This window comes from Choristoneura fumiferana, chromosome 12, assembly GCF_025370935.1.
Source record: "Choristoneura fumiferana chromosome 12, NRCan_CFum_1, whole genome shotgun sequence".
Lineage (NCBI taxonomy): Eukaryota > Metazoa > Arthropoda > Insecta > Lepidoptera > Tortricidae > Choristoneura > Choristoneura fumiferana.
In genome coordinates this window covers 4,643,588-4,787,766 of record NC_133483.1, presented here as the reverse complement: position 1 = coordinate 4,787,766, position 144,179 = coordinate 4,643,588, and the positions used below count along the sequence as shown (strand labels likewise).

The 144,179-nt window shown below is 36.3% G+C and overlaps 4 protein-coding genes and 1 long non-coding RNA gene across 5 annotated transcripts in view; all 5 read left to right on the top strand.

Moving 5' to 3' along the window:
• Positions 1 to 31,525: 31,525 nt before the first annotated feature.
• LOC141433663 (glutathione S-transferase D7-like) lies at positions 31,526 to 44,465 on the top strand. The gene is made up of 11 exons (XM_074095765.1): positions 31,526 to 31,630; positions 32,112 to 32,249; positions 34,723 to 34,781; positions 35,640 to 35,781; positions 36,363 to 36,553; positions 37,479 to 37,593; positions 41,093 to 41,230; positions 42,263 to 42,321; positions 42,998 to 43,139; positions 43,697 to 43,887; positions 44,312 to 44,465. Exons 2-11 carry the CDS (start codon positions 32,112 to 32,114, stop codon positions 44,427 to 44,429), a joined length of 1,293 nt encoding a protein of 430 aa, XP_073951866.1. The 5' UTR covers positions 31,526 to 31,630; the 3' UTR covers positions 44,430 to 44,465.
• On the top strand, positions 42,114 to 64,035 carry LOC141433148 (glutathione S-transferase 1-like). The gene is made up of 7 exons (XM_074095020.1): positions 42,114 to 42,125; positions 56,666 to 57,308; positions 58,845 to 58,985; positions 61,314 to 61,372; positions 61,791 to 61,932; positions 62,750 to 62,940; positions 63,874 to 64,035. The coding sequence occupies exons 3-7, from the start codon at positions 58,845 to 58,847 to the stop codon at positions 63,989 to 63,991; spliced, it is 651 nt and encodes a 216-aa protein (XP_073951121.1). The 5' UTR covers positions 42,114 to 42,125; positions 56,666 to 57,308; the 3' UTR covers positions 63,992 to 64,035.
• Positions 46,931 to 47,782, top strand: LOC141433662 (uncharacterized). Its single transcript, XM_074095764.1, has one exon. The coding sequence runs from the start codon at positions 46,931 to 46,933 to the stop codon at positions 47,780 to 47,782; it is 852 nt and encodes a 283-aa protein (XP_073951865.1).
• Positions 64,036 to 79,061: 15,026 nt separating the features above from the next.
• On the top strand, positions 79,062 to 81,025 carry LOC141433756 (uncharacterized). Its single transcript, XR_012451948.1, has 2 exons — positions 79,062 to 79,725; positions 80,248 to 81,025. It is a non-coding gene; the product is annotated as an uncharacterized lncRNA (long non-coding RNA).
• Positions 81,026 to 115,166: 34,141 nt separating this feature from the next.
• Positions 115,167 to 144,179, top strand: part of LOC141433147 (uncharacterized) — a gene marked incomplete in the record, with an annotated part of 51,345 nt that continues 22,332 nt past the window's right edge. Inside the window, 14 exon segments of the mRNA XM_074095019.1 lie at positions 115,167 to 115,276; positions 116,812 to 116,907; positions 122,825 to 123,001; positions 124,837 to 125,034; positions 127,196 to 127,378; positions 128,450 to 128,626; positions 129,973 to 130,170; positions 132,995 to 133,192; positions 134,562 to 134,765; positions 135,616 to 135,813; positions 136,472 to 136,660; positions 139,492 to 139,689; positions 141,437 to 141,640; positions 143,004 to 143,050. Coding sequence (XP_073951120.1) covers positions 115,204 to 115,276; positions 116,812 to 116,907; positions 122,825 to 123,001; positions 124,837 to 125,034; positions 127,196 to 127,378; positions 128,450 to 128,626; positions 129,973 to 130,170; positions 132,995 to 133,192; positions 134,562 to 134,765; positions 135,616 to 135,813; positions 136,472 to 136,660; positions 139,492 to 139,689; positions 141,437 to 141,640; positions 143,004 to 143,050 — 2,340 coding nt within the window.

Below are 144,179 nucleotides of genomic sequence, written 5' to 3'. Positions count from 1 at the left end.
CCTTCTTTGTCAAATTTGTAGGTAATTTACTACAGAACCTTCACACAATTACTGCTGCACGAGAAACTGAAAATTCCGCTTTAAGTCCGTGCGAAGGAATCGTTTAATTTGTACCCGACAGAATACCCGGACTCCTTGTGGTATCTAAGAGAAGATATCACGTCTACTTTATTTCCTTGTGTATTTTCTTGTTTATTTTGTTGTCCATGTCGTTTAGTGCAGTGGATTAGGTCCGTCCCGTTTTCCAATCCCACTGGATTAAAGAAAATTGGCTTATTTTTCTTATTCTTTATAGTGCTCTTAAATAAAGCTTCGGGTAGTGATGAATCTTCTTAGAAAATAAAAAAGCGGGCAAGTGCGAGTCGGACTCGCCCATGAAGGGTTCCGTAGCAGCAAGTACTTAACATAATATAAAAGTTTCCTTTACTTTTCGATTTATGACGTATTGCGTGGGAACTATGGCCCAAGCCCTCTTGTTCTGAGAGGTGGCCTGTGCCCAGCAATGGGACGTACATAGGCTGGATGATGATGATGGATGATGATCCATAGATATCCCACACGTATGGGTTTGTGGAATAAAAGTGTTTGAATTGCAGTTTTAAGTATGGGGAACCCCCAAAATTTGTGTGAAAATCTTAATGCGGTTCACAGAATACACCTACTTACCAAGTTTCAACAGTATAGTTCATATAGTTTCGGAAAAAAGTGGCTGTGACATACGGACGGACAGACAGACAGACATGACGAATCCATAAGGGTTCCGTTTTTGCCATTTGGCTACGGAACCCTAAAAAGTGACTGTTGGCTTAGTGCGTTGAGGTCAATTGACTCATCAAGTACCTGGAAAAGTAATAATAATCAATCCATAAATCATATCTTTTTTTTCTCAAAACGCGGCTGTCTGCGTTCAGCCGCTTGAAATGAAAAAAAACACGTCACACAATGCTTCATTTACGAGAAGATTCCTCGTGTCGTGTAGACGTGAAGTGACACTTGTAAGCCGGATCGTGTTCTATCTTGTTTATGTTCTGAAACCGCCGAGTACATTGCATCCGGCCCTAGCAGTGACGCAGTAAAGATTTGCCAGTAAAACACCCTAATGATTATTATGGGTGTTAATTACATTTTTTCATCGTTGCTGCTGTCGATTTCGCATTCTAAATACCATTTCTAGTCGTTTTTTTTACCCGACTTAAAAAAAAAACGATCAGTTACCCAAACTCGAACCCAAATCCAATGGTTCACTTCTGCTGGCTCGAGCTGAGACATCTATTTCAAACAGACTTTCTATAGTAGCGTAATAAAAACTTTTTTAATAAACCTAAGACAGATTCACGAGTAAGTTTTATTTTTGTTTTATTTGTACTTACTTTATTTGGTTAGGTTACATTTTTTAATAAAAAAAATTGTTACGTACATACATGTTTACATGCTTTTGGTAAATGAAAACTAATGTTTTTGTCACATTGCGCATGTTTATTAGTAAGTAATTAAATTACTTTATTAAAGATTAAATTAAATTGGAAAATGATTGATTTTCTAATTTATTTCCTATGAAAAATCATGAAAAGATGTTAAAATACTTCGAAGTCAGAGTAAATAAAGCCATAGATCGTAGTGCTATATACATAATACAAGTAACACATAACAGCCATTATTGGTGCTTTGGTAAGAGCAGTGAAACACTGCGCTTATCAAAGAACTGTACATTTACTGGTATCATTTAAAAATAATTACTTTACCTATAGTACCTAGTTAAAGATATCTAAGACACCCAAAAATAGTTTATAGCATAATTAATAAAAAAATAAAAACCCATGTGAAACGCATTAAAACTCTGGTTTATAATAGTGATGATCAGCAAGAGAGATTTTTTCTCCTTCAAATATAATATAATTAAGTATATTAAAGTTATATAGGATAGTAGGTAAGATACCTAATGTTCTAATAAACTACTGCACGTTGTCTTGGTATGTATACTCGACACCACAAGCAACCCATCCCAAATGGAAACAGTGATTAGCTTAGCAAAGCTTGTAGAATAATATAGACTTTATTTCATTATGTAGACGTTATTTTTGTTCCTTTACCCCTTTAACCCACAGAGTACCGGTGAGAAGGTCAGTAAGACTTTTGAGAATTCAGTCTTTTGTTTGTAAAGTTTGTAAAGTATTTTATTTGTAATTATATTATTATGAAAAAATGACTTTCTGCCAAGTTTCTTGCGGCGCATTCTTCTTGGCAATGATGGTCTTTCCGAAAGCGCTGGTAGTTTAAAAATGACGCGTGTAAAAGTGCCTCTTGCGGCCTATTTACTGAATAAATGATTTGAATTTGAATTTGAATTTCTTTTTCATGAAGCCATGAAGAGAGTGAAGAAAATCAGGAGGGCTACTACGAAATTCGAAAATCGAAGTTTGTATCGTACCGTCCCATTCAATTGCGTATTAATATTAGCGTCGGACGGCAAGATACGAATTTCGAATTTTGCATTTCGTAGTATAGGGCTAGCACATATCGGGGAGCACTCGAATGCGAGAACGAGAAGACAAGAAACTCATCAAATACTCGCTTCTCGGAGGAGGTAATCGGGTCTTCTCGGGGAAAGCTATAAGGGGCTATAAGACGTGCAATACCGTACCGCGCAAAATGCGATTAAAATACAGCGCAATGAGCTTTTGCACTCTTGGGTTTTATTCGTACTCATAAAATAAATAATTTCCCACTTTCCGGTAATACCTGCAGTACCTGCCACTTTTCGAATTTAATAGTACATTGTGTCTTAAGGTCGGTAAATAAGGAATTACGAACGAGAGTCTATTAGATGTTTTTCATCACATTTGCGAGTAAAATTGTATATTTGTAAAGAAACCATATTTTTTTAAAATTGCCGATACCGGCGCTGATTGCGCTCTTGGCAGCGCCCTCCGCAGCATGCGCATGGCGTGCGTGTGCAGCGCGTGCACGGAGCAGCAGCACGCAATGCAGTAATAAACTCATTTACCGACCTTGGGCTTCATGGCATGAAAATTAGTACGGGCAATGACTCATTTACCAACCACGGGTTTCATGACAAGCACATTAAGGTCGAGGGTTTTATTTGGGGGTTGCAACCAGGTAGCCTGCATGTTACGGACACTGTTTACGGAGCAAGTGTACCAAAATAAAATAAAGTAACAATGAGATAACTCATTACTTAAAACCGCATTATAAACAATTAATAGAAAAAATTGGAAATTTACAAAGTAATAAGAATGTTAATCGCTACATCTTTAAAATATTTCTAGAAATTACAAAATTCAAATAAAAGTAGCAAAATATAACACAATATTATGTATGTTTATCCGTTGCCTAGTATGTATACATAGTACAAGCTTTGCTTAGTTTGGAACTAGGTCAAGTGGTGTCAAGTGTCTCATGATATTTATTTATTTAAGTATATTGTGATTTTCTGATACATCCCAAACATTGTGGTATTGACTGATCGTGTAGGATGTCCTAATGAACTAAAAAAAAACAAAGTAAAATTGAAATCTGGTTCATATTGATAGATCACATTATTTATTGTACAGTCGGTGCCCTAACATAAGTATATATATGAACTAAAATAATTTCTTTGCTCACCCGAGACCACGCGCAAAGTAACCCGCTTTGCTTTGCCGCTTTTTTTGTTTTATTGGTCGCGGGTGAGCAAAGAAATTATTTTAGTTCATTGATATGGACCTCCGCAAAGTAACGCCTGCTTCAATAGACTATAAGTATCCAGTATTCTATACAAGTATGAAAAAGTGGATACATAAGTTTGGTTAGTTTACCGACCGTACGTGCTTTTTAGTGCTGTCTGTCTAAATTAAAAAGTAATTGTGGTTGGAAATAGACTTAACGTAAGCATGACACTGTTTTTTATTAAATCACAACTTACAACAGATGAAAAGAAAAATATAAGATGATAAGCAAAAATAAAGAAGCAAAAATCGATCAATGAACCAAAGTATTAATAATTTTACTAAGACTCTTAGCCACAAAGAAAATATAATTAGTAAAATTGTTTCTTCAAGTAACACGAAAATGCTAACTGTTGGCTTTTATCTACAAATTAAAGACCTTAAAAGTAAGAAAATTAAATGAGTCTAAGCTCTTTCAGTTTTGCTGTCTAAGATTCACCTTATCTTGGAAATAATCATCGTTACTATTGCGAGTTAGGAACAAAGTAAATTGCAAACGCTACCAAATGAGCCGGAACGAAGAGGCAAGGTGCCGATAATTCAACTGAGAGCGCTCCTGACTCAGCACAATTTATTCTCCTACCCTCGTTTTTGTGCGATGTTACAAAATAAAAACATTATTTAAAAGGATACCATTAACGTTGACTAAAATTAAAATTTCACATCTGTTGCAATCTGTTTCAGACTGTGAAAAATTTTAGCAAACTTGTTGCAGTATTTTTAGCAAAAAATACAATATGTATTCACAAAGAGAGTACAATACAATAACTCTTTATTGCACACCAACACAGTAAGCAGTACAGAAATCACAGGCACAGGAGTATTTATGTACCTATAGTTAAAGGTTTGTCGCGTAGGCGTATTAAATTAAAATCCCATAAATAGAATTATACTTTTTGTTTCGTTATTTCTGATAGTGATAGTATAAAATTCTCATCATATAAATTGTGAAATGAGTCTCATTTTCACGTTTGTAGGTGTGCTTGGGTATGGGTACCTACATAAAAAAAACTTAACTGAATATTTGGAAATTTAAAATAATGATTCGCAAATACACTGAAAAAAGGAGATTCGATAACAATAACAAAAAAAAATGCTTTTAACATACCTGGAGTGACTGCAAAACTAAGGCCTGCTAGTAGCTAAAACTTGGATGATGTCTTACAAAATCAGTTTTGCAATATTAGCATTATTTTTTTTCTTTTTTTTAACTGAATGTAGGTATATTTTTATTTACAAATTACACGAATACGAATAGCATTTATTTTGGTTCCTAATTTGTAAATTTTGGCTAAACGTCAAGTAGCCAAACTAGTTCAGCTATCCTTTTTTTCAGTGATGTCTGCTTCTAATTGGTTATTACGGCAAATTACCGAGTTTTACTATGCGTGTACATTGTGAGTGGATTGTGAAACTGAGCCCGAGTTGCAGTACATGTGTAAAGTTAACAAGTTTAAAACCATTAGTTAATAGCTATCTCACAATAAGCCATTAATAAGAACGAACGTGGTGACAACTCACAGATTACCCCAAAACCCGACGTAGGTACCGCACTGCGGAGAGCCGTAATTTCACGTAAGTGCCATAATATAAATTTAATTTAAAACCTTTAAATGGGCCTTGTGGCATCCAATTATAGGCTGCAATACGCGTGCTGGCTTTATTTCGATGACACGGTAAGTGTTAAGTATGGTCTTTTGGAGCTTCGCTTTTTTTCCTTTCATTTATCACAACTTCCGTATATTGCTTGAAGAGTCGCTGTTATTTCAAAATAATTAAGCTGCAATTTATCCAAGCCATCGTAATATGTGTATTAAGGAAGCACTTTATATTATTGACGAAAAGAAGTGTGATTCATCACATGGCCCTAACAATTTGTCACAAAACTCCTTAGGTTAGATAAAAACGTGCCTGTACGACTACACATGACGATTTTAAATAATTTATTGAAACAGCCGTAAATTTGCGGAGGTCCATATCAATAATTAATTAACAAGACCTTACCTTACCTTACCTTACCTTACCTTACCTAACCTTACTTTACCTAACCTTACCTCACCTAACCTAACCTTATGACTTTGTAGTTCCTAAGTTAGTTGACTAAACATACCATGGATTTAAATATCATTATTTGGCAGAATACCACAACCCCAGAAGTCACAAACAAATAGGACAAATCAAAGTATCCTGGCAAACGTGGTACAAACAATTGCCGGGCGAGCTTGTGTGTCCACATTCAGCTTTGTATTTGAAACGTTCTCTGAGGCCGTTTTATTCCTTGTTTGCTGTTCGGAAAACTTTGGCTCTGTCAACAGGATCAGGTTCAATTAACAATTTACAGTAAACTTGGGTTAAAAATTTAAAATTAAATTATAAGTATAAAGTCAGATAATTGTGTTAGGATGTAATCATACAACGTATACAAACTAAAACTTATCCTAAATTGAAGTGAAACTTGTAGGGTCGAATGGCGAAAAAGGGGAGGCCTTTGCCCACCAGTAGGACTCTTTTACAGGCTAACAAAAAAAAAAGTGCAACTGTCGTAATCGGTATAGCCTGAAAAACCCCCGCGTGCTGAACTGGAAACTAAAACCTACCTACCTATGCTCGCAGCAATACCACTTGCGGACGTACATTTTTTACTTAACAATTTAAGATAGTAGTTTAATTGTAGATTTTTTTACGATCAAGTAAAGATAGATAATTAAACATATTTGATGACTTATATTTATTGGCTGGATAACGTCGGGGGAAAGGTTCTAGAGTGGCGACTACGAACTAGAAGGCTAAGCGTTGGCGGGCCTCCCACTTGGTTGACTGGCGACATCGCGAGCGGGCAACCGGTGTTTGCGAGTGACGTTATGGCTTTTATTGTGGCGTTCTAAGAGAAAGGCCTTAGTTCAACAGTGGACGTTTTCCGGCTGATGATGATGATGATTTATTGAACAGTATCTGCACTAAAATTATAATACACACGATTAATATATTGGGACGATTTATAGTAATTACCAAAACAAGCAAAACTTCGAAAAGGTCTTTAGTACGGTGAGATATATAGGACAGCATTCTGGTCCCGCCTACGCAGAATTAGCGTCCCAGACAAAATTATTAACATCAAAAGTGCCGTAGACAAGAATTTATTCTTGCAGTGGCTTAGAGCAACGCGGGCTTCCTACGGAAGGGAGTAGCCATTCGCCGCGTTCCCTCTGTCAAAGTACAAGCCCAACTGGGCATACGAATTTTATAAAACTAACCTAACCAAAAAAAAAATTGAAAAACCCCCGACTTTGTCACTTCAAAGTTCAATATCTCAAAAACGGCTGAACCGAGTTTGATAAAACATGTCTAAGAACCATCGCTAGAAACCTGCTTTCAAATAAAAATCCGCATTCAAATCGGTCCACCCGTTTAAGAGCTACGGTGCCACAGACAGACACACAGACACACATAGCGGTCAAACTTATAACACCCCTCTTTTTGCGTCGGGGGTTAACAAGGCGCGCTCGAATTTCAAACTAGCCCGAATCACGAAACTACAAACTAGCTCGAAACGCTGCAGTGCTAAAAATGCCGAACTATTGAGTTTTCTGCTGTAAAAAGAGATCTGGGACATCAGCTTGCAAAAAGATGATGTTACATTTCACATATAAGTAAATTTTTACCGTATTATTGCTATTTACTTACATTTAAACAACAAAGTCGTACATTATTCTCGGATTCATTTACCAACATCGAGTCCGCTAATCCGTACAAATTTCGGATCGGTCAACCGATAAATCCGACTTGTCACCGATGAACAACTTAGTGATGTTACACTGTCAATGTGTGAGATTTGAGTCATCTGTATACGAATTATTAGTGTATTGGTGGATTATTTATGTGTTAACGTCGTCATTACAGTCAGTTGGCAGTTTTGTTTTTGCATGTAAGTGTGCGGAACTGCACTTGTGTGCATATTTCTCCCCGCAACAAACGCCAAAACTATTTTAAAGGTAATCTACCGCTAAGGCTACTCCCTTCCGGTATGAAGCCCGCGTTGCTCTAAGTTGCAGTGACATTCACAACGGACTCATCGAACCTTTTAGTTTTTAAGGCAGTTGGGTTTTTTGATTTGTTTTTTTAATGTTTTTTATTTTATACTTTTTGATATTTCTGTGAAAATAGCAAATTAAAAGTATTATAACCCATAAATATTTTGAATGGGCTAATTACTAGCTTTCATTTGATTCCCATATTGTTACAATACAAAATATATTTTTTTATTCCTTCGTCATATTTTTTTTTCGCAGACACCATATTGAAATATTATATACCCTAAGTCACTCCGACAGTTATGACGAATCCAATGATACCTCATATGTTACAATCCGTCCAGCCGTTTAGGCTGCAGCGAGGACCAAAGAAATGGACATACATAACATACCCACATAAATACATACATACATACGCTCGAAAAACATAACCCTCCTTCGGGCAGTCGGGTAAAAACAAGCGCCGCGTTTGGCAATCAGATACGTAAATAAAAGTATTTAGTAAATTTCCCTCGTGTGCTATAGTTAGACCTGGGAGGAGTTGGATCAACTAGTCCCAACTTAGTATAGGTGAATGATCTTATTGTAAGACGGATTACTCACCATTGTTTTCCGCTTTAGTGAAGCTTAATCCTCAGCTTAGCCGAGGCAATTCAATTAGGACTGCCTATAACAGTTAAACGTTGTCTAGAGCAAGTAAAGCCAACGAATCTCTATAATATTTCATTTGAGATTATAATAGAGATGTCATTATTATAGAAGCATGCTAGTACTAAAGAGTGTACTCTTGTCTTGACGCTACAACTCAATATTATACGAAATTAAGCATAAATTGGCTGAACGCCTAAAGACATGACTTGGTGCTATAAAGCATACTCTGCTTGTAGAAACAATGCCAAAGATATTTTTTCACTTTACGAGCATAGCCGCTCTGTACTCTGGATTTGAACTTCTGTATAAAAATTGTCAGAAGGCATACAGAGACAAGGTACTAAAATAAGTATAACTCACAAATACTTTATCGGTAAGTATCACGTTTATTTATAACTATTTTTGTGCCTGTTTTGTGTGACCTTCACATTTCAGTCTTCGGTGGCCCGGCAGAAGACCAGTGCTGGTTTTCAATCATTAATGTATTTTTATGTTTGATTTTTAGCTTTCGTATTTATGTGCTATTGCTTTTATAAATAAATGTATTTCTTACTTTCTAATGTGTAAAGATATCTTAAACTTCGGCTGTGTAGATACAATTAGATGCAAGTTACTAGTTCGCGTCAAATTTGTATAGTTATCCTTATCTAAAACGAAGTATATTTTCAGAAACATGTCACGCAGTTTGAAAATGGCTTGTCCCGGCTTCCATGATTGATACAGCGCCCACATGTCTAGGCCGCCCTTTGACGATTTATCATCTGAATTTTTTACAGCGCTTCAACTTGGTAATAGATAGCCCGTGTATAAATATTAAACTATAATATTAATGTGACGTCTCTTTGCGATCCATTGTAACAGAAACTTAGCGAACTCCAAATCAAACAATGGTTAGGCAGAAACTGTAGATCAGAATGATTTATGATTTTTACGACATTGGAATGAAACTAATACAAGTATTATCAATTTATAATTTTTCGAGCCACGACATCACTAGTGAAAAAAGAGAAAAAGAGAGATATATTCACGCAAATTCGACACACATGCAAATAAAAATAACACAATGTAAAAGTAAAAATAAAAATACAGACAAAATTTGCTACCTGACTACTTACAATATTAGTGTCGACTGACATAGGCCGCACTCCGCACTAAATATATCAGATTGTTTTGGTGTTCAATAATTTAATGGAAGTACATCTTTGACTTTCTCTCTCTCTCTCTCTCTCTCTCTCTCTCTCTCTTTTCTCTCTTGATCTCTTTTGACCTGGTTAAGATCGCAGGATCGCGGTGGATGTGAAAAGCACAAGACCGGTCTGAGTGGAGAGCCTTGGCGGAGGCCTATGTCCAGCAGTGGACGTCTTTCGGCTGACATGATGATGATAATGACATCTTTGTCTTATTATGTTGAGGACTTTACCATTAAATAAGCATATGTTTTAAAAAGCAACATTTTGCCATTTCACGAACTTTTCAACATTGCCCTATCTTAAATCTTACTTAGGCTTATTCCGTATTTAATTCACATGTACCTTTGCTTAAGAGAAGCATGTCATAACAAGTCTAAAGAGATATTAGTACAGAGTGCACGAATACATTTACAGAGGCTGCAGCAAGCGGGCTCCTTACAAACATTCCAAGAATCTCGTTTAAAGTTTAGCATACTCTAAAAGTCACAGTTAAGTGCATTATGGGCACACTCACGGACCGAGTTCAACTGCACAAAGCAAATAGTTTTACTACTTAGGTTGGGTACAATAACCTAATGCAAAGTAAAAATATCGTCGATAAACGGTTGCCAGATTATTTTAAAAGTTGTGTCGTTAAATGCGGTTTTGACGATGAATTTGAAATAACTATTAAATGAGTAAAGCCTGACCAGAATTATAAAAAATCTCGCCATATTGCGGAAAACCAATAGAACTTATTTCTTGCACTGGTAACACTAAATTCAAATGTCATCTGTCTATTGCTGTTAAAGTTTAACGTTGTTTGCTCGTGGTATTTTAAAATGTTATTTTTGGATTCGCGCTGTCATCGTTCATCCACCATTACCTCTCATATTTCGTTTTCTAGGATTTTTTTACCGTACAACGGCAAAAACTACTAGACACTGGCAAAATTGTCCTCCGATGGACAGAGCCATATTTTTTTTAAAGAAAAATAAATGTTATTTTGTGTTTTTGTGAAAGGAAAATAATTCACAATGTATAAAATTATTTTTCATAGAAAAAGTCTGAGGGATTAATATTCCTTTAAATAACATCACCGACACCGTTGTCAATATGACTGGTAGGTATCGTATAGTAAGTGTAAAGAATGTTGCAATATAAAACGTAGTAGTGCTGCCCTCGCGTCAGGTTTTTTATATTCCTGTCCTATACATAGATGACTAGAAATGAGGTACAGTCGAGGAAACTGAATCGCGTCTCAGGACGGAACCTTTTTATTAGGTATAAATTTGACTATGATTTCTTCGACATAATATGTATACATATATTATATGTATACATATGTATGGGATGTCAACATGACGTAAGTAGCACAAAGGTTCCACAATGCTACGCGATCCAGTTTTTTTGTCTGTACTTAAGCCATGTTGCCCTTAGTCAATATTACTTTAAACCTCTTTATTCAACACTGTTTCTACTTATTATTTATCTTTATTTGGTACTGTGATATTTGCCTTTTCCAAAAAAGACAATGCTGCATTTAGTAGACTTTACTTGAATTGGCTGTTTTTCACTGACCACTTTATCCTGAAGTATTCAATATAGAGGTATAAAATGAATGTAGGTAACTAATGCAAATAGAAAGTGAATGAATTATCCAAGTATTAATAGTACAAGACAACAAACATGCGACTTTCTTTGTCATCGGGCTTGCGTGAGCAAAAAATATGAGTTAATACTACATCTGAGCACTTATACCTAGATAGTAGACAGCTGATTTATATGCGGTTTAATGATTTATGTCTACTTTGGAATTGCTAGCCTTCTTCTGCATAAATACATGTTAAGTTGACTTTCGCTTTTACCAGTCACAGACAAAATTATAAATTAAGTGTAAAACATAAAAAAATATGTTATCATTATTATTGTCTCTGCTTTATCCTAATTGTTTCTGGTTAACACGACACGTGTTTTTCGTATTATCTTAAACAAGCTGTTGCTCGCGATTTCGTCTGCAAAGAATTTTAGTATCGTTATCCCACAGTAATAAATAGGGAATATTACTGAATTTTTCTCCCGTCAGATAGCAGCACTATCACAAAACCGTAAACAGTTTTTTGAGTGTCTTTAATGGCATAATATCGTACTATTTCAATTATTTTTGGAAATATAGCTCTATCGTTACTATCGATGTAAAATATCATGTTATTTTGTTATTAATAAATATATCATGATTGCTATAGGTACTAATGGTGATTTTCCACCCGCGAGGCGAGAAGAGACGAGGCGAGACGAGAATTGAAATTTGTATGCCGCGGGCGCCGCCATACAAATATCAATTCTCTCTCGCCTCGTCTCGTCTCGCCTCGCCGGTGAAAAATCACCATAATGCTCTTTTGTCATGTCATAATCTATCATGGCGACAAAATATAAAGAGAACTAAAGTTGTAATGGGTTTGCGCTAGAGGTGGCAGACAGCCACAACAACTTTCACATTTATGTATTGAAGAATATATAAAAGAAAAGAAACAAAACACAATTGACAAACATTGAGATACTTGTACAAATAATAATAATTTGTATTTATAATATTAGTGCGGATGGATAAGTAGGTACTTAGCGGCAATAAATATGGCTCTCAAATGTATGCAGTAATAAGGTAATGTTCAATGTAGAGCGGGTCAAGTTCTTTGCCGCTGAGTAGGTATATTATGGTACAGTCAAGGGCAAAGATATAGACACGGCCAATTTTGCAAAAATATGTATAATATGTCGGCGGCCGATCGTAAAATCCGCCAGATCACGAAATTCCTAGGCATATCGTGAAACGCCGCCATTTCATGATATGACTAAACGTTGGCCAGGCATATCACGATGTGCCTGAGAAATAATACGGCAGATCGATTAGAGCAACGCATTCGTCGATATTCCTAGCTTTATACCGGGCACATCGTAAAATAGTTTCTTTTTTGGCCACTGGTGGCGCTGCGTATGCAATGGCGGCCGTGACCCGCTGACCGGCCGTGTTTGTTTAGCGCGTGAAAAATGTCGGCTTCGCAACAAAATGATCTTTAAACCGAAAATAGTGATTGAATTCAAAATAGAAGTGCAAAAGAATCTTTAGAAATCAGCTCCGTTCTTTTTATGTGAATCAAACGGATTCTGTGCACAATGTGAAAAACCATGCACGTCTGCCCGTATTTTAGAGGTTAGTATTTTGTTGATAAATAAAGTATTCACTAGTTGTTATATATATAGAAAAATTTAGGTACGACGAGCGAAGCGAGGAGTGGTTAGTATTAATTGTGATCACGACGCACGAGCCGAGCGAGCGAAGCGAGCGTGTATGCAGCGGCCGGCGAAGTGCCAAAACCGATATGGCGGCGTTTCGTGATACGCCTAGGAATTTCATGATCTGCCTAAACTGGCCAAATCATGAAATGGCGGCGCTTCATGATATGCCTAGGAATTTCATGATCTGCCTAAACGTCACTAGGCAAATCGCTAAACGGTGAGTTTTGAACGATATGGCGGATGTCCCTTAGCCAATACATGAAATAGCGGCATTTCACGATATGCCTAGGAATTTCGTGATCTGGCGGATTTTACGATCGGCCGCCGACATATACACGGCCTTAATGTTATGTGCATAAAGTCGTGTATACATATTTTTGTAACTTTGGCCGTGTCGATATCTTTGCCCTTGACTGTACAAATGGTAGTATAATGAATGATTGTCATCATTTGTTTTGATTTTTTGGTAAGTAATAGTTTGAAATGTTTTTATTTGTAACGTGTTTTTGTTTATTTAATGTTTGTGACGAGTATGAATTAATTCATTGAAAAATTGATCAGCAATTTTTATTACGTGTAGAAATGGTTAAGTAGGTAAATTATATCACATAGCACAATAAGGTAAGGTTTGTTTTTAACTAGAAATGTAGTAAATAAATACGTTAATCATTACAATTTCAAATTTTCCAAGGAATTTCATCCAAAGGCGTGCTTAAGAACGAAAGCTTAATAATAAAGGAAATCCCGCTCAGTTTCTTCTTTGCTGCCAAAATGTTCCAACTCAGCTTATAGAGTTAAAATGATTACTGGGATTCATCTTAATTCCTTAGCTATTATTGCAACAGTCTGCGACTACAACACGTCAGGTGCTTCTCCCTTTGTTTTGTTATACAGTTTCAAGATATTAAAATCCAGATGTGGTTCTTTAAAACAATGTTGGTGTTTTTTTCACAAGATTACATGGAAGAGTTTGCGGTATTACGGTAATTTTTTGCAGTATCATAATGTCTCTGGTGGACGAATATTTGTATTAAATATAATGACCCGGATAACTCACGTCCTAAATCGAGTTTAGCTCGACATGTTTCGGGCTAATCCGTAGCCCTTCGTCTTCGGAGCAACGCGACTCAGCGGCTGATGCAACACGCGCACTCAAACTCGCGTTGCTCCGAAGACGAAGGGCTACGGATTAGCCCGAAACATGTCGAGCTAAGCTCGATTTAAGACGTGAGTTATCCGGGTCACTATATTTAATATGAGTGAGTCTCACGGTAGTTTCATGTTCAAAATTGCAAATCTTTACGGACGAGTATTTGGTTTAAAATTGAAACGCAAGGTTTCACGTTTAACGTCAGATCCAAAACCATCCAAATAAAAAGAAAATAGATGGTGACGCGAATGGGTTGATTGAATGAAACTAGCTAGGTAAGTGTGTGGCACAAAATGGTTACGTGTAGGTGGATTTTATATTAAACTAGCTGTTGCCCGCGCCGTCCGCGTAGAATTCGTTTACCGCTATCCCGCGGGAACTATGAAATTTTCCGGGATAAAAACTATCCTTTGTCCTTCCCTGGGACTCAAACTACCTGTATGCCGAATCTCATCTAATTCAGGTGTAGACGTGAAGAGGTTACAAACAAAAAACAAATAAACAAACAAACAGACTTAACAAGCGTTCGCATTAAAATATTGATGGGGTTAATAGTTTTCGAGTGATAAATAGTACATATTTATTTATTTTAGTTATGCTGTTACATGGCGATATTAGTTTCGTTTATTCCATTTACGCTAGCTCTTGTAAACCGACATAAAAGTGTCATTCTACTTTTTAGTGCAGGTTTTTTACGATATCAAAGTATCTTCAAATTTAATATTAGCAATGCTTTTTCACTTACACTTGCTACTAAAAAATTATAAGCTCAAAATAAAATTCAATATTTGACTTTTGGCTTTTTTATTTTTTTTATTTATAGCCTGGAGTATACAAATGTACAACTATGTTACTGTCCCTGCTCTTTTGCTGATAATGACAACTTCGTTACTTAAAAAATATAATATTATTTACTGGTTACTAGGTATCATTAGTGCGGCTTTAAAATGTTATTTACATTGATATACAATTTAAAAAAAATACATAATTTACTAATATAAAAATCAAATAGGTACTTTCTTCTGGGGACATAAAAACCTGCGTTAAAAAGTAGAATGACCAAGCATCTACATACTGGTATTTGTCAATGTCTCTATGTTACCTGTCCCACTCTACGAGGACTATGAAAAAATAAGGCACTAAGCACTTGAGTTTCGACTACGTAAAAAATAACCGTGCGGTGATAGACGCGAATAGATTCCTTCGTTTAATATCCGCGACCTTGGTGTAGGGACGGTAAAACGTTTGCGTCGTAAAAAACAAACGGGACCGTCATTAATATACAAACTTTGTATACTCGTGATTTGTACCTCTTGCTTTGTTGTGCTGTAATTTTTACTGCCAGGGATGGCTGCTTGCGTGGTTCACCTGCGTAATCGTATTTTATATCAACAATGGCCCTTATCTGTAAAAACGTATTTGAAATTCATGGGTCGGCGTCGTTGAAAAATTGTCTAGAGCATTTTTATGTTAAAAGCTTGCGACGATGATAAAACATCTGACTTTTATTTTTGGATACACAAAAAAGGTTTTACCTGAAAAATAATTTGTGCTGTAAAAAAGTTATGATGTATAGTGTAAGCTTATTTTTCTGAAAGACAGACTTATTTTTCAGTATGCAATGCAGTGCCGGTTTCGTACTACATCAAATAATAACTATGCTAGTAGACGTTTTCGTAATCAAAAGCTCGTTACAGTACTTGTTTAAGAAAATAAATATATTAACTTTAACTTTGTATAAACATAAACAGCAGAAGCATAAATAAGCTGTTTAAAATAAAACAATAATGCATGAAATTACATCTATGTTGTAAAACGAAAGTTGAAGTAAAACACAGTACTAACGACCGTTATTACTCTTACTGTTTATTCGACTGTTGTAAATATGGAACATTTTAAGCATATTTTATATGTTTGTTCTTTTTTTAACATTTCAATCTTTAGAGTGGCAACATCCCTTCCCTATTAATTAGATGTCTATTGTGAAGACATCAATATTACTTCTAATGTTACTGGTAGGTATATTATCTTCATTATAATTTATAAATAGATAATTAAGGAATAAAGAACCTTAGACTTCTTTGTACTTTTTTAATTAAATGCGGATGAAAAATATAATCCCGACAGTTATTGTATACATATTTTCCAACACGCAACTGCTGTTAAACTTGCTGAATTAAAAAGAGCTTGTCTAGCTAGCATTAACAAACTCAATTGATAGATGATGTTTAAACACGTTTTCTTTCGTTCTCTTTTTACGATATTGGTTGGGAGTGAAATATCGGCATCCTCAACTTATTTATCTTCGGCAGCTAGGCCTACGACGTGCGTGCACTGCAAAGAGCATCCGAAAATATCTACTGAATTTAAAACGATATAATCTAAAAAATTCCTCCAAGGCGCTCCCGCGATTAGGTACTGCCGTTGAACGGAGGGAAACGCAAATGGAATGAGACCGGGGCATATTCAAGAATTTCTAAACGCAGTATACAACATATAAAGCTATCTTATGTATAGCTGAACAAGTAAGATTTTCTGTAAAGTAGCAAGGAAAATAGTAAACAAGGAATGAAATCATAAAAGATTTCAAGTGTATTAAGAACATAATAAAACAAATGACGCGTTCAACTTTGCCTAAGAATACGCCCTATCATATGCACAGAAGACTCGTAGCTTTTTTTATGTCAACCTCACACATTTCTTAGAAACATCTCAATGAACATGACGTAGATTAACGAAGACATAATGGACTTGCAGGCGCGCCGTGAAGTGGCTTCCCCGAGTGAGGTGAAATATTAGCGCACTTTCGGAGCTTTTACGCATATTATTTATTCAAAGTAAGAATAGAGGATACTTCTAAGCTGCTTGCTGTGGATAACGGGAGGGTTTCAGATGAAACTTTGAACTCGGTTTTTTTGACAATGGTTTCTTTCAATTTATGTTTTTGAGATGCTCGTGCATGGAAAGTTCAAGTGTCGTCAGCCGAGAGCATATTTTCAACAGTTGAACGAGTAACTTATTGCCATATTCGGGACTTATCGCGCTAACAAACGAGTAATAATTATCTCGATGTTTCGGCCACATGGACCCGTGTGGTATCGGGTTAGAATTACACCTCTTCATTTCTTCCGTGGATGTCGTAAGATGCGACTGAAGATAATAGGTTAAGGTATACCGCAGGCGACTGGCTAGCAACCTGTCACTATTTTACCGCTTCTGTCAAAATGGAATCGCTTTTTAAAATGTCAAATTTTCCACCATCTCTAAGTTAATCTATTGAATTCCTCGTGTATTCATATCAACTGACGCAATAAATGTTACCCGATTTATTTGATGTAATTTATAATCTTCGTATCACAAATTATTTCAGTGCCAAATCTCGAAACGATTATCCATGAATGTTCGTGAACCGTGAGGTGTGTTTCCGTTTATGCAGAATCATGCTCATGCGGGCGTAAAATTCTAAAAAAACACACACATTTACGTTTACAGGGGGTTCCCTTTATGTTACATAATAATAGATTATCTATATTTGCGTCGTAGTTTTAAATTTAAGTCGGTTGTTCGCTGCCAGCCGGCGCTGCCCAACACAAGCGTCGCAAGGGCAACGGCTGCGTTCAGCATGCCGGTTAAGTCCGCGTTGCACGACAAGGTAGCTGTGATCATTAAAAATGGTCTCACCGGAAAACTTACATCTCAGAAATCCGCATTTATGCTGAGGCAGGACCATTTCGTGCACACGCATAAGATTTTATATCAGGTAATTTGTATTTTACATTTTTGTTTTTTATATTTTGTTTTTACTTTTTTTATTTGTACGTGATGTGTATGTCGGGAATAAACTTTTTCGTGTCATTTCCCCGAAATACACTATATTATGCATGCGATAGTACATACTTTGTTGTTATAGTACAGCAATAGTCATAACGACCGACGATGTCTACGGGCGAAACCATCGTCAACTTGTTTAAGTCCAGCAAAAACGAATTAAACTAATATTTAACTTATTAATCTTAAAATTACACATATACTGTTGTTCAAAGTACTTGCATACACTCGGTGGATACAGATAATAATTTCCTGAGGCGTTGTTAGGCTAAGTACAGTCGGTGCTGTATGATGTGACGTAGCATGTACAGTTTACCACGCCACCTACCTAAGGTAGTCGGCGGATAATACTTCCGGGATGACTGAGATTTTTTATTCCTTTAAAAAACCTGTACGTAGGCATACATCGTATTTTTAGGGTTCCATACCTCAAAAGGAAGAACCGAAAGCCTTATAGGATCACTTTTTGTCCCTCTGTCTGTCTGTCAAGACCCTTTTTCTTGGGAACGCGTGGAGGTATCGAGCTGAAAGCCAACGTAATCAAAAGATGCAGCCGTTTATGCTGCAAATTTCCGCAAATTTTCGAAACTCGCAAGGGAATCAAAGCCTACAGGGTACTTCCCGTGAACTCAGAATCTTGAAATTTGGTATGAAGGTAGCTATTATAACACAACCAACTAGAAAAGTCTGAAAATCTTGATTTTTTATGTCTATCTGTAAATATCAATGACCAATATAATCTGACCCCACACTGCGTACATTTTACCCCTGGTGTTGCAGATGTTTATGGGCTGATCTCTTACCATCAGGAGACCATTGCTCGTTTTCCATAGTCAAATAAAAAAAATAAAAAATTTGCTTAAGAGCAGTGCATACACTGGATGTACTAACTTTAGGAAATAAGCTCTGTTACTAATCATCTATGGAGTCCTGTGTATTCCGAAATAAAGATTATATTATTATTATTATATTATTAAATCACTCGGAAAAAGCGAGAAATATCTTCAAGATACGATTCTCGTTTACTTACATACCTACCTATAAATGTGTACGGAACCCTCGGTGCGCGAGTCCGACTCGCACTTGCCCGGTTTTTTTTTATTTCCATTAACTTCGACAGACGGTTCAGTTCATAATATAAAAATGTTGGTGAAACTGTTTTTTTTGTTACATAATATAGGCTTCACATTGTGCTAAAAATTGTTTACAAACTTGACGAATGCCATTAACGTGATACAGTTAAAATATTGGATCGAGTACCAGGTTGGAACCTTTGTACCTACTACTGATGTCATATTGATGTCGGCGGCCGATCATAAAATCCGCCAGATCACGAAATTCCTAGGCATATAGTGAAATGCCGCCATTTCATGAATTGGCTAAGGGACATCCGCCATATTGTTCAAAACTCACCGTTTACGATTTGCCTAGTGACGTTTAGGCAGATCATTAAATTCCTAGACATATCATGAAACGCCGCCATTTCATGATTTGCCCAGTTTAGGTAGATCATGAAATTCCTAGGCATATCATGAAACGCCGCCATATCGGTTCTGGCACTTCACCGGCCGCTACCGCGGCACGCTCGCTTCACTCGCTCGGCTGGTGCGTCGTGATCACAATTAATACTAAACACTCCTCGCTCCGCTCGTCGTATCTTTTAAAGTGTAATAGTTAGGCACCCAATATCTTGAAGAAATCAACTTCATTTGATATTTACGATGTTCTCTTTATATATATTATAACACGTTTCAAAGTAAACAATAGCAGATTGTACAACAAGAGCATAAAACGAGCCATTTTACCCGAGGCATTCATATAGCCACCCGATGCTCGAGTTTTACACTGATTTTCACTTCGATTGAGAGGAAATTAGATAGCAACCGTGGAAACAATTGTTAACTTACTAAATACCTTTTATTTTTCATGCATTGCTATATATAATTATACATTTTTAGTTTTATTTATTTATTTTGATTGATTTAATTGATTTTTAGTTTCACATAAAATTAAAATTGTTAAAAAAATATATAGACACTTTTTTGTTTGTGGCTCAGACACCTGATTGATTGGTCTTAGACGAAGATTTTACTTTATGCACTTGAGCATAAAAATGAATTTTATGTCGCCTGTATCCAGGATAAATACCAACTTTACGAGCATGAGAAGTGATAAATACATTGCCAGAATATTGTTTAGCAAAAATGTACGTTTTTAGCTTTGTACGCTTTGATATAGCACTAAATTCAAGAGATACACCGCTAACCGGAACATTATTATTTCATTACAAAGGCTGTGTGCAATTTAAACGCAATAACTTTTCTCACATACTCGGTATAAATGCCCAGTTTAAATTCCGCAGCCGGCAGTCACGTACGTCTTAACGTCTCTCTTCTCTAAATTTATAGGACACCATGTATTTATCAACGAAACCTTAGGTTATCTACTTCCTTGGCTTGTTGAAATTTGTTTAAAAAGGGACAAACGTAATTTAACACAGTTGTATGTTAAAGCGTCAGAGACGTACTACTTTAGAAAGTAAATTCTCCTGAAGTTGATAGCTGTAAGAGATGAGTGCTCTATAATGCAAAATGTAATTATTAAATAAATTTAAAATTCATAAATTGGCAATTGAGAGCGCGAATGCCCACTCTCACGTCAGGTGTCAGGTCCCTTAGTCGCTTTTTACGATACCCACAGGAACTGATTAGGGTCCGTCCTACTCTAAATCCGGTCATGAGCATGACACGGCTGAACGTACATAGGCAAATATGTACATTCAACAAAAGCTTGAAATCATAATGGTGCTTCGAACAAAAACTTCTTGTTATTAAAGCTATTTCATAAAATTAAAAACAAACCTCAATTTCCAACAGATCAAAGAGAGCGAAGGAATACCAATTGAATCCATCTCAAGATTGTTCAATGACTCGTTATATTTACTAACAAAAACCGCGTTGGCGTGCTCTGGCAGTTGTTTCGAGTTGCTCGCGAAGTTCGCATTCGCTTTTGTTGCTAAAATAACGGCAGATTGCTTTAAAAGGTGAACGTGAACAAGTTCAAGCCGGTATGCATTCAAGTAGAAACGAAGCTTCAAAGTTCTTACTTTAACTACGTATATTGCCTTAGTTGTAACCCCTGTATGCATTCCTTCGGAGTAGTCTATTGTGATATCTATTTAAACCAATCAGCCCTTTTGCTTTCTTATACTCGTTACGTGGCTGAGACAGTACCGTGTCTTAACTAATCAAAGTTCTATCTAACCTCATAAAAAGGTATATATATACATTAACTGACTGACAGACACGACACAGCACCACTGGGGTTAGAAACTTCAAATTTGACGGATATGTTTCCTTCCTTTTGTACAAGAAAGAATTTATACACTTATACATACATGCAAACATACATTTTTACCTTGAATATTATAAAAGTATACTTTTCCCTTATTTTGCCCTATTTTTCGAAATTATAAATGTTTTGTCGAGGTTGAATATCATTTAATATTATATCTGTATAATGTAAATAATAAGTAAGTACATTATTATTTCACTAAATACTGGCAAGCGCCCTAGCTGAAAAATGCTTAAATTGGTGAGCTCTGAAAAAGATCATTTAGTAAAAATAATCTTTGCTTTTCAAATAGCGCTATGTAAAATAAACAATATCTATATTTCAAACAAAAACGAGCACTAAAAATAGTTATTATATTAACGGTGCATGACTTTTTTGTGTTACTGTTGCGTGCGCATTTAAAAATACAAACAAAATGAATATAACACACAAACATCAATTATCCACTTCAATTATTTTGCCCGCCCTTTGTATCGATTGTTTAAACTTGCATTGCATTCAATCTCTTTTCCATTCGACTGCAAAATATTGGCCATGGATTAGCATCCACACAATGGATTTTGCATAGATATGCGTCGAATAGGCTGTGTTAGGATTTCGTTACACGCTATGCATCGTGTTACAAAGTTCCTCTTTGTTTATAGTTAATTTAAATTATTTCTAAAATCTCAATGACATTATGAATTATTCCCAAAATAAATATAAATTAATAAACCAGCTTCTTTTGAAACTATTATAAAGCAATCTCTTCAGAAAAAAAAAACATGTACAAAACCATACCTATATTTTCATAGCTGACTGTACTGCGGAGACAGAGTTTTTTTTATTTATTTATTTATATCATGCGCATTAGAGTAGTGCAATCCTAAATTTCTTGAAATTGCATTTAAATTTTCCTAGAAATTACCAACATTATATTACTTAATAGCAAAGATTTTATAGAGCTTTTTCACGAATGCATTTAAAAGGGCTGAAGATGATGCTATGTATTTTTTTAACTAACTATTTTATGTTTAAAAAAAAATACTTGCGATTCTTAAGGGTATTTCATTATAATACGAGTATACATAAGTACCTACTTGTTCTAAGCTCTCGAAGACGCTAAATAGGTGGGTATTTCTAATTTTTCTCTTAATTTCTATCTTTTTCCATGATCCATTCTAACAGTTCACTGTAACAACCATCTTTTTTTCTTTTGGACGTATTTCATCGAGTGTGCGGATACCTTTATTTTTGTTGGAATTCATTCGTCTATTTTTGGCTGGCCGCCTGAAATTAATCGACAGATATATGTGTGGGATTAATTTCCAGATATTTCAAAGCAAATCTTTTAATTTAATAATTGGCTTACTTTTAACTAAATAGGTAATTTCCACAACAAACTAATCTCTAAAATCAAAAGGTCTTATTCTGTGAGTGTTTTTTATGTGTGTATGTTTTTTTTTCATTTTACAAGTGCATTCGGAAAGATCACCATTAGCGAGAAGAATGCGCCGCAAGAAATTTGGTAGACACGAAAGGCTTGTATTGATTTGGTCTTGAAAAATATGATATTTAGGGGCTGTTTCACCATCCATTGATTAGCGTTAACCGACGGTTAAATGTGATGCCGTCTCCGTCTATTCGAACAAAACAAATAGAGACGGCATCACACCTAACCGCCAGTTAATACTAATCAATGGATGGTGAAACAGCCCCTCAATATTATTAATACCTATTATTAAGCATAGAAAAACAATCCAAACCCTTCTCTTTACTAAGTTAAACGACTACAGTAATGTTATCGCATAAGGCTCCATGTGCCCCTTTTCGGGTCGGAACCCTAAAAACCATGTTCACTTGTCAATTAAGCACAAAAACAAGCACTGTCCTCGAGCCTTTAATATTCAAATGGGAATAGTATTCAAATCCGGTCCCTTCCTCAAGATTGTCAGGGGCTATTCGGCAATAGAGTGGTTAGTCGTATACGCAAATTGACCGGAGACCCGCGTAAGCATTGCTCACAATCACAGCGATTGTGTGCCAGCAGGAGACATGATGACGTCATTAATCTTTCTGTAATGGCCGCCCAAATGCGGACGCCCGCTCGTCATGGGACATTTGCTAAAGCGACTCGGTTACATTAGATGCGACTACCTGAACACTGACTGGTTAGACATTTCAGTCCAGTTGTATTAAAAAAGGCACTCGGAAAATTAAAGGGCAAAACGTTAGAGCAATGACCTTGTGTACACGTGTGTCGTGTACCGGGTGTGGCCTGTAGTACGAGCAAAAAATTAAAACATAGATCGTCCTCGTCAAACTGAACAACATTAGTTCAGTGACTTTTAAAAATAAAAGTCTTTGATTTTTTCTTTTTTCATACAAATGAAATACTGCTATCCATGTACAGTCGAGTTCATAAACTTGTGAGCAAAAATTTGATCAAAAATATCTGAGCACGCTTCTGCGCCGTTAACAATAGAGTTCAGATATTTTTGATCAAAATTTTGCTCACAAAATGAACTCGACTATACGCCATCTTAGAACACAACTGACGTCGGTTCTCCTATGGTAGCCCGAAAAATTTTAATCCTATTTTCACTACCACTAATTTCATTAGCCCTAAAATGAAAAAGCCGAATTTTTAATTTTCCTAACTATACATTAGCCCTGATTTTAACATTCCAAATTTACGTTATATTTAATTTCACTAGCCCTAAAATCAAAAAGCCGAGTTTTTTATTTTCCTTACTATTCATTAGCGCTAATTTTAGCATTCCGAATTTACATGGTACCTAATTTCACTAGCCCTAAAATCAGAAAGCCAACTTTCACTAGTCCAAACATCAAAAAGATAAAACATTAATTTTCGTCATATGTATTGATTGGAATACCTTAATTTAGCAACATATTGAATGGCATCCATCCAACCTACTTTCCTAATGGGAGTTATCTTGGCTGCTATAAGAAAAACCTAACATCGAAGCCTTCTGAACCTAACCTATCCGAGTCGCTTCTGCTCCAAACCGTCTTGCTCACTCGCTTCACTCGCTCGCACGAATTTTATTTTATCTTTAGTACTAGTAAACATTAGTGTTCATAATCTTAGGTCTATTAATCTTTAGGAATAATCATTATTAGTGTAAGTAATATTAGAGCATTAAATATTTAGTGAAAGTAAACATTAGGGTTCATAACTTTAGGTCTATTAATCATTAGGAATAATCATTATTAGTTTCAGTAAAATTCGAGCATTTAATGTTTAGTACAAGTAACCATTAGGATGTAAAACTTTAGGTCTAGTAATCAATTCGGACATACAAGTTTAGGTGTCATGATATTAGGGCTAATGAAAATTATATCTAACGTTGGTATGCCTAGTGAAATTCGGTCTAGTGAGGGTGAACCACTGGCGTCGCCTGCCACGCTAGAAACATCAAGCATTATGATTTACATTGCTTCTTCGAATAAACTTAAAAGTGGAATAAAAAATAAAAAATAAACTATTTATTTTTAAAAGTCTCTGAACTAGTTGTTCAGTTTGAGGAGTATGATCTTTGTTTTAATTATTTGCTCGTATTACAAGCCACACCCGGTATAGAAAGACATTGCATTAGATGAACTCAATTAAGTCCTCGCGCTTCGGGTGGAACTTTTATAACTTGATATGGCCCAGTTTATCTACATCAGCGTCACTGAAACTTTGCCCAACCAAGGGACACACAGTTATACATTTTTAATTAATGAATTCACGTATACATCTTAGGTTCAATGAACTGAAACAATTACTTTGCTCATCCGCGATCTTATGATAGCTACATTTATGCAAGAAATGTGTGTTCATGCAGTTCCTCCACTTCCACACTGTAAAAACACACACAAATCACACAAATCCATCTATCACTACCACCACACTACACTGACGCGTTTCGAATTCAACCAGAGCTCATATTCAGAGCAACACAATCATTCACCATGCTATTAGGTGTTAGCTAACATTAACAGGAGACGTCCGAAAAATAACGCCTGATTCAATAAATTATTTAAGGTTCACTAAAAGGCACTATTTATAAAAACGTATCTTATCTTCAAATGCTAAAGTTTTTTTATGTCACTTCCTGTTTATTTTCCTTTTAGTTGCTACATTTTATTGACTGGCCGAGTTCTGCAGACGAAAGTATTTAACATTTTTATGTCGCATTCTTCAGACAGAGTAGTTACCTGCGCGGACACGCGAAGAATAATAAAGGAGCAAAATTTATATTTTATGGTTTTGCGAACAAAGTCGGCAAGTTTACGGTGGCGTCTCTGGGAGTCGTTTTGCACTGTTACGTATGAGGAATAAAATTGTGCTCCTTTAACACTAGGGGGCTGCACACAACGTCAACGGCAGCCAACTCCAAAGGCGCGTGATAAGTTGTTCCAAAGTTAAGTGAAGTGAAAAATTATGTGCACTCTCCTGAACGTAGGGAAGAAGTGGTTTTTCTTTCTAAATCAAGATATTGGGAGAATTGAATCTGTTTTGTATTCAGGGTGTAAGGCTATGCCACGGCGACGTGATCGATATGTATTACATGCCGTGTTTAGACTAAATAGAAATTTAGAAACATACTAAAAGCCTTGGCTAAGGTGTATCAGCTATTTTAAAGTGTACAGTTAATATATTGTTTCAAATGTTTAGTACTCATTTTGTATTGACAACTGTTGGAACCAATCCAATGCCGATTTAAAGATATTCAGAATTTTAAAAGGCAAGGTGATAAACAAAAGCAAAATAGCCACTGCCAGAGGGCGTTACGGATAAAAAGTACAATTTGTCCACGTCGCTCCATTTTTGAGACTTGTTGGTTTCCTTATCTTTGAATCAGCTGCACGAATGTAAAAGAACAATATTTACATACCGTTATCGATAACAATCTAACGGAGGAAATCGGAATAATATTATGAATATTTACAAAACGGCTAAATTTTTAGTGACTTGACTAACAGAAAAGAAAATGAAATAAATAGAAAGGATGAGCACATTCGATCCACGTCAGCTAAGTCAATCGGTACAATCTATCTATCTTTTTCTATATATATATAAATGAATGTTTGTCTGTATGTCCTTTATAGAATCGTAAACTATGCATTTGATCATGTGATGATCTTTAGCAAAGTTGTTGTGCATGAGCCCACGAAGGTTTCTGAGTTGGTACGACCAAAATTTGATGCGAGCGAAGCCGCGGGCAAAAGCTAGTTTATTAATATAATTCATCACTGATTTTTTCTATGCTAATGAAATTCGTTTTCAGTACAAATACTATGTTACATAATTTAGTCTGCTATGTTTCAGAAAGTTGTTGTGTAAATTTGAGTAAGAAACCCTGTAAAGTTTTTCATACTTTTAATTTATGTTCAAAGTGACTTCATCAACACCTAATAATTGAGTAACGGTACTAAATCACTGACTCATTACAGATTAAGCACAGCTCAAACCACTGGGGCTAGACTTAAAACCTGGCAGACATATTCCTTGATTATCATAGAGGCAAGTCAAGAAGGGAATTTCCGAAATTCTCACGAGATAAAGAAAGAACAAGCCGCGGTCTTGAATAAAAAGTCTAGTTTAAGGGTGTTTATGTAAATTTGCGCACTGAAATAATAAAATATTGCGAATTAATATGATAAGTGCCCTGTATTTGGAATCGGAACACACACTTACACTTACAACCTCTAACTTAGAATAAGTTTTACAAGTACAACACAGCAAACAAGTGCGAGCCAAACTTTGAGATAACATCGAACAGAGGAGCTACTACGAATTTCAAAATCAAAGTTCGTATCGAACTATCGCTCACTCTCGTCACTGTCACTCTCACTCTCGTATTAAATTAAATTAGCGTCAGCGGGACGGCAAGATACGATTTCGAATTTTGCACTTCGTAATATAGTACAGACCCCGGAGCGCACCGGCCTTAGAAAGAAATTTCCTCATATATTGTTTGAATACACTAAGGGCAGAGCACATATCATCTCGGATGATTGATAGGCTGCGCACACGCGAGCTTCTGCTTTATATTCAATTTATCTTGGGAACTTTGCTAACAACGGCCCAGCGCAATATACTTAAGTTCAACTGGATAAGACTGAAACACTAAGTTACAGTTTTTTATGCTTCTTGAAAATAATTTCTTATTGTATAAATTAGATTAAAGGTTTTGTCAGTGCATTTCTTTTCTTACATTGTTTGTCGCTCTTTCGCCGGTCTGTATAAAAACTAAACCGTGGTAGGTAGACGCTTAAAATTTTCAATGTGTGTGTATTACTTGTAGCCAATTTATAGAAAAAATAATGTAAAATTTACAATTAAGTAAAAAATTAAAGGAGGTTCCCAGTTTCCTCATAGAATAAAGTATGTTTTATGGCGTTTTATACAGGTTGGTAAATTACCTATCATGTGTGAGATAGACTCATACTTTGCCGGTTTTTTTAAGCCTACTACATTGAAAAGTGAAACAAGTTACGTTTCACTTGAAGCGCTCGAGAGCATGGCAATCCCATAATTTTTACCCGACTCGGTTTATTCTTTGGATATAATAGACAAGTATCTTACGTCAAAACTGAATTATAGTGAATTTTTCCTAACATGCCAGTCAAGTGACAAGTCTTTGTCTTGCTCTATAAATCATTCCCGCCAATCACCATGATTTCGCATTATTATATTTGTTCTGCAATATTATTTACACAATTCAAAGCAAACAACACTCAAGTAAACAACACTTAGGTAAACAACACTTGTTATATGTACTTTAAGTAGCTACGTCTAAAGTCCACAATTCGTTGGGTCTAGATGGAGAAGCGTAAGACGGACGGACCATTTTAATCGCGTTAACGTGACTCTGCAATAATTTAAGAAACGTCGCTACGGGCTTCTAATATAGAGCAGACGTTTTGGAGTTTATAATAATGACTAACTATACATACCTATACGTAATTATAATTTTACTTTTGAGTAAGCTCCAGAAAGTTGGGGATGTGTAGCTGGTTTTTTAGGGTTCCGGAGCCAATATGGCAAAAACGGAAAGTTTCGCCATGTTTGTCTGTCTGTTCGTCCGTCCGCGGCTATGCTTAGGGACTATCAATGCTAGAAAGCTGTAAATTTGCTCGGATATATATATGTAAACTATGCCGACAAAATTTTTTTTGGGTACCTCCCATAGACATCCAACCCTATAGTGTGGGGTATCGTTGGATAGGTTTTTTAAAGCCATTGATTGTGGATAGTGATTTGTTTGCGAAATATTCAACTTTAAAGTGCAAAATTTTCATGAAAATCGAGCGTCCCCCCCCCCTCTTTAATCTAAACCGGTGGGTGGAAAAATTTGAAAAAAATCAGTATGATAGTAAGTATATCAATCTTTCAAGGAAAACTATAACGGCTAAGTTTTCTTGACAATTATTAGTAGTTTAAGAGTAAATACGAGTAGCAGCCTAAGGTATAAAATATACCTAAACTTGGAAGATTCCGTATAAAATACGAAATCCTTAAAAAATATTACTTAATTTTTTCGTAATGGCTATGGAACCCTATTTTGGGCGTGTCTGACACGCTCTTGGTCGGTTTTTTAACCGTGTACTGCCGTTTCGCATAAAACATTTTCCCAATGTTTCATTTCCAAAGTATCACTCCGAAACCAAAAAAATTTCTCAGAATATTTTCTTATTGTTTTATAGAGCACAGAAGGTAAGGTTAGGTTTATTTTATGAAAGTTCTGAAAATAATATAGTTTCGGAGAAATTTGATACTGCCAAAACGGCAGAGAACCTTTTTTAACAAGTGAGCATCCGGCACTGTCTGGGTCCTGCTTTCACAGTCGTCCATAATGGATTTTTCCCGACTGCACGCCCACATCTCCTAATTTCATATAAAATTTTAAAAAACTAAAAAATGTCTATTGTGTCCAATTTTCGCTATTAGCAAATAAATAAATAAGTAATCAAGGACTAAAAAGTATCGCACGGCGTGACGTAAGGCGGCCTCTAGACGATCAATTATATTGCGCAATATTGCGAATTGTGCAATATTATTGACCGTTTAGGGTTAATATTGAAGATTAACGAATGCGCAATGATTGAACGAAAGTTTGAGCGAGTTTAATTTTTATTGCACCATATTTTTCCATAGCAGTGTAGGCAATAAGATAACATTGTGCAGTTCTTATTATTGTGTATCTTATTGTACAATAAAATGTATTGTATATGTTATTGTAGGTCTAAGGGCCGCCTAACACGAAACTAACTAACAATAATCTATATATTTTCATATTTTTTTGTTTAATTGACTGAAAAATAAAATATCTGTACAAATTTTCTGATAATCTAATTTTTCCCAAGAAACTACCCATTCGTCCCATGTCCATAGTCATTTTATCGATAGCTACTTAAAATTGAAAAGCCGTAAAGAATGTAAAATTGCAATTTAAAATTGCAACTCATCCATATTGCTAATTGTGATTAATATTCGGCAAGTTACAGCAATAAAAAAACGCAACCGTTATTCAATTCAGCACTTGGAATTGCCATTGTTTTTTTAACTCCGAACGTTGTTGAAAAACTTGTGCGGAATTTGTATTTTTTACTGGCCATTTTATCCCATGCTATATTAATATTTTATACAATTTATCAACTCACATATTATAACGAAGCAAAATTGCTTATAGTTTGATTCTCTGGATACCTAATGTACCTTTTTTTATTCTACTGGATGGCAAACGAGCAAGTGTGTGTGGCAACACCAGGGGATTGCAGATGCGTTGCCAACCTAGAGGCCTAAGATGGGATACCTCAAGTGCCAGTAATTTCACCGGCTGTCTTACTCTCCACGCCGAAACACAATAGCGCAAGCACTGCTGCTTCACGGCAGGATTAACGAGCAAGATGGTGGTAGCAATCCGGGTGGACCTTGCACAAGATCCTACGGCCGATATAAAACACACACACGCACGCAAGCACGCTAGGACGCACGTACGCTAGGACGTACGCACGCACGCACGTACGCAGACACTCACGCACGCTAGGAAGCACACACGCACACACGGACACTACGATACGTTGTGGTATATTACGAGTAAAGAGACGCTTTCTGTTATACATACTTTTATATCCTTGTTTGTAAGGCCAAGTCTAATCCCGTGGTGTTTGCTTAACACTCGTAAAACTTTCCTGTTGCTTCCACTAAATGGAACCGCTATATGTTTTTATTGTGTTTCCAGAAGGTAAGTATATAACAAAATAAGTTTTAAAACAGCCGTTTAAAAAAATAAACTTGAAAGTCAGATTTCGTATTATTATCTTATTCCAAAACTCGTAAAATAGTTGTTAAAACAGCAAGTGATAAGTTTTAAAAAAAATAGGAATACCGGTGAAGAGGTAAAAGTCTGGGTGCAGATTTATTTTAGTATGTATTAAGTTTTTAAGTTAGTTATTTAGTCTATAGTTCTTTTTTTTATAGTAACTTTTTCTTAATGTGTATATTGTTAGTTTCGGTTAATACAATTTTAATTTGAAGCATAATATAAACAGAAGATAATTTTGAAACAGCTCTCAGTTCTCTCCGAGGCAGAAGCGACATGTTCCTCAGATTGCCTCCAACGTCCAACTCCAACTGGCTAGATATAACTGCGTACAGAACTAGCAAAGCTATCAAAGTTTATAACATTGTCTAATACAGTGCTACATGCAAACGCAGGAGAACTTCGTATTGAACACAGGAACGTGGTCGTGGAACTTAGTGTGGATAGTGACTTGAATAAATTTGAAACAGTTCACTGAGAAGGAAGTGTATTGTTTCTTCTAGTCTTCCACTTAAAATATCCCAATCAAAATAAAAAATGCCCACTAGACGACACCCTGCTGTCACCTCTATTGCTAATGACGTAAGATTAAAGATGCCAACTATTGGGACAGTGACGAGCACACGTACGTTTACCTTAATGTCCAATATTTAAACTGACTGACTACCTATACCTAGATTTTTTTTAGGATACATGTCGCGCGAGCAGAGCGGTGGCGCGTAGTGTGCATGTTGCGGCAGCCGCCGAGTCGCGTGCTCCTGAGAAGAAGGGCTACGAAATAGCCCGAAACATGTAAAGCTAAAGTCGATTTAAGACGTGAGTTATCCGTTACAATATCATTTAATAGGATACATCCTATTGAATACATCGGATTACCAACCGTTTCTGGTATAATTATATAATTTATGTACAAGTACTTATATCTATGTGGTCCTACTAATAGATTTGTTTTTGTCTCGCATGGTAGCGACCAGTCCAAGGCCGCGCATATTATCATGTTATCTACTATATTACCATTCGTCTCAGAGTGAGTTTAGCGATCTAACGTGTGTCAGTGTGCCATCAATAGCGTTATAAACAAACCACTTTATTTATTTATTTTGTCAAAGTAAGTAAATGCTTCACTAGTTTTAGTTGTAGCGATTAATCTTTACATAATATCGAAGGAAAGAACTGTTAAAGTGACATTTTTTGAGTTTGACAGGAGAGCGTTTGAGTTTTTAGGGTTCCGGAGCCAAAATGGGAAAAAAGTAACCCTTATAGTTTCGCCATGTCTGTCTGTCTGTCTGTCCGTCCGTCCGCGGCTTTGCTCAGGGACTATCAATGCTAGAAAGCTATTATATTATAATGATAATATAATTATAAGTATGTATCAAAAGTAGTAGGTACTTATTATTATTTTTGTTATATTTTATTAGTTGGTCGAGAAAAAATATATTCTTTTATTTAATAGTCAGTTCCCAATCCGCACTGGGCCCACGTGGGAACTATAGCCCAAGCCCTCTTGTTCTGAGAGGAGGCCTGTGCCCAGCAGTGGGACGTATATAGGCTGGGATAGGATTTAATAGTCATTGTATTAATTTGTCTAGATGGTGAAATTATACAAATTGGACGCGAGTCCTCCGGCCAGAGCATGCATGATGGCATGCGATCTGTTCAGTGTCCCGGCTGAAATGGTAGACTGCAATATTATCGTCGGGGAACACATGACTCCCGATTTCCTAAAGGTAACCTTTTTAACTGGGAGGCACGAAGACTAAAAACATGAGTATAATTCATGAAAATAAATAGTCTGGCTAATGGAAGACGAACCTGCAAAACGCGGCAAATTAAAAAAAATAGTAACCACAAAATAAGTAATAGAACCAGCATGTACAAGTTCACAAGCTTCTCTGCCGTGCAAAAGTGACGTTTAGGCATAAGAATCGTCCCTGCCTATTGGAAAATAAGTAATTATTTAAAACGATATGTTGAACATAAAAAGGTTACGAATATTTTTGAGAAAAAGTGAATCTTAAGAACCACAATTGTATTGACCAGTTCTGAAAGGGATATTCATCATCATCATCATCATCATCGGCCTATCTTAGTCCACTGCTGGACATAGGCCTCTCCAGTTGCACGCCACTGAGCACTCATCCAGTTCTTGCCAGCTAACCTGCGAAGATCATCGCTCCACCTAGTCTGAGGGCGTCCTACGCCACGCTTGCCGATTCGCGGTCTCCACTCAAGAACTCGTTTGCCCCAGCGGTTATCAGTTCTTCGACTGATATGGCCGGCCCACTGCCACTTCAGTTTGCTTATCCGGTGAGCTTACCGGATAAAGGGATATTAGTATCAAAATATTTTGCCATGCCTACTAACCTTCAAACTCAGTCACCGCATCTAAACACTATATTTTCTGTTTAAACAGGGCTTCCCCCTCTGCTTGTTTTTGTTTGAATTGGCTTATGGTAAAAACAATCTGTCGCACACGATTGTTTTACCCGTGTTTTAGCAGTAAATTTCCAAAACCTCTATTTTATTTATTATACTCTATTATATTTTAACACACGAAGGTACTAGTTAAACTGAACAAATCACTGAATAGATATTAGTAAAAACTCAAGTGTCTGTTTTCTTACTCTTTGGTTTGTTTGCCCATGACATTTGAATAACTTTGCCACTCAAATAATAGCTGGGTTCAGCTTTCATTAGCCAAACTCTACAATACTGCTCGCTATAACAAATCGATGGGTCATATGTATAAGGGCCAGTGTTTTTTTTTTTCAATTTTGAGTTTTGTGCGTTATAGGTATCTATAAACTAAGTATAAAAAAGACCAACTTTGTTAGCCATGTATATATAGGGGTCGAACAACTTTTTCTTATCAATCTTTGCTGTAGTTATGTTCTCCTGAGTCATTCTTTAAACCCTAAGAAGGTATATAAAAATTAAAATTAAAATTTGCCAAACATGCAAGTTTCTGGTGGCTTTAAGCCCCTTCTATAATTTGTCATCTAATAAGCATGTTAGTAATATGACACAACATTTCTTCTTTTAAACTACATGTGATATTTACAGCACTTAGTTTATACCAGTATAATTTAGCAGTAAGTCCAAATGTCAGTAGTGAGTAAGTAGTGCAACCATTGTTGATTTAAATAAAGATATTTTCATTTTCATTTTCATTTTGATATATATTTAGATAGTGGATTAAAAAAACACTGCTATTTAATTATTTTTCGAGTTTCATTGACGTAAAATAGCCGAACTAGATATAATTTAAACGTAAAAAGGCTAAACGTACGTTTGATGCTTTTACGCGGTATATCCCGGGGCAGTTTTTTTTATCTGTGGGCATGACGTGCGGTACCTCGATACTACATCGTAATGTGATTGTATGACTTTTTTTTTCAAATTTCTCCAAGTGTCTTGGGTAACGTATTTTTTACCAAAGATCTTAAAGTTGAACGCGTATATAAGCCAAAGTACCACATAGATCTTTTTACTGTCTTTTAAAACACAAGTTTATTTCCCGGAAATTCAGGTATATATGGGCGTATGTACAATAACTTTTAATGAAAAAATACTTTATTAAAATTTATTCGTTGTGGTTGAAGGACAGAGTAAGTACTTACTATTAGCTAGTGTGCCAAATTTTAGAAGTCTCGAATACACCATCTCTGAGTTACGACAGTTTTTGACTTTGAAAGCCCGTCCTGTAGACTAAGGATTTAACACTTAAGCCTTTATACGTAGAACCCATCGAAATAATCATCTCTTGTAGTAGGTATAAGAAGAAATGAATGGATTTCTATCAGTGTGGCAGGAACTATTGTCAAAAGAACATTGGTATATATTGTGCCTCCATAGTGCTTATTGCAACTGCACTCTTCTGATAATGAGATAAAACAGCATCCTCCTTATATATCACTCAATTTTTTTTGGCAAATTGTGAAAGATAAACAAATACCTACACCACAGATAAACTGAAGTAACATTTAACGTACTTATAGAAACACTATTCAATTTACACATTTTTTTTTAAATATGAGTTTTAACTTGGTTAAACATCGATTATCGCGTGGGCAATAGCTTTTAAAGCCTAGTAGGTACTAGTTTAAGTTTACTGTTTTCGCTAAGTCGGCTGGTGAACCAAAATGGGTTGCAAGTAGTAGCAAGTTTATTTCATTTGGAAATTTATTGTCCTTGTTTTAGAAAAATCCGACACACACTATACCAGTCCTGGAAGACGGCGATCTGATAATACATGACAGGTATCTCATTTTAAAGAATACTAAATAACTATGATAAACATCTTAGAGCTTGATATTTTATGTATTTTTTTTTTATACAATTATAGGCTTGCGTTCGGCCACAATCACGCCTGATGGAAAGCGAGGATGAGGCCTACGATGGAGCACGTTTGCCTAGTAAATGCTCATTCACCCTAGATTTAAAAGCGGCCAAATTACCATACTTACTAATATTATCCCGTCGCGCGTCGTGCGACTAACGACTTTTTTGGATAATTTTGGACTAGAACCCTATGTTAAAGGGTGATCGAAACTAGTAATATAAACTGACTAATCACGAGTATAATATGTAGATATGCGTCACTGCAGCGCGCAGGGCGTTCTGATCTGATCTGAGAAAATGTAGCGTCTCTGTTAATTAAACAAAAAAAAGTTGAATTTTTTGTCTAACAATTTTTCTTCAGTGTTCCTAGAGATAAGACGAGGGTACCCTCTATTAAAACTCATAGGAAATAGAACATTGTGTCTTAAGGGCGGTAAACAAGAAATTACGAACGAGAGTCTATTAAAAGTGCCGCCCTCCCCCTACCTCAGCATGTGCCTGAGCCGCGTGTGCATGTGGTCCTGCTGCTACACCATGCGCAGCACCTTCACTAGGTACGGGCACGGACTCATTTACCGACCTTGGGCTTCATGACAAGCCAATTAGTACGGGCAATGACTCATTTACCGACCACGGGTTTCATGACAAGCACATTAAGGTCGAGGGTTTTATTTGGGGGGTTGCAACCAAGGTAGCCTGCATGTTTCAACGCTGTTTACGTGCAAGTGTGATGAAAAAGTTTACATCTTTATATAATAAGTGTTTATGTTTTCTAGCCATGCGATCCTGATGTATCTCGCTGACGTATACGGCAAACAGGATTCACTCTACCCTAAAGACTTAAAACAACGAGCCCTCGTCAACCAAAAGATGTTCTTCAACAGCTCCATCTTATTTCCAAGATTACGCAACATCTCGGTAAATCATATTTAAGCTAATTTTTATAATTATACTTTGCAAAGTAATGTTAAGCCTGTCTTGAAAGGGTAAATGTTGCAAGTTTTGTGTTAAAGTAACTGATAAGTCGTTTGGGAGTTGATGAGAAGATATATTTACGGTATAATAAAATATCTTATTATTAATGCAGGCTTGTATGTTAATCAATTTAAATAAGATGTAATAATAAACGTAGATACCTAAATGGAAAAGAATAGTAAATAAGTTTTTGATAAAAAAATATTTTTTTATACAAGCTTTTTTTGCTGACTGTTCTTTTTGTTGAAAATACTTGCATTGTCATCCTAACTACATATCTATACCAAATTTCAAGTCAAGCTGATTATTAGAAGTGGGTCAAAATGAACTTGCAAGTTTTGACCCAACAAACAGGGCATGTTAAATAAAAGCTTGTAAATACACCTAAGTGTAAGGATATAGAATAATTCATCTTGTTTTTATGTTTCATAAAATACTAAGCATGTAAAAGTCAAGAGAATATTTAAAAAAAAATGATTCTTTGCATTTCCTAGTCCTGTATAGTTTTATTGTTTTCTTTTCAGTCTCCCCTTTTGCTAGAAGGGGCAAAACCAACGGAAAAGCAGTATAAAGCAATAGATGAGGCTTACGGATTTTTGGAAGAGTTTTTGTCCCGAAACAAATATGTGGCAGGAAATAAAATGACGATAGCAGACATAGCAGCATACGCTACAAGTTCTACGCTCGGCATTATGTTGGAATTGGACGTGAAGAAGTGAGTCTAACTAAAGTATTTGAATCAATTTTAGCGGAAGCAGAGGTAGTAGGACCTTGTGCAAGGTCCGCCCGGATTGCTACCACCATCTTGCTCACTAATCCTGCCGTGAAGCAGCAGTGCTTGCACTGTTGTGTTTCGGCGTGGAGGGTAAGACAGCCGGTGTAATTACTGGCACTTGAGGTATCCCATCTTAGGCCTCTAGGTTGGCAACGCATCAGCAATACCCCTGGTGTTGCAGATGTTTATGGGCGGTGGTGATCTCTTACCATCAGGAGACCCACTTGCTCGTTTGCCATCCAGTCGAATAAAATAATAATAATAATACTTTAATGATTTTGGTATGCTAAGCCATGTAAGCCTACTGATTTTGGGTTTACTTTTAATTCACAACTGTTTACCTAATATTTCTGAAACTGTTAATATTTCAGGGTTTAAATAAAACTAACCTAACCTAACCTTAAGGACACGATGGCCCTGAAATAAATCCTGAAATATTTACAGTTTTAGAGTTTCGAAATGAAAAGTTGCGAAATGAAACAGGTTGTCAAACGTTACGTGTTGGGAAAAGGCAGTACCCGCAGATTTTGACATTATAGCCTCTCAAGCAGAGGGTTGCGGGTTCGATCCCGGGCTTGCACCTCCAAGTTTTTCGGAATTCATGTGCGACATCACATATTTAATTTGCCTAGAGCTTCACTGTGGAACCCTGCACACGAGTTCAAAGCAATTCAATGGTGTGGGTAAAGTTTCCAATCTCACTGGGCCTGCATGGGAATTACAGCTCCAACCGTCTAATTCTGAGAAGAGACCTGTGTTCAGTAGTGAGGCGTATACAGGCTGCGATGGTGATGAAATTTCATCAAATCTTTCTAAGTCTATCATTACACAAACAATTTAATTTAGCTGTTTTTGCCTTTCTCAGATATCCTAAAATTGAAGCTTGGCACAAAGAGATGGCAAAACAATCGTTCGCTCAGAAGCAGAATGCAGCTGGAAGACAAGAATTTAAACGTGTTTACGACGATCTCATGAGTAAATGATTGAAGAAATACCTTCATTCAACGCAAAAGTGTATATATTAAGAAACACGTTATCTGTCCGTTTATCTAAGTGTTTAATAGGTAATACCAAAGTGTTGTGAAAATGTATACGTTAATATTATACTTTATATTTTCCGGTGGACTTTGATTTAACATTGATTAAATATATTATCAGACCTGAGATAAGTTATGTACATAAAGATTAATTTATGTGGTTATTCCAGTTCCAGAGTAACAACTTGTTATTTTTAACCGACTTCAAAAAAAGGAGTAGGTTATCAATTCGGTTGTATTTTTTTTCGCTATCAGTTTTACACCACACCTAGCTTGTAAATAGTTTTCTATTGGTAATCCAGAGTTGATTTTAATACGTCTAAAAAAATAAATAAATAAATATACATATTAATAAAAAGCGACTTAAATGCAATTTGATGCAAAGTACTTAGCTTAGGTTTTAGAGGCGGGGAGGGGGAGACGCTCGGTTTTAATGATAATTTGCAATTTAAATTATTTAAAATATTTCGCAAAAAAAAAACTGAATCGAAAAATCGTCTTCACAGCCCAAAGATATTCCACACCATAGGGTTGGATAAGAAAAAAAACATCCCCACTTTACGTCTAGCTAACCATTTATATCCGTGCAAAATTACAGCTTTTAGCACTGATAGTCTCTGAGCAAAGCCACGGACGGACATAAAGACAGACAGACAGACATGGCGAAACTGTAAGGGTTCCGTTTTTTCCATTTTGGCTACGAAACCCTAAAAACGACAAAGATGAAGCACGTCAAAGTCCGCGACTGGGGGCACGTGACGTCACGCCGTGCCAAAAAGTGTTTCACGGACACAACAAACAAGACGGACGGAACGAACGAAACGGATACAACTGTACAAGGCTCAAATTCGGCCTCACTTTGAGTATTGCTCTCATCTTTGGTCTGGTGCCCCTCAATATCAGCTCCTCCCACTTGATCGTCTACAGCATAGGGCGGCTCGTATTATCCGATACTCTCTGGGAAGCTTGACCCTCTAGCTCTCCGCAGAGATGTTTCTATATATCTCTCTTTGCGTTTTCTATAATAATATGGCCTACAACGGGGAGTGCTCTGATGAACTCTTCGGGCTGATCCCGGCTGCTAAATTCCATCACCACACTACTCGGCATAATAGTGGCTTCCATCGAAATCATCTTGATGGGTGGCGGTCATCCACCGTGCGATTTAAGCGTTCCTTTTTACTTCGCACATCTCATTTATGGAACAGTTTGGCGGCCGAGGTTTTTCCAACTCATATGGCTACCTTCAAAAAGCGAGTGTACCATTTCTTGCAAGGCCGGCAACGCATCTGCAGTCCTGATGGTGCTGCGGATGTCTTATGGGCGACGGTAATCACTTAACATCAGGTGAACCGTCTACTCGTTTGTCTGCTATTACATAAAAAAACGGAGTCACGTCACGCGAAAATAACTAGCTATATCTTCATATTTTTTGGTTATTGACAAAAGAAAAAATACTTGTCTAATATTTTTAATGACTAATTAGTTTTTTTTTTACTTTCATCAGATTACCAACCATTTCTGGTATAGTTATGTATAAGTACTTAAGTAGGTATATTTAATTGGTTTAGCTAATAGATTTGTTTTTATCTCGCATGCTAGCGGCCAGTCCAAGGCCTAATGGCTAATATATAATTATTATGTTATCTACTATATTTCCATTCGTCCCAGAGCGAGTTTACCGTTCTAACGTGTGTCAGTGTGCCAGCAATAGCGTTATCTTTATTTCATCAATTTATTTCCATTCAAAGTAAGTAAATACTTCACTAGAATGTATGTAGTATGTAAACTCTTTATTGTACAAAATAAGTAAACAAACACAATTGACAAACATTGACATTTATATACAGTTTTAGATGGAATGATTAATCTTTACATATCGAAGGAAAGAACTCTTGAAGTGTCATTTTTTGAGTTTGACAGAAAACTGTCAAAAAGCTCAAAAAGCTTTATAAAATAAATCTTTTTGAGCTGATATTAAATGATATTGTAACGGATAACTCACGTCTTTTTGAGCTGTTTTATAAAGGTGCACATTATTTTTAAGTCAAGTTGTATCTATGATTAAATAATAATGTCATTCTCAAAAATCTTGAAATTCTGTAATAAGTACCTAAATATCGCTGACGTAGCATAGCGAGTAAAATATTTTAGGAAGAAATATTAATTTCATATTTTTTTAATAATCTGTACAAAGATCAGCAAAACAACTTATTATCTACATGTATCCATTTATTTTTCTGATTGAAGCAATTATAGTGTAAGTGCAGGTCTGCAGAATATATATTTTTTATACTTATTGTATTTTCTTAAGACAATTACGTAGTTCTTCTTCAAAAATCTTCAAGGAATAAAATATAGTGATAAATTACGTATTATAATATGCTAGCTGTTGTCCGCTACTTAGTCTGCGATGAATTCTCATTATGATTCATCATCATCATCATCATCAGCCCACAGCAGTCCACTGCTGGACATAGGCCTCTTCCATGGCGCGCCACATCACTGTCTTCAGCCCCTCGCATCCATCCATCCATATGCATCGCATCCATTATGATTATGACATAGATAATATGACATTAAAGTACTTACCTTTTGAGTTGCCCTGTGTTTTTCTGTTTTTTTTTCTGTAAATAAATTATTAAGATTATTATTATTGTATTTTAGTATAATTGTGGTGTTATTTGTGCTTATTAATGGAAAATTATTAATGCCTACGTAAATACACATTATTATTATTATATAGTTAAACTAAGATATAAAAAAATAATACAAATAAACCACATAAACACACATGAAATTAAATTAAATCGAAAACTAACACGTGTTTATGAAAAAGACCTTGGCACCTTACAAAAGTTTGAAGGTATTTATTAACGTAACTCAAGTAACTATTCGTATTTCAGTTCTACACTACGAATAATAATAATTATTGTTCCTGATTATTATTCGTAGGTTCCACATTACAGTTGCCAGTTAGACATCAAGATTACGTACCGACCATATTGTTAAGCTTACGAGTAATCGAGAAGGTGAATTACACTAACGTGCTGACTTAATTTCATTTAAAATAATCTTAGAATGTAGACTGTATTTTTTTTTTTATATACTTTTTATATATTTCGTCGATGATACTGCAATGCCGCGTAACTAACAATGTCTAAGGCCGGGTACCCTACAAAAAGTAGCAAATTTGATATATTGCGGCCAGTATAAATAACATATAGACAGAAAGATACCTCCCGCCTAATTATGTCTCAGTAAGTTACGCGGCATTGCAGTATAGTCGACGATTTTATTTTTATTTTACTAATTGTTATCTTTTATGTATATTGATTATTTAGGCCTCTGTTGCGTGTTAATAAATAATTTTCATTTAATTAGTTCGACGACAAAATATATAATTATGCATTTAATAGTTAATAAAACATTATTTGCCCAGATGGTGAAATTATACAAGTTGAACGGGAGCCCTCCGGCCAGAGCTTGCATGATGGCATGCGATCTGTTCAATGTCCCGGCTGAAATGGTGGACTGCAATATTCTCACCGGGGAACACATGACTCCCGATTTCCTAAAGGTAACGTTTTTAACTATGAGGCACGCAGGCTAAAAACAAGAGTATAATGCATGAAAATAAATACAGTAATCCTCGCTATGACAAATATACATCTCTTGTATAAAAAGAAATATGAATAGAAGTCGATCGGTGTGGCAGTAGAAATAATTGACAATGAAAGAACATTGCGTGTCGGTGATACTGCAATACCGCGTAACTAGCATTTTCCACAATAAAAAGGTATAATTTTCACTGCATTAACAGTACTTACATTGTACTGTTCTGAGAGTGAAAATTATACCTCATGGAAAATGCTAGTTACGCGGTGTTACAGTATCACCGACGATTGGTCTTTATTGTGCTCTCACAGTAGGCACGCTTATTGCAACTGTACTCTTCTGGTATCAAACCTTCACGTTTTTGAGATAAAACAACATCCTCCTTATATCACTTAACCTGTCATCTCCCAGGATAACAGGATCGAAGGATTTTGGCCACAAATTTGTGCCTCTGGGAGAGGACAGGTTAATTTTGTTTTGGCACATTGTGAATAGAAAAAAAACATATTTTATCTTACACTACAGATAAATTGAAGTAACATTTAAATAAGTAAAGACACATTTAATAATACAACTTTGAGATACGCATTTTTAAAAAATATTTATTGGAACTTGGTTACATCGATTGGGCATGCAATGGCTTTTAAAGTGAACCAAAATGGGTTGCGAGTAGTAACAAAGTTGTAGTTCATTCATATATTTTGGATCTCCGCAAAATAACGCCCGAATTAATAAAATAGTCTGATGTTTCTTTATTTTTACAAAAGAAAAGAAACAAAAATACAATTGGTCCGCCTTTGTACTTAACACAACTTTTATTTATGTAACCTTTGTTCTTCCTTTTTGTACAATAAAGAGTATAAACAAACAAACAAACAAACAATTGGTTGAACTTTGATTATAATAAGGTTCTGTTCATTTTCTGGGTTAAATGGAATTATCTTGCTGGAAACATTGTACCTATTTATGTGCAATTTTATTGTCCTTGTTTTAGAAAAATCCGTTACACACAATACCAGTCCTGGAAGATGGTGACCTAATTATACATGACAGGTATCATTCTTATTTTTAAAACATATTGCTGGAGATTTTATGAAATAAAATCCTAGTACAGTCGCCAGCACCAATATCTGACACAACAAGCGTGCATAAATATCTGATACGACTATTTCTAGGGCCGGAAGGACGTGTCAGATATTTTTGCACGCTCCGCTGTGGCAGATATTAATGCTGGTGACTGTACCATATATATACTGTACCTACTGTCACTTCTGTTGGTAATGACATTAAATTAAAGATGGCAACTATTGTAACAGCGACTAGCACTTGGTTTTGGACATCGACATTACCTTTTGAAGATTTGCTTCCATATGATCAATGAATAAAATATAATCGATCCTTTCAAAAATGCTTATATTAGTAATAAAACACACATTAATAAAAACTATTTATAAATCTATCCTAATACTAATGCAAAAATAATGATGTAAAGTTTGTATGTTTATTGATTTTAATTAGCATACCTAATATTCTTTTCCCAAGAAAAAATAAGTATCTTATGCCAATATGACAAAAATGTAGCGCCTCTGTTAATTTAAATATTTTTTGGTTTAACAACTTTTAAAATCGGTTCCGACTTTCGAAAGGAAATGCCCTCTATAGAAATTCACAAGAAAAAACAAAGTTAACATCTTTATTATATTGTATTATATGTGTATATGTTTTCCAGCCATGCGATTCTGATGTATCTCGCTGACGTATACGGCAAACAGGATTCACTCTACCCTAAAGACTTAAAACAACGAGCCCTCGTCAACCAAAAGATGTTCTTCAACAGCTCCATCTTATTTCCCAGATTACGTAACATCACGGTAAATCATATTTAAGCTAATTTATATAATTATACTTTGCAAAGTAATGTTACGCCTGTCTTGAAAGGGTAAATGTTGCAAGTTTTGTGTTAAAGTAACTGATAAGTCGTTTGGGAGTTGATGACAAGAATTTCAAGGTTTACGTTATAATAAAATTATGTACTTATCCTACTTTTATTTTTTGCAGGCTTATATGAAAATATAATGAACGTAACCTAAATAAAAAAGAATAGCAAATAACATTTTGTTAAGCATATCATTAAAAAAAAAGCTTTTTTGCTGACTTTACATGCATTGTCATTCAACTTATATAATGTAAGTTGGCCTATCCCAAATTTCAAGTCAATCTGACCACAGAAAGTGTCTCAAAATGAACTTGCAAGATTTGATCCAACAAACAGGGCATGTTTAATATAAGTTTGTAAATACACCTTAGTTGTAAGAATATATAGAATCTTGGTTTTTAATTTTTCGTTAAATACTGAGCGTATAAGTCAATTGAACATCCTACCATTTGATCCTTTGCATTTTCTAATTCTGTATTTTATTGTTTTCAGTATCCGCTTTTTATAGAAGGAGCAAAACCAACGGAGAAGCTGTATAAAGCGATAGATGAAGCCTATGGATTTCTGGAAGAGTTTTTGTCCCGAAACAAATATTTGGCAGGAAATAACATGACAATAGCAGACATAGCAGCATACGCTACAAGTTCTTCGCTCGGCATTCTTTTGGAGTTGGACGTGAAGAAGTAGGTTTAAAAAAAATTGTGGTTGCAGAGGCAATTATTTTCTTTCTGTTTAATAATTGGATGGTTTTTCTATACTTACCCGTGATAGCTTAGTAATTTTGACTTATGGCCTCTCAAGCAGAGTCTTGCGGGTTTGCGCCAAGTTTTAGGCTAAATTTACCAGCATCACGATGGAAATCTGCACACAACAGAACTGTGAAACAATTCAATTATGTGTGTGAAGTTCCCAAACCTAACTGCGCTCGCATGGAAGCTAAAGCCTAAACCGTCTCATTCTGAGAGGCCTGTGATCAATAGTGAGACGTATATAGGCCGCGGAGATGATGAAATTTCGTCAAACCTTCCTAAATCTGGACACCTAATCTGGGAATCTAAATTATCATGAGTGAATAATTTTAATTAAGCTGTTTTTTATCCTTCTCAGGTATCCTAAAATTGAGGCTTGGCACAAAGAGATGGCAAAACAATCTTTCGCTCAGAAGCAGAATGCAGCTGGTAATCAAGAACTAAAACGTCTTTACGACAATCTCATGAGTAAATGAAGGAAGAACTAACTTCATTCAACGCAAAAATACAAATTAAAAAAAAACTATTACTTGTCCATATAACTAAGTTTTATGTAATACTAAAGTGTTGTGAAAATGTATGTTAGTCAACTGTATATTTTCCGATGGACTTTGATTTTACTTATTATCATGAGGCCTTAAGTAGGTTTTTAACCGACTTCAAAAAAGGAGGGGGTTCTATGTTCCAATGTTTTTATTTTTCTTTATGTATGTTCACCGATTACTCAGTCAATTGTGGACCGATTTTCAAAATTCTTTTTTTATTCAAAAGAGTATTCTTCTGAGGTGGTTCCATTGTCACCAAGTTAAGATCTGATAATGGGATCCTAGGGAAATCGAGGGCAAACCTCAAGTTTTATAGGCACACCTATGGCAATTTTGGCATTTTTAGCATTAAGATAAACATTTACATTCAGAAAGTATCATTTGGTAATCTGGACCTGATGAAGAAGACCGTAGATGACCAATGGAACTCGTCAAAGCTAAGTAATGCTCGCTTGCTCGCTCGCTTGATTAATATACTTATAATATAAGCTTTAAGTTAATGATTCTTTTGAACTGATCTGATGCTGAAGCCAGAAGGTAGGCAACGGAACTCTGTTATAAAACAACGTAACTAAGTCGTGTTTGGGCTTAATGGAAACGTTGTGAGATGAACTTTGGCTACGAATCACTTTAAAGTGAGAAATAAAGTAATTTTTTTAACAAAAAAGTAAAACCGACTTCAAAAAATAAAAAAATATTAACAAAAAATGGAAATATGTGTTATAACTCAATAATAAAAAGTTTGAAAACAATTGGAAAAAAAAGGAAAAAAAAAAATGGAACCAACTACAAAACCCTTGAAAATATTCTTCTAGGTACGTACTAGCTTGAAGTCGGTGACTCAGCACGACATTTGTAGTCGGTTCTATTTTTTGTTATTTTTTTTATTTTTTTGAAGTCGGTTTTATTGTACATACATAAAGATTATGTTGAGTTATTCTAAAATTAAGCAGCTTGTTATTTTTCGCTTTCAGTTTGACACAACACTTTACGAATAGTTTTCTATAAACCCTTTAAACTTTAGCCTTTATTTTGCCACAATATGACTCCTTCTAATAATCATTTTCTTATTTATTGCCCATTACATTACACATTACGTACCTAGTAAATGCCATGATCTGCTCTACCCACGCTCTGGGTCGTTTCTGGTACAAAGGTTGTCCATCGCGGTTCAACGGAGCGATGCGGCGAGTGTATTGGGCACCTTTGCACCAGGTATGACGCGGGGTGGTTTGTTTGACTAACTATATCTGACCTTTTTGTTATTTATTTTAAAATTTAGTAAACGATGGTAAGTACCCAATTTTGATCTCAATTTGAAGTAAACACACTTTAACACACATACCTAATATAATTACTTAGTTGTAGATACACATACATGAACGCGCACGCACGCACCCGTACGCACGCACACATAATGATAAATCCATATTATAATATTATAAATGCGAAAGTGGATGTATTTTTATGTTTGTCCGACTTTTACGTCGAAACGGAGCGACGGATTGACGTGATTTTTGGCATAGAGATAGTTTATGGGCCAGAGAGTGACATAGGCTACTTTTTATCCCGAAAAAATGCACAGTTCCCGAGGAAACAGCGCGCGATAACCGAATTCCACGCGAGCGAAGCCGCTGGCAAAAGCTAGTATATTTTAAAAATTCAATATTGGGAATCATTACGAGCCGGTAACACAATGCAAACCAATAAGTGATAACTAATACTGATTAGATTAGATTAGATAGAAAAGTTGCTCATTATGATATAGTTAAAAATAAGATAAAATATGAGTACTTACAAACTACTATTTGATATAGGTACAGTCAAGGTCAAAGATATGTATACAGAGTCCGGGTTCGATTCCCAGTGATGGTCTTATTTTTCTGGTTTTTCTATGCATCTATATTTCAGTTTGTATTTTCAATTTAGGTTTTACGGGATGACCGTAAAAGTAAAAATTTGGAATTGAAATAAAAAATACAAAAAGATTCCAAAAAACCAATCTTAATTTGATTGCTTAGTAACGATATCTCTTGTCCGGGTGAGCGGTTAGTTCCAATGGAGTGCCGAAAAAGTTTCTCGATGAGGGCTACGGCATAGATGTCGCTAGCGTCACTGCTTAAGTGGCTAAATAAGAAACAAACAAGCTGAGATATGAGGTGCATAAGGGAAATTCGTGTTGGTACCGTTGACCATCAGTGGTGTAGCGGTATAGCACGCGGTACGGAATACCGAGGACCTGGGTTCGATTCCCAGTGATGGTCTTATTTTTCTGGTTTTTCTGTGCATCTATATTTCAGTTTGTATTTTCAATTTAGGTTTTACGGGATGACAGTAAAAGTAAAAATTTGGAATTGAAATAAAAAATACAAAAAGATTCCTAGATTAGCTCAATAGAACGAAACGTTGACCCTACGTCTGTGAATCTGAATATGGCCATGCTGCGTTCACCTACGGCCTCGCAGTCTTCGTCAAACCCTGATTTGTCAACATCACATGAAGACCCCGCTATATCTTTTGTCAATACACGGAAGAGGAAGCAGCCAAAGGAGGATGAATTAATCACAAAAATGTTGGACTTGTACACCAAGAAGATTCAAGCCTCATTAAATGACTTCAAAACCGGTGTTGATTCATCAATCGCCGAAATTAGGAAGGATATAAATGATGACATCAAGCTAAACCTAAGCAATCTGTCTACTATCACCTCGGACATAAAGTCTGAAGTTAACTCAATGCGTTCCGAATATAAAGACGTACAAAACAAATTAACGGTAATGAATAGCAAACAGGAAGAATTTGCCGCAACAATTTCCGAAATGTGCGCTGGAATGGATTTTTCTTCTGATCGTCAAGACAAATTTGATAAAAGATTGAAAAACATCGAGGAATGCATTAAAAGCCACAATCAGTGCGAACCTGAGCTTCTACAACTAAAAAAAAATTCATCAAATCTTCAATTTCAACTTAATGAATATCAACAACGGGAAAGAATACTGAATTTAGAAATAACCGGTTTACCCGAATTAAAGACAGAAAATCTAACGGATATTATGATAGCCATTGCTAACTATAGTGGAGTTATATTAACTAGTGCAGACATAGAACACGTCAACAGAGTCCAACCACGGCAGGCGGTTGCGGGTCGTCCACGGGCCGTCGTCATGAAGCTCAAAAAACGGATATTAAAAGATAACATCTTAGCTGGCATTCGTAAAGCTCGCGGAATAACAACGCAGAATATCAATATTCCCGGGGGACCCACAACCTATTTATGTGAATGAACACCTTACAGTCTATAACAAAACCCTACTCAAAATTACGCGTACAGCAGCCTCAGCAAAACACTACGAATACACCTGGACAAAAAACTGCCAAATATATATACGCAAAAGTCATGGAACCAAAGGAATCCAAATACGCACAGAAGAAGATGTAAAAAACATTCACTGAACACATCGGAAAGGGTGCCCTTATTTTTATTTTTATTTTTATTATTATTTTTCTTACTCGTTTCCTCATTTTATAACATTTATTCGTTTGAAAGTCATTTATATGTATTGATATTGTTTTTAGCCGTAAGTATAAATAAGACAAACATTGAATATCTCTCATTCAAATATACAACACACAGCCACACTTTACACTCAATCTTTGTACACACATTTACAAAAACACACAATAAAAAAAATCACCCTGTAAATGTAAAAGTATACATAAACATTGCTTTTGTTAACACAGGCAAACCATTGGTAATATGGAGGGATCCGTGCCTAACAAGTCCGATCATGTATATTAGAATTAACGATAAAACGCACTCGACATTGATTCGTTACTACATGTTAATTAATTTAAGTTCACACTTGTCTTTGAACTGTTCATACTCAAGTAATATTATATCATACCCACTCGTTTTATTTGAGCAACTTGTTCTCTCATTGTCATTCGCGAACACAAGACTGATATTATTGTATCCTGATGGTGCAAATCTCCTATACATACTGCTCACAAGCCAACGAAATAACCTACCTCCACGTAATTTTATTAAACTCCTTGCACCCGCGCACAAGGAAATTGGACACTTATTGGTATATTGCCTAAATCCAGTATCGTATGCAGTCGTTTATTTCTACCGTATCGTGAAATTACTATTGTTTACTTGTTATTGCATAGCGAAAATATTTTTTAATGTCCCTTATCTGTCCGTAATTGTTACACTCTTTCAATTTATCTCCAAATTAGTAAAAAATCCCGGTTTCTTATACAAATTACATTTATGACCTTACAGATTTATTACCAGAACGTCCGGGGTGTACGTACCAAATGCCACACTTTATTAAGTAACATTCTTAACAACGAGTATGACGTAATTGTACTGACGGAGACATGGCTTTGTGACGGGATTTTTGACTCCGAATTTTGTGACGGTCGCTATGATGTGTTTCGATTGGACCGTAATTTTAAATTAATCGGTAAGAAAACAGGAGGCGGCGTCGCTATTTTAGTAAAACGTACGTTGAACGCCTACGTTCGCGTAGAATGGGGAAGACCCTTAGCAGAATTTATATGGGTCACAATACCTGCCCTAAGTTTTAGCAGAAGTTCAGACTTACACATAGCATGTGCATACATACCCGGCACCCCAAAAACACAGATAGGCAATATTGAAGCCTTTATTTCCTCCTTAGAGATGGCGGTCGCAGATAAAAACCATTATTTAGTACTCGGAGATTTTAATTTGCCTTGTATATCATGGGGAACTGGTGCCCCGATAACTCTAAACAGAGGCGCTTCAGAGGTTCTAAGTGTAGGTCTCAAGCTAATCGATAAACTTAGTATGCAGGGATTTTCACAGCACAATAGATTAAAGAATTCTCATGGCAACACTCTTGACTTAGCATTTAGTAATTTCCCATTAAATATTTCAAAATCAGATTTTCCACTTTTGCCTGAAGATAGCTTTCATCCTGCATTTTCTATTGATGCCTCGGACTTGTTGGTAAAACCTTTGTTAGCTAATTCATCTACGCGTTACATATACAATAAAGGTAATTATGATGAGATATCGAAATATTTGAATAGCATAGACTGGAATAAGGAGTTGAGAGTAGGAAGCGTGGACGAGGCAGTTAATATTTTTTACAATCATCTTCACATTTGTATAGATAAGTACATACCAAGGGCCATACGTCATTCCCGTAATAGGTACCCTATTTGGTACACTAAAAGTCTTATTCGAATAATCCACGAAAAAAGTAAAGCTCACGCACGGTGGAAAAAGTATAACAATAAACTAGATTATGCGGAATTCTCTCTGTTGAGGTCCAGACAGAAAAAAGTTCAAGCTGAATGCTATGACAAATATATTCAGGGAGTAGAAATGGGTATAAGGGAGAACCCTAAGCAATTTTGGTCTTTCGTTAAGTCGAAGCGTAATATTTCCAGTTGTCCTAAATATGTAACTTATCAGGGGATCAAGTATTCAACTGGCCCTGAAATTTGTTCCGCTTTCAATAATTTTTTCCACAGCATGTTCGTCTCTCCTGCGCCGAAATATCCTAAAGACCCACTAGCTCCCCCTCAGTCAGGTACCATTCATCACACACATAGTATTACATTGTCATTCGATGAAATTGCCAAAGCTTTTAAGAACCTTGATATAAACAAGGGTGCTGGAAGTGATGGGATTCCGTCAGTATTTATTACTCGTTGTCATTTAGCCTTGGCAAAGCCTCTTTACATAATATATAACCGTTCGCTTTCGGAAGGAGTGTACCCTCATCTATGGAAGGAAGCCCATATAGTCCCTGTTCACAAGAAGAGCTCTAAACTGAATGTTGAACACTACAGACCAATATCTATATTAAATATATTTAGTAAGACCTTCGAAAAGTTGGTGTACGATATCTTCTACTCCACTATTTACAATTCCATCCCAAAAGAGCAGCACGGCTTTCTAAGAAATAGATCGACTTTATCAAACCTTGTTATATATTCAGATTTTTTGCTCACTAATATGGAGGCCTACGGTCAGGTTGACGCAATATACACAGACTTTGAAAAAGCGTTCGATCGGGTGGACCACGCCATTCTGTTGCGTAAATTGGAACACTTGGGTATACGGGGAGACTTGCTACGCTGGGTTAAATCTTACTTATCCAATCGATCTCAAGCAGTTGTTATAGGTGGATTTCGGTCCGATTTCGTGGATGTACCATCAGGTGTCCCTCAGGGCTCTCACCTTGGCCCTCTCCTGTATAACGTCTATTTATACGATATTTACACATGTTTTGAGCACTCCCAATATTTAATGTATGCGGACGACACTAAAATCTTCTTAAATATACGTAGTGAAAAAGATTGTCAAAACCTTCAAGAGGATTTAGATCGGTTATCAAACTATTACATCTCAAATAAAATTAATGTAAACGTTTCTAAATGTCAACTGATTACTTTCAGTCGCAAACGAAACAATATAACATTTCCATATATCATCCAGGGATCTGCAATAGATAGGGTGCAATCAGTACGTGACCTTGGCGTGCATTTTGACGAAAAGCTCACAATGGGCGAGCACATAGACATCATTGCTAATAAGGCGTACAAAAGTCTCGGATTCATAATGAGAGTCTGCCAACCTATTAAGAATCTCGCGTGTGTAAAGACCGTTTATTGTGCATACGTCCGTAGCATACTCGAGTACGGTAGTTCTGTCTGGTCCCCCCAGTACATAACCCACGCGCAGCGACTTGAACGGATACAAAAGAAGTTCATCAATTACCTTAATTACAAAGGTCGCACACATATCGACACATACGAGGAGGGTTGCAGATTTCATAAACTCACTCCCTTGAACCACCGGCGTACCGTGTCCGACATGATGCTGCTACACGACGTGGCGCGCGGCCGCCTCGACTGCCCCGCCTTGCTCGCGCAGCTAGGGCTCTGCGCGCCCGCTCGTCGGACCCGCCACACCCCTCTGTTCAAGGTTCCCTTCCATCGTACCAATTATGCCCAGAATTCTGCACTGACTAGGACTGTACGCTCTTATAATAAAAACTTTCAAGCCGTTGACCCCTTTGTTACCTCTAGAAACACATTTAAACTCTTAGTGACAAAAGAACTATTAAAACATTAACAATACAAACCGGTTACCCTTGACTTACACACTCATACACGCACACGCAAGCACACACGCACACACACGCGCACACATACACACAAACACACACACACACACGCGCACACACACACACACACACCACACACACACACACACACACACACACACACACACACACACACACACACACACACACACACACACACACACACACCCACACACGCACGCACGAACTAAAATTATTTTTTACTATTATTTTTCTTTTTTAGATTAAGTTTTTACATTATTAAGCTTACTAACAAGTTAATTTGCTCATTCAGGCTCATTCAGCCCAAGCTAAAAATTGTATAATATAGGGAGTAACTGTTATTGGCCTTACGTATCAGTTCCAAATTAGAATTAAGATGAATTGTAACGCTGTTGTTCTCCTAAATAAATAAATAAATAAATTCCAAAAAAACAATCTTAACATAAGAATGTACATAAATTAGTAAACATGGTTTGAGAGATAAGTATGTATGCAACAGTTGCAATAATATGTCCTCATTTATTAAACCCTAAACTTAGAATCGCCATAAAGTCCAAAAAAATGTATACACTAACCATAATTATTTAATATATCCAACATGATAATCTAAAATATGTAAACAATCAAAATTCTATAACCAAAACTAGATTTCAATACAAATTCTTATAACTGACAAATGTCAGTTATAAGAATTTGTATTGAAATGGTAGTAGTAGTAGTTAATTTACATAAATATGTAAATTATAATGTAATGATGTATTGAATGAATAAATAAACTAAACTAAACTAAACTATTGTCAGCGGTATATGAACGTATTTGCGTAATATCGAACTCCATACTCGTATCTTGATGTAATCAGCCAGCCACTGACATGGTCAAAGGAGAGTTAGTTTTCATGTATTTTACTAACAAAGCCGTTAAAGAACTGTAAGTTGCATGCGTTCACATTTATGTTTTTGGTGGGCTATGTTGACATATTTCTGAGATTCTACGACATCCTAAGACGACATCAGTGGTTTTTGCGTGTTTCAAAAGGATTAAATGGGAAATACTTTCGAGGAAATAAATTAGCCGTATTTAAAAGGTTTAAATCATGTGGATTTTTTTATTTTATAAGTAGATATTCAAAGTCAAAAAGTCAAAGTCAAAATCATCATCATCATCATCATCAGCCGAAGACGTCCACTGCTGGACAAAGGCCTCCCCTTAGAACGCCACAATGAACGACAACTTGCCACTTGCATCCACCGGTCAGTCAAAGTCAAAATATCTATATTAAATTTAGGCTATAACTATTATTATATACGAGTACGATGACAATGGCATAATCAAGCATTTTTTTAAATTAATATTAAAAACATTACTTTTATTGAAATTTATAGGTATGCTGTGCTATATACTAGTGGGATGCAGTTTTTCTATAGAATAAGAATGGTTTATTAAGCTGATAGAATACACGCAGAAACAAAGACTAGATATTTATTATCTATCCCAACCAATCAAAGCGGCTACTCAGCTATGAGTCACGAAAAAATCTGGAGATAGTTTTGAAATGTTTTTCTGATAGAAGAATAAATAAAAATAGATATTTAATGTGCTTAAAGTTCTTCTGCTCGTAATTCTTATAAACCATCTACCATCTCGACAGTTCTCACCGGGTTAATGAATGAGTCCATTCATTCGTTTATTTTCATTGGAGGCACTGTGTGTGTACGCCAAAAGTATGGAGAAAACTTACACTATAAATTCGAATTCAAAATTTAACCATCATCATTTCAGCCATAGGACGTTCATTGTTAGACATAGGCCTCCCCCATTAGACTTCCAGTTGCTTCGGTTGGAAGCGGCCTGCATCCACTGTGAGCCCGCGACTTTAACAGGTCATCGGACCCTCTCGTTGGCGGACGTCCAACGCTAAATTTATTTATTTATCTTAAATGGCATAGGTAATTTATTGAGCCGTGGGCGCCGTAAAACCTGACAGGGATAATACCAGCAGGTGGGCTCACGGTGGATGCAGGCTGCTTCCAACCAAAGCAACTGGAGGACTATAGGGGGGCCAATGTCCAACAGTAGACGTATTTATGATAATGATAATGTAAATTAATACAAATTTATTAATTAAGCTAAACCTTGGCTTATACCGATACTTGGTAATTCAATGATACTGCGTTATTACGAGCACAGCACCCTGAAGCCATTATTGTACTGCACACGTAGGGTGCCCGATGAACGGTGGAGCAGACGAGTCTTCGAATGGAGACCACGGACGGGAAGACGTGCGTCTTGGTCACGGTGAACGGACGAGCTTAAGAGGGTCGCTGGCAGCGGATGGATGCGAGGGGCTAAAGACAGAGTATTGTGGTGCGCCATGGAAGAGGCCTATGTCCAGCAGTGGACTGCTGTAGGCTGATGATGATGATGGCTCGTAGGGTACTGATGGTTCTTTGCCTGTAACTAGCCCAAAGGCTGCACATGTAGAACACTTGATAAACAGTTTTAAATAGCTATACTTTTGGTGTGCAATAAAGAGTTATTATATTGTTTAGTAACCAACAACACTTAGGATCAACTTTGGCTTTGAGTGAAAATCACGAGAGTTTAAAATATAATAAGATTGCTTGTAGTAACACAATTCGATACCTACAATATTTTCATTGATAAATCATCATCAGCCCGAAGACGTCCACTGCTGGACAAAGGCCTCCCCCTTAGAACGCCACAATGAACGACAACTCGCCACTTGCATCCACCGGTTTCCCGCTACTCTCACGATGTCGTCAGTCCACCTGGTGGGAGGCCTGCTAACGCTTCGTCTTCCGGTTCGTGGTCGCCACTCGAGGACTTTTCTCCCCCAACGGTTATCTGTTATTGATAAATATATGAGACGATTTCTATTACTGTTTTTTAAGTACCTAGAAACGGACATCAAAAACTACCCATAATTATGTAGGTTGATTACTAAAATTATAATTCTTGCAAAATATTATGTTTCATGCTAAACAGATATGTACCTGTTCGGCTCGTTGTTTTTACGCACACAACAAAGTTTGGTGATGTCATCGTTACTTGACGAAACGAATTGTTGAATCAATATCAGACAAGGTACACAGTTAACACTCTGTTTGCTGGGGTCTATCAAAGCTGTTTCTGTCTTACTATGGGCAAGGACATTTATATTTAGAACAATTCTAACTATAACTTTACTTGAGAAATTTTAATGCTCATTCGGTATGGTCAAATATTTTATAACATAATTATAATCGTGTAACAATCGTGGTACGTACCATGTTTCTTTTGTTAATGTATAAATATACTAATTATCACAAATATGAAAGTAGCTCTATGTGCCTCTTCACGCTTAAACCGCTGAACTGGTGATAGTCTGAGACCCTGGAAAATTGCATAGTTCCGGCGGGATAGCGATAAACGAATTCTGTGTAGACAAAATCACGGGAAAAAACTAGTTTTAATATAATTGTGTTGCTAAACTTCAAACTCAGATATGTCCAACTCTAAGAATTTAAAGATTTTGGTATCAAAAGTAAAAGCAAATAAGGTAGAGTGGACATAATATCTAAGGAGGCAGAGTGGACAATCTGAAATTGAAATTTAGCAACACAATTAGGTATTCGAAGTAGAAAATAAAATTGAACCTCATGCCCGTCTATTAATGCCTGGATCGATTAAAATTCGAGTCCTTAAACTTTAAACAAGCATATACTTATGATTTAAAAGGATATAGGTTAAGGTATACCGAAGGCGACAGGTACACGAGCAATTTTTTGAGCAATGACTGTTCGGCAACACGAATGGATCAATCTGGAGTAATTAGTGGAAAAATATGCAGCAATTTCAAAAAATGCGGCAATTGTTTCGGCAATATTGCTTCTAATTGTTCCAAATTGCTCAATGTCGCTGATACAAATTGCCAAATATCCAGTAGGTACAGAAATTCAAGCCATTTCGTTTTCTATCTCGTATGCACTTATTTATTCTGCGGCTTCTACGACTCGATTCCGCGGGTAAACCAGCGCGCGCAGCGGCACCAGCGCGCGGCGGCAGTGTTGCCAATATGAATTTTCCACTAAAATTGGTGGATTGGACTCCACTTTTAAGTGAATTTGTAGTGGAATTTAATATGAATTTAAGTCTATGAAGTTAACAAGAAATGGGTATATAATATTGTCATTTATTTTACATGTAGTTAATTAATAAAAAAATTATAATTTATTTCAGATAACTATGATCCATAATTTGTGTGCAACATTACATCTTCATCATACGTAAAATAACATAATTAGCGTAGTTTTTTCAATGCATTGCTCGTGTATTAAAGTATTTCCTAGTTTCTTGGAGTTGCTTCATATTGCTCAATATTGTAGTTGCTAAATATTTTGCCAAATTGACGCTTGTTGCCGTTGCCGCAAATTGCTTGATATTTTGTCATGTCACAATCAACCGTTTTCGTCAAACTTAAAATTGCAAATATTTTTTGTTCGGTAAAATATATTAGAATAGTTTAGAAATTGCAACCAGAAAAGTTGATTAGGTTAGGTTAGAACAGTAACCCCGTCGGAAACGACTCGCTAGGATAAAAGTAGGTTAGGTTACAACTGAGACCACATCAGAAAACGAATTGCATGTATGATGTTAATAAGTTTTATATTAACTAAATAATATGAGAATCTTAATCAATATTTGATTTGTTGTTTTACGATATGAATATCTAAAAAAAAAAAATTCTAACAAAAAAGTAAGTGTTCTGCGTATTGATTGTTCTATGAAACAATTATATGAGAAAAAATGTCTGTTAAACGAAATTCTATTAAAATGTTGTCTGTAAAACAACGTACAACCGTTTTGCTCTATTGTCGATCCTTGTGTTTGAATGCTCTTCTCTGCCACTCAAAGGTTGACTGGCAGAAATCTTTTCAGGGATAAGTCCGCCTTTGTACTCAACACCTTATTTTTTTCTGTAACCTTTTGTTTTCCTTTTGTACAATAAAGAGTAGGTATAAACAAACAAACAAACAATGAGTTTACGCTGAGTAGGCATTGATGTCTCAATCGTTAAGTCAGGACGTATATAATTACTGTTCGCCCATCTTTAAGTTTTCCTTTCCTGTTTAGGTTAGCTTGAAAAGATCCCTTTTAGGGATAAGTTCGCCTTTGTACTCTTTTGTTTTGTTGTTTTCTTTTTGTATTATATTTGTGGTTTATGTACAATAAAGTATTTACATACATACATACATATATTTTTTACAGACATATTCTTACTTCAGTGCACATACGAACAAAATGCGAGCAAAATATACACTTAAAAAATATATATAAAAATGATTATTGCCAAAAAACTTAAAACACATAAAAAAAAATAAAGTATTTTGCTAAAGTGTTTGGCAATGGGTGCCATGATTCCTCTATTAGTTTATCGCTGTGACCAAAATTTACATTACCCGCAAACAAAGCCACAAAGTCGTCTAAAATGGCGAGCGCAGTGAACGTGTTGAGTATTATTATCCCTCAACACCATCTGCTATAATAAGGATGGCCGAATTGTCATGTTAAGCAGTCGTATCCCGGCCGTTCTTGCCAGTTAAATATTTCTAAACTTTTCCTCAAATTAAAAGTGAAAGCAAGCATTTCTTCGCAAAGGTAAACACCACTTAAGTGTTAGTCAAATCGGCATACCCAGGGTTCCGTGCCTACGTCGAAATTGAGCAAAACACAAGCAATCTCGTTAGATATGATAGAACCAGCTGTATTTTTAAATTATTTTAGTTTATTATATCTCATTATAATAGCGGTGGTGGATTAATGCTCATTATGGTTAAAAAGCAATTTGGTACAGCCTTATGATAAATGAAGCGTAGTGTACGCGTAGAATTATAAACCTGGACGATAAATATTTATTAAGAATGAGTGCCATTCGGACAATTTTTTTTTATTCGACTTTTTTTTAACGAGCAAGTGGGTCTCCTGATGGTAAGAGATCACCACCGCCCATAAAAATCTGCAACACCAGTGGTGTGCAGATGCGTTGCCAACCTAGAGGCCTAAAATGGAATACCTCAAGTGCTAGTAATTTCACCGGCTGTCTTACTCTCCACGCCGAAATACAACAGTGCAAACACTGCTGCTTCACGGCAGGATTAGCGAGCAAGATGATGGTAGCAATCCGGGCGGACCTTGCACAAGGTCCTACCACCAGCAATATAGTAGTATAGTAGTAGATAGATAGAAATGCATATTTATTTATTTATTTATTTATTTATTCAAAACAATACAATAACAGGCTTACAGTATGAAAAACCAAAACGCCTATCACGTTACATGCTTCACATAAATCAACATGGATCACAAATTAATAATAAAGAATACAATACATACCGGAAATAACATAACCAAAATGAACATAGAAAACGGATTTGAATACTTTACAAATTATTATTGGATAAAAACTTCACAATACTATCCAGCACAGAGTGCCAATTCCCAGCAAGTACGTCAGTTTCCTGGTGCTTGTCCAGCATAGCGTTAAGCAGGGCTATTGCCCTGGCGGTGGGAGAGTTCCTGGCGCGTCTCGTGTGGAGCCCCTCTGGAGCCGTGAAGAGAGGACTATGCAAGCACTGCTGCTTTACGGCAGGATTAGAAAGCCTCCAGACCAGTTAGAGCGCGTCTCCTAATCCCCAATACTCCTTCGTTATATTGTTTAACATAATGCTTACACGGCCGTAGTGTAGTACACACAGTAGGCGAGAAACGAATCTCCATTAGAAAAAACTCTCTCTCTCTCTCTCTCTCTCATTTAAATGGTGTAATAAATAACCCTTGTTTGTGTTCTAGAAAACTGGGTATTTGATCAACTGAATTCATTCTCCCTCAATAGTCTGCGATGTAAATGGGGCTTACACAACTTTATTTTTGATTATTACACAAAATTTAAGCTTCACGTTTGAATCAGATGATGATTATGCATAAAATAACAGCATATAAAGCTCAGAGTACCATAGAAAATAATGCACACACACATGCATTAAAAATAAATTTCATTGGTTATTCGTGGCATATACTGTAGCAACCTGCAGTGCTGATAGTGTGACAGAAACCCTGCTATAAAATTTTGACAGCTTATGACAAAGACGACTGGTGTAAGTCCCATGATATTTTCATATTTTTTTTATTTTCCAGATGGTGGTAAAACTATACAAAAATGACGTCAGCCCCGTAGCCCGTGCTTGTATGATGGCGTGTGACCTCCTCAACGTTCAAGCTGAGATGATTGACGTTGATGTCTTCAAAGGTGAACATCTTGCTCCTGAGTTCGTTAAGGTAAACTTTTAAATGAGTTTTTAGTTGATTAAACAGCAGAAGCTGTAGTTATAGTGCATTTTTTTTCGCCTTTTTCACGTTAGCACAGTTGTGGAAACTGAATCACGTACAGTCATGTCACCAGCATTAATATCTGCCACAGCGGAGCGTGCTAAAATATCTGACACGTCCTTCCGGCCCTAGAAAAAGTGTGGTATCAGATATTTATGCACGCTTGATGTGTCAGATATTGGTGCTGGTGACTGTACCAGGGTAAAAGGCGATGTATGGAATGTCAACATGTCATTAGTACGAGTAGCAGAAAGGGCCTGGTACACAATACAGTTTCCCTGACTATAAATACCTATGTAAATTATTATTTTTCGCGGTTTCTAATTTATAACAGTTTAAATAACCTAAAGCCGAGTTTAGACTTGCAATAAAAATCGTGCAAGTTGCATTACATAGCAAGGTCGTAAAGCCAACGAGTTTGTAGCGGTCAATCGAGCGCCGCAATTCAATGCTACTTGCACGATTTTTCTTCCAAGTCTAAATTCGGTTTTATATTTATAAAATTACAATATTAAATGCGTGAGACATTTTTCATTCATGTGAATATGACTCATTGATTTGTTGTACGAATACGAATGAACTTTAAATTATCATTTTTTTTGTAATGTTGAGCCCCCTATAGCAGCTGTATGACATACTAGGGGATCACGACCCACACATTGAGAAACGCTGGTCTATCAATTTGAACTATGGTATCTTAAGCAGATGGTCATGAATTCAAGACCGGGCTAGTATTAATTAGTTTAGGTGGTTTAAATATTATGAGCAAAACTGAACTTAAAATTTATCATGTCATTTTTAGTAGTGGTTTGCGAACCAGTAAATGTTTTTTTTATTTTATTTATTTACTAGCAGCGTACAATTCGGTTATTGCTATCCCGCGGGAACTATGCAATTTTCCGGAAAAAAACTATCCTATGTCCTTCCCGGGACTCAAACTATCTGTATACCGAATTTCACCTAAATCGGTTCAGCGATCTAGACGTGATGAGGTAACAAACAAACAGACTTACCTAAAAACTTTCGAATTTATAATATCAATGGGATTATTACCACATTACATCAATCATTACGTGTATTTTACATCCAATATTATTACATCCAGTATTAGCAAATGGCTAGACTTACGCCACTTTAACGATAGATTTAAAATACACGTAATGATTGATTGAGCTTGTAAGGTGGAGGCAACTAGAGGTGGACGTTATTTCACGTCACCGTATACAGTAACTGGTGACGTGCTGAATAACCAAATCACTGGTTTCACGTCAAGCGACAAGTGGTAATTTTTGTAACGAGCTATTTTTGTGGTGATGCGATTTACACCTCAACGCGGCAACGTGACAGATGTCACGAGTAGCACAGAATAAAAATTATAACCTTAACTTACACACACATAATAGTTATTATAACCATACTGATATTTTTCATCAAAAGTATAATAGTTATGTGGCCGCAATAAGAAGCACTGTGTAGTTGTTTAGTAACTGTTTTCTGCATGTTTTCAAGGAATTAGGTTTGTCTTAAAAAAAAAAAGAAAAAAAAATTGTCATGATTGGTTTTTTGGAGTATTTTTTATTTCAACTCCAAATTTGTTACTTTTACGGGTATCCCGTGAAACCATATTAGATATTGTCATCATTCCTTTCGTTTGTTGTTTAACTTACCTACTTTGTTTACTTTGTGCATAATATTTTCCTAATAAGTGTAGTCATATCAGTGAAAACTTTACTGGCTCATGATTTACCTGCATGTATACTAGCTTCATGTATGATTGTATTGCTGTTTGTTTTCCTCAATAAAGAAAAAAAAAAAATAAAATAAAAAACTTTATACAGCGTCAAAGAAACGAATCTTAGATTATGAAATTATTAACATTAGGTACACCGAAAAACGATGCTTGTGCTAAATAACGTCATAGCTCAATAGCTTGTAACAAATTACGTTAAATACTAGTTTAATTTCTAATTCAGTTACAGCGACTGTCACAGAACGCGTCACTGCAGGCAGTGTAAGAAACTGGTAACTAAAATCACTGGTTTTAGTAACCAGTGACATGATTCTTGTCACCAGTTTCGTTACGTTTCGCTCAAATAACGTAACGACCCACACCTAGAGGCAACGATGGACAATGCGGGTCATCTGACGGGAAATTATCACCACCGCCTATGACTATCAACAACTCAAGTGACATTCAACAATCAACAAGTCAATGGCAATCAACAATCAAGAAAGTATAAGTGTACATTTATAACACTGTTATTTGTCTTGTTTCAGAAAAATCCGCTTCATGCGGTACCAGTTCTTGAAGACGGTGACTTGGTTTTACATGACAGGTAGTTTTCATTTTTATTTTTATAGCCTATACGAGTATTATTATTATTATTAATTTTTTTTATTCGACTGGATGGCAAACGAGCAAGTGGGTCTCCAGATGCTAAGAGATCACCACCGCCCATAAACATCTACAACACCAGGGGTTTTGCAGATGCGTTGCCAACCTAGAGGGCTGAGATGGGATACCTCTAGTGCTAGTAATTTCACCGGCTGTCTTACTCTCCACGCCGAAACACAACAGTGCAAGCACTGCTGCTTCACGGCAGGATTAGCGAGCAAGATGGTGGTAGCAATCCGGGCGGACCTTGCACAGGGTCCTACCACCTGCTACTCTCTGTACTCGTATACTATAATAGTGTACTACGACTTTCTACAAAAGGGCATAATATCTCTAAAATCTACTTTCTTACGTTTCAGCCATGCAATACTGATGTATCTTGCAGAGAAATACGACAAAAATGGTTCATTATATCCAAAAGATATGAAACAAAGAGCTCTTGTAAACCAAAAGCTGTTTTTCAGCATATCTTTTGTTTACATGAGATTGCGCGATATTACGGTAAATATAGAGTTATTTGTTTAGTTGTTATTAAAATATAAAATATGGCTCGAAACTGTGTTTTAAACTAAAACTAATAAACACTCGAAATTGTATATATAGTACTTGATTATCGGGAGCCAAGAAAAGGCGCAAGTTGCTCAGTAAAATGGAATAAAAATTAATATTGCAATAAATAAATAAAAATTCGACAGCGGTCAAAGTCAAAGTCAAAGTCAAAATATCTTTATTCAATTTAGGCAATAATTTAGCACTTATGAATGTCAAAAAAAATCTACCACCGGTTCGGAAAAACCTCCGTTGAGAAGAATCCGGCAAGAAACTCAACGAGGTATATTTTTTTAAACAGATTTACAATATTATTAAATGATATATGTACATCACAAGTATTTAACACAGTAGGTTCGCTATTTGAAGGGATTGCTAATGGGAATCGGAATTATTTCCAAATATCCCTTAGATATGAATGTCTTCTTGACAATAGATCTGAATTTCGTATCTGTGACCGGCTTTAGTGCTAACAAGTCGGACCATGATAACCGGCAGTAAACCTTACTAGATGATTGACTGAAAAAAGATCTGTTGTGACAGAAAATTACCCAGGCAACTGTATCTAAAGTTAAATGTCCATAGTTAGGCCAGTATAGCAATGTAAACATTATACAATAACAAATATCTTGGGAAACATTATTAAGAGTCAAACGGGTCTAGTTTAAAATAAAAGGGATATTCTTGTTTATTTTTAAGAAATATTAGAATATTCAATAATAGCAACGCCCTGCACGTTTTTTGTTCTATATAAATTATTATGTTTCAGGGTCCATTAATATTCGAAGGAGAAAAACCATCTGAAAAGCGTTTTAAAGCGATAGACGAGACTTATGGGTTCCTAGAAGAGTTCTTGTCCCGCACAAAGTATTTGGCGGGAGATAGCATGACAATAGCAGATATTTCAGCGTTTGCATCGGGTGTTGCGCTCGGTTTTCTAGTGGAGCTCGATGGACAAAAGTAAGTGTTTATTGAAATTTGTTTGTTTAAAGTTGAATATTTCGCAAACAGATCACTGAATAGAAAAATTGTCTTAGCAACCCTCCAATGGTTTTAAAAGGGCTATCCAAGGATACCCCACAAAAAAGGGTTAGTCGAGAAAAAAAATCACCCCTTCTTTACGTCTATGGGAGGTACCCTAAAAATTTTTTTTTTACTTTTTTTTATTGTATCAATTTGTCGGCGTGACTGATATGTATATTAATGTCAAATTACAGCTTTCTAGTACTAACGGTATCTGAGCTTACCCGCGGATAGACAGACGGACAGACATGGCAAAACTATAAGGGTTCCTAGTTGACTACGGAACCCTAATGATATGATGGTAGTTTAAATATTTGGATGCAGATTAACACTTTATTACAACATACAAATCCATACCAAACTTCAAGTCAATTCAACCTCTAAAAGTAGGACAAAATTAACTTGCAAGATTTGACCCGAACGTAGACCTGGAATATACATACGAGTACAACAAGAGTACAACATAAAAAATATGAGCATTGCAAGCCAAACAAATCTTGTAAAATATGCTTTTTTCTTGTAGCCGTGGTGGCCTAGTGGTTTGACCTATCGGCTCTCAAGCAGAGGGTCGTGGGTTCAAACCTCGGCTCGCACCTCTGAGTTTTCGAAATTCATGTGCGGAATTACATTTGAAATTTACCACGAGCTTTGCGGTGAAGGAAAACATCGTGAGGAAACCTGCACAACCTGCGAAGCGATTCAATGGTTCGTGCGAAGGTCCCAATCTGCACTGGGCCCGCGTGGGAACTATGGCCCAAGCCCTCTTGTTCTGAGAGGAGGCTTGTGCCTAGCAGTGGGACGTATATAGGCTGGGATGATGATGATGATGCTTTTTAGAGATCACCTGATCAACTGATCTTTTTCTTTAAGGTACCCGAAACTTCACGCATGGATGACGACAATGAAACAAATGCCGGTCTCACAAAAATTTAACGCCCCTGGACATAGTGCTTACGAAAAGTTCATAAAAAAACTTTTAGCTGCTTGAACTTGCTTAATTTTATAAGATATAAATAGTAATAAAATGTAACGCTATTGACCATACAAACCAGTTTTATTTTTACCTATTTATTTCTAGGAATTACTAAAATACGTTACTAAAATATAACCGATCGAGCTTTGCTATTGTTAAAACTCAAAAAACACACGATTTCTCAAAGATTAAACCAATGTTGGCCACTTTTTAATATTTTATCAGTCAACAACAACTAGGTATTTGATAAATCAAATTTTTTCATGTTTTATTTTTCATACAAACTAATTATGAAAATTATCCATCATGTAGGTACTAATCAATATTACAAACCGAGATATAGTTTTAATTGATAACTGTGTTAAAATTTATTACAGGAGGGCTAGTTTTCGCTTTTACTCCTTGTGTACCTCTTAAGTACAAGCCTTTACTCATGCCTTCGCTTGTATTAACCATTTTAGTCCTAATATATCATCATCATCACATCATGTCAGCCGAAAGACGTCCACTGCTGGACATAGGCCTCCCCCAAGGCTCTCCACTCAGACCGGTCTTGTGCTTTCCGCATCCACCGCGATCCCGCGATCTTAACCAAGTCGTCACTCCATCTTGTCCTTATATATAATTTACTTTAAATCATGAGGCTTTACTAAGTTCCCATGGAAATTTTTAAAGGTTAACGTGGCGCCATCTTTTGACGATTGTCTTTCATCGAAAGACAAAATCGCGTAAATACCTACTTCAAATCAATAATAAATAACGTTACATTACTGGCTCTGAAACGGAGAGACTTTTAAGAGCCAGTGATTATTTTCGGACTAAAATAAAGTGAGCAGTGATTTAAATTTGCCGCTAGAAGTACGGTAAACTGTTTAATTTACCCTTCATCGTAATAATCATGGAAATCAATCATAAATCAGTGACAGACAATATACAACACACCGAAATCTTGATCGAAAGCTCTGAGTGCGTGACGCGTTTCATATAGAATATTTTATTCATGACACCTCATCGTTCATACGTGCAATAACAGTTTCTGTTCTGTACCAATGGGAAGGGAAAGCGGGAAATAAATCCAATTTGTACCGGCATATATCATGGTCAGAGCGCAGCTCACGATTTATTCACAATATCATCCTCGGTTTTTGTAAACTGATATAACTGTACATGTACTGGCACGCGGCCACTTCAATCCAATCTCGCTGGCTGCAATGGCAGTAATGAAACAGTTTGCAGTAGTTATGCACGCAGTCCCGAATAGCTAGGCTCATAGCCCATCATAACCGTGTGTGGTAATTAGCTATGACATAGTTACGATAACTATAGCCAGTATGATTCAATGTTGATTCATCAGTTGTATCCGATTTGTAATAGAAAACTTTATTTTTACGTAGGTAGGTATAATATTAAAAAAAACAGTCTGAAAAAATATATTTTTCATAAATATGAACATTTTGTTGATGGTAACTTTATTAATTTACCACATTGTCATTGGACTTACGCTCATATGTCAAATTTCAAGTCACTCGTTAAAAGTGGATAAAGTCTGCTTGCCTGATTTGTTTATAGGTACCGGGTGTGGCCTGTAATACGAGTAAAAAATTAAAACATAGATCCTCCTCGTCAAACTGAACAACATTAGTTCAGCGATTTTTAAAAATAATGTAGTCTTTAAATCTTCCTTTTTTCATACAAATTAAATACTGCTATCAATGTACGCCATCCTAGAACACAACTGACTTCGCCTGTCACGCTACAAACATCAAGCATTTTGCTTTACATTGCTTCTTCGAATAAACTTAAAAGTGTAATAAAAATTAAAAAACTAACTATTTTTAAAAATCGCTGAACTAATGTGGTTCAGTTTGACGAGTAAGATCTATGTTTTAAATATTTGCTCATATTACAGGCCACATTGTGTACATTTAGTGGTAAATTTGTAAATAGTTTTAAAATTAATTTCACTAACGAATATCTCAATATTAGTCACGATGTAGTAATTACAAATACAACTAAATGGACCTAAAACATAAAAACATCACTAGGTAGTTTCTTTATTTCATAAGTTAATTTTTGCAAAAACTTACTATTCTACCCACAAACTCTACATCTCTTTGAATGGACCGTGCAAATGTACAAACAAACACCTACATCTAACTGTCTTTCAGTTAACCAGTGTAATGAAGGCTCCACCGCATTTCTGTATGAAAGCACCATTTAGTGAATTTATGCTTCATGGCGAGACGACTCATTCCTGTTTTGTTTTGTGTTTTATTTGAAATTTGCCGTAATATCTATTTTTGTTTATTTTTCCGGCTAACTCTGCCCCTATCGAATAAGCGTTCTATTTCCACGATGCAGAGTTTAAACTGGTTCGTATAAATATATCCGTGAATCGATGTATTGTCTTTGGGGACATATATTTCAATAACTCTGCTGTAGTATCGCCTATAAATCGTTCTTTCAGACATTTGACAATAATTCACGTGGATAATTTGCATCTGGACAAATTTTCCTACTTTATTAACGCGCATTCTAAAATTTATTCATCACCGAATACCGATACGGATAATTACTTTCCGCTAATGCGTTATGCGACTAGGAGTGGGCTTGATTACGCTTGCAGGGTAATTCTAAATTATTCTGGTATCGGGGAAGGCGAACATTTATTTAACGACACGGCCGCTCTGTCCGATGTTTAATAATTGATGGAGGTCGCACACGTAAAATGGCACTTTTTTGTCCCATTCAAAATAAGCCTATTTTTGTAGACGGCCAACGATGACGTGACGAGCCGCTCGCAGCCCTCTCCGGTCAGAGGCGCGACTGGAATGGCATTAGTAAACGAAACCTAACATTATTTAAACGAAAAATAAATTAAAATTTAAAACCTGACTGATATTAAAATTTAAAAAGTAAAAAATACAAGTATTGAACTCTATTAGGTATGCAATTTTATGTTAGGTAAATTGGGACACATTACTAGGAATTTTAAGTCCCGACTGTTGAACTATCTATTGTTTTACATAACAAATTTCCAGACTATTATATTTATTTAAATTTTCTTTTTAGTTTTTTGGGATCATGAAATATCACGTTATCTTTTACAAGGAAAGCCAATTTTAGCAGATACTGTACTTTTAGTTACCTACAGAAATTGTTTCTAATTGATATCGTTAAGTGTAGACATTGTAACAGTATTTATATTTTTATTGCTCCAACTCCCCTCCCCCCTCCCTCTCCCTCTCCGTCTTCCCTTTAGTCTGGCAACGCACCCGCAGTCCTAATAATGCTGTAGGTGTCCATGGGCGGCGGATTTTCCAGCTATTTAAAAATAAAAAAATCACAATTACAAGTCAGGAACTTAACTGACTTAAGTATAATATGTATACGCGTATTTACCGGTCCAGTTTGTTTCGCACAACTGACAATAGCAAACACGACATCAAAAAAAAGAAGACAGCCCTCAGTTCGTCAGATTTTTTTATCATATTTATGTTTAAATTTACAGTTTTGTAACATAGTAAAATAATAATTATAAAACAAACAAAAGCGTGGATTTTGTTATGTAAATTTATTCACACAAAACATCGTCCTGCGTTAGGCTTATTTGAACTAATTGTTACCAGTGAATTTAAACTACGTAAATATTGTTTAATTTCTGCTGGGACCACAGTTGTTACATTACGAGCTAAAAGAAAAACAGTAAAATTACACCTCCTAATCTACATAAAGTAATATCAAATTGAAATTAAATTGAGATTGAAGACCTAGTATCTGAGCCCAATGTTATTGGAGAGACCAAGGCGTCCAGACTCCGGTGGTTCGGGCACATGAAAAGACGGGGAGAGGATCAAGCCGTGAAGAAAGCGTACTTGGGACGACCGAGTGGACGCAGACCGATTGGTCATCCCAGGTACCGCTGCGCTAGAGAGTCAAGGTCGAGGGAAGACCTTTTGGATTCGGGGTCGAAGGTTGGCAGAAGCTGGCTCAAGGTCGTAAATCATGGCGTAGTCAGGTAAATACGAGTAGTAGGTAAGTAAAGACTAATATTCTACCTAAATGTGAAGGTTTATGAGTACGTGTGTGTGAGCGTATATGTGTGTGTGTGTGTGTGTGTGTGTGTGTGTGTGTGTGTGTGTGTGTGTGTGTGTGTGTGTGTGTGTGTGTGTGTGTTTGTTACTCTATTACATATACTTGGTTTGGATAGGTATTACAACGTCTATTGGTGCCTTAAATATTGAAATTCCCGCATATCTAAACATTTACATTTCTGTATTTAAATACACTAGTCAAGTTTGTATTACTATGATAGATAAGTTTGTTTACATTTAGTTAAATACCTATCCAAACCAAGTATAGGCTACTTTTTATTACAATATTTTCAAGGGATCGTGTACAATCCCAAAATCTTAACCACTATGTTCAGTGACAATAAATTTTGCACGGGTGTTTCTCACAACGTAAATGAAGACCACGGTGTAATTTTCCGCCAGATGTAATGAGTTATGTGAGCGAAGCGGCTGGGAAAGGCTAGTTTATAATAAATTAGCCTAAACGTTGACGTCGAAATTTACGAAAGTCACTCACGTCCTAGACCGTCGTCTCCTTTAAACTGACTGGGAAGAACTGGATGCAAAAGGCACACGATCAGAATGAAACGCATGTATTAGAAAAGAACCACACTTATACTCTGTTTCTACGACAGGCGAAAAAACTTACTATGGGTAACTTTTCGCATGTAAAGGCTGACCAGAATTATAAAAAACCTCGCCATATTGCGGAAAACCAATAGAACTAATTTCTTGCACGTGTAACACTAAATCCAAATGTCATCTGTCTATTGTTGTCAAAGCTTAACGTTGTTGACGCGTGGTATTTGAAAGTGTTATTTTGTGTTTTTGTGCGTTAAAATGCCGAAGATTATCCATTTGGAAGGAAAATAATTCACAATGTATAAAAGTATTTTTTTATAAAAAAGTCCGAGGGATTAGAAAATCTTCCTTTATAATATCACCGACACCGTTGTCAATATGACTGGTATGGTATCGTATAGTAAGTGTAAAGAATGTTGCAATATAAAACGTAGAAGTGCTGCCCTCGCGTCAGGTTTTTTATATTCCTGGTCAGCCTTTATCTCGCAACGTCATTGTAAAACATGATACAACCAGGTTTTATTGTCTTGAGTGACCACACTAACATCCTGTGCTTTGAAAATTTTTACTAAGAGCAATTATAAAAAAGTGCATCGGACAAAATATATACTTCTTCAATGTTCGTTTTTTCGCCTGCCGTAGAAACACCTACCGTAAACTGCTTCAACATTGCCCTCTGGCCCCAACATTGCCTGATTCGATTTAGAGTCGATAACTTAGCACCCTTAATTTAGGTTTTAAAACTTTTATCCCCCGTAATAATAATCCCCGTGTAGATAAAAGATTTTAAACCAAGTGCTAAGTTATCGACTCTTAATCAACTCAGGCAATGTCGGGCCAGAGGGCAAACTTGAAGCAGTTTACGGTACCTATAGCATTAGAAGTATAAATTGGCAAGATACAGATTAATGAAGCCATTATAATTTACTTAATACAAATACAGCGCCTTTTCAATTGTGGTGAGCAAATGATTGCGCCTCTGTCTCATTTTCCTGGTGTACAATTTATCAGCTTATTTATAATGAACTTAACCATAGCCAATTTATCAAGAACAGAAGAGGAAATGACTATTGGGAGTTTTCAAAGGAATCTATTATCAGAAGCATCGTTATTTATAAGAGCTTACCTGAACCGATAAGCAGTGAGCCAATTTTATTTATCTCGAAGCTATTTAATAAGACGGAATGAAAAGACGACAAGGTACGGTTAGAATTGTCTGATAAATAATGTTTAATGATAATTTGTTGTGAATATTATCCGAACAGAAATAGGTATATATACTGACACCCCAAAAAATTTTTTTTTCATTTTAAGTCAGTGAATTGACTTTATTTTTGAATACCTTCATTATTTTAAAAGATATTCGTGTGTTTTGCTAAGTCAGTAACTCTACTTCATTTCTCACTCTATAAGTACTCATATTTTTTATTTGTCACTTGTGTTATGACGTTTTAAGAAGAAAATCACACATTGACAGCAAAACGGCCAGTATTAAATTATCGAAATAGTATGCAACCTCACTAAAATATTTAATTGGCGCCTGTTGCAGTCATAACTTTTAGACCGGGCACAAAAAAGGGATTTAAAAACACAAACGCGACCTAATTAAAAACATAGTGTAATCGACTCTACTCTCGATGCTGAGCAACTACTTTCTGGTTTCAGTTATTTAATTAACACCTTGTATATTATCTTGATTTTTGATTTATGTAATTATTATATTTTGATGTTTGCGTTATCAAAATCACTGGGTTTCAATTGGTTACGTATATATTTATTTAAGTACAGTCACCAGCATTAATATCTGCCACAGCGGAGCGTGCAAAAATATCTGACACGTCCTTCCGGCCCTAGAAATAGGGTCGAATTAGATATTTATGAACGCTTGTTATGTCAGATATTGGTGCTGGACTGTACAAACCTATACAATACGGTATTTGACAACTCCTAATTTTGCCATGTCTTGATATTATTATGAAAATATAGATATACAGATAGTGTTTAGCGAAGATAAAATTTAAATCAGTTGAAAATTGGATTCACTTAGTGTTTTTTTGAAAAATCTGTATACCTGTCTCTTTCTCAAACGCTTTTCTCTGTGCAGCAAGTATGGCGGTACTGGCGTATGACGTCAGTACGTCACATGCCAGTATGTCTTTCTCTGTCTAATCTTGAATTTCAAACCTTTATAACTTTGTTATTTGTAAAGGTATCTTAAAAATTGTTTTTCTATTCGATAACAGGCATTGTGTAGTTTTAACTTATAAAACATATACAAAGATAAGATTCTGTACCTAGTGTTCAATGGTTCGAAATATATGTCACAATTCTGTGCTCAGCTTAAAACAAAAGATAACAACGAATGTTTTGTAGCCGCAGTAGATTGTCATTCCGAAAATAGGTGTCATACAGACCCTCGTCATGCCACAATTCTCTTAAGATGTGTCAGTTAAAAGCATTGCTAAGTTAAGCAGCATCTGCGTTGAAACTATTTACTAATGCTGCTTTGATGTAGGAAATAATCCTTCAGTTGGTTAATACACCCTCCTTAGTAATGGATACAATAATCGAAATTGTTACCATGTCTCAATTTGACAAAGCGGAGCCAGTGATTAGCGGCAGCTGTTGTAAAATGAAGTGTTAATTAGCTTTTTGCTAATATTGCGTGCGAAATATGTTCAATAGATCAAAAGTACGCTGCCATGTTGACAAAAATAAGAAAACAAATCACAGCTCATTTACAAAACCAAAAATAAATATAATATTAAATATCGACGGCTGTAGGTTTGAACTTCATATAACAAAAAAAAAAGCAGCAAGTAACATAATATAAAAGTTTCCTTTACTTTACGATTTATGACGTATTAAAAAAAACTATCTCTAGATCTCGTTCAAACCAATTTTCGGTGGAAGTTTTCATGGTAATGTACATCGTACATATTTTTTTTAGTTTTATCATTCTCTTATTTTAGAAGTTACAGGGGAAGGGGGGGACAACACATATTTTACCATTTTGAAAGTGTCTCTCGGGCAAACTATTCAATTTAAAAATAATGATACTTACTAGAAACCTAAATATCATTTTTGAAGACCTATCCATAAATACCCCACACGTATGGGTTTGATGAAAAAAACATTTTTGAGTTTCAGTTCTAAGTATGGGTTTTTTTTTCTATTTTTGTGTGAAAATCTTAATGCGGTTCACAGAATACATCTACTTACCAAGTTTCAACAGTATAGTTCTTATAGTTTCGGAAAAAAGTGGCTGTGACATACGGACGGACAGACAGACATGACGAATCCATAAGGGTTCCGTTTTTTGCCATTTGGCTACGGAACCCTATAAACGAAAGAATCTCCTTAATAGGATCTTACCCTTACGATCTTTCGCTACAGAACAATATTAATGTCAAGAACTATCCAAAATAATACCTCATCTACAAGTGAAGTGTTATTCGCCGAGACGACTTTTGTGTTATCTTTGATACCATTGATAGAAGTTGCTATGATTAAATTACAATTTGTAACGGAACAGCAAAATTATTGATCAAAAATAAAAATTTAAGATCACAATGTCTGAACTTGACAGAAAATAAAAGAAGTGGCGATTCATTTTTAATTTAGATATTTGACGAACGGATGGCCAAGGCAAGTGGTTGGAGAACCTAACTACGAAGCTTGAGGTCCCGGATTCGATTCGCGGCCGGGGCAGATATTTGTATGAATAATACGAATGTTTGTTCTGTGGTCTCGGATGTTTAATATGTATTTAAGTACGTATTTATCTATGTAAGTATGTTTATCCGTTGCCTATAGCATCCATAGTACAAGCTTTGCTTAGTAGTTTGGGACTAGGTCAATTGGTGTCAAGTGTCCCATGATATGATATGATATATATAAAACAGACTAGCTTTTACGCGTATCTTCGTCTGAAAGAATGTGTTATTTGCTATCCCGAGAACTATACAATTTTCGCTATAAAAACTATCCTATGTTCTTTCTCAGGACCTCAAACTATCTCCATAGGTACCAAATTTTTTTTATACATAAAAGGGGAAAAATGATTATGCGGGTCACCTGATGGGAAGCAATCACTGCCTCTATGGCTACCCGCAACGCGGGAAATATCACAAGTGCGTTGTTTTGAGACACTGATGATGGGCTCTTTTTTAAAGATCCTTAATCATTTTTTTTATTTAAGGAGAGATAATAAACAGAAACATAGACAGGCAGAGTAACTTTCGCATTTATAATATTAGTAAAGGATACTCCAGCGAAAACTATCGCGTTCTTCCGTCTAGCGAGTTTAACTACGACCAAGTTGGAGCAAACGCATGTTGTGGCCAACCTATCAAACTCGAAGAACAAAGCCGACTAAGTCTTGTATTATGCAAACGAGCATCATGTAAGGCGTGGATTTATGAGGCAAGTTCGTTGCGAAATCGCGAGCTCGCCCATGGGAGCACCCGGCTCACTATTGCTCCATATATTCAAATTTGGGGTTAGACAAAGAGGTACTTAGGCGACTGCCGCCGGGCACGCTGCAGTGAGTGACAACAATTTATGATTTAGCACGTGACTCAGTACTATGCTGCCGTAATTGCAATCGCATGTCTTCGCAAGCGCTTCGTTGCGCATTGCTTTGAATTTTGTACAAAGATTTGCTTTTATTTTCTTATCTTTCTATAACACGGAGAACAGGTGGCCGTTGAGGCCGAATAGTTCTCGAATGGAGACCTCGGATCGGCAAGCGCAGCATAGGACGTGCACCAACGAGATGGACGGAAATTGAAAATATAAAAAAAAATATGTGAGCTGAAATCGCATTTAAAATTTTCGACTAGATTAACAGTGAAGAAAAAATCGCGAGAAAGCTACACACAGTATTGAGCCCGCATTTCTGAGAGGAGGCCTGTTCCCAGCAGTGAGACGTAAAAAGGCTAAGATGACAAGATTCTACTTTAAATTTGTATGAAATGTATGTATGAATTCTCTCGACTGCTCAATTTAATTAGTTAATGCTAATGAGACATCGCTATATTCAATTACAATTTATAACTAACTAATCTAGTGACCTAGATCAAATCATTTCCATATCATAAATTCACATCGTCAAAGCAAATTTCTCTGAAAATGGGCTATGAGAGTATTTATGCGCAAATCTGTGACTAATTTAAAATTTGCATTAGTAGATGACACTGAGTAGGCAAAATTTAGAATTAGATTAATTAATTCCCTTGCCACACGAAATGTATTGGAATTCGCTCTATATTTAGAGTAGATAGAAATTGTATCACCACGTTGTCCGTTAACCTGCTGCCAAACAGCAGTTTCACACTGTTGTGTTTCGATTCGGCGGTGAAATAGCCGGTGCATTTACTATCATAGCACATTTGTCATCTTCTTGGATCCTTCATGTCGTTGAGCCTCAGTTTCCACCACCAGGGAAACTGCACGCTTGTCTGCCTACTTCATCAACATATATTGTTCAGCAGAAAGAAGTCCACTGTTGAACAAAGGTCTCCACCCTAGAACGCCACAATTAATGATAAGTTGTGCATCCACCGGTTGCGCACAACTCTCAAGATGTCGTCGGTCGATCAATTTTTTTAGCAGGAATCCAACTTTCTCATAAATATAATAATAATCATATCGAAAAGTACACTATGCCGGAGTACATACGAAATGGTGCGGTCAACTGTTACACTGTTAAACAACTGTACTAGAGGTGAGATTTACAAAACTTGCAAAACGTGGACTGAATCTTGCGAGTACGCGTCCACAAAAAGACTAGATCCAAAGACTAGGTCCACGAGTATCTACGAGTACTTAACTCAATTGACTCATTGCGTAAACAAAATGATTCCCGTAAATGCGCTTCCGTGATTGTGTATGCGTACTAGTTTTAGTAGTTTTACGAATATCGAACTACCGAATTCCACGTCACAGTTCAGTCTTCAGACTTCATATTTATTTTTATTTTAACTTATCATCATCATCCCAGCCTATATACGTCCCACTGCTGGGCACAGGCCTCCTCTCAGAACAAGAGGGCTTGGGCCGTAGTTCCCACGCGGGCCAGTGCGGATTGGAACTTCACACGCACCAATGAATTGCTTCGCTGGTTTGTGCAGGTTTCCTCATGATGTTTTCCTTCACCGCAAAGCTCGTGGTAAATTTCAAATGTAATTCCGCACATGAATTTCGAAAAACTCAGAGGTGCGAGCCGGGGTTTGAACCCACGACCCTCACCACTTTAACTTATATGAAATATTTATTATAGAAGTTCACAACAATTTTAAATAGTCCCGTTGTTTCATTTAAAAAGTGTGCAAATTTTGCCGTTAGGTTCGGATGTGGAAATGAATGGAGTATAACGCAGTTTTAATTTGTTTTAAGTTATATAATTTACCAGTGAACAAGGGGTCATTTATTCAATTCAATGTAAAACTAATCTTTTATTTTGGACAAAACTTCTATAGAAAAATAACATACTATATGTTGCTATGGTATTGTATTGTATTGTATACCTAACTCTTTATTGTACATGAATGTCATGTGAAAATAACAGTTAACAAAACAAAGAGATGTACAAAGGTGAACATATCCCTTAAAGGGATCTCTTCCAGTTAACCTTTGAACAATCCAATCGTATTCTTGTATACGTCACATATTATCACGGAAAACTTTAACTGTACTATGGCCTGCAAAAGTCGATGGACAATTCCAAAACATAATCGTCTGACGCGAGAAACGGCGCCATCTATGTGTTTGAAGTGTATTAGCGGTATTTACTTATTTACTAACTTAGTTAGTTTATTAATATCTCACTAGATGGCGCTGGCGCTGACCTTAAAAAATATTTTATATTCATGTTAGAAATTTGATATTTCGCTGCCGTAGTAACTAAATTATGTCCCTGCCTGGGTGGGACACCGTGGGATGTTACCGCGAATCGCGTAACGACATTTTCTGTCTCTTTCGTACTTATCGTAAGAGAAGGAGAATATTATTATTCGCATTACTATCGTTTCTTGTCCTTCAAATATTCCAACGATAAATTCTTTGGTGTGTGTGAAGTTCCCAATCCGCACTGGGCCCGCGTGGGAACTACGGCCCAAGCCCTCTCATTCTGAGAGGAGGCCTGTGACCAGCAGTGGGACGTGTATCTATAGGCTGGGATGCTGATGATAGTGAAATTCTTTATTACGAAGACCCATGTTGCGAATTAGTGTCAACTTTAGTAATCTCCAAATCTAGCAGTAAATTTACAAAAACACAAACTCAATATTATCGCCTGGTGGGATTTGAACTTGTGACATACGAACGAAGAACGAAGTTCACAACCACTTGACCATCGTACTGTTATCTTAAACAATGAAAATCGGATCTATATCGGGTCGTCTTAAAATTAATCGGTAAGTCATGCGTGTTTAACGAAACTTAAAGAGGGTAGACTGAAGATCTTCAAACTACCAGGCTAAGTTTTTATTACAAAGATTTTGCTACTTGTTCAGCTGCTTGCAACATCGTTTGATCGTCTCTTTCAAGTTGAATCTGCTTATTATCGTAATTATTCTTTAAAATGAGTTCTCATCGCATTATTGAGATGGTTAAAAGTTGTGAAATTATTAATTTATATGAAGAAGGAAAAAATATGTCGGAAATTTCTAGAGAAATTGGAGTTAATGTGAGTTTTTTTTTGTTTACGTTCATCCTACCAACTTCTTCATTAAAATGATATCTACGTTATATTATTTTACGTTTATTTATATTGTTACAGATAAAAACAGTTATATTATGGGTACGACGATATCAAGACGAAGGATCTTTGCTGCACCGTCAAAGATCGGGTAGACCACGACCACGACTCATCTCAACGCCAGCTATGATGTTGCCCACTGTTAGAGTTGTCTATCCAGAAGAACAAGTGCCGTGCCCAATACACCGGTCGCGTATTGTGCAAAACTGGTTTAATCAACACAAAAATAATGTTAAAGTCGTTCCTTGGCCTGCCAGATCACCGGATTTAAATCCCATTAAAAAATTATGAGTTGTTATAACCATGTCCAACGTTGGGATAACAAAAATAAGCGAACTCCGGAAACGTTAGAAGCCCACTGTGTAAAAATAAGGGACAGTATTCGCGGCTCTAATATGTGTGAAAATCTAGTTGCATCGATGCGATTCTTTTTGCAAGCAGTTATCGACAATCATGGTGGTTACAACAGTTATTAAAATAAAATTGATAGTTACGTGTAGACCGGGTTATATACTCAAACAATTATGTTATAATAAAATATATAAGGTGCGGATATTTTCAGGGTATGTAATTAATAACCTAAGAATTAATTATACACATAAATTATTTAAGTATTGTGTGGTAATATTTTTTTGCTTCATACAAAAATACCATTCCGTTCAAAAAAAATTCATCCTCGCATTAACATTAACTGTATTTTTTTTATTTAATTTAATTGAAACCAATTAACGACGATGCAAATAATCGATCCTTAAAATATCCGCATCTGATTTTCTAGCACACTGTATTATATGAACCAAAATATTTATCTTTATTTGTGATCCTGAAGGTATCACTTTGTTATGAAAAGCAATTATTTGATTATTATGAACAAAACATTTAATTATACCTTGATAGTTTTGTTTACTTATGTGAGATAAGTGTGAAAGTTCAATACATGACTGTAATCTACAGTGGATCTACGCCATCAATTATTGATAAGTAAATGTTTAAAACTGGAAAACTTCAATTATTATAGTTTATAACGCGTACGAGTCTTATGATAACCCGGTCTCAGGTATAATACTTTCAAATACTATTTTTTATTGCGGTTCAGCTTCAATCCTCTTTCCAGAATCGGAAATGAATACTTAAGCTAATACCTCAATAAAATGTTAAAATACAACTTTTGGTCAGGTGCTAATAAAATAACTGAAAACCTCACACGACACACAGAAAATATTTTTCATTTTATTTTAAGTTAGTTGTTTGCGTTTATTTTCGAATACTTACCTTCATTATTTCCTAAAATAATTGTATGTTTTTCGTAATCAGTAATTCTACTTCATTTCTAACTTTACGGTCGTAATTTTTAATGCCAGATTTAAAAGAAAGCCAAACTGACGCAAAACGGCCAGTATTAAATTATCTAATAGGGGTATGAAACATACCTAAAACATTTAATTGGCGTATGAATTCGTAATATTTAGACTGGGCACAATAAAAAAAGGATTTAAAAACTCAAACACTACCTGATTTAAAACATAGTGTAATCGATTCTACTCTGGATTCTGAGCAAACTACTTTCTGGTTTTCAGTTATTTAATTAATATATAGTATAACATTAATAACTGCGTCAATATTTAATGAATAGAAATATTGTTTTAGGAATAAATTTTTTATGTTTTAAACTTCAAAACGTGTATTATTTCTGTTGCAACGTTATCCTTTTTTCAGAGTTTTTTTTTTTATTTCCATATCAGTTATCTACAAAATTTAAATAGAAAGTTATAAATAAAAAATAAGAACAAAAAACAATTCTGATATGTAGGATACGAACTCATGATCATTTACGAATTTATCTAAGCAGCCGATCAACTTAGCTATCGGCACATTGCTGTTACGGGGATAAAATATCGATCATATCATAATAACTGTTTAACAGCGCCATCTAGTTCATTTGTTGTGAACACCTAACAAAATCGCCAACTCTCGTGTTCAAACGATTATAGAACGTAAGGTGTCCATCCACTTATGCAGGCCATTGTACATACGTAACTTACTTGTTTTCTCTACTATACTGTAAACTAAAAATACTACCTTAGATATTAAGTTTCTCATGTAAGTGACTATTTGTTTTCAATGAGAAATAAAAATTCTATAAACCGAAACCGAAATACAGACTTAAAACTTCCCTTCATACTTTATACAGGCTTAGGACTGTCAGCAGTTTTTATAAAATTTTCAATTGAAAAGTGTACATAAATGCTTGTTTTCAAGTTGGCGGAACGTTGTCAGCCGCCGTACTCCTAAATACTCGGACGCTAAAAGAACCGCGGGCGGGAACGCGTACTCACGCGTCTAAGCCAAAGCCAAAAACCTATTCCAGTAAATACGTCTCACCTCTAAACTGTACTACGGGCAAAGAGGGCTAAATTCACCTGGCCCATAATATATTTATCATTAAGCTTTATGTGCCCAATTATACCATTCGGTTGAAATAATGCGAATACAAGTTCATTAAATAAATAAGTTGGAATCATGCGAAGACACGGTTAGAACGGGTATAAAAGTTGGATTTATGAGAAAGTTGGATTCCTGCTAAAAAAAAAGGCGCAGTAGGTCAGTTTGTAGACATAATATATTAGGAAATTAAACTTGACGCGATGCATTGTCGTTGTCGGGCGGCGAATTGGCTAAGTAAAGTTTTTTAAAGAGGTGCTAAATATATTTTTCTTCGATAGTCGACGTCTTAATAATCGAGAAACTGCAGCTCTTTTATTTTTATTTCCTCTTATTAATTAGAAATATTTTTTTAAGTGGTCGATATGACGTTTGTGAGATTGAAATGGCAGAACCGTTGAGGGCTCAGTACTTAGTAGAAACAGTAAAAAAAAAGCGAAGTCAACTGTCACTGCTGTCACTGTCAAGTAGAATCTAACCTAAAACCGTTTTATTTACTTTGCGATTTGGTGCCATCAATGTGTTTTTTGGATAATTTTTAAAGACCTCTCAGCACAAACTCAGTACTTTAAAATTTGCCGCATTTCTCCACGACCTTTGCATGATAATTGGACCACGATTGTATAGTTTCGACGACTATTTCGGCTCTGCTTCTTCGACAACGCTATCTTGTATTCTCGACGACACTTGGCTTGACTTTTGGACCATATTTTCTATTTTAGCGGCTTCACCTTTCAATACGAAATGAGTGAATTTGTGCGAGCAGATTCAAGGAACTTGCCACACATGGCTATGAGTCTAGAATATTTTGACACCAGTGATAAGTATACAATGTTGCCGAAATCAGAGGAGATAAAGCACTCTTGTCCGTAGCGGTAAAATGGATGAACGTAAGTACAAAATTATATCAATACAGTTTCTTGTCTATTTTTTTACATTACATTTTAGGGCATCAAAAGTTGAATATGTTGCCGGACCAAAGTTGTACGAGAGCACAGAATAACAAAAACATATTACCTTTATTGTGACCATTTACTTAGATATCAACTGACAATGTGATTTATGCGACAGGTGATGTTGTTCAGCATTGGCTGGTAAATATTATGATAGAGTAAAATTTCTGTGGTTAGTGAAACATTATATTATAATTAGCTGTTGCCCCGCGACTCTGTCTACGAAGAATTCGCTTATCGCTTTCCGCGAGTACTCTGTATTTTTTCGGGATAAAACTGTGAGATAAAAAGTAGCCTATGTTCTTCCTCGGGACTCCAACTACCTCCATAATGAATTTCGGCTAAATCAGTTCAGCGGTTAAAGCATGAAAAGTTAACAGTCAGACAGACAGAGTTCCTTTCACGTTTATAATATTAAATATAAGTAAGGATTTATAATAATTTTGATCTTTTTTTCAGGTGGATGTAAACACATGTTGGTGTTTTTATTTTGGTTGCAAAAAAAAGCCAGTGAAGAAGCATAACCTGTTTTTTCCAAGGACATGCATTTTTCCATAAAAAAGAGGCATAGAAGTATCACGGAACTCCTCAATGGTTAATGGAAGAGAATAGAATAGACCTTAGATTTAGCACGGAAATGTAATTTTGAACATGATGATATCTTAATACAGAAATGTATTTTTAGTTGACAATGCAAGTACAGTCGAGAAAAAGTACAGTCAGCAAAATTTTTTTCTTAAAAATATAATTTTTGGTTTTTATTTGTGTAAGTTTTTATTTTTCCTCACAATACTTTTTGTTGACTATACTTGTCTTGCATTGTCATCTAATCTGTAATCAGTATAAGTACTGCTGTGATAAGCTAACGGTACTTTAAATTTGTATTCTCATTTTGGTTTATAAACATAATACATACATACTCATACATTGCAAGTCGAATAAAATCTTGTAAAATATGTTTCTTTTCACTTATGATTCACATCATCAAAAATAACGAAAAAATGTGCAGAATTTGTAACCTTGCTTACAGAGATTTTGATCAGGTTCGATTCCCAATCATGTATGTATTAGAGTCAGACAAAATAAAACAGTTGAATACCATATATATCCATACTAATATTATAAATGCGAAAGTGTGTGTGTTAGTATGTTTCTCCGTCTTTCACGTCGCAACGGAGCAACAGATCGACGTGATTTTTGGCATAGAGATTGTTTATGGGCCACAGAGTGACATAGGCTACTTTTTATCCCGGAAAAATAAACAGTTCCCGAGATAACAGCGCGCGATAACCGAATTCCACGCGGGCGAAGCCGCGGGCAAAAGATAGTATATATACACACATCCAGTTCAACTGGTAGAACAAACGATACAATCTAGGGTCACTGTCACAAGTACAAGTACTAAAAATACAAGTAAATCACCACGGTTTTGTTATAACTTATGATCAATGGTACGCATATTGTTTACACGTATAATCAAATCGTTGTTTAATCAAACCATGGTTGCTTAGGAAATGAAAAGCTTAATATGATGACAGCCCTTTTATATAAAAATCTTAATAGCGTGATTCAGGTTTTCCTTGAGACGAGATAGTGACATCTTTTGATGCAAAAGTAAACTAAAATCCCGGTTTTACACAAAGTGACCTATAATATTTGTATTATATTTCCTTGTATTTCTTAGTAGTACTTCTAATGCCTTAATGGGGATGGCACAATATTTAATTTAATAAAAATACGAATTGTTTTTAAATTACCCTTTGCCAGGAATATTATATACATGTTCCAATAAATCGGGTCTTTTGAGACATATGTTTATGCTAAATGTTTTTATGATAATTTGTGTATTTATGAAATAAAAACAATATAAATTATTGCATTTTTATTATATTACTCTGCAAATTAACTAAAACTATCTAAAACACATGCAATAAGACAGCTTTGTCTACATAATTTTATGTGGTTATGGTTAATAACAGAGAGGCTTCAAAAATACGGATTCTTTTAATCTTCAATTTTTAATCTATTTAAAAAATTCAACAGTGTTCGACGGCGGGGAAAAATATTTGCTTGGACATCACATACAGCTATGTTCTCCAAAAATGTGCTAGGGATGACTCCTAAAATTTTCAATAAGCTACCAAAAACTGTAACAGAGAAGGAAGTATTACCTAGTTTCAAAAAAGCATTAAAAGATTTTTTAACCGACAAGGCATATTATTCAGTTAACGAGTATCTACTAGATAATATAGACTAGATATTGTTTTCAAAATGTTCCACTGACCTTATCTTATCTTATCTACAAAATGATTTATATAACATTAATGTAATATTGATTGTAATTTAATTATTTCCTATTTTTTTTTATTGTATAATTATTTAAATTCATAACTTAAAAATTTGTATGCTGAAAGGCAAGACATGAAGGACAGGACATCAAATTATTGTACATCTATATATTCAATTTAATAATTGTATATAGGAACTCATGTTTGACAAATAAATTATCTTTATCTTTATCTTTATCAAATCACGCATTTCACATGTATCCTCAAGCTCGCTATGACTTTAGATTGAATCACCCCCTTTTTAGTAGCCACATAAAGCCACTTCATTCTGTAAATGATTTAGCAGAAACTCTTCCTTCAATACACTGAAATAAAGAATATAAACCCATTTGTGCAACATGCAATTAAATATTTTAATGTATTGCATGACTCTTACTGAGACCATGTCCTTTTTATTGTTTTGGTAAAAAAACACGATATCTCTTCCTTCTGTTATGTTCTCCTTTGCTGTGTTTGATGTTGAAGGGCTAGAGGGTTCGTATAATGATGTTGTTGATGAGCAACTTGCAGTGGAAGATGAAGCTGACTTGCACCAAGTCGCTTGTAAAGACTAGGATGCATAAATACGCCGAATTCGGAAAATCTCGTCTGTATTTCGTAGACGAAAGTACAAAGCATTGGAGAACATTTATGTAATGCTCCATTTCAACTCGAATACTATCGGAGTCGTCTGAATCCATTGTAGGGATACTGTGATTCGAATTTACTCATAAGGCAGTCCAAATGTCAAGCCAAGGGTGGCCGAGAATGCAAGATAACGTTGTCTAAGAAACAGAGCCAAAATAGTCGTCGAAAATATCCAATCGTGGTCAAATTATCGTACAAAGGTCGTGGAGAGATGTGGCAAATTCAAAAGTCCAGAGTTTGGGCTGAGGTCGTAAAAAATTATCCAAACAAAAAACACACTGATCGCACCAAATCGCAAAGCAAATAAAATGGTTTTAGGTTAGATTCTACTTGACAGTGACAGCAGTGACAGTTGACTTCGTTTTTTTTTTAATGTTTCTACTAAGTACTGAGCCTCAACGGGTCTGCCATTTCAATCTCACAACGTCATATCGACCACTTAAAAAAGATTTCTAATTAATAAGAGGAAATAAAAATAAAAGAGCTGCAGTTCCTCGATTATTAAGACGTCGACTACCGAAGAAAAATATATTTAGCACTTCTTCAAAAAACTTTACTTAGCCAATTCTTTAGTACGAGAATTCAATACGTAAAGACTGCGCTTAGGTGCTAAGGCTTTTTTTCATTTCCAATAATATTTTTGACAAGGGTCCGTGGAATTGTTGCGAAAAATTGCGAAAGTGGTCCGTGACTGCAAAAAGTTTAAGAAACCTTGCATGATCTAGTGGGAGGTGATCTATTGGGTTGTGGTTGCCACTCAAGGACTTTCCTCCCTAATGGTTATCTCTTCTTCGAGCGATGTAGCCCACCTATTGCCCTTCAACTTGCGTACTTAATAAAAAAATCTAATGAGCAAGTGAAGAGATTGAATCTATATACAGTTTTTAGGTTCTCGCCCAACGTGTTGGGATCATAATCCAGCGCGGAAATGCAGCCAGCCTTTTGGGCAATCTTCCGCAGGGGCAAGACTTGGGCCAATTGTATGTATGATTATAATAGTTAAGTTATTTTCAGGATAGTTTTTACTTCAATAGTACCATTACAATAATAATTTTGCTTAAATAAATTATAATCCTTAACTTTGGTTAAAATTTCAACGATACCAAGATAGTTCGCTTTTCACAATACGCAATATTGACTTTATTGCACAGTCCATTTACTTCTTAAGAAATCTATAGCCCGTGATAACCTGGTCCCGCGAGAAAATAGCATAATACATTTCCAGGGTTATCTGGCGATTGGTATCGTCTGAGCCTCCGGAATAATGCTTAAACTCTACATTTATTTCACTGACGAGGAGCGAGCCCCTACGATACTTATCAGCAACCATCGATTTAGACTAAGACTGTTACGGTATCGCTTAAAAGGTTTTTGTTTGAATTCAACAAAAACTGGAATAAGTGGGTGCGTAATGTTACATCTGAACTAATGAAACTACAAACCAAGAATTTGATCTGCGTAACAGGGTGGAACCTTTGTGCTATTGATGTCATATGGACATTCCATACATCTATCTGAAGGGTTGGGCTGTAAATCAGCGCTGTGTGCATGCGCACTTTTGTGTGCGTCTACAGCATAATACGCTGAGCCCAATCTATTTATCACACTTAGTAAGCACTTAGTTATGTTATAGTTATAAGTTTAATGTGGAAAATATTTTCCGTTTATTAATAATGTTTATTTTGCTCTATTCCATTATATTCTATTCTATTCTATTCTGTGCTATTCTATTCTATTCCATTCTATTCCATTCCATTCCATTCTATTCCATTCAATTCGATTCTATTCATTCTATTCGATTCTATTCTATTCTATCTGCTCAAGAAACCATAGTGAAATTGACTATGAAAGGGTACGTGATTCAGTTTCTCAACTGTACCTCTATAACGGCGTCAGGCAAATGCGCGTTCTGCTGCTACTATGGAAGCGCTAAGTAATTATAAAGATCAAAGGTCATTATTATATTATGAAGCTCACAATCCTGTTCATAATTTTTTTCTACCATTTTCTAATACCGCTTAACGAAAAGAAATAACGAATGCATTTGCGAATATAATATTGTACCCGCTAGTTAAGCACTAAACTCAGCTGAAATCTTAGAAACAAAGAAATTTACATGGTGCGGTATTTATTAGTCCCACAAAAGTGGTTTTCTAAGGGGCTGTTTCACCATCCATTGATTAGTGTTAACTGACGGTTAAATGTGATGCCGTCTCCGTCTATTCGAACAAAACAATTAGAGACGGCATCACATTTAACCGTCAGTTAACACTAATCAATGGATGGTGAAACAGCTCCTTAATCTTCAAAAATTAATGTTGTAGGTAATCACTGCAGATTGAATTATTTTTGTCGTGCCAGTGTTCTCGAATAGCAGTTCACTTTCCTCCGATAGAAAATTTAAACAACGAGCATGCAATATAAATGTTACCCATAATGGCACACCATTAACCTCACGATCATAATTTAAATTTACCTTTTTTTTCAGAAAATCTTATATAAGTACTAAATAGTAATACTATGCATGTATGTATGTATATAGTATAGTAATAGTATTTGGACTGCCCATCCTACATAATAAGCATTTTAAACTCAGCTGAAAGTATATTGCTATAGTTCAATTAAATTTCATAATCAGTAGATCTCATCTCCTAATAATATGTTTAGAGTTAGATACTTAACCAAGGGACCCCCTAGATCCCTGTATTAATAAGTCTATACTGTTTACTTCGTTTTCGTAGCTTTAATAGTTATAAGAATAGTATGTATGTATGCAAACTCTTTATTGCAAAATATAAAAGAAACAAAATACAATTGACAGACTTTGAGATACTTGTACCAAGGCGGACTTATCCCTAATAATAATGTAATGTACTAGCTGTTGCCCACGGCTTCGCCGCCGTTGTATTTTTCTAAATTTTCTTCCATAAAAACCTTCTCCTGACAATAACAAACACAACTAAAAAAATATTAGCGAAATCAATCCAGCCGTTGTCGTGTTTTGCGCTTAGCAACACATTTTACCATTCATTTGTATTTATATAGTTATGTATGTATATTTAATAGTAATGTATGTACCTACTTAATGTTTGTTTTGAAAAAATATTTTCTGGCACATTTATTACGCCGCATTCTTTTTAACAATGGATGGGCTTCCGAAAGCGCTCTAGAAGTACAAAAAAAGTGACATGTAATAAAGCCCCTTGCAGCCTACTTACAGAAAATGTTATAATTTAATTTTGTTTTTACCATTCAACTTAATCTTTTGCTCCTCCATGGTCTCGATTATCAATTTCAAATCTCACTCCCAAAAAGTTTTAATAACATCTCGGTGCGGGTTGTAATAGCAATTTCTTTTTGTCCATTGCAAATGTTTGTATTTGCTAACGGACCATCTTGACTTCCCAAACAAAATAATATAAATGTCATCACGTAATCTTTCCCAGTTGAAGAGCCTGCGGGAAAAAAGTTTCGTAATAATAAAAGAAGCAGGATCTTAACCACGAAGTTTCCCCCCGGTTTGGAGACGTCAACAACATTTTAGATAATATTCAATTAGCCTTTTGTAGGTATCGAAGTTTCAAACGGATTAAGAAAGTTTAAGGTACAGCATTATCAAAAGTTGCCGTATATAACAAAAGGAAAATTGGAGCCGTCCGTATACGCAGAGACAAACCCTCAGAGAAAAGCGAAACTCTAAGTAGCTCTACAAATAGATGATATTAATATGGAGTAGCGGCTTAATGATTTTCAGCTGAAAAATGGTTAGTTACTTTTATTACCCTCTTTAATTGCAGTAATGTCCACTTCACACGCTAGCTTGAAGCCGGAGATTGTTCGGCAGGTTCATTGCGCTAATATTCCTGTTTATTTCATGCTTATTACTAGTTTTTGTTTCTTATAATCTCACTTTCCACATTACAGACTGCATTAATAATCTGAGATTTCAGATCGCATTTGACGTTTCTTCGTTTTTATGAAATGACTTCGCACACTTAAATCATTAGATCCAGTAGCTGAACTGAACTGAAATTTCGGGATTTTAAAAATTCCGGTGGGAATTCCTTAAAGTTAAATCGTGGTTTTCATTGACGTTACATTTAAAACAATCATGTCAAATTTCATGACTCTAAGCTTAGCGGTTGATGTTTCAAGGTTTTATCCCTATTTCGTGGGAATATCGGAATAAAAAGTAGCCTTTGCTTTATTCCAGATGTCCAGCTATCTACATACCGCGTGAAGAGTAACAAACATACTCACTCACTCACAAACTTTCGCATTTATAATATGAGTAGGATTTTGTACAATTGTTACCCTTATTGCAATAGTTCAAAAAAACCCGTCCATTTTTGTTTGTCCACTGTTTGTTTTTGAAAACGCCCAATTAAACGATACTCGGAATCTTATTCAAATCTTAAACAACTAAGATTAGAATTTAAGTAGAAGATTTTTATAAGTCAGTGAAATAAACAGTTTTTTTTAACTACGCAATATTATGATAACAATTCATTGGCAAACACCAAAACTGGTTAAATTTGTACAGATATCTTTTCAGATTAATGGCCACTGCTGAACGGAACTACCCCAATTAGTCCAATGGACTGAGCTGCATTGCAGATAAGTTTTACCACTAGGTATTCCGCCTAGTTCACTGAAGCGTTCTTCATAATAATGGCGCACAAATAAAGGTCGAATTAAGCATTTTATTAGAAATTATTGATTTAATTACCGAATACTAAATAATACTCGTACTGTAATTTATCGCATTATTGTTGCGTTCAACTAAAAACGTAGTTCTATTTATTTATTTATCGTAATCCCGCAGGAAACGTGCAATTTCCCGGGATAAAAGTATTCTACTTTTTTAAGTAGCCTGTATATAGTGTCCCACTGCTGGGCAAGGGCCTTCCCTGCTGACCTCCACCCCTACCGTTCTGACGCTATGTCAGGCTATATTCTAATACTACATAAAAAATAACTTAGTTGATAACCTAATTTTTTAAAGTCGATTAAAAAAAGGTTTCTTTTTTATATGGCCAAGAAGTTAATATTTTCTATTAATTAATTGAGTTGTATGTCGAAATGAACAGAAATCAAGAAAAATACGGTAAGTATAATTAATAAGCCTAAACAAAATATGGAAAAAGAGGGGAATCACTAAGATCCGGTAGGTACATGCTCTGATATTCCCAATTTTTCTGTATGGCGTTGAGTCGTGGACGATACGGGCTCGAGACAGGCAGAGGATAGATGCTTTGTTGCTGGAGACGAATGATGACGATACATTGGACGGCCAAGCGAACAAATGCGTCGATCCTTTCACAGCTCAAAATAAAAACTCGTCTGTCCACAATATATGCCACCAACGAATCCTTTCATATTTTGGCCACATAATGCGAAGGGGTGATGAGAGCCTAGAGAAGATGATCGTAGTTGGGAATAAGAATGGTAAACGAGCCCGGGTCACATCTCCTACCCGTCGATGACCACGATCCTCAGTCATGATGGAACGACTGGAACGGAATGGAATAATTAATACGAGTATATACTATAACACCCATAAAAAATTTAAAAGTTTAAATTAACAGAGACGCTACATTATCTCAGATTGGCATACATAAAAGTGTAATAAAATGTAAAAAACTAATTATTTTTAAAAGTCGCTGAACTTATATGTTGTTCGGTTAGAGGAGTATGATCTATGTTTTAATTATTTGCTCATATTAGGCCAAGCGCGCCCTACAATTTTAATTTTTGCGACACGATTTGAGAATCGCGCTGTAATAGGTATATCGCCGAAAATCGTAGTGAGCGCTTGGTCTTACAGGCCACACCCGGTATAATAAAGCCCGGATGCGATGTAAATGACAGCTGCGTATGCCCATAACTGTTGAACAAGTGTACCCGACATCTAACTAAATCCATTTGTACTCAACAAAAAGATTAATGACCCTTACTGGGAAAGGGTGCACTTATACTAAAATAAGGAAAAAGTTTAGGTACACGAATAACATCACCAGTTTTATAACCGGGGGGCAGAATTTTTTATCGTCTTTCTATGAGTTGGTTTGAGGACAGGGAAAGATTGATTTTTTGGAGTATTTTTGTGTTTTTGTTTTTTTGTTTGTTTAGATGTCGCTAGTGCTGCTGCTTAAGTAGAATAGTAGAAATAAGCAACCTGAGATATGTATGCATAGGAAAAATTAGTGTCTAGATTCCTGTCCAGCAGTGGTATAGGGGTTATAGATTCCCAGTGCTGGTCTCTTTTTCTGGTTTTTCTGTGCATCCATGTCTCAGTTTGTATTTACGATGAGGACAGGTAAAAGATATTTTATTAAAGTTGAAAAGTCGCAGATTTCCGTTGTTCTTGTTCCGATTTCATAATATGAGGATGTTTCATTTTTATTTGTGTTTTACATATATATTTTTTATAAATGTGTTCTTGAAGAGGTGTTTGAGTTAATCTCCTTTTTGCGACGTTATTGTTAATTGGTGCGTGTGAAGCATTTCAAAGCATGAACATATTCGTTCTTAGTGCCTATAATTTAATAAATTGTATGACAACTAATCGCAAAACATTATTGATAACTGCTCAAGGCAAAATTAATCGTAATATAGCAATTTAGCTCCATAAACAGGGTAGGCGTGTAAGCCCAAGTCAGGGGCGAGTGTTTTGCGTAATAGATTACTTTGTCATTCGAGGCGACCGTTGTCAGCGAGCAGCTGCGGGGCTGTCAACGTCCTTTATGCGGAAACAATTTGATGCTGTTCCCTCACTGTCACTTCTGTACTAATGTACATGAATCCAACAAGATGCTTATATTCGGAATGATTTTTATTTGGCAGTGTTGAAAATTTGCCATGAATTGGAAGAAATAAAGAAAAAAATAGGTAGTCAATCAACTTTTAAGTGTACCTATGTTATTTTGTTACGGGACAGGAGACACACGTTCATCTTGCATAAACAAATATTTGTAATTTATACTATCAGCTTAGGATGAGCTATAAAGGAATTGAATTAAAACTGTCACAACTAGGTACTAACTTTTAGTAAACTTGTACCGCATGAAGCACATGGCAACAAGCTACAAAAGACCAATGACCAACACCAATGACCAACTTTGCATGGATCGTGCACCAACTGAACTGAGAATTATGTCATTAAATAGGTCTTTACATATACTTTATTTACATCTCCCTCCCCTCCCTCCTCCCCTCTTTCTCATTTGTACATTGTATCTCTTTCTCTTGTTAACTGTAATTTTTATGTGTTTTATGAACAATAAAGAGTTAAAATACAATATTTCCACCTAGTTCAATTCTATTCCAAAACTGATAGGTATATTTATATTTTAGTCAGAGTAAATAATATATGAGAAACTGTGTTTTACACATTTTAATAGCATGTATGAGATCTTGGAGAACATTTGTTAAATAAAACACACGCCGACACTTGTAAACACAGTTACGAAACTTTGTGTTGAGTTTTATCTCCTCAGTACATCAATACTTTTTTCATTTAATTTTACTTAATTACCTAATGTATCAGTTTTCTAGAATAAACTTTTGTTAAATTAATATAAACTATATTAATAAAACATTTCACATTTTCAACGTTGTTGTTTTCGATATACGAGTTTGTATTGAAGATGACAACAATATCAAAGAAAATTTTAAATGTACTTTATAAAATTATGAGGGTGCATCGGTGAATTCGTTGAAGTGGCATCAAATTGCACGATCAATTTCATTTCGCAGTGTATTTTCGACCGATTAAGAAGTAAATATCTAAAAGTGGCGAAGATTTAATGATGACACACTTGCGACACGTCCATTGAAAAGAAATACGAAACACCAACCAAACAATAACAAAAAATGTCAAATGTCAAATACAATGAATGGAACCAATAAAACGACGAATGAATGAATACGCGTTAGAAATGAGCACAAATAAGTCGCGATGTGTCAACACTGCGACAGCAGTGTAACTGAAATTTGTAACGATTATTCTCCACTTTTTGAAACGGCGTCACAACATGGGTTTACGCGACAACGTAACGTTACCGAACAATGTTACAAAAATGTGTCCTAATAAGTGTCGACTTATGCCGTAACCGCTACTTGATATGGCTGTATGGCTCAGCTTTGTTGGTTTTTGGTCCATTTTGGCGCACAGTCCTTTTCTAAAATTCTCATTCTGAGAGGTTGCCTGTGCCCAGCAGTGAGACGTACTCGTATATAGGCTGGGGATGTGGGTTGGTGCACGCATGCGTATATGTGTTTATGTTTGTAAATCCGATGAAAAGGCAACAAAAAGTAATATCAATAAAAAGGATATTTTAAAGACGTAACTGAATTAATTATTCCCGGCCAGCTTCATCAGACTAATTTGAACTGATTGAATAAGATTATTAACAGTATAAGCTCCATCAAGCCGACTACTGTTGTAGTCAAATAGATTCAGCTGTCATCCCAGTTAAGTGCGGCTGTGGCGTGTCCACCGCTGTCAGAGTTAGGTTGGTGGATTAATTTCCAAGAGAAAATTCGTTTGAGAGTTAACTATTTCAAGTTGAAATACTAAGTAAACTTTTAGATTTTCGTATTAAAATGGTTCCAACGAGCAACAGGTGAAACCGTTGGAAATAGTTAGTTAATTATAGGTTTACATCTATATTACGCCATTACCACGACTGGTCTAAGCGCTTGAATATTCCCTCGGAGACGATAAGAGAGCAAAATGTAACTAATTCGATTAAATAGTTAAACAAATCCTTTTCTTTCGCTCTTTTTCAAAAATCCCTTTCAAAGCCCTCAAACGACATGGTTCCCCGTTCTTACGCGCATCCTTTTACAGTTATACATATCTTCAACACAAAAGATCAGCCCGATAACGCAACCCTGTTAGTTTCTCCGTCGGAACGCAGCCGTATAAGCTAAATCTAGTAAATCTACTTCGATACGCTTCTAAAGGGTAAACTGCGCAGCCATAACTTCTATGTTCTGATGCGATATCTCCAGGGATGGGCCACAGTTGAACAAATTACATTACAGTCTGTCGATTTAAGGAGCGAGCGATAAAAGTTTGAGAACTGCTTGCGGAGGTAAAGGGGTGATATGCGGGAAATCGTAAATCACAATTTAAAGATAGTGAAATCCGGAGGTAATGGAAAAAGTGACAAGTTTCGCGGGACTTTATTGGAGGCGGAATTTGTAAAACAAAATAAAATTACCTTTATGCTGGTTCGGTAATTTGAATAGCAATCATCGAAATATCAAGGGAATGTTTAACATATTCACTAACATACTCGTAAGATACCACAGGTTGCAATGGCGCTAGCAATATTGTAGCATGAGGATCAACTTGGTGCATGTAAACTCCGAGGCATGCAATATTTGCCAGCTCTAAATGACAACACTTGACTTAAACAAAAATGGTGAAAACTAAAATCGTGTCGAGTCTCAGATGTCGAGTCTTTAAAATATGAAACATGAAAATTATTTCTGTCCGAAATTCTTATCTCAAAACTTCAGGAGGTGGTCGTGGTTCCGTGCCTCCCTAAAATATACTGCGGTCACCCATCCAAATTCTGTCTGCGGCTGAATTTTTGTTAGGTACTCCATGCAAAGATTTGCTAACTAAATGTTCCTCTCATCCACACACACACAAAGTGGTAGAGTTCTCTTCGTACTAGTTCATTAGTACTCTCTGCATTTATAAATGAAATGTTTAGGTATTTGATTCCTTCGCACGTGTATCTCAACTTTTGTCAATTGTGTTTTTCTTTATTTTTGCATCATAAAATCATCATCTATATTTCAGTTTGATTTTTAAAAATACAAAAAGGCTTCAAAAACTAATCTTAATTTCATAAAAGATTTACAATCATACGATTTGATGGTGCAACTATGAAATGTATCTCAAAACATGTTTTAGATCAAAACTTTGAGTATTTATCTAGAATATTCTAGAAAAATCCTCAAAGGATCAAAACGATTGTAACAACCTCCATTGTGAAAATCGGTGCAGTAGTTTCGGCTGTAGTAGAGAACAAACTATCAGTGAATCATACTATTCTTCCTTTGCTTCTCCACAATTAAAGCTCTGTTTCCACTAGAGATGTGCGAGGAATGTGTTTTTCATGTCATGAACCAATATAACATTTCATTTACCGCGCCTCGCTCCGCTCAGCTCTTTCCACATAAGATGTGCCGAGGCCAGGTAAATGAAGCGTTACTATTGGTTAGTGAAAAATACATTCATCGCAACACATCCTCGCACATTATTGGTGGAAACGTAGCTTAAATCTGTGTAACACGTAGTAAATGTAAACAATGTGGTGGCTAATTTGTAGCGGAAATGCGGTAAATAACCTATCCATAAAAAAAACATTTTAATAGAATCTTTTTTGCTGACTGTACTTTTTGTTTATACTTGCATTGTCACCCAAACTACAATTGCATGCCAAATTTCAAGTCGATGCTATTAACCGTTGAAGAGTTCCGTCCTGCGGAGACGATCCTGGCTGGACTACCAGGATTTGACTACTAGATTATTATATTGTCACGCGATTTACATAAGTATTCCAAATTTCAAGTCAATCTGACTACTGGAAGTTGGTCACATAAAACTTGCAAGATTTAATTACAGACAGACTAGACAGACAGACAGATAGACAGACAACGGGACAGGTGAAACTAAATAAAAGCTTGTAAAATAGTGTTCATTAATCCATAGCCAATACCTCGCCATAACGCCTGTAACAATGAACTAACAAACTATCACGCTATATACGTAGCCTGTCAGTTACATAACTCTTTCTATTGGCAACGCCGTAGTCAGGTAATGAATTGCTTGAAACATTATTTGTCAGGAGATAAAATAAATACCTACTTACATAAATAAGTAGGTTATGGAAACAGAACCGAACGCGGAAGCATTCACGTTTCCCCTGAGCCGGAAGGATTTTATGAAGAAAGATACTCAGAAACCAATCGCTGGTATTATGCTAAGCGATTGAGCAATTCATCACAAATATTATGTATTAACAGAACGAACAGAGATTGGCTAATTTATATAATTTTTGAATCATGCTACGTTACTGAATTTGCCCACGCACCTGTGTTCTTAAGAATTTTCTTATGTGAGAAATCACATTTGAAAACGTTTGAGAAGTAATTCAATGGTTTGTGTGAAGTTCTCTATTTGCACTGGGCTTACGTGGAAACTATAAAGCCCAAGCAATTTCAGAAAAACCTATACTCAGCATTGTATCCTATATAGATCGAAAACGATGTATTTTTTTTATACAAATTGGGATGTTAAATTTATATGGAAATGTTTTTGAAAACATCAACTGACTTCAAACGTGATTAAAACAATAGCAAAACCAATTTTAATCAAATTTATGTATAATCAAATCATTCTGACAGCAAGTACTTTTTGGTAGGATTTTTTTTAAGACGGCCAGGACGTCCTCGGACCACGTGGAGGCGATCAGTTGAGAAGGAGGCTGGCTCAATTGGTCTGAGGGATAACAGGATCACATCATGATCATCATCATCATTTTAATTCCAAATAGGACAATAATTCTCCGTCCGCGTAGTACGTATTCGTTTATCGCTATCCTGCGGGAACTATATAATTTTCCGGGATTAAAACTAACCTATATCCTTCCCCGGGACTCAAAGTATTTGTATATCGAATTTTATCTAAATTGGTTCAGCGGTATAGACGTGATTGAGTAACAAACATCCACATTTATAATATTAGTAGGATACGATAGGATGTTTTAGACTTTAGCAGTCATAAATAATTTTATGATTTAAATTCAGATTATGTTTGGGGTTTTTGGGTCGTCTCGTGATCATGGCGCATACAACAGAAATATCGAGCTTCTCTAAAATCAAGGTATGCGGAGCAAAACCCGAATGTAAATCATAAAATGAATAAGTAATTATTAATCTTATTATCGGTGAACACAAAATAAAAATGTGGGATAAAAAATATATATATCCAACATAAAAATAATAAGTAAATATCTGATATATTTTTTCAATGAAAAACGTCCCCAGAACATCATTTGTCACGTGTCGGTAACTAGATTCGTATGCCAATAAGTATACAAAAGAAGCAATCGAAACGCCCAAATCTGTTTCAATTCACCCGCAAGAGTGAACACGATATCATAAACTGCCATTGTTTAGCCTAATGGATATTTTATACGGCGATGTGTAGGCCTTTTCGCTATTGTTTTCTCGTATTGTGTAACAACTAGAATTTACCTGCGGCTTCGCACACGTAAACCATTCAACCAACCAAATTCCGGGATTATCTGAAATTCCCCTGGGAATTCCCAAAATATATATCGTGGTCGTCATTGACGTTGTACTAAGAACAACTTGTACAAAATTCTTGACTGTAAACCCAAAAATTCACATTTCAAGATTTTATCCCTATCCGGTGGGAATATTGGGATAAAAAGTAGCCTATGTGTTATTCCAGACATCCAGCAACCTACACACCAAATTTCATCCAAAACCTTTGAGCCGTTTTCGTGTGAATTAGTAACAAACACACACAACACACATACACACACACCACACACACACACACACACACACACACACACACACACACACACACACACACACACACACACACACACACACACACACACAAGCATACACGCACGCACGCACGCACGTACGCACGTACGCACGCACGCGCGCACACACACAAACTTTCGCTTTTTCCCGTATTATGTAACTTCAGGGTTTACATATGCATTTATATTTATTCTTATGTTTTGCTCTTGTCGATCCTTATTTTTTGATTGCTCTTCTCTTTTTTGTTAACAAATACTAAAACTAACTTCCTGTTCCAGCGCCCCACGCTTTTACAATCAAATATTATAATTAAAAGCATATAGTTTACACTTCAGCCCAGAAACAGAGACAACTTGAACGATCCATAATTTATTTTTTGTTTTTACGTGCATTTATAAAAGCGTGTTTTTCTAGTGTTTTTTAAACTATTAATTGTATTTGAGAATGTTCCACTGCAGCGTTGGCTACTATGTGTCAATCATTTCTATGGTCCGAGTGAATTGTTAATTTAATGGGAACGTAATAAATATATGACTGACGTTAAGTTGAAATAACCGAGCGAAATTTAAGATTAGTCTTCAAAGGTAATTACTAGGTTTCGTAGCAATTTTGCTTAAAGTGAATATTCGAGCAGCTAGGAGCTACGAAAGTTACGTCAAGTATTCCATCGTGCTTTTTAGAGTAGACGGGTTTTTAAACTTAACTTGTTTGTTTCGACAGTCTATATTCAGCCAGCAGAACAGTGGGACACTGTACCAGGCTAGTAAAAAATAAGTTTTTGGTAAAAATAATTTAAAATTTAATTTTTAATATAAGCTTTTTTAGCTGACTGTACTTATTGTCACCCAAACTACATTTGCATACCAAATTTCAAGTCGATGCCATTAACCGTTGAATAGTTCCGTCCTGTGGAGACGATCCTGGCCGGACTACCAGGATGTCACTACCAGATTATTGTGTTGTCACGCAATCGACACAAGTATGCAAAATTTCAGCTCAATCGGTAGCCGGGAAGTGGATTAAGTTTTTGATGACAAACACATCGAAACTAAATAAAAGCTTGTAAATAGTTATAACAGCTCTTTTAAGTTATTATTGACCCGCAACATCAGAAGAATTTTCAATGCTTTGTCAACATTGTGTTATTGTCTGTTTAGTTAGTATTCAAAGTATCTAAAAAAAGATTACATAATTTTTTTATCAGTGGTAGTCACGTCTGTCACGGTGAACTCTGAACAACAATCAATAAGTGGAAACATTTATTTGTCAACCACAATTCAAAACCATAAAAAAACCTTTACCTTTTTGATCTTTTTGTTTTTCCTTATTGTACAATAAAGAGTATAAACAAACAAACAAACTAAAAAACATCTACTTACCGCGGTGTTCAGTCGTAGTCGTAGTTGGACCTATAATAATAATAAAACCTTTTATTTCCTTAATACAATTAAATTCATAATAATAAGTAGATTATATTCACATTTGTTATAAACATGCTTTCCTTTTAACAAATTATCAAGGACCTCTTCATAAATTAAAGGCCTCCTCCATTTTTCTCCACATAGATCTGTCATTTGCTTTATCAGACCAATTTTTCCTTGCTGCTTTCAAAATTTTATCGAGTCATCTCTCCGCCGTCCTACCTCTGGTTCTCTTGCCCACAGGCCCCTTCCATGAAGTTATCTTTTCAGCCCACCTGCCAACTAACCTAACCCCTGCTTAAATATAGCAGATTAAATTCAGACACCTTGTATTCCCCTTCCAGAAGACAACAGTAGGTACAAGAACCGCTGCTTATAGTTTAAGCTTTAGCAGGGTTAGTGGTCTACGCAAACTATTCACATTGTCCTACAATCTTCTCTTCCACATTTGGGTTGTTCTACTAGTGTCTCAACCCCTATCAGTCTCCTGTCGCTTATACTGCAGAAATGAGTCAGATAAAATGGAAGGATTTTATAAAACGATATGGTGTGCATGTAGTACAATTACTTACCATTACAGTAGTACATATTATATACATATTGTAGTATTACATTGCAGTACTTTTAAACGCAAGTTTCGAGCAGTTCTTTTTGCAACGCAACTTGAAAATAGCTGCAACTACCGTTAGAAAGAAGGAAGAAAGAAAGAAAGAAAATACATTTATTTAACGCCATAAAACAAACATAGAACAAATAAAGACATACATGACGCTAAATAGGTCCCCACTCAGCATAATGCCACGGCAAGCCGTGGCGCTGATTTTCAGTGAGGACCTTATCTAAAAACTAACTTAAAATAAAAATTAAAATTAAATAAAAAAATATTAAATTGTATGGCAACACCGGCTTAAACAATTCAATCGTGTGCAGTTGAATTGTTTTAAGACACCGCCAAAAGTATACTTTGCAATTATGAATAATGCATATTACTGTTAAAATGGTTATTTAAAAACAATATGCTACATACCTGACTCCTTAAAACCAAAAACACAGGTATCTCTATTAAAAGTATCTTACTTGACTAAACAATACGCCAACCAACAGTGAATACATTTTTGAAACCATAAAAAACCGAACGCATTCAGTCTACCGCCAATTGGTAAAGCGAAATCGACGTTTCTAGCTTATATATAAAGAAAGAAAGAAAGAAAGAAAGAAAATACATTATTCACAACACAAGACAACAAAATTATTAGGTACAAAAAAAACAACACAAAGGTATGTGTCATTGCGGTATAAGGACAACAAACATTATGAGCGCCTAAAGTGCAAAAGAAAAATACAAGGTAAGATTGAGAGAAGTGCCTTAATTGCCGTTAATTGACACCAGTGTTGTTCTCAGGTGTTTATTATGTAATTGTTAATTAAAGTCAGTATATTTTAATTTAATTTTTCATTTTTTTTTTACTTTGCGTGCCAATCTACCTGCTATGTAAGCCATTCTAGCTAGCCTGAGTCAACGGGGGCAGGCTGAAAACCAGCGCTGGCAGCTTCTGAGCAAGCGCAGCATAAGCTGAGCCTGTTCCTTTTGCCACACAGTGCAAGGGACTGGCAAACACATTCTTTATTATTTTATCTGTGTGCCTATCCTGTATTGTTCATGTTGGCAAATAAATCAATCTTCTTCTTCTTCTTCATTATTTTTTTCGCCAACGGTATCTAATTTCTTCAATATATGCGACAGGAGACTGATAGCGGTTGAAACGCTTGTAGAACTACCCATTTGTTGAATATGTAGCTCTTTGAAAATACATTTCTTGACCCACGTAAATCACTCTTAATCAAACGCGCACATATTTTTTCATTCCGCCGGATACCCTATATCTGGCGAATGAATGTACGCAACAATAAGTTATGATGATTAATGTGACACGCGCATAAAGTTGTACGTAAAAACATTCACGTGACAGCGAGGGATGCCGTTAATTACATTACGCATGACAAGAATCGTCACGAGGTTTCATTACGGATAAGTTAAAAAAATCAACATTAAAACATAAGACCCGAAACAGCGCTACTTGAAAGAAGTGCCACTTCTTGACCGATGGCCTCTCAGAGAGACTCATAGTAACGCGACGAACGATAGTTACTTAGAAAGAGCTATGATAAGAGTTTCTTTTCGGGTTAGAATCTGGAATACAAAAAAATCTCTGAAGAACTAAAATCACCGACATAGCTCGTATAATATCCAAGTTAAAGTGGCACAATGGGCAGGCTACATCGCTCAGAGAACAGATAACCATGCCGGAAAAAATCTTGAATGTCGACCACGAACCGGAAAACAAACTCCCACTAGGTGGACTGACGACATTGCGAGAGTTTCGGGTAACCGGTGGATGCAAATGACAAGTTGTTCATAGTGGTATTCTAAGGGGAAGGCTTTTGTTCGACAGTGGACGTCTTCTGGCTGATGATAACAATGAAAAATATAAATTTACTTTTTTCCAACGCTATCCTAATATGAACCGGTTGACAAGAATGCCATAGCTTTTAGTTATTTTGAAAAAATCTGTGAGACTTACAAATGTTATTATTATGACCATAATTCTTTCAAGATTCCAAAAATACAGCTCTATGCCATGCTAATGCTATCTGTTTATAAAATTCTTACCGGCGTACCTACCTAGATATAAATCGCAAGCAAGCAAGCCATAATAATTAGCAGCAAAATAATAACCACGATTGGTGATTAAGGGTATGTTTTTATTGACATGAAGGGCAGCGGAGCGAAAAAAAGCAGAAGCAAGAGAAGAGAAAAATGCTTTTCCATTCCATTCGTACCCTCAGATCAAAGCTTAGGGGTTTATTAGATGGTGCGGCCACATCGCGGACACAAGAGGTAAATATAGGTAAATGGTACCAGTTCGCTAAAGGTACGGACTTTTAAAAATCAATCATTCGAGTGGCTGGTACTGATTGAACGGATATAATACAACAGAGCTTATTATGTTGGAGCTGATCGATGGTTCGAGAACGTTTTTGCGTATTCATCGTACAAACGGGTTATGTAACACTGAAACCCTTTTCTTAGATTCAAAATTCACAACACAAACTGGCATCATGAAATGGACATCGTTATTAGTTTTTCTTCTAAATGGCTATACTCTGAAGTCTGAGTCTGAACTAAGTCGTCGTGGTCTTTTGGCATTAACAGCGACCTTTTATAACATTCGACCACTCTCACATTAGGTTCCTTGTCGCCTCTTATTATAGTAAATACATACATACATATAATCACGCCTTTTTCCGTAGGGTAGGCAGAGACCACTTCTTTCCACTTGCTATGATCCTTACATATTTGTTTCGCTTCGTCCACTTTCATTATTCCTTCATACATGCTCTTCGGTTTAGGGTACTCTTGACCTGGCCTTTTTTCAAGACTTCTCTGATTTGGTCTCGAAACGTCCGCCTAGGTCTACTCCTTCCAACACTTTCATTCACACTCGCCTCATACACTTTTTTCCTCAATCGTTCTTCATCCATTCTCTCGACATGGCCAAACCATCGCAGCATACCTTTCTCAATTTTTGTCACTACATCTTCTTTCAGACCACAACGTTTCCTTATCTCACTATTTCTTATCCTGTCACTCAGTTTAATTCCTATCATACTTCTTAACGCTCTCATCTCAACTGCATTTATTCTGCTTTCATGTTTCTTCTGCCATGCTTATTATAGTCACAAGAAGAAATAAATCTACTGTCTTCAATTTTATATCATTCAATTTTTTGTGAGGGTATTTATCTTACGTTTACCCTACTTTCTAAACTATTCCTTTTATTCCTTAGTTTTTATGACTACACACAACAGATCATTACGAGAACGGCAGGCTCTTCAAATTTTCTAACATAAATTTGACACCATGACAAAAGCTAGATGGAAGAGTTATTCTTAAGGATATTTGCTTTTGTGTTTCCTTTTCTTCATTTCATTTGTTTTATGTTTAGTAAAGAGTTATACATACAATGCATACCTACTACACTATTACTGATTCTGTGATACTACTGACAGTGTTGAAAGCAAACCATTAAAATAATGAAAATGAAAACAATGATTATATGAAAACTATGACGATACCTAAGCATACATGCACCAATCGCAGTATACCTATATCACAAAACCGACCATCATCACAACACATAGCCACCATAACGTTCCCCAGAGGAAGTTCAAAGCATAATTCGTGTGTGCTCTGTGTGTTATGAAATTGAATAAAGATACGGTAAGACATTTAAATAGTTGAACCATTAAGGCCCGAACGCCTAGACGTGCACTCCCGTTCTCATGCAAATGGACACTAAATTTACTGCCATAATTTGTGCTCGTATAGCCTTATCTCGTGCCTCACAATTAAAACTTATTATGACAGAGGTAACGGCCTCATACAGCGTTTTTATTCATTCAGATTAAAAAGTCTGTATGATGAAGGTGTTAATTTTACCTTCTAAAATGAAACTGGTAAATTAACTAAATAAGCAACGTATAATTAGGTTATTTGCTCCTATATTTGCTTCAAATTTCGTAATTTTTGTTTTATTTTTATGCTTAAATTATTATGCTGTAGTATTTTCATATATGTATTTATGTTAAAATTCAATTTTAACAAGAAGCCATTTTCACAGAGCATTGGATAATTCCCTAGGAGTACAATAAACGATTTTTCGCTGGCAAAGTCGCGATCAACGCCTAGTGTTTGATATTTGTTCCATTTAACCCATTAATCACTTGAGGTTTAAAATGGACTGTAATTAACAGCACACTGCCCTTACGGCGGGCTATTCATCAAATTGCACGCCTCGATCGATCACCTGTTAATAATGCACTGGGAAATTAATGATTGAGTCTACTTCTAAACGCTGCCATCACTTTCCTATCTTGATGAAATCCACTATCGGGATTAATAATCAGGTCGTATGTTACTTTGTTGACGTGTGTTTTGCACAGATTATTGTGAGGTATAGGAAGGAAGGTGGTAAAGGAAAATTGCAATTGATTCGTTTTAGAGCTCCAGCGAGGAACTCTTATAATATCACCATGCCCATTCGTCCGCCGTCTGCTCGCAACTTAGCTTAGAGGCTGTTAGTGAGAAAGCTGTAATTTTGTGTGAGTAGATTATAAATGGCGTGCACTGCTTGAAGCCTACACTCAGAATTGGGTGAGAAGGGGCTGAAGAAGAAGACAAGCTCTCAATTTCAGTAGTTCTACAAAAACTAGAACTCGCGAGAAAAATTGACAAAAGCTGAATCGACAAAAAAAACAACTGTCGAACCGGCTTACAAATTTCACGAGATTTAAGAAATATCGCGACCTGCAAAGAGGAGAACAACCGGACAGACATACGAAAACTTTGGCCTAAGTTGAAACGGAGACGCTTCGCTCGCGCTTCAAATTCGCCCAGCCAATTAAGTAACTCACAGAAGCTATGACACGGAGGATTCTCTTGTCCGAATCAATTTATGTACAGTCGAGGACACTGAATCATCACACCACGTACAGTCGTCAGCATCCAAAGTAGCGGATCACTGTTTTACTTTGTTGTTTTAACACTTTCAAATGTGTATGTTGTTAAGTACGTTGCTGTTAAACGACAAAGTACAAAAGTATGCAGCTACTTTTGACGCTGACCTTTGACGGATGGAACCTTTTTATCAACAATTTCGCTATAACTTCTTTGGCAAATGTATGAGATGTCAACATGACATTAGAAGCACAAACGCCGTGGTCCCTGGTACGTGATTTACTTTTAGTGCTGTCTTTAATAAATACCTACAATTTACCTTAACAGAAAAACTGAAGTGCTTAGCAACAAATTTAATGTGCAGATGTTTCGCATTAAAAAAAATATACCCATTATATTAATATAATGATGTTTGCTGCAAACAATTAAATTGTGAGGTGTCTCATAATGACGTACAAGGAGCTGTGTTCGTGAACTTTCCAATATTTGCACTTTATTATCTCACTCATTGACATATCGCCGCTGGAAAGCAGAAATGCTGTAACCCGGCCCATCCACCAAAATAGTTTTTTGTAATATTCTAGTACAAAAAAAATCCGCGTCGATTGGTCCAACAAACCCCTACAAGAGTCGATAGAAGCGACAACATTCGAATAACCACAAATATTAACCGAAAATACTATGCGAAAACGGACAACTCTAGATTCTTTCATTAAACGCCGCCTTTGCCATAGTTCGACTACGAGTATTACAGTCGTGGTGTGCAAGTGCTAATTTAAAGGAAAATAACACAAATCACAAGTGAAACAAAAATCGCAAATACAACAAATAGTTCACTTTAATTAACCCGACAACAAATCTCACACACACCGGGTAATTTGTCATCTGTTTGATGTAATCACATCAGAACATTGTAAGTGTACTATTTTTCAGGCTTAATTGGATTTACCTATTTTTTCATTTCCTACAGTTCATTTATTTAATGGTTACAAAAATTATGTTGTAGGGCGTTTTGTAGCAAATGTGAACTACGCCCCCTCACTGTAGGGGTTGTTTAGTTAGAGGATACGACAACTATACGTTTACGTTGTGATATTTTTCTTTTTCATTTACTTTTCATACACGTGACAGGTGACAAGTAATACTGACGATTGAGTCTCTAATTCAAAGCTATAAGTTCATTCAAGATAACATTGGACTCTAGAAGGTCTCCGAAGAAGGGGTTCTAAACATTTTTTGTGAAGTCGTAATAATGATGATGATGATTAATATAAAACCGACTCCAAAAAATAAAAATAAAATAACAAAAAATGGAACCGATTACAAAACCCTTGAAAATATTTTTCTAGGTACGTACTAGCTCGAAGTCGGTGCCTCAGCACGAGCCAGCAGGAGTGGGACAATAGTCGTCTACCTCTTTTACATACTATGGGTATCCTCCTGCTGGGTCGTGCTGAGTCACCGACTTCGAGCTAGTACGTACCTAGAAAAATATTTTCAAGGGTTTTGTCGGTTCCATTTTTTGTTATTTATTTTATTTTTTGGAGTCGGTTTTACTTTTTTATTAAAAATTTTCTTTATTTCTCACTTTTTAGTGATTCGTAGCCAAAGAACATCTCACAACGAATCCATTAAGCCCAAACACGACTTAGTTGCTTTGTTTTATGACAGAGTTCCGTTGCCTACCTTCTGGCTTCAGCATCAGATCAGTTCGAAAGAATCATTAAGTTAAAGCTTCTTCTTAGTCGTTTATCTAGGTATATTAATCATGATCGTTTATAGACGATCGTTTATAAAACGTGTCTAAGAATCATCGCTAGACAACCTGCTTTTAAATAAAAAAAACTGCATTCAAATCGGTTCACTCGCTTAAGAGCTACGGTGACATAGACAGACACACAGACACACATAGCGGTCAAACTTATAACACCCCTCTTTTTGCGTCGGGTGTTAAAAACGTGTCGTATGAATGTAAACTGGACTCGGGTTCATTTGGTTCATATCTGATTCAGGCACGCGCTTTTTGAATCAAGCACTCGACTATTGCTGCAAAACCCTATTATAAAGTAACAAATGGTTCCATTTATTTTTATTATCGAATGAGTTTCGACCTCGATGGATGACGAGAAACTCTGTCTGATGAGTCATGGATTGAACACTTCTTGTGTTGTACCTACAGACGTCTATGAGTGCGTCAAAAACCTATGTAGTACTTATGTATCTACTACTTATCTACAACTGTACGAATGGCGCCGTATTACCAAAATCATCACTCATCGTGATTCACAATGATGACCACGACCACTCGGGCAAGAGTGTACCGACTAAGAAGAAGAAGAATGTACTACAACTATTTATATATTTATGTATGTATGTGTGTATTTCTATTTATGTATTTATTGATAACTAGAGTTTACCTGCGGCTTTGCACGAGTACCTAAACTATTCCATTTGGTAGTTACAATTGAAATTCCCGGATTTTACAAAATTACCCTGGGAAAAATCTCAAAAATTTCAAAATTCATATTGTGGTCGTCATTGAGGTTGTGTTAAGAACAACTGTACAAAATTTCATGGCTCTAAACCCAGCGGTTTAAGATTTTATCCCTATCCCGTGGGAATTTCGGAATAAAAAGTAGCCTATGTTTTTATTCCAGACGTCCAGCTACCTATACATACCAAATTTCATGACTCTACTAAGCCCAGCGGCTGTTGTATAGCAGTAATATGTGTCTTTGTTTAATTTATATACCGATAGATGTCGCTGTATGGAAAATTATACAACCCTGAATCGCGCTGGCGAGATTTTTCCTGACTAGTATATATAGGGTGTCAAAATGAAATACATTGTCATTCGCCGAGCAACCGTTGTTTGATTTACATCAAGGACAGCGGTTGAACAGCTGTTATTTCGATATTTTATCCCTATCCCGTGGAAATATCGAAATAAAAGTAGCCTATGAGTTATTCCAGACGCCCAGCTAGCGTGAAGGAGTAACAAACAAACACACACGCACACGCACACACAAACACAAAAACTTTCGCATTTGTAATAGTAGGATAGTATATATCATAATAGGTAAGCTTTTCGTAACTTGTAATACTTAAAATTTATTTGGTTGTACTATTTGTATCTGGCCGGTTTTGATGGCATTAAAAAGGTTAAATTAAACGCACACAGAGACAATTTAGATCGCAAACGTGTCGGTGTCGGCTTCGATATCCGATATCGGGCCGGACAATATGAAAGACAGGTACATATTTCATACATTTTACTTGCCCCGATATCGTATCGTCGTCCGATATTAATATCGGATCGGATAATGTGAAAACGCTCTTATTCTTATTTATTTGCTTTTATTTATTAGAATCACTGAACAAATGTCGAGCTAAACTCAGTTTAAGACGTGAGTTATCCGTTACAATATCATTTAATATGAGTAAGTCTCACGGTAGTTTCATGTTCAACTAGATGACAATTAACAATTACATGGATATGTTCACTTTGTTGCACTGATATTTATTGGCACTATAGGAGCGTGCAGGAGACATGAACTTGCCAATATAACTGTGGACAATGTCAAGCAACAAGGGCTAATAATTAATCGTAAAAAATCACGATTTAAAAAAAAGTCTTCTTTACCTATCATAAGTTTGTAGCTGTAGCGTAGCTGTTCTAATCTTCTGGATCAATGATTGTTATGAAAGTTGGTTTAATTAAAGTTTATACGTTAACGTTTGTGTTTTTGTGTACATGTCGGTAGGAATATCTATTGCCCGCTACTGTAGTATAGCAAATAAATGATGTTAAAGTCACTTCACTGCCTCGATTTTTTTCTCGCTTAATGCATTGTAAAACGTTGTATGATATACGTGTCAAAAGTAGGAAATTCCCAACTCGTGCCAACTAAAAACACTCGCTTCGCTCGTGTATTAAGTTCTCCGCCACTCCTTCGGAATTGCCTACACATTTCGCACTTGTATCATAATAACTATTATCGGTGCGAATTAAAATTATTTTCGTACCTACTTAAAAAAAATTAAAGCGGATCTGTGCACTTAAGAGTGAAATTAATGCAATAGATTCTAAAGTTAGAAAACTTCTTCTTAGTCGCTCCACTGCTGCTGAGTGGTAGCGGTCGTCGGATGAGGATCAGTAGTGAACCTTCATGACAACTTTGTTGGGAAAATAGTGTGGTGGCTTTCTCTTTCTTAATATTTCAGAGCTGGAGTCCAGAGTTCGTATACTCCGTTTATTTAAATTAAACAATGAAACTATTTAAAATTGTGTTAACTTCTGTAATAAAAACATAATAAATACCGCTAATAAATGTACATGTAGATATTTTAAGGCGCCTGTTACACATGCTCGTTAGTAGCAGCAGAGAGAGCAGTAGAGAGAGTAAGAGCATGCTACTATCGAGCAAATGCTACCTTAACGCGTTTGCTTAGTGAGCATGGTAATATTGGTAGTGCCACGAGAGTTGTAAGCAAAAAAAACGTACTAAAAGTTAATTTGTTATAAATTAATTAATTTACTACCGTTGAATTTGCGAAAAGCCGTAAAGGACACAGAGTTGCAGCCGTAAGCCGTGGATTTTGAGGTTTTTGGCCTGAAAGGCATAGAACACTGTAATTGCCGTGAAATGTTTGCGTGGTGCATGTTTGCGATTTTGCGCGTAGGTAAGTTTTACTTGTTTTTAAATTTGTGTCTACTTGTGAGATCCTATAATTGGCTTTATTGATACTATAAAATAAGTTTACTCTGTAAATTAAAGCTGTTGGTTCTCCGAAAATAAATAAATAAATAAATAAACACTGACATTGAACTGACAGACTGTATTTAAATACGAATACACTAGTCCTAGACAAACGAAAAAAATATTTTTTGAAATCGGTTCATAAATGACGGAGTTCTGAGGTGACAAACATTAAAAAAAATACAACCGAATTGATAACCTCCTCCTTTTTTGAAGTCAGTTAAAAATTATTCATAAAGAGTAAAAAACAACAAATATTTAAACAGATGACTGCGTTAGTCCTACACGAGTTAAATCAGATAAATATATTCATCGGTAATTTTATGTTAACGTAAAGCTTAAAATCAGAAGTTTGAAATTAACATTTTAAACCATAGACCTCTAGTTGCTTCGGTTAGAAGCGCGACCTGCATCCGCCATGATCCCGTGGCTTTTACCAGGTCATTTGTCCATCTCGTTGGTGGACGTCCTACGCCGCGCTTGCCGACCCGCGGTCTCCGCTCGCGAAATTTTCGGCCCCAACAGCCATCGGTTCTCCGTGCTACGTGGCCTGCCCATTGCCACTTCAACGAGCTTATATTCGCTTGACCATGTCGGTGACCCTCGTTCTTCTACAAGTATCTCCTCATTTCTGATTTGATCCCGTGGAGAAACCCCGAGCATAGGGAACTCCATAACTCGCTGAGCAACTTTGAGTCAATTAAAAGCCTTATTTTTAACCGACTTCAAAAAAGGAGGAGGTTCTATGTTCCAATGTTTGTATTTTTTTTTATGTATGTTCACCGATTACTCAGTAAATTGTGGACCGATTTTAAAATTATTGTTTTAATCAAAAGGGTCCTTCTGAGGCTTCTGAGGCTTCTGAGGAGGTCCCATTGTCAACAAGTCAAGATCTGATGATAGGATCCTAGGAAAATCGAGGGCAAACCTCAAATTTTATAGGCACACCTATGGCGATTTTGGCATTTTAAGCATTAAGATAAGATTAAGATTTACATTCAGAAAAATCATTTGGTAACCTGGACCTGATGAAGAAGACCAGTGATGACCAATGGAAGTCATCAAAGCTAAGTAATGCTCGCTCGTCTATAAGGGCATTTTTTTTCAAAGTGCTACCAACATATTTTATAAGAGTTTTTTCGTTTTATAAATAATCAGTGACTATTAGGTAACTGAACTATTTTTATTAGTCCTGGGTACCTTTATTAGGCAATAGTTTTGTAAAATGTGCAGGAATTTAAGAAATATTCTGTTTTTAATATGGGTTAACCTCGAATTTTCCTCCCTTTCGTTACCATAAACTTTTAACGATATTAAATCATATGAAGGTATAAATAGGTAAATTTATTTTATATTTCCTTACAAATGTAGTAAATTATCATAATTATTGATGTTTACCAGGAAATATTCACAAATTTGAAAGAACAGACATATATTTGATCCATTCCGTTACCTAATGGCAAAAACGTCTCACTATTTTCTCTACCACTTCAAAACTACGAAGTTTATAAGACGCATTGTTTTTATCCAAAAACCTGAACTAATTAATTATCTATTGCACGTATAAAATAAGAACACTTCTTCATTTTCGATGAGATAAAAAATATATATATTGTGTTTTAAAAATGGACAGTAACGAAAAGGATGGTAACGAAATCATAAGGCTGCGGTTATAAAGGTCATTTATAAACAAGTTTATACATCTAGGTTGGCAAAGTGAACAGTCAGATTATATTATAAGGCTAGTGTTTAAATATATACCACAAGTAGCTATAATCCATAAATTATAAAGAGATACGTATAAGTAGTATGGGAAAGAAAGATGCAAAATAAAAAACTAAAACATTAAATACCAAAATTGTTTCATAATGAATAATATTGTGTTTACGCTTATAATCGGTGACCGGCGTTTTGGTTGTCACTACTATTTCCTCCAGTAGAAAATTTTTGCAAAAATAGCAGTAACCCCATAAAAAATTAAACTGATGGAAACGTGCAAAAAGAATATTATTAAGTATGGTGTATCAGTAAAACACATGGTTTTTAATTTCGTATTTAACTGGATCATTTTTAATCCTTTCCCTGTATTGTTTTTGTTTATAACAGCTGTTAAAGGAGCCATTCCTATAACAAATTGTACTTCTTTAATTGAAATAAAACTTTTCCAGATATTTTCATCTCATTATTGAATGGATGAACATAACGTGTATGTAAAGTTAGGTACTCAGAAAGGTACTTAATAAAGTTAAAAGGTTTTTTTACAAAAATAATTTGAAATTGTATAAATTTAAAAAATAAACTTAATACAATTGTAGTCGCGGCTTTATGTTTCCCTTTCGTTACTTTTTTATGTTCCCCTTATACGTGACTATAAATGTAGTAACGGAAAGTAAGTAACGAAACAAACACTCTGCAGTTTAAATACGATTAGGAACACATTTGACTTCTAAATACGAAGGTTTTCAAATGAAATCTTATTGTCAAATAAATAATGATCAAGTTATTTGAATTACGCCAAAGATAACCATATTCATTCCTTCATATTCTTGTAACGGAGAAGGGAGAAAGTTTCTGGACCACCACACAACACGCTACTCTCTCGCGATTTTAGTAGAAACAGATCGTTTTGACAAACCGTACTGTATTGCTACAGGAAAAATGGTGTTGCTAGATCAAAATAAACGTGTGATTCGGCCAATAAAAATTCGCCGATGTGTAATATCTTGGTAACGGATAGGGGGATATTCCCCTTTTCTCGATTTCTCGGACACGTTAAATTATAGGTATTTCTACATTTTGTACTTTAAAGCAATGACAACAAGGTCCTTTTTAGAAAATAAGGTTTTTGCACTACCCAATACAAATGTTGCCATACGTGAGATCTTTTTTTTACTGGTTCAAACTGATGTTTGAAGTTTGACTTTTAGGTATGGACACGGTCAAATCGGGGATCTCCAAACACAAATTCTAAGAAAAACTAGTAAATTGAACATTAATTGATAATTGTATTGATATCATTAAAAACATAAATAGTTAATTTATCTAATAAATAATCTTAAACCAACAATTTTCAAGTATACACGATTTAATAGGATGAAAAAGTCACTGGACAGGTCAAAAAGCCAAGGTACAAAAAAAAAATAAAAATGCCCATAAACGATCATGATTATTATAACTAGATAAGCGACTAAGAAGAAGCTTTAAGTTAATGATTATTTTGAACTGATCTGATGCTGAAGCCAGAAGTTAGGCACCGGAACTCTGTTATAAAACAAAGCAACTAAGTCGTGTTTGGGCTTAATGGAATCGTTGTGAGATGTACTTTGGCTACGAATCACTAAAAAAAAAAATAACAAAAAATGGAACCGACTACAAAAACCTTGACACTATTTTTCTAGGTACGTACTAGATCGAAGTCGGTGACTCAGCACGACCCAGCAGGAGGGATTGAAACCCATAGTATGTAAAAGAGGTAGTCGACTATTGTCCCACTCCTGCTGGCTCGTGGTGAGGCACCGACTTCGAGCTAGTACGTACCTAGAAAAATATTGTCAAGGGTTTTGTAGTCGGTTCCATTTTTTTTTTTTTTTTGGAGTCGGTTTAACTTTTTTGTTATCCAAAATGTAAGTGCAAAATTATACGCGCTTTGCGGTGAACGAAAATATCTTGAGTGAACCCTGTGTGTCCGAAGTTATCAATACGCACTGGACCTGTTCGGCAACTACACAGCCCAAGGTAATTTTAATGTGAGACGAAATGCAGTTGGCATCAAGATATATTGAATTTTTTTTGCTGTCATAGTTTGAGCATGTGTTTGCAATCGAAGGCCAACTATGAAAAATATTGCCATATTGAATTAAGAAAAAACAACCGCCAGTGTGGATACAGCTGTTTTTAACATGTCTGTGTAAGTACTTATAAGCAACTAATACATTTGTTTTTCAATAAATTAATTGGATTACAGTAATGGCTTTATTTAACAATTGATCGCAATGACGCGCGGCACTAAAAAAAATTTTTCTGGAGCTATGAGCTAGCTCATGGGCAGTGACAATTCAAGATGATACTTAATTACTAAGCACTCAACAAGTTCTTGAGTGGCGGAGGCTACAGATTGATCGTCAAAGTACCCTGGACTAGCTTAGACAAGAAGAAAAATCATTCACGTTAAATTACATTGCGGCGCTCAATTGACCACAATACTCGTTTGCTTTACGACCACGCAATGTAATGCAACTTGCTCGATTTTTCTTCCAAGTTAGTCTGGGCTTTTCGTTACGTTGGTGAGATGACACCGGGCAATCAATAGATACCTATGCTACAAGCAAAACTCGGCAAAATTTCATAAAATTGTACTTTTACTAAGCAGTGGATGGATAATAGGCTGATAAGAATAAAATAAATGAAGCACGATCTTGAAAACTAATAAACGGACAAAACCAATCTTCTCCTTAGCGTACTTAAACACTCCTGAATGAAAAATAATATGAATGACGTCTATGATGACGATGTTAACACTGCACAGTACACTGGAGTATATTGGTAAGAGTTTGAACCCTAAATGATAATCAGATGTGTGATAATTTCATCTACTTACTATTTAGTTCAGTTTATTTATAAAAAAAAAAAAACACTTTTTATAAAGACTATTTCAATAAACAATTTCAATTTCAAAGACGGTTCAAATTCTTCTAATAATCCAGTTTATCATCTCATATATTGTTATTCCGGACACCGTATACACATACAGGTCCCACTCTATGTATAAACTTGACGCGATATAAAATGAGCGCGAGAATGTCCAGCCAGACCATGAATCTGACTAAATCGAAAATTCTCTTCTTTGGCCACTTTTTAGAGTCAAAATGGCAAAAACGGAACCCTTATAGTTTCGCTATGTCTGTCTGTCTGTCCGTCCGCGGCTTTGCTCAGGGAATATCAGTGCTAGAAAGCTGTAATTTTGCACGAATATATATGTAAACTATGCCGACAAAATAGTACTTACATTCAAAATTAAAAAAAAAAAATTTTAGAGTAAGTACCTCCCATAGACGTAATGTGGGTTTTTTCTCATCCAATCTTGTAGTGTGTGGTATCGTTGAATAGGTCTTTTAAAATCATTAGGGGGGCGCAAAAACGATTTTTCTATTCAGTGATTAGTTTGCAAATTATTCAACTTTAAAGTGCAAATTTTCATTAAAATCGAGCGTCCCCCCCCCCCTCTAAAATCTAAACTGGTGGGTGGAAAAATTAGAAAAGATTCAGGATGGTATTATGTATATCAAACATACAAGGAAAACTATAACGGTTAAGTTTTCTTGAGACATATTAGTAGTTTAAGCGTAAATAGCAGCCTAAGGTATAATTTTTTTTTTTTATTCAATTGGATGGCAAACGAGCAAGTGGGTCTCCTGATGGTAAGAGATCACCACCGCCCATAAATATCTGCAACACCAGGGGTATTGCAGACGCGTTGCCAACCTAGAGGCCTAAGATGGGATACCTCACGTGCCAGTAATTTCACCGGCTGTCTTACTCTCCATGCCGAAACACAACAGTGCAAGCACTGCTGCTTCACGGCAGGATTAGCGAGCAAGATGGTGGTAGCAATCCGGGCGGACCTTGCACAAGGTCCTACCACCTGCAAAATATACCTAAACTTGGAATATTCCGAACAAAATACGAAATTCATAGAAAAATATGACTTGATTGTTTCGTAATGGCTACGGAACCCTATTTCGGGCGTGTCCGACAAGCTCTTGGCAGGTTTTGTAATATTGTGACATGTGACGTGTTTTAGATTGGTCTTTGGAGTATTTTTGTATTTTTTATATTGTAATTTCAATTCCAATTTTTGTTACTTTTACGGTCATCTCGTAAAATCCATATCGAAAATACAAACTGAACCGGACTGACCGTAAAAGTAACAAAAATTTGGAGTTGAAATAAAAATATAAAAAATACAAAAAGACTCAAAAAACCAATCATAATTTGATTGCTTAATAGCGACATCTATTGTCCGGGTGCGCGGGTGAGCGGTTAGTTCCGATGGAGTGTTGAAAGTTTCTCGATGAGTGCTAAAACATGATGATGTCGCATCTCGATGATGTCGCTAGTGTCGTTACTTAAGTGACTAAATAAGAAACAAACAAGCTGAGATTGTGCATTATTTATAGTTTTTAATCACCATTTTTGATCAAAATGACCTTTTAATGATATACGAATAGTTAACTTTTCACAACTAAAGCACTGCACCAAATTTGATGAAATTTGGAATTGAAAGAAGCTTGAGCTTCATAGCAGTAACTTCGAGTAGAATATTTTTAAACAGGGAAGACCGGATGAGTCCATGAAACGTTATTAAATTATGTATAAATATAAATCGAATTAGTATAATGTAGCAAATTACGTATTAATATTGTGTTATTTTTTAATTTTATTAAGTAATAATTAATCTACTTACAAAGTAAACAAAATTACGACTTCATCGTATTACTTCTTTTATTCATCATCATCATCATTATTACGACTTCACAAAAAATGTTTAGAACCCCTTCTTCTGTGACCTTCTAGAGTCCAATGTTATCCTGAATGGACTATAATAACGTCCAGTACGCCTGTATAGAAGAGCACCCTCAGCCAGTTCATCAGTGGGGGCACACTTAAAACGTCACCTTTTCACGTACACGCCAGCGCCTCTGGCGACAAAATGATAGCACTAAATTGATAAATGTGTCAAACGTGAACTTGAAAAATTCAGTCTGTCCGCCATCTTTCCGCTGTATGTTGGCTGTCTGGTTTTCGCGGATGATTTTTAAGTTTATCTGATGTTTTGCTGTTTTCTTCAAGTTGCGCAATTTTCTTACAGGTCTAAACTGGGCTTTATAGACGTTAAGCTAATTCCTCTCTTGTGCAATTTTGTCTTATTGAATAAAGATTTTATTTATTTATTAATTATTTATTTAAACTTGTTGTGTGCGTGCATGTACATGTGTGTGTTATGTCAGATTTAGTTCTCCAGCTAGCTACCAGATAGCGCTTGTTACCATACATGCAAATTTGACCATAGAGTTGCCACTCTTTTTCTATATTGGTACTAATAATCTTTGCAGTTCATCTACTGTCTCTGTCACCGAACCGTCTCAGTATGGCGGTGACAAATAACGAACAAACATTTACTACAGCTATTTAATCACTGTACCTACGTCTGTCACGACGTTAGAAAAGGGCTACTCATATAAATAAAATAAAAAGTTTTTAGTTTTCCTTTTCATATCACCCCTCTTTTTGCGTCGGGGGTTAATTAATTAATAGTTGAAATGTTGTTATTGTTAATTTTATATGTGGGTAGGTACTTAATTGTTTTATTATTTAAATGTAAGTAGAAGTACAGAATAAATAATAGTGGAAGGTTATATCTTTTGGATTGAGATCTTTCCTTGGATGAAGGCCTCTTCCAGCTTTTTTCCATACGTTCGTATAGAAATCCAAATAGAAAAGTACAAATATTTATGACAGCTACTTGTTGCACATAATTTGAAAGTTTAAGTAAGAGATGAAATCAAACGAGCTACCCTCACCAGTTTTTTTTTAAATAGCTTATAATGTGTCCCACTGCAGGGCAAAAGCCTCCCCTTACTTATTCCACTCGTCTCTACTCTTGGCCAGCTCCTGCCAATCTGACTGGAATCGGTCCAGGTCGTCCCGCCATCTCCTCCTAGGTCTGCCTCTGCTCCGGGGCCCGTCGCATGGAACCCAATCGGTGATTACTTTGGCCCAGCGATCCGGATGCATGCGGCAGACGTGTCCCGCCCAGTCCCATTTTAATTTGGCGGTCTTCATTCCCACATCGACAATTTGAGTTCTGTAGCGCAGATCAGTGTTACTCACCAGATTATTCAATAAAAAATTTAGCCTAATCAAATAAAATACTCATTTCATTTTCATTGTAAAAACAACCTCAAAACATGGCTTTTAAAACAATGTTACAGCGGTTAATTGTCGTTTTGAACATAACATGTTTTCATTTAATATGGTTAACTGTCGTGTTTAAACAAGTGCGAGAACTCATATAGTGAGACTATAAAAGAGCTAATTACCCTTGATAAAACAGCAGACGCTGCCTGAGAGTGACAATGTGTTCTTGGAAGAGGCTACTGCTCTTAGCCTGTACGGCCAGTCTCATTGTGAACGTCGCTTCTGATGATGGCATGTATTTTTTTAACTTTTTAAAAATTAATTAAAAGATAAGACAAATAAAAATTATACTTAAAACAAGATAATTATTTACAAATGAACAATATCTTGCATAGTGTCACCCGACGGCTTAGTTCAATAACCTAACCATAAAAAAATACAAGTTTTTTGCTGACTGTACTTTTTGTTGACTGTACTTGCATCATAATGTCTTAAGCTTTCGTGATTTTCACTCATAGTCAAAATACCACGCACAGGACTTATCACGCTAACACACACGAGTAATATTTACCTCACTGCCACTGTAATGTTGCCGAAACGTCGAGGTAAATATTATTCGTGTGTGTTAGCGTGATAAGTCCTATGCGTGGTATTTTGACTGTACTTGCATTGTCATCCAAACTATATTTGCATACCAAATTTCAAGTTGATGTCATTAAGCGTTAAAGAGTTACATCCTGCGGAGACAATCCTGAATGACACTACTAGATTATTCTATTGTCACGCAATTTACATAATATGTATACCAAATTTTAACTCAATACAACTACTGCAAGTCGGTCGAATTTAACTTGCAAGATTGGATTACAGACAGACAGACAGACGGACAGACAGACAGACAGACAACGGGACAGGTGAAACTAATAAAAGCTTGTAAAAAGCAGGAAGCATTTTCGTACTGAATAACCAGGATCAAACATTAGCGAAAATAGTTGCAATGTCTTTTGGACACCAATCGTTTTACCAGGTGCGAAAAAAACGACTGTTTCTGTGTAAAGCAGTAAGCCGCCCTATGCCAGCATAGTTTGCAATTCATACGTCTGTCCTTTGAAGGTGTTGACATAGCAAATATTCTCGCCTGTCATTGTGTCTTAGAAGAGATGGTCACAACCCGGTCTACTAATGTTTCGGCGAATAACGTTTGGCAACCTGTTTCATTTCGCAACTTTTCATTTCCCAACTGTTAATATTTCTGAAACTGTAAATATTTCAGGATTTTTATAAAACTAACCTTACCTAACCTAAACGGTTGTACATGATGGCCCTGAAATTAATTGAGAAATATTTACATACTATCTCTCTCTCTCTCTCTCTCTCTCAATGTAACGTCAATAAAAAAAAACACGATTTAATTTTCCGACATTCTCGCAGGAATTTTTTGGTGGATCTAATGCGTGCGTGCGTGTGTACGTGTGCAAAGCCGCGGGTAAAAACTAGAATATTTATAATAGTCAACTCATAACTTAAGACTAACCTCGTTTTAGTTATATCTTTATGTACTATCGTATTTATTATTTAATATAGCTACACTATACTACTACTACTACACTATATACTAAAAAGTATAGCCAATATTTCTTTCGAAACTTGGTTTAATATTACACTACATGTCCTTATCGCTCCCAAAACATGATTATTAACCTCGATGTTTCGTTTTATAACCGCCACAGTCACGAGCACACTGAAATCACTCAGTATCCATTATGAAAAGTCATAGTGAAATTTCACCAATTTTTAATTTTCATTATTTATAATATTATACATAGACGCTGCTGTCCAAGGCACGGTTGACACTCAGGCAACAGGAAACACTGGAGAGACAGAGGCCACTGGCGACACTCCGGGCACGGATTCAAGTTGTGGTAAAGAAAATGCAATTATAAGGGGCTGTTTCACCATTCATTGATTAGTGTTAACTGACGGTTAAATGTGATGCCGTCTCCGTCTATTCGAACAAAACAAATAGAGACTGCATCACATTTAACCATCAGTTAACACTAATCAATGGATGGTGAAACAGCCCCTAAGTGTAGTTTTTTAATTCGTTTTTTAGTAAGAACAATTTGCTGTCAAAGCTGTATAGTATACGTATGCCAACCGCAAATTCCCGGCTCTAACTTCTTTTCTGCTTTTAGGGTTCCGGAGCCAAAATGGCAAAAACGGATCCCTTATAGTTTCGTCAAGTCCGTCTGTCTGTCTGTTTGTCTGTCCGTCCGTATGTCTCAGGCATTTTACTCGAAAACTAGAAGATGTATATCAATGAAATTTGGAGTACAGATGTCTTGTAAAAGCCGCTATTTAGTTTTGTAGTTAAATTACAAAAAAAAATATTTATAGGGGGGCACTCCATACACGTAACGAAAATTGAAAAAAAAAATTAACACATCAACGCGTGGCACATAGTTCGACAGCTCTTTTGAAAATATATTAAGGACTTTGATTAAGTGAAGATTTCCGGAAATAATCGCTCCCAAAGTAGCAAAAATTGTGTCTCCCCCCCCCCTCTAGCTTGTAAAGCGTTTGTCCAAAAAACATGGAAAGGTAACGCTTAAAAAATATACCGTTTTTGAGTTATTGCCGAAAAACTGCGCTTCTCAACAAAAGGACGTAAGTGCGGTGAAGATACGCTCTTTTTCTGGTAATAGATTTTAAGATTGTAGTAAGTGTTTTAATTGTGTTATAACGTACATAAAATTTATTTAGACTATTTAATTTAGGTAATAGCAAGGACCATATAGATTTAAATTAATATTAAATTAAAAGTTGTTATATATTGTGAGGGGTGAAGGTTTCTGGTGTGTGATCAAGTGACCATTCTGATTACTTGAGTGTAAAATATGATTTAAATATCTTAAATCTAATATTGAATTAAATCCTTACCTAAAACTTAAAACTAAACTTAAAATTAAACTTTAAATATAAATTAAGAAAACTTTTTATACGATATTTTTGTTTTAATTTCCTGAACAAAATAAATAAATTGTCATTCCGGCCAAACATAATCAACCTGTGCATACGTATCGTATCGACCAAGCTTACGACCTTAGCGGTCCCCCGACACCGACAACGCTTAGATAAAAAAATATAACTAGATAATTATACTAAAATAGGGATAAACGTCCTCGATACGACGTTAAACTGTCGCACACTTGTTAATTCAAGTGTGACGCCGACGAGAGCACAAAGACATGTGGTTTCAGTCGGGCAGTTAGTGTTAGAGCAGGATACTAACTTAGGGCGGCGGCGGAAGAATGGTCTAACCATCAACGGCGGCGCCACCGAGCCGAGCTAGCAGGCTCACTGCTCACCCACCAACCCGCACTGGACGAGCGTGGTGGGTTACACGTCCAAACCCCCCCAATATGGATAGGCTCTCTTACATACGGCCCCTAGTGCCCGGCGGCTCTGGGGATCTTGCCAATGACGGTAGGCGGGACAACCCTAGGGCATGGGGTGCGAAGAATCCCCGGGCGAATCTGATCCACCGTCAAACGAACAACGCGATTTCAAATAAGGACTCCGAATATTCGCTAAATATTCTAACTTACAATACCAGAACGCTTAGAACAGAGGAACGTCTTCTGGAGTTGGAAAATGCTCTTGACGATATCAATTGGGATATCGTCGGTCTGTCTGAGGTTAGAAGAGAAGGCGAAGATACTTTAGAACGTAAAGATACAATACTTTATTACTATGGTCATGCTGGTGGTGTGGGTGGCGTAGGATTTTTAGTGGCCAAAAAATGGAAGGACAACATTATCGAATTCATAGCTTATTCCGACAGGATTGCTGTACTAAAATTTAGAATCACCGATAAGCAAACTTTATCCATAGTTCAAGTGTATGCACCTACTACCGCGTACTCAGATAGTGAAGTAGAAGATTTCTATGACGTCCTAAACAGAGCTTGCGATGAGCATCGAGCCACTTTCAACTTGGTGCTTGGTGACTTTAACGCCAAAGTGGGAACAAGGCAAGATCTGGATAATGCCGATATCATTGGACCGCATGGTCTTGGTGACCGAAATATTCGTGGTTCACGCCTTATGCAGTTCGCCTTCGGTCAAAATCTACACATCGCCAACAGTTTCTACTTTAAAAAAGCTCAGCGTCGTTGGACATGGATTTCCCCTGATTGCCGTACCAGAAATGAAATAGACTATTGCCTGGCTTCTAATAAACAAATTGTTAAAAACATCGAAACCATAAACAATATAAAATTCAGTTCAGACCACAGGCCACTCCGCGCTAAGATTTTATTCAGTCAAAAAATTTATCACAAACAATTAGTTTTCAAAAACTGTACTCGAAGGCACGACAAACATACCTTGATAAACCAGGAACAAGATTTCAATTTAGAATTAAATAACTACTTCAGCATTTTAGATAACATACAAGATAGTACTGTTGATGACCAATACGAACATATAAAGAAAAGTATAAAACAGGCTAGTAACAAGATAAAGGCAGTAAAAAACAAATACAAGAAATTAACCGAAGAAACTATAAAATTAATAGAAGAAAGGCAAACAGTAAATAAAATTAACAACAACGCAGAATACAGAAAAATAGACAAATTAGTTAAAAGAAGAATTCGGAGTGATCTAAGAAATTACAAAACCAAATTAATTGAAATAGCCCTAACCAAAAATAGATCCTTAAGAGCTGCTAAACACGGAACTTCATCTGGCAAGTCTTGGGTAACTCGCTTGAAGGATGAAAATGGTGTGGAGCAGAGCGAACGATGTAAGGTTTTGGACATTGCGACTAAGTACTACAAGAACCTGTACTCAGACTCATCTCGGCCTAATCCCTGTTTATCGAGCAGAGGCTTTAATGACATCCCGCCGATAACAAACGATGAAGTATATTTTACCCTTCGTAAAATGAAATTTTGTAAAAGCCCAGGCGAGGATGGCATCACAACTGAAGCATTGAGGGTTGGAGGGCCAGAACTGATTCCCCGTATTACAGAGCTCTTTAATAATATATTAAAATCCGGTTGTTTTCCTAAAGACATGTGCCACTCAAATATCATCCTGTTGTACAAGAAGGGAGACAAGACTGATGTTGGAAATCACCGCCCTATAAGTCTTGTCTCTCATCTGTACAAAGTCTTCATAAAAGTTATCGAAAGGCGCATATCAGGAAAGCTTGACTACCACCAGCCACCTGAGCAGGCAGGGTTTCGTCCTGGACTCTCGACCACTGATCACCTTCAAGCCTTGAACCAAATACTGGAAAAATTTCAGGAACACAACTACCCCCTTTATCTTGCCTTTGTCGATTACTCTAAAGCCTTTGACAGCCTTACCCATTCTTCCATTTTCGAAGCTTTGCACAACCAAAACATTGAACAAGCCTATATTAACCTCCTCGAAACCATATACACCAATAGTACAGCCGCTATAAGACTGGATTCAACAGGACCGTCCTTCCCTATACAAAGAGGGGTCAAACAAGGAGACCCGCTATCGCCCAAACTTTTTACCAGCACACTTGAAGAGGTCTTTCGGAAGCTAGCGCCGCGCTGGGAGGACAAGGGGCTGGTCGTCGGTGATAGAAGATTAACTAATCTTCGATTCGCTGACGATATAGTCCTCTTCTCTTCATCAGCTACCGACCTCCAAGTTATGCTTAGTGATCTAAGCAAAGCAAGCCTCGAGGTTGGACTAAGGATGAACATGTCGAAGACCAAGTTAATGACAAATAGCACCCAACGTAGGATTGAGATAAACGGTGAACAAATCGCATATGTCCATGAGTATATTTACTTGGGCCAATTAGTCTCCTTCCAGGCGAGGCAAGAAAAAGAAGTCGAAAGACGGACAGAAAACGCCTGGAGGAGCTATTGGTCAATGAAACACCTTATGAAGGGTAACTTCCCAATTTCCTTAAAAAGGAAACTCATGGATATGTGCGTACTACCAACTCTCACCTACGGTGCTCAAACTTGGTCCTTGACAGAAGCTCTAAAGTTCAAAATCGGGGTTTGCCAGCGAGCCATGGAGCGCAGCATGCTAGGTTTAAAACTCGTCGATCGGATCCGGAACACCGCCCTGCGCTCCATGACCCAAATCACTGATGTAGGTCGATCGGCGTCTAAGCTGAAGTGGGACTGGGCTGGCCATGTTTGCCGCATGCCAGACGAGCTTTGGGCCAAGATAACCACCGAGTGGATGCCTACCAACTCGAAAAGGCGACCTGGCAGACCTAGGCGGCGATGGCGGGATGAACTGGACTTCTTCTTGAAGGACTGGCCCTTGTATGCAGGGGACAGAGAGCAGTGGAAGTATTGGGGGAGGCCTTTGCTCAGCAGTGGGACAGAATAGGCTAACAATAATAAAAAAAAAAAAAAAAAAAAGGGATAAACGGATTCTTCGCAGATGAATTCGCGGGCAACAGCTAGGTAGTGCATAATTATTTTTTACTTTTTAGTTGCCTTTTTAGCGGCGTTTTTTTTTCGGGCTTTTTTATTTTTATTTTTGCTGACATTTTTTTTGTCGGTTTTTTTTTATTTTTAATTTAAGTGCTATTTATTTGTTAAAATATATTGAATAAAATAAATTATTATATTAAAACGCTTTATACGCTTGCAGATTTTGGCATAACGTTGTGGTGTTTAACTTACCCTTAATAAGGTCCTATTTATTGGAGCATACTACCACAGAATCAAAAGCAGCTATCGAATACATACCTGGCAAAAGATATTTTTAAAGCTATTTTTATTAATACGGTATTTGACAACTCCTGAAATTGCCATATCTTAATGTTATTATAAAAATATAGATGTACAGACAGTGTTTAGCGAAGAGAAAACTTAATTTGGTTGAAAATTGGATTTATAGTGATTTTTTGAAAAATCTATATACTTGTCTCTTTCTCAAACGCTTTTCTCTATGCAGCAAGTATGGCGGTACTGGCGAGTGACGTCACATGCCAGTATGTCTTTCTCTGTCTAATCTTGAATTTCAAATCTTATAACTTTGTTATTTGTAAAGGCAGCTTAATAATTGTTTCTCTATTCGATAACAGGCATTGTGTAGTTTTAATGTATAAAACATATACAAAATAGTCAAATACCGTATTATAAAGAATATTGTATAATAATTCGTATTTGGACTCTTTTTGTATTTTTTATTTCAACTCCAAATCTTTGTTACTTTTACTAATATCCCGTAAAACCATATCAAAAATACAAACTAAAACATGGATGCACAGAAAAAGAGGCCAGCGCTGGGCCATACCCCTACACCACCACTGGGCAGGAGTACAGACACGAATTTATCTTATGCATATATATCTCAGGTTGTTTTTTTCTACTACGCTACTTAAGCAGCAGCACGGAATGCTTCGATTCCCAGCGCTGGTCTCTTTTTCTGGTTTTTCTGTGCATCCATGTCTCAGTTTGTATTTTCGAAAGAATATTGTAACTTATTACTGTAACAATAAGATTGAATTTCCAAATCAATGCATGTGGTCTCTAAATCGCCTCTACCTTATTAAGGGTTAATTTACCTTGCATGACAAACGTCCTTGAAGAATTTCATGTCTCTGGAGGACATAGCCGTTACGATTTTGGGATTTAACACGGACCCCGTCAAAATACCGGGATTAAAATTGCCTCTGTATACCAAACGTCTTACAATCTACATATTACCAGATTTCATCTTAATTCGACTGCAATTATAACGTAAAGGAGTAAGAAACACGTCACCTAAATTCACTAACTTTCGCATTCATAATTATTAATAGGATTATTTACTTTTTTATACACAGGATGCGGTGGCGATGTAAATGCTCGCCCTGGTTGCGGAACCCATTGCATTAATTGCTCGAACTATAAGAAAAAGCCAGTTGTATGCCCTGATATTTGTTATCCCAACGGCTGCGATTGCAGGGATGGTTTCATCTATGACCCTAACCTCAAAGAGTGCGTCCTTCCACAAGTATGCAGTAAGTAAAATTGTTGGTCTTTCAAATACTGAAATAAAAATGTGTACCTAAGATATTACTTACAAACTACGTACATAAAACATTTGGAAAACATACTCGTATTAATTTTGTTGTCATAATATCGGAAATATTACTTTCAGTTGTTTTAGAGGTTTTCGTGTTCGGTACATTTTTTTTTTCAAATTCTTCTAATCGCACGGGATGGTGTAATGGTAATTCGTCAGGAAATGTTTAGGCTCGATTTCCAGCCCTAGCTTCAATATTCTGTTATTCCAGGCAAAAGGCGGTATTGAAAATACAAACTGAAATATAGATGCACAGAAAAAACAGAAAAATAAGACCATCACTGGGAATCGAACCCAGGTCCTCGGTAATCCGTACCGCGTGCTATACCGCTACACCACTGATGGTCAACGGTACCGACACGAATTTCCCTATCCACCTCATATCTCAGCTTGTGTTTCTTACTTAGTCACTTAAGCAGCGACGCTAGCGACATCTATGCCGTAAGCCCTCAAACTTTTTTCGGCATTCCTTTGGAACTAACCGCTCACCCGGACAAGAGATATCGTTTCTAAGCAATCAAATTAAGATTGGTTTTTTGGAAAATTGGTTTTTCGATTCCCAGTGATGGTCTTATTTTTCTGTTTTTTCTGTGCATCTATATTTCAGTTTGTATTTTCAATTTCGGTTTTACGGGATGACCGTAAAAGTAAAAATTTGGAATTGAAATAAAAAATACAAAAAGATTCCAAAAAAAAACAATCTTAAAAGGCGGTATCTCGAAAAACATCACTTTTGATTTATTTAACACTGCCATTATGCAGTTTAAAACGGGATAAAACTCTATAATAAGCGTTTTTCTATAGATAAGACCAAGCTTAATCGATTTGTCATCCCCGGAAACCCCCCGTACCAAATTTCATCGAAATTGTCGGAGCCGTTTCCGAGATTCTAATTATATACAAGAATTGCTCGTTTAAAGGTACTAGATTAGATAGATAGATGAGATCAATTAGATAGATTCGCAGTGTCTTTTCGTCCAAATTACCGCAGTGTTTAAAGTCAAAAGTCTTTGACCAGTGTGTGTTGCCAGTGATGACACACGGATCTGAGAGGAGAGCCTTGGGGAGGCCTATGTCCAGCAGTGGACGTCTTTCGGCTGACATGATGACATGATGAGGTTAGATAGATAGATAGATAAATGAAACAGATAGATAGACCGTCCATTAATCATGTGATGTTTTGTAACAAATATTTAACCCCAAATATTTTTTTAATAAAAATATTTTAAAAAATTCAGAATAAAATATTATCTTTAATTAAAACAGGTTTAAAGTATATTTCAAAAATATATATAATCGATATTATCTTCGGACCACGGAATAGCCAAACAGAAAATAAATACACGTGATTATTCTCATAATGTGTGATGCTCTCTACACCGCTACTTAAAATATGCAAGTCACTGCAATTCCGCACCGTTTGCGTATTATAAACAGCGGTGTGGAAAGCATGCATAAAATACGGTGCGTTTCAGACACGTACCGCTCCTCGCACTGTACGAGTACGTAGTGCAACTTGTGCGTTTTTTCTTGCAGATCTTAACTGGGCATAATTTTACTCTAACAGGCCTAACAAGCAAGAGAGACGTAGTAATTTAAAGAAAAAGACAACTGAGGCGCATATTATAAAGGTTTGGAAAGCTGTGGTTTAAAGAATCACACCCCTGTTCTCATCATGTCAGCCGTAGAACGTTCACTGTTCGACATAGTAGGTCTCCCCCATGGTCTTAATAGAAATTGAAAAAAAAAAAGTACATTTTTGAACCACAGCACCAACGTGTGGAGCCAATGAAGTGTACAACGCTTGCATCAACGGTGGCTGTGACGCCAGGAACTGCAGCCAGGTGGGCAAACCAGTGCCATGTGTGAAGCTGGACCCTAAAGCTTGCATCAATGGATGTATCTGCAAAGAGGGCTACTTGCGTGCTTCGAACGGAACTTGTGTGCCAAAGGACCAATGCAAACAACGTAAGTAATTATAGTTTATTTATTGCAGGCGTTTTAAACCTTTTGGATTTATTGCCATGCTTTTTGTTCATCAAAGTTTTACGGCACTTCAGTAAAAAATAGCCAAGTGCGAGCCGGAGCATAGAGGGTTACGTAAAGGCATAATATGTACAACATAACGGACAGCGGATTGTTTTCGTACTGTTTTATCATTAAAATAGCTATTTATGATTTTTATTCAGCATATACTACCTGAAATCGCGATACACCTGAATATATACACGGCACACTACTGGTGTGCCGTGGCACACCGGTTGAATGCGTCAGATTTATTGTAAAGTCAATTATTAAAGCTGTTTTTTACCATTTTAAGTTATTAAAAATGATTTTTATCACACTTTAATCATTTAGCGCAAGGCTCTTCAAATCCAGCTCTGTGAGCCTATTCAAGCTCATTATGGTGTTTCAATTTCCCCGCCAACGCGCTGATTGGCCAGCTAGCCAATAGAGTGACTAATTTTGCCCACCTAGCAAATTTACTAGCCAGCCTAGATTTAGCGTATGATACGTTATACCGGGGCGTTCATTGAAGGTAGGCAGCGCAAATACACTGCTCCGGTGGGCTGGCGTACTGCTGCAGGTGCAAACTAGCAGCTGCCTACCCTGGAATTGATCCACTGCACGCCAATGTATCAAGATGAGATATGTATCGTATCAACCAAGCGTATTCTAATTATGGATGCTCACTTTTGTATTTAACTCATGGGGTATTTAAGATACGCGACACAACATAGATAGCGATGTATCAGATACAGCGTGTTGTATAATTGCGTGACAAGATATGCATTTGAGTGACAACATATTCACTTTCTGTTAAGTTAACCCGTCGTTTGTCACGAAGTTCAACGACTTTGATGGGAAAACCATTAGCATTATATGACTTTGACATTTATTTTTCTAAGTGAAATGGTCAGTTACTCGTGAAAGTCAAGATTTTCAAAGAAGTTTTAATCATTCGCTATTAATTATCTCATTGACAGGGTGTTTTGACGCAACAAAGTTTATTTCTCTTATTATCTCTAATAAGTAACATAAACTTTTAAATTTTATATACTTGAGTCTACTTCTAGACGTGTACTATCTGCTGTAAAAATATGAGTACCTGATTTGTTAGCACCTTATATAGCTACTTAAAAAAATATAACGTAACTAGATTATATGAAAAAATATGTTTTTATTTAAATTGATGTCAATTTGTTTAAGATTCATCCAAGCCAATATACGTCCCACTGCTGGGCACAGACCTCTTCTCAGGATGACAGGGCTCGGGCCTTAGTTCCCACGCGGGCCCAGTGCTGATTGAGAACTTCACACACACCATTGAATTGCTTCGCAGGTGTGTGTAGGTTTCCTCACGATGTTTTCCTTCACCGCAAAGCTCGTGATAAATTTCAAATGTAATTTCGCACATGAATTTCGATAAACTCAGAGGTGCGAGCCGGGGTTTGAACCCAAGATCCTGAGAGGCGATAGATCAAACCACTAAACAACCACGGCTTTATTTGGATTAACGCTTACAAATTTAATTCCAACCACGTCTACTTAGTGAACGAATTACCTGACGGTTGGTACACAAAAGATTAGGTGGTAGAGATCTCGACGTTAATACTCGTAAAAGCTGTTATAGCATAATCGAACCAACAAAAGGTTGGAAAACCCCGAATTTGTTACTTCAAAGTTCAATATCTCAAAAACGGTTGAATCGATTTTGAAGAAATTTTGTTAAGTGGTGAGTAAGATAGCTGGTGAAATTACTGGCACGCGAGGTATTCCATCTTAGGACTCTAGGTTGGCAACGCGGCTGCAATAAACCCTGGTGTTGCAGATGTTTATGGGCGGTGGTGATCTCTTACCATCAGGAGACCCATTTGCTTGTTTGCCATCCAGTCGAATAAAAAAAAACCGCATTCAAATCGGTCTATCCGTTTTATAGCTACGGTGCCACAGACAGACACACATAGCGGTCAAACTTATAACACTCCTCTTTTTGCGTCGGGGGTTAATAAAAGAATAAAGATATAGTCAAAATATGGCTTAAACTTTGATTTTGCGTTAGAATGATGATGCAAGTACAGTTAACAGATTGAACTTGCACTGACAAACCCTGTTTCTTTGTTCACAGCACCAACATGCAAAAAAGACGAGGTGTACACCGATTGTAAGAACCGTAGTTGTACACCATACACGTGTTCTGAACTTGGATTTCCATTGAACTGCGACAGCAACTGCAAGCCAGGATGCGTCTGCAAGGGCTCACTCGTTCGCGCTGCTAACGGCACATGCGTTCCACAAGACCAGTGTCCATGTAAGTTACAACACCAGCGATTCGTACTGAAAAGGGCTAGGGTCCCTCAGGAACCAACAGTAACCTCAACAAAAAGTTGGAGAACCCCCGACTTTGTCACTTCAAAGTTCAATATCTCAGAAACCGATTTTGATGAAACATGTCTAATAACCATCGCCAGAAAACCTAAATACAAATATAAAAAAAACCGCATTCAAGTCCGTCCACCCGTTTTAGAGCTACGGTAACACAGACAGACAAACACACAGACACACATAGCGGTCAAACTTATAATACCCCACTTTTTGCATCAGGGGTTAAGAAAGACTAACTCAAGGACCACGCTAAGCCTAATGGGATAACGCATGCTCTCCTACAAGTTCAAGAATTATCCAAATGAATTCGTAATAGTTTGAACACAAAAATGGCACAATTTTACTTAGATCTATCAGTTTTATATGTAGCATTATGCAATAAAGATGCCACCGTTACATAATGAAATAAAATTTGGTTAGTGTTTCTATATTTGTACAAAAATATTCTAAACAAGGTAAGATAAAAAGATATACAAGTATACGTAGGAGAAATTCATGTCTGTACTTTTGTCCAGTGGTGGTGTAGGGGAATGGCACGCAGCACGGAATGCTGTGGACCTGGGTTCGATTCCCAGCGCTGATCTCTTTTTCTGGTTTTTATATGCATCCTTGTCTCAGTTTGTGTCTTCGAAAGAATATTGTAACTTATAACTATAACAATAAGATTGAATTTCCAAATCAATGCATGTGGTCGCTAAATCGCCTCTACCTTATTAAGAGTTAATTTACCTTGCATGACAAACGTCCTTGAAGAATTTCATGTCTCTGGAGGACATTAGCCGTTACGATTTTTGGATTTAAAGCGGATCCCGTAGGAACACGGGGATTAATATTGCCTCTGTATACCAAACGTCTTACAATCTACATGGTACCAGATTTCATCTTAATTCGACTGCAATTTTAACGTGAAGGAGTAAGAAACACGTACACGTAAATTCACGAACTTTTGCATTCATAATTATTAATAGGTTTATTTACTTTTCTTTTTTTTACACAGCATGCGGTGGCGATGAAAATGCAGGCCCTGGTTGCGGAACTTTTTGCATTAATTGCTCGAACTATAACAAAAAGGGAGTTGGATGCCCTGATATTTGTATTCTCAACGGCTGCGCTTGCAAGAATGGTTTCATCTATGACCGTAACGTCAAAAAGTGCGTTCTTCCAACACAATGCAGTAAGTTAAATTGTTGGTCTTTCAAACACTGAAATAAAATGTGTACCTAAGATTTAATTTGTTGTCATAATATCTGAAATATTACTTTCAGTTCTTTTAAAGGTTTTCGTGTTCGGTACCTATTTTTTTTTTCAAATTCAACTACTCGCACGGGATGGTGTAATGGTCAATCGTCACGAAATGTTCAAGCTCGATTTCCAGCCCTAGCTTCAACATTCTGTTATTCCATGCAAAAGGCGGTATCTCGAGAAACATCACTTTTGATTCATTGAACACTGCCATTATGCAGTTTAATACGGGCTAAAACTCGATAATAAGCGATTTTCTAGAGATAAGTCCAAGCTTAATCGATTTGTCATCCCCGGAACCCGACCCGTACCAAATTTCATCGTAATTGTTGGAGCAGTTTCCGAGGTTCTGATTATAAAAACGTATTGCTCGTTTAAAGGTATTAGATTAGATAGATAGATAGATAAATGAATGAAATAGATACGTAGATAGATAAGGGGCCGTCCATGAATCATTTGAGGTTTTTAGTAAATATTTAATCTCCTCCCCCCCGTGGTGATACGCGGTATGGGTTAAGACTTACCACCCCCCCCCCCACACACACACAAAAATCACGTGTATTTTTTTAGTAAAAATATCTTAAAAAAATCATAATATTATCTTTAATAAAAACAGGTATAAAGTATATCTCAATAATATATATAATGTGCATTATCTTTGGACCACGGATTAGCCAGACAGAAAATAAATACACGTGATTATTCTCGTTACACCCCCCTTGTGATATTTCGTGTTTTTTTCCCGAACCTCTCCCCTCCCCCCTTTCGAACCTAACGTGATTAATGGACGACCCCTAACTTAAAGTATTTTTTTTATAGAGATACGGCCTTTTACTTTAAGTGGTCAGAATAGAGACATGTGCTGCTATCTATCACAACTGTCAAAATCACGACTCCTTCGTTCCAAATTTCATTGGGCCCTAGAGATCCAGTTTTAGATCTGCAAGAAAAACCGTGTAAGTTCTATTACATTGTGGCGCTCGATTGACCACTTCAGACGCGTCTGATCCTCGCACTGTAGTGCAACTTGTGCGTTTTTTCTTGCAGATCTTAACTGGGCATAATTTTACTCTAATAGACCTAACAGGCAAGAGAGGCGTGTCATTTTAGGAAACAGAAAACTGAGGCGCATATTATAAAGGTTTGGGAAACTGTGGTTTGGAGAATTACACCCTTGTTCTCATCATGTCAGCCGTAGAACGTTCACTTTTCGACATATAGGTCTCCCCCATCGTCTTAGTAGAAATTGAAAAAAAAAAGTACATTTTTAAACTACAGCACCAACGTGTGAAGCCAATGAAGTGTACAACGCTTGCATCAACGGTGGCTGTGACGCCAGGAACTGCAGCCAGGTGGGCAAACCAGTGCCATGTGTGAGGCTGGACCCTAAAGCTTGCATCAAGGGATGTATCTGCAAAGAGGGCTACTTGCGTGCTTCAAACGGAACTTGTGTGCCAAAAGACCAATGCAAACAACGTAAGTTATTATAATTTATTTATTGCAGGCGTTTTCAACCTTTTGGATTTAATGCTACACTTATTGTTCATCAAAGTTTCACGGCACACCAGTAAAAAATAGCCAAGTGCGAGCCGGATTGGCGCATAGAGGGTTCCGTATAGTATACCCATAATATGTACAACATAAAGGACGGTGGGTTGTTTTCGTACTGTTTTAACATTAAAATTGTTATTCATGATAGCATATACTGCGTGGAATCGCGGTACACCTAAAAATATACAAGGCACACTACTAGTGTGCCGCGGCACGTCTGATTCATTGGATAGTCAATTATTAAAAATGTTTATTACCACACTTTAATCATTTAGCGCGAAGGCTGGTCAAATCCAGGTCCGTGAGCCTATTTAAGCTCATAATGGCGTTTCAATTTCCCCGCCAACGCGTTGATTGGCCAGCTAGTTAATAGAGTGACTAATTTTGCCCACCTAGCAAATTTATTAACCAGCCTTTATTTAGCGTATGATACGTTATACCGGGGCGTTCATTGAAGGTAGGCAGCGCCAGTGCTACTTACACTGCTGCGATGGGCTGCTATGCTGGTGCAGGTGCAAACAAGCAGCTGCCTACCTTGGAATTGATCCACTGCACACCAATGTATCGTATCGACCAAGCGTATTTTAATTATGAGTGCTCACTTTTGTATTTAACTCATGGGGTATTTAAGATACGTGATACAACATAGATATCGATGTATCAGATACAGCGTGTTGCATAATTGCGTGACAAGATATGCATTTGAGTAACAACATATTCACTTTCTGTTAAGTTAACCCGTCGTTTGTCACGAAGTTCAACGACTTTGATGGGAAAACTATTAGCATTATGTGACTTTGACATTTATTTTTCTAAGTGAAATGGGTGGTGGTGAAGTTACTCGTGACAGTCAAGATTTTCAAAGAAGTTTTAATCATTCGCTATTAATTATCTCATTGACAGGGTGTTTTGACGCAACAAAGTTTATTTCTCTAATCGTCGTTGAAACGACTTTGATGGGAAAGCTATTAGCATTATGTGTCATTTTTTTTTTTGTCAGTGTAGTGGCAAGCTACTGTCAAGATTTTTAAAGAAGTTTTAATCATTCGCTATTAAATTTCTCATTGTTAAGTTTAGTTTATTTATTCACTCAACATAACAATTACATTATATAAATACATTAAGTCAGATTATATAAGAATTTATACTGAGATCGTCAAAATTTTTAAAAATAAGCAAATATAAAAAACAACCAATAAAATACAATGTCAAAATAAATTAAATTCGTCCTCAAGGGGGAGTTGTCAAGAAATCAAATTATTAATTATGTCAATGAAAAGTACCTAAAACTAAAACTATAAATAAATGGTATCTCAAATAGGGATCGTCATAACAAAATAAATTTACTTAAAACATATTTACAAATATTCAAAAGGCGAGTGCAAGCATGGTTTCATTTACGACCGTAACCTCAAAAAATGCGTCCTTACACAAGTCTGTAGTAAGTTAAATTGTTCGTTTTTCAAATACTGAAATAAAAATGTGTAGGTACCTAAGATATTACTTACAAAATACGTACATTAAACATTTGGAAAACATACTCGTATTAATTTGTTGTCGTAATATCGGAAATAATTACTTTCAGTTGTTTTAGAGGTTTTCGTGTTCGGTACCTATTTTTTTTTCAAATTCTTCTAATCGCACAGGATGGTGTAATAGTCAATCGTCACGAAAGGTTCAGGCTCGATTTCCAGCCCTAGCTTCAACATTCTGTTATTCCAGGCAAAAGGCGGTATCTCGAAAAACATAACTTTTGATTTATTTAACACTGCCATTATGAAGTTTAATACGGGCTAAAACTCGATAATAAGCGTTTTTCTAGAGATAAGTCCAAGCTTCGAACCCATACCAAATTTCATCGAAATTGTTGAAGCCGTTTCCGAGGTTCTGATTATATTCAAGCTCGTTTAAAGGTATTAGATTAAATAGATAGATTAGATTACATTAGATAGATAAATGAAATAGATAGGTAGATAGATAAGGGGCTGTCAACCAACCCCCCACACAAAAATCACGTGTATTTTTTTAGTAAAAATATCTTAAAAAATTCAGAATAAAATACCTAATATCTTTAATAAAAACAGGTATAAAGTATATCGCAATAGTATATTTAATTGACATTATCTTCGGACCACGGATTAGCAAGACAGAAAATAAATACACGTGATTTTTCTCATTACACCCCTCTCCCCCCTTGTGATGTTACGTGATTTTTCCGGAACCCCTCCCCTTCCCCCTTTCGAACCTATCGTGATTAATGGATGACTCCTAACTCAAGGTCAAGGTCATTTTTTATAGAGATACGGCCTTTTACCTTAAGTGATCAGAATAGCGGCGTATGGTGCCATCTATCACAACTATCAAAATCACGACTCCTTCGTTCCAAATTGCATTGGGCCCTAAAGATTGGGCCTGTCTTAGATCTGCAAGAAAAACCGTGTAAGTTCTATTACATTGTGGCGCTCGATTGACCACTTCAGACGCGTCTACTCCTCGCACTGTAGTGCAACTTGTGCGTTTTTTCTTACAGATCTTAACTGGGCATAATTTTACTCTATCAGGCCTAACAGGCAAGAGAGGCGAGGTCATTTTAGGAAAAAGACAACTGAGGTTTGCAGAATCACACCCCTGTTCTCATCAGTCAGCCGTAGAACGTTCACTGTTCGACATAGTAGGTCTCCCCCATCGCTTCCCTTCCCCCCCTCCTCTCTAAGTAGATTTTTTTTTAAAGTACATTTTTACACCACAGCACCAACGTGTGGAGCCAATGAAGTGTACAACGCTTGCATCAACGGTGGCTGTGACGCCAGGAACTGCAGCCAGGTGGGCAAACCAGTGCCATGTGTGAAGCTGGACCCTAAAGCTTGCATCAATGGATGTATCTGCAAAGAGGGCTACTTGCGTGCTTCGAACGGAACTTGTGTGCCAAAGGACCAATGCGAACAACGTAAGTTATTATAGTTTATTTATTGCAGGCGTTTTCAACCTTTTCGATTGAATGCCACACTTTTTGTTTATCAAAGTTTCACGGCACTTTAGTAAAAAATAGCCAAGTGCGAGCCGGACTGGCGCATAGAGGGTTCCGTACAGTATACACATTATGTACAACATAACGGACAGCGGATTGTTTTCGTACTGTTTTATCATTAATATAGCTATTTATGAGTGCAATGCAGCATATACTGCTTGAAATCGCGGCACACCTGAAAATATACACGGCACACACCGGTTGAAAACGTCTGATTTATTGGATAGTCAATTATTGAAACTGTTTTTTAGTATTCTAAATTATTAAAAATGATTTTTATTACACTTTAATCATTTAGCGCAAGGCTGGTCAAATCCAGGTCCGTGAGCCTACTTAAACTCATTATGGCGTTTCAATTTCTCCGCCAACGCGTTGATTGGCCAGCTAGCCAATAGAGTGACCAATTTTGCCCACCTAGCAAATTTATTAGTCAGCCTTTATTTAGCGTATGATACGTTAGACTGGGGCGTTCATTGAAGGTAGGCAGCGAAAGTGCTACCTAGGTCCACTGTACGCCAATGTATCGAGATAATAATAATAATAATAATTTATTTCCCTTAAAAATGACACACGTATACATAAAAAAAGATGTCTGGCGGACCCCAAACTAGGCTGAGCCTGTATCTTGAGGTCCTGAAATAAAGAAAGAAAGAAAGAAAGAAAATACATTTATTTAACGCCATAAAAAACAAACATAGGAACAAACATAGAACAAATAAAGACATACATGACGCTAAACAGGCAGACGCTAAATACGTATCGTATCGACCAAACGTATTCTAATTATGGATGCTCACTTTTGTATTTAACTCACGACACAACATAGATAGCGATTTATCAGATAGAGCGTGTTGCATAAGTGCGTAATTTTTTTCGCGGGCCTAATGCGGTTTGGAAACATCATACACAAACATTGAATTTATTGACAGGTGTGTGCATATTTCCACAATTTTCCAAACAAATTTCGAAAAACTGAGAGCTGCGAGCCCGCGGGCGCCAACCCACGATCTTCTGCTTGAGATGCTATAGGTCAAACACACGGTCAAACAGCCTTTGGGTAATTTTTGCGTTGACTTTGATATTTATGATCTAATGATCATGATAATATGCTTCAGTACCGCCTTTTAGACTACAGAAAAGACTGAAAAAATAGATATACATACATACAAACTATATAGTCTAGGTCCATTAAACACTTAGCTTAAGTTATGGCACACAGTGGTCTGCCCTGGCAATGTAAAGCTTCGAACTAGGTTGTAGCCAATTATCCTATGATATTTACTTATAGCACAATGTAACAAACCGAACGAGGTGTATGACGTTTGCCCCGCACCGTGCCCGCCACGTCGCTGTGACGTCGACGACCGTGTGATAAGATGCGCAGCGCCACCCAAGCCCGGCGATCCCGCCTGCCAGCCAGGCTGCCGATGCGCAGATGGCTACGCCAGAAACGCTACGGGAACATGCGTGCTGAGATGCCACTGCGAAAAACGTAAACAATTAATTCAATCTACCGGGTGACCTTTCCAACGTGATACAAAATTAGCGTGTCAAGCTCAGATAATGCTGGTCATTTATGTGTTAACTCATTTGGTAAAATTACCCTGATAAAATTTGCGGTTTCTATACATTGAGTTCGTGATTTACTTTCAACAATGTATTAAAATCACAAATTTTATCAAACTAATTGCAACAAATGAGTCAACGCGTTATACTTAAAATCCAATACCAACTGGGTTTGAAACACTAATTTTGTATTACGTTAAATATACGTTACGTCTGTATATCTTGATAGAATAGTCTAAACAACTTAGGAAAGTTGGAAAACCCCCAATTTTGTCATTTAAAAGTTAAATATCTCAAAAACAGCTGAACCTATTTTAATGAAATCTTGTTAAAAACCGCCGTAAGGAAATTTGCTTTCACGAAAAAAATCCGCATCGAAATTGATCTATCCATTTTAAAGCTACTATGCCACAGACAGACAGACAGACATTGCCGTCAAGCTTAATATGTGCTAATTTTCACCTCAATCTGTACAGTAATTTTGGAGTAAATCGGCTGTCTGTAACGTTCCGTTTTTCCTTTTGAGGAATATTTTGCTATAGAATACTCTAAACCAACGTGAATGCATGTAAAGTTTGATGAATGTAGAAGAAGCGAGAGTTGTATGCCAGAATCGTAGCAAGTGGAAAGACGTAGTCTCTGCCTACCCCGTTGGGAAAGAAGCGTGATTTTATGTACTTATGTATGTATGTATGATTTAGTAAAACCTTACCTCGTTTGCATAACAAAATCCAATAATACACCAGTATTATGCAAATAATATTTATAATTTCCAGCACTACAATGTAAAGCCAATGAAGTGTACGACTCTTGTCCCGCGATTTGCCCACCCCAAGTATGCAGTCTTGACTCAGGCCCAATATTTTGCCCACGGAACCCCAACTATGGTGACCCTGGGTGCAAACCAGCCTGCAGGTGTATTGACGGTTACTTACGGAACGCTGCCAACGTGTGCATCCCTAAAGATAAATGCCGTAAGATATTATATTTCTTTACATTGCCCTAGGGCAATTTTATATACGCTTCTTTGGGATAAAAATTGCCAATGTAAATTAAGGATCTTGTAGCATCATATTAGCAAAGGATTTTTCAGAATCGGTTCATTAGTAGCTATTAAGTACATAATTTACCCTTTCCTACATACAAATGAACAAACAAAAACAAAAGAATATTTACCTATCTATCACCACCTACTTCTTCTTCTTTTAATAGGTGCATAGAATACTTAGTTTATGATATTTATGGGAGCTCACAACATATCGCGATCATCGGGATATCTTAATCTTTATTGCCTAAGCTATTACTGACAATTTTAAAAAACATTACAACGTTACACTTATTCCTTCTTAAATTAAATAATATTTTAACGCAGAACATAGTGGAGTTGATGTGGTCAATCAACGACTTAATTATATACCTTGACAATTTCATTATGTGACACTCAGTAGAACCCTGTTTCAGTCAGCACTTGCCGCACTTATAAAAAAATCTTGATAAGGGCAGCAGAGGCTCCCTGCGACAGGGTCCTAATCTACTGAGTGACTATTAGAACTTGTCAATGTATAGGTAATCGAATAAGGAGTTTTTCATTTGTTACACCATCTATTAATAGTTACTATGTTTTTATAACAGCCAAATGCGGAGACAACGAAGTATACAATTCTTGTATCAATGGTGGATGCGATGCCAGGAACTGTAGCCAGCTGAACAGACCAGTGCCTTGTATAGACCCTATAAAGTGCATTGAGGGATGCGTCTGCGCAAAGGGCTACTTGCGCAACTCCGATGGAAAATGCGTACCAACAGATCAATGCGGTTCAGGTAGGTGTCAATAAATGCACTTTATCCTTAAGCGATGGTAGCCCAGCAGTTTTACCTCGATGATACTGAAATGCCACGTACCCAAAAATGGCAAATGCGGCGTAACCAACAATGACATTTTTTTACAAGCTTTTATTTAGTTTCACCTGTCCCTGTGTCTGTCTGTCTGTAATCAAATCTTGCAAGTTCAATTTGACCAACTTCCAGTAGTCAGATTGACTTGAAATTTGGAATACTATGTAAATCGCGTGACAATACAATAATCTAGTAGTGACATCCTGGAAGTCCAGCCAGGATCGTCTCCGCAGGACGGAAATCTTCAACGGTTAATAGCATAGACTTGAAATTTGGTATGCAAATGTAGTTTGGGTGACAATGCAAGTACAGTCAACAAAAAGTACAGTCAGCATAAAAGCTTGTATTCAAAATATTTTTTTATGGTTAGGTTATTTTCAAGATTTTTTCTTTTTTTAAATACCAGTCGCAAAATCTCAAATCTGCTGTTTTTGTAGGTTACGCGGCATTAGCCATTATTGGTTACTCGGCATTGCAGTATCATCGACACTGTGACCATATTACTTACCTACTTTACCCGCGGCTTCGCACGCGTAATCGGATGTGGTAGTTGAATTGAAATTCCGGGATTTTACTAAAATCCCACGGAAATTTCCAAAATTTATATCGTCAAACAATCGTGACTCATGCATGACTCTCAACTCAACGGTTGAAATTTCGAGATTTTTTCCCGATCCCGTGTCCCATGTCGTTTGGTAGACCAAGTAACCGCGGCAATTAACTAGAAAAGTCAAAGCAAATTTTAACAGGTTTTTGTTTTTTTACGCGAATGTTTTTTTACGCAATAAATATTTATTCATATTTTCCCAAATTTGCAATGCTTGTGACCTAGAACAAATATTGCAATTTTGCAGCACAGAACGAAATATATTAAACGCGCCTAAAATAGGGTTCCGTAGCCATTACGCCAAATTAAGTAATATTTTTCTAAGGATTTCGTATTTTGTACGGAATATTCCAAGTTTAGGTATATTTTATACTTTACGCTGCTATTTACTCTTAAACTACTAATAATTCTCAAGGAAACTTAACCGTTATAGTTTTCCTTGTAAGTTTGATATACTTACTGCCATCCTGATTGTTTTTTAATTTTTCCACCCATCGGTTTAGATTTTAGATAGAAAGAAATATAGAGAATACCTATTTAAGAGAGAAAATTTGCACTTTTAATTTGAATATTTTGCAAACAAATCACTGAATCGAAAAATTGTTTAGCAACCCCCTAATGGTTTTAAAAGACCTATCCAACGATACCCCATACTACAAGGTTGGATGAGGTACTCTAAGAAAAAATATTTTTGAATTTTTAATTGTACTATTTTGTCGACATAGCTTACATATAAAATATATTCGTGCAAAATTACAGCTTTCTAGCATTGATAGTCCCTGAGCAAAGCCGCGGACAGACAGACAGACAGACATGTCGCCATGTACTACTACATGTTCCATTTTTTGCCATTTTGGCTACGGAAACCTAAAATCCTAGGTATCATATAAATGCGTAAAAAAAACCCAGCAGTTGAAATTTCGGGATTTTATCCCGATCCTATGGGAATATTGGGATAAAAATTAGTTTATATAATTTAATACAAATCACAAATAATAACCTAATAAAATTTGGTCTTAGTAATTTAATTAAATTCAATTGTCCCAATAATGCCCTCTTATTCTGAGAGGAGGCCTGTGCTCTGCTATAGCGCGAACGAGTAAACAAACGCGCATGCACGTTCGCATTAGTAATGCTAATGTTAGTAGAATAATGTAGGTATATTATTTTTTAACGTACAGATCTAGGTATTTCTTCGACGTTTGTTTTTTTCTTAATAAATATGACTAATTTAATTCGTTACTGTTGTCAGTTATATAAAATATATATCATTGGTAAAGTTAACACAGTTGTCTCAATAGAATCGAACAATATTGTTAGCGCTGTTTTTTTTCATTTGTATTTATTCTACTGTATTTGTTTTGTGGGAAAATGAAATAAAATTATCAAGTAGTAATTATTTAATATCAATAGCTTATCGATTACTCACAAAAATTCAGTATTTATAAATTGGTCTTGATTTCGAAGTGATTATAATCATCAAGACTGTCTTAGACCAAAACCATGTTTCACACCCATGACGAGTTGGAAGAAGTCAGTCAACGAAGAGCAAACAATGGGCTAGTTTCCTTAAGTTAAGTTTCTGTTAAATTATTCATTTTTAATACAAGCTTTTCTTACTAACTGTACTTTTTGTTGACTATAGGTACTTGCATTGTCATCTTAACTGCATATCTGTACCAAATTTCAAGTCGGTACTATTTATTTACTATTGAGTTCCCTCCTGCGGAGACGATCCTGGCAGGACCACCAAGACGTCACTATTAGATTACTGTATTGTCACCAAATTTACACAAGTACGCCAAATTTCAAGTCAATCGGACCGCTTGCGCTGGAAGTGGGTCAGATTTGGCTTCCAAGATTTGGCCCAAACAAAGAAATAAAATAAAAATAAATAAATATCACGGGACAAATCACACCAATTGACCTAGTCCCAAAGTAAGCTTAGCAAAGCTTGTGTTATGGTTGTGTTAAATAAACAGGGCAAGCTAAAGAAAAGCTTGCAAAAATCTAGTTAGAAAATATTAAACACGTAAATACATATATTTGTATTTGACAATTAAACAAAAAATGATGAAGCGGCCCGCGTATCCGTAATATGGAAACCAAATATTTATAAAATACTAACCGACTTTCAACTTTTTTGCAGCAACTCCATCATGCCCCAACGGTGAGTTCTACGACAAATGCCCAACTGTTAAGTGCGATGGAGATTATTGTCCAAAAACAAGGAATTCTCCTCAAACGTGCCCAGTTGGCATAGTCTGCGATCCACCAAGATGCACCTGCGGCTTTAACCAAAAAAGAGATTGGAAGACTGGCAAATGTATCGCGATAAGCAATTGCCGTGAGTATTTTATTTTATAACATAGACCAGGTACCTATTATTATTAATATTACTTAAACTTTTTTGAACATGAAACTACTATGAGTGATACTCGCCCATATTAAATGATAATTGTACCGGATTTCTCACGTCTTAAATCTAGTTTAGCTCGACATTTTTCGGGATAATTCGTAGCCCTTCTTCCTAGGAGCAACGCGACTCGGCGGCTGCTGCAACACGCGCTCGACAAAACTATATACTCGTAATATAACCGGCACACAACTACCCACGTTTTCATCGTCATTTTTATTGACACTGTCAAATGTAGGGTAGCACACATTACTAACAACATCACTCTGTTAAGGCACGTTCACACCAACCGATAACGCAGCACGAGTAATACCGTTTTCCAACTCGGGGGTACCGACCAACGACAATCCCGGATAAAAGCTCCACTACTTATTTAAACTCTCGTATTGTTAAATTATTAAATTGAACGGTTCAACTTCCTATATAACCCAGGAATGGTCCGACTAGTTTACGGCGATTTTAAGTATACCTATTAAGTATTACCTTAAAATTCAGCTGGGCTAGGCAGCAATTGAAAAAATACGTCAAGTTTTCTCGTCACCTATACTACAAAGTCTGAAAACGAAAGCTTTCAGCCAGTGCGTCCTACCAGTCATCATGAAACGTCACACATACTAACCTGCAGTTCAGGTCACACAGTGTGCTACGGAACGCCGAACGAGTTATGCTCGGAGTTTCTCTGAAGGATAGAATTCGCAACGAGACTATCCGACACAGAACTAAGGTCATAGACATAGCTCTGAGACTGACGATTAGCAAGTTAAAGTGGTAGTTGGCTGGCCAAATCTGCCGAAGGAACGACAACGACAACCGTTGGAGTAACTAGACGAGTTCTTGAGTAGAAACCGCGAGTCTGAAAAGTGTAGGACGCCCTCTGGCCAGGTGGAGTGACGATCTACGAAAGGCTGCTAGTAGAAACTGGATGCGCCGAGCCAAATACAGGGCGCAATGGCGCTCATTGAGAGAGGCCTATCTATATCCAGCAGTGGACTGCTATATGATAATGATGTTGATTATTGCCTAATGCAAAACAACGAACCACTAGTTACCCCACGCACCGGTTGTCGGTGTCGTTCCTTCGCAGATTTGGCTAGCTAACTACCACTTTAACTTGCTAATTCTCAGTCTCAGAGCTATGTGTATGACTATGACCTTAGTTATGTTCTTAGTTCACGAATCATATTATTTATTATTTAGAAGCCTGTAGAGGTGTCCCACTGCTGGGCAAAGGCCTCCCCCATGTCCTCCATTCTACCCTTTCTTGGGCGATCTCTGACCAGCTGCGAAGAAAGGCGTCCAGATCGTCCCGCCATCGACGCCTGGGTCTGCCACGCCGCCGAAGTCCATTTTGTGGTATCCAGTCTGTGGCTATTTTAGCCCACCTATTGGGTTCCATACGGCTGACGTGGCCTGCCCAGTCCCATTTCAGCCTGGCAGTCTTGTCCTGGGGTTCACTAATCATTATTCAAAAAAAATAAAGTGATAAAATATATTTTTGTATAGTCCTTTGCTATGATGATTCACTCGCTATTTATTAAAACCTATAATATGTACTCGTAATTAGTTAATATAAAGCAAATACAGAAATGCTTTGGCCTTAGGCGAAAATTAAACCTGTACTGCATTTTATTTATATGATTTTCATATAGAGTCTAATAACTTAAATTAACTTCTCCAGCACCATTCGCATGCAACGGGCCCAACGAAGAGTACCAGCCATGCCCTGCCTCGTGTCCAGGAGAGAACTGCACAGATTACATCAACGATTCTAAATGCCCTCCATTTAAAATCGGAATAGTAGTACCATGCAAACCACAGTGTAAATGCAAAACCGGTTACTTCAGAAACACTGACGGTGTGTGTATCATAGGTTCTAAGTGCGGTAAGTTATTGTTTCTTTATTACTCTATTATATGGTTAGCCAGTCCTGGGTTAAAGAGTTTTATTCAGAATATAAACTTCTATCTGCAGAAACTTCTCACCATTAATTTAAGAATGCCTCCAATGCCATAATATTTATTGTCGCTTAGAGTTGGAACTTTAATCATTTTTTTGTCAATTGCCTCAGGTCTCATAATCTCCGTCTTAGGCATCGAACGGATCCTGATATTGACAAAATTTTAATTATCCAAACTTAGCAACTTTTTTTTATAACAATGCAATAAGTATTTGGAATAAATTTAGTCCGCACATTTTCATTTCGTTAAATTTTCACTGTAAAACATTTCTATGGAAAATGGCATTAAGGCAATGGCAGCGTTTTGATCAAATCTTTTTTCTAGTCTTATTTTGCGTAAAATATGTTTTGCCAAATGACTACATGGAATTTGGTAAATGCAGCAGTTGGTAAGCGAGTAATTTTAATGTAATGTAAAATTCTTTATTGTTTATAAAAACACATGAACATGCTTAGTACATGTACATATGTTAAGGTAAACGTGCACTTGCTAAGCACTGGGTTAAGTATCATTATTTGTGAGAAGTTTATTTTGACGACGGTTGTTGTTCTCGGGTCTTGGATGTTTAATACGTATTAGGTATGTATTTATCTATATAAAGTATCTTTATCCGTTGCCTAGTATCCATAGTACAAGTCAGTTTGGGACTAGGTCAAGTAGTCTCAAGTGTCCCATGATATTTATATTATTTATTTATTAGGCAAGTAATAATTTGATAAATGAAATTATGCGAAAAGTGTCTGGGAAGTGATAAAATGTATTTGTTTTTTTTTTATGAAACAAAGTTAATCCTGTGGCTTGAGAAAGATGTGGCTCACGCTTCCTCCTTAAGTACCTATTTGATGATATTCCTTTGTTTTATATCCTCATGTATTATATGTGTTATGGCTATGTATATAAATATATTTCCACATTCTTCCAATTGGTTAAGGGAAAAAAACGATTTAATGTACTCGTACTCGTATGCATTGAGAATCTGATGGAATCACGTTAGACTGGCAGCCCGCCCTAGTTCCAGACGTACGTTGAAGAAAAAAATTAGACCAAAGCATACTTGCAAGAATCTTCAGTCTAACTCACTAGCTTTTATATATGGGTATTATTTTAATCCAATGATTTACTTTTCCGCACAATTTTTAAACATTTTCTTTTATAAGCATGAACGTGGTGCTGACAATGACTAAAAAAACAAGTAAAAAAAAAATATAGCCGAGATGCAGCCGTTCTGATGTGAAACGTTCACTGTACATTCGTCTATTGAATATAAAATACAGATTTCATTTTCAGGTCCCAAAAAATCAACTACAACCACTACAACTACACCAGCACCATCTACTACACCAGCACCATCTACTACACCAGCACCATCTGGTTAGTACTATTTTTATACTGTCAGGGTGAAGCCAAGAGTTGTAAACCGCGTATTTACAACCAGAGCATAAAACGAGCCATTTTACCCAAGACGTTCATATAGCCACCCGAGCAGGTACGGCGAGTGTGGATAGAAACGTCGAGGGGAAAATCAATGGGTTTAAGAAAATCACACATTGACAGCAAAACGGCCAGTATTGAATTATCGATATTTAATTTTCGCCTGTTGTAGTCGTAACTTTTAGACTGGGCACAATAAAAAAGGGATTTAAAAACACAAACTAACTGAATTTAAACCGGTGTAGGTAATCGATTCTACTCGCAATTCTGAGCAATTTACTTTTTGGTTTTCAGTTATTTAATGAACACCTTGTATAAAACATTCTCTTTCACAATTACAACTCTCGAACGATGGTCTTCATCCTGAAGAAACTATATTTACGTTTAATAGATGTGACAAAAACAAAGTATAGAGGCAGTGAGCCAACTGCCTGTTATTGTCACTCAAGACACAAGTAGATAGAGTGAATTTGGGAGGGAAATCAAACGTACTTATTGTTTTCAACAGATCTTTGCCCTGGTCAAAACGAATTTTTTGATACTTGTATCAAAGGCTGCTCTAACCAAACCTGCGACAGTATTGGAAAAATATACAACTGCCCCATACAAACCACAGTATGTAAGACCGGATGCAGATGCAAACCTGGATTCTACAGAAATTCAAATAATGTCTGCGTGGCGGAAAGTCAATGTCGTACGTATGATTTTGTATTTTCTAAAGATCCATTTAGACGGTTTGTGGAACAGCTTGACGTGAAGTTTGCGTTACATTACGGGACATAAAAATACTGCAACTCATAAAAATAATCTTGCACCGTTTAAATAACAAGGTAATTTGAAGCAAAAATTGCTTTACCATTTATAAAATATTTAAACTTGTTAGATACGTGCAAATGAATAAAATATCATCATCTTCCACTTTTTATTGAAAGACTATAAAGTCCGCATCACGATATTTAAAATTATCATATTAATAGTAGTTTATGACATTTTCTTGGAATTTGCTCCTTTAAAATTTAGGTCATTCACAGT

What these genes read in the sequence shown, in the direction of transcription:
- LOC141433663 (XM_074095765.1), top strand. Translation starts at nt 32,112, where the DNA reads ATGGTGAAATTATACAAATTGGACGCGAGTCCTCCGGCCAGAGCATGC. An exon ending in GATCTGATAATACATGACAG is followed by an intron (nt 34,782 to 35,639) that starts GTATCTCATTTT and finishes TATGTTTTCTAG; the next exon opens with CCATGCGATCCTGATGTATC. An exon ending in TGACTCCCGATTTCCTAAAG is followed by an intron (nt 41,231 to 42,262) that starts GTAACGTTTTTA and finishes TCCTTGTTTTAG; the next exon opens with AAAAATCCGTTACACACAAT.
- LOC141433662 (XM_074095764.1), top strand. Translation starts at nt 46,931, where the DNA reads ATGGCCATGCTGCGTTCACCTACGGCCTCGCAGTCTTCGTCAAACCCT.
- LOC141433148 (XM_074095020.1), top strand. Translation starts at nt 58,845, where the DNA reads ATGGTGGTAAAACTATACAAAAATGACGTCAGCCCCGTAGCCCGTGCT. An exon ending in GACTTGGTTTTACATGACAG is followed by an intron (nt 61,373 to 61,790) that starts GTAGTTTTCATT and finishes CTTACGTTTCAG; the next exon opens with CCATGCAATACTGATGTATC. An exon ending in GTGGAGCTCGATGGACAAAA is followed by an intron (nt 62,941 to 63,873) that starts GTAAGTGTTTAT and finishes TTTTTCTTTAAG; the next exon opens with GTACCCGAAACTTCACGCAT.